Genomic DNA, 106,079 nt, shown 5'->3' with positions numbered 1-106,079 from the left:
GTGATGGATCCAGCCCTAACCTGAGGTGACTGCTGGAACTCAGAGGAAAGATTTGTGCCTTCCTCTCCTGTCAAGCTGCCACATGGAGGTCAGAGAGATCACAAACACAAGCTGCTGATAGACTATGAGCACGACCCCAACGGAAACACATGAAACACATTATCGTTGTCAAGGGATATGTAACAAAGCAGAGTATGTATTACAAAAAATAAAAAACCAAAAAAATGTAATCACCTTTAAGAGATTGTCTGCTGCAGAAGCACCGCAGGATCATCAAAATGAAAGAGTAAACAACTAAGGGTCAGGTTTCACTTTCCAACAGGTAATTTATTTTGGTCTGTTTCTCTTGGAATACAAACAGTCTTCATCTTGTCGCTCCCAAAAATGCTGTTCCTTGTTTCTCTATAATTCTGTCATTTTTCCTCCAGCTGTTCTAGCAGGTATGGCAGAATCTTGTGTTTTCATAATTTTGTAAGCTGGAGTCCCCTTTGATGTTCAAACACAAAGAAAAACCTTGGTGATCATTGTGGAATAGAAGTAAACATGAACTGCACGTCAAATTGAACAAAATCGTACAGAGAACTGCCATTGGTCTCCCTTTAGGCACACTCCCACTTGAACTACATAATGATCAAAATGCCTGTATCAGTTTTGGTCACATGATAACAATAACAATTTCATCACCAAAACGGACTCAAATGCAATATTTCCCCATCCAGTTCATCCCTTTCTTCTTACATGTGCAATACATCTTTCTTCATGTCTTTCCAGTTCTGTTCTGTACATTGTTTATACCTAGGCTACAAGTCTGTGCACACTTTCACCGCGTCATTGGTTTTGAAAATATTTGTAAATTGACTTTTTTAGTTGTGTATATGTGTTGTGAATATATGTTGTAAGATATGCTTATTTTTACTCTTTAATTTTAATTGCTAATAACTTTTTAATAAATTCTATTTTATATGCTCTTGTTTGCTTTATACTGTTTTGCACTGTCTACTTTGCTGCTGTAACACTTACATTTTCTTATCTTATCTTATCTTATCTTATCTTATCTTATCTTATCTTATCTTATGACTTTGAAAACAAATGATCAGTTTTGGCCTGCAATAGTATCTACTTACTTTTACATTTTACTCTGTCCATTTCCCTCATATGTTTAAGGCCCATAATGAATAAAAAGCCAAAGAGATATCGGACTGCATGGATGAATTTGCTACACACAGCCTCTCCAGGCTGTAAATATTTGTGCTTTATTTGTTTGATAAGAACAAGGATGTCTTTATTCTCAAGGATTATTAGTCGGAGTACTACTTTGCCAGGAAGAGTTACTTTCTACTGTCTCCACTGGCCCACAGACCAGCAAATAAACGTGCACCTCAAAGTCTCAAAGTAGGCTACATGCTGTTTAATGCTTCTTTTTCTTGTGCTGGTTTGCTGATTTCATTTATTTTGGCAGAGTTGTGCTAAATTTCCTCTTGCTTTCAGTTTGCATATGGTGCTTGGCTGACAAGCCACTGGCTGTTGATCCCCATGCAGACATGAGAGTGGTGAGAGTCTGCTAATTTCTTTGCAACTTTAACAAATCCTTTTGAGAAAGTCAAAGTATTCCTTTGCCGTTAACAAATGGCTTAAAAAGGCACGTTGCTACATCATTACTAAATCAGCTTTAGGTGCATTGGTTTGCACCGAATGCATGCTTAAGTTGATGTGTTCATACTCAGATCATTCAATTAACCAAAGAAAATGTGCATTAACATTTGTGTTTATTAAAATCCCTGCGAGGAGTTTTAACTGGTTATGAAACAAACTCTCGTCTTCTTAAGGAAGTATTTGACACCCTTGGACCATGTATTTTGTCTCTGATGAATACGTGTCTTGCCTCAGGCTGCGTTCCGGCTGCCTTTAAACATGCTGTAGTGCAGCCCCTGATAAAAAACAAAAATCTTGATCCCTCTGCTCTTACAAACTTCAGGCCCATTTCTAAACTCCCCTTTTTATCTAAAGTCCTGGAGAAAGTGGTTTTTGCCCAGCTGCAGACTTTTTTAGCAGATCATGACATTTATGAAAAGTTTCAGTCTGGTTTTAAAGCACGTCACAGCACAGAAACTGCACTTTTAAGAGTTTTTAATGATGTGATTTTAACTGTTGACTTGGGTGACTCTGTCATTTTGGTACTTTTGGACCTATCTGCCGCGTTTGACACTGTCGACCACACAATTCTCCTGTCACGCCTTGATAGTTGTGGAATTAAGGGTTTAGCACTCAGTTGGTTTCAATCCTATCTGACAGACAGAAGTTTCTCTGTCCATTTGGGAGATTTTTCCTCTGAAGCAGCCCCTCTTGCTTGTGGTGTTCCTCAGGGGTCTGTTTTGGGCCCTATCCTGTTCTCGTTGTATATGCTGCCCCTGGGATCTATTTTCCAGAAATATGGCGTCTCATTTCATTGTTATGCTGATGATGTGCAAATTTATATGCCGTTCAGCTTAAAGAGGAATGGATCCCTGCAGTCCTTGTTCAACTGTTTGAAAGATGTAAAGTTATGGCTGAGCCTACGTTTTCTGCACCTGAATGAGGAAAAGACTGAGGTCATTGTATTTGGACAGCCCCAACAGTTTGATGGGAGCACTCTCGGCCCTCTCGCAGCAAATGTTCACTCCTCTGTAAAGAGCCTTGGAGTTCATTTTGACAGTGCCTTCAAATTTGGGAAACAAATCTCTTCTGTGGTTCAGTCCAGCTTCTTCCAGCTGAGACTCATAGCGAAAGTGAAGGCCTATCTCCCTCCTAAGGATCTAGAGAGAGTTGTACATGCCTTTATTACGGCTAGGCTTGATTATTGTAATTCTTTGTATGTGGACTTAGACATGGCGTCTATTCAGCACCTGCAGCTTGTACAAAATGCGGCAGCTCGCCTCCTGACTGGCAGGAAAAAGAGGGAGCACATCACACCTGTGCTGCATGCTCTCCACTGGCTCCCAGTCCGTCACAGGATTGATTTTAAAGTTGCACTTTTAACGTACAAGGCCCTAAATGGATTGGCTCCATCCTACTTGGCTGATCTTCTCCATGCTCACAACCCAACCCGAGCACTGAGGTCAACAAACCAGCTGCTCCTGGATGTGCCTAAAAGTCGCCTTAAAACCCGGGGAGACCGAGCCTTTGCAGCAGCTGCCCCCAAACTCTGGAATGGCTTGCCACTCCAATTAAGATCGGCCCCAACTGTTGAATTTTTTAAATCTTTGTTGAAGACCCATCTCTTCTCTTTGACCTTTTCCTCGTGAAGAGGACATTAATATCCTGTTATGTTGTTGTTTATTGTTGTCTTCATGTAATTTTTACTTTTTACCTTGTAAAGCACTTTGGCCAACACTGGTTGTTTTTAAATGTGCTATATAAATAAAGTTGACTTGACTTGACTTGACAAACTGAAATTGATTCTGATGCCTCCATATGACCCACAAAATCAAGAAGGATGATCAGCAAGAAGATTGTAGCCCAAAGAGTAACTTTACATTTTCTATGGGAAATATTCTTGAGGAGTGACACAATTTACTGTTGAGAGAAAGCTGGATGAGATGTTTAGATGCTTTGTTAAAAAACTTCACTCACACCTGTAGGCTACAAGGCAAGACCTGCAGACTCTTTTGTCCACAGGGGGCACCAAAACCGAAACAAAGGCCCTCTCATGAGCGTTATTCAATACCTCTAACTGCATGATGCTTGTCAATTGGTTGGTACAGTGTTAAATTCTTTATCCTATACTAATACTTATCCTAAATGTAGATCATAAGAATTTGCATCAGTAAAATGATATCATGCAGAGACTTTAGGGCTATTAGCTACTGGTGTTGGTGCCACTTAAGATATTTTTTAAATTATTGTTGACTAAACTTTGGCTTTAACTGGGTTTTCTTTTGCAAAAAAAAAAAAGGATAATCTGAGATTGTATCTGTAATTCCGTATAGTTGAGTAACACAGTGTTATTACGCCCATGGATTCGTTGCTGCATGAATGGTGATATAACGCAGTGATGTGACACGGGGTTAGGTCGGAATCATAGGTTGGAATGCATCCTGACACGCCTCTCTGTCAGGCTCGGATGTGTCTGCAGCCTTTATAACAGAGCCGAGCAAAGTCAGTCCGGGCGGAAACCTGGGAGAGCAGCTGTGCAGAAAGAAGTACTACTCCACATCCAGCATCTGCCTTCATTCCTCATCTGGTAATGAAATATTCTCCGTTCTGCATGATTTTTAATGTTGTATTAATACCTCTCTGCCGCTGTTCAGCTAGCATTGATGGGATTCTTGCTCAATAACTTACTTTACATTGTGAGAAAGTTTTCATTATTTGAGATGATCATAAGGAAAACAAATGCATGAACTCTGATTCTTCTTAAATGAATGGAAAATAGTTCATACTTAGCACGGATATATTTAGAAAGTTATGAAGGTAAAATTATGTTAACGTTTGTTGTCCTATGCAAAGGCAAATCTTAAACATTTTGGCAATTTTTTCATGGATAAAGACGACACACCAGGCTATATGATATACTTTTTATAACGATGGGAACTTTGCAGGGCAAGAATGACCAATCATAGCCTAATCATGTCTTTTATCCCGGGAGTGTCTTTTTCTAATTACCAAACCAATGCAGTTTGACAATTGGACACTCCCTGACACATCAGGTGATTTTTTACATGTCACATTTCTAATTACATGGTACCTGAAAGACAGGTTAATCAACAAGTGGTGCAGAAAGTTTGGAGTTCATACTTGAAAACAGACTTTAATTTTCTGCCTGTGACTTCTGCTTCTAAGGTTTTGTATTGTTCTTGGGATAGTTGTTGATGGGGATGTGTCTCCTTTCAGGCCCTGAGCAAGATGGCGCACAAAGAGTTTGGGAAGGCAGGGAAAGAGCCTGGCCTGCAGGTGTGGCGGGTTGAGAGCATGGAGTTGACACCTGTCCCTGCTAACCTCTATGGAAACTTCTTCACTGGAGACTCATACATACTGCTCCGCACCAGCAACACCACCCCTGCTTCTTACAAGATTTTTGCATGGCATGGTATTTGAAATCTCCTCTTTACTTTAGATTTAAATTCCCATGTGCCATTATTTTTTCTACAGTCATTGTATGCTTAATTGATTTTGAACTATCTGATATACCACAGGTGCCGAAGCTTCACCAGATGAGAGAGGTTGTGCAGCCATCTTTATGATGCAGCTGGATGACTCCCTAGGTCAATCCCCAGTACAGTTCACTGAGTATCAGGGTGAAGAGTCAATCCCTTTTATGACCCTCTTCAAGAATGGCATCAAATACCAGGTGAGACATCCTCATCCCGTGTTTCAACAAAGTGTGATATAAACAAAACAGTATCTTCTACCTTTAAGCACCAAAAGAAATGAATTCATTATTTCAAACCAGAAAAAAGTGGAGTTTGAGCTACCTCGTGACCACCACTGCCCAAAGAGGCAGGGGCGTGTCTGGGGAGTCGGCCAGGGCTGGCATGGACCCCATTTGAAATATAATTGTACACCAAAGGTGTCACCTGTTGCTTTGGTTGCAACAGGGTGCGGAAAGTGTTCTTTGTATTTGAAAGTTATAAAAATATTATTCACATTTATACGACATTTGCAGGAGAGGAATCAGTTTTAAAATATCAAGCAAACTCTTGCTCACTGCCCAACTGTCAAGAATATATATGTTTACTACCTTTTGGTATAAAACTTGACAATAAATGTATTTTGATAGTTAGACAGTCTGCATAAGTTTCCTTACAATTCTTTTAGTACTTTAAATTTTGAGCTGAGACAAATATATTTTTGAGTCCTAAAAGGTATAGGTCATAGCCAACTGTTTTTTAGTCTTTCCTCTTATCTTCTTACAGATATTGTGGATAAATGATTATTTTATTTGTCCATGCCCCTCCAGCAGAAATCAGTGCCACAGTTAGGCGACCCAAGTCAAAAAAAGTCTGGGTCAGCCCCTGCAAAAGGGGCTGTTAAAAGATGTATTTTCATATGGGAGGAACTCCCCACAGTGCTATTTTGATAACTGTTTGGAGCTATAGTTGGTGACTCCCTCTGGTTTTCCACTGAAGGTTTCCATGTAGAGTGTAAACAGGCTGAGCAGGAACATGCCCTAAACAACAACGGGGCTGCAGATGTGATGACATCAATTAAGCCTCTGGAAAACAGACCATGGCCATTGTTGCACTTTAGCATAACACACATGAAACATTAATCATCTGGAGTCAAATTAAAAGTTCTTTTATTCCTTTCTGTTGGTTCCCTTCCCTTCCCTCTATTTCCCTGTACAGCTTTGTCAACAGGAAAACACCGAAATCAACACAAACCTTGGTTCGTCACAGGATCGCTAAATATAGCAATCATTCCCATTTGTTAGTTTCAATTAAAATCTGTGGAGTTCCTCTTGTTCACCAAGATGCATTAAGGCTTGATACATGCTTCCATCCTCTCCTCCTCCTGTGGTGCAAAAATTGGAGTTAAAGATAATGGTAGATTCCAACCCAAAATGTTTTCCCTGATTTTTGGTCCACCATCTTTAATTCTTATTTCACTTCCATGCTCTGCTGTGTGTAAGTCCATTTTCTGGATGCGCATCTTTTAACTTCAGGGTTTATGACAGAAAAAATGAAACCACAGTGATGTAGCATTTTAATCACTGAACAAGTTAGATGACTGATTTTTCTCACTTTGGAAAGAACCACAAACTGAGCTGTTGTCCCTGCTACCATTCTCTAGGTGCCAAGCGAGTCCTTTTTTTTTTTTTTTTTTTTTTTCTATTTCTAAGTTGAAAACACATGATTGAAGAACACCTTAATCAACAAGGACTTTCTCAAACTGAATCTGGTTGTCTGTTAAGTTAACGGCTAATTACAATTCAAACATTTAATGGGTGAGCAGTAGGCGGGTCAGCTAGCTGATTTTATAGACTTTTATAGAAACAAGGCTACGCCTTTACCTCTTCTATTACTGTGATAGTGGCCAGCCAACATTTTATTCACAAAATCCATCAATCAACTGATTGTAATTTTAACAACATTTGGACACCTGACTACCTCTTTCCCTGTGCTCCCAGTCAGAGCTAGGCTAGCTCAGTATCATATGTGGCATAGTCTATCAACATGATAGTGGTATTGCTGTTTTTACCTTACTCCATGACTAAATGTAACTTTTATCCCAACACAGAAAGGAGGAGTCAGCTCAGGCTTTAATCATGTGGTGACCAATGAAACAAATGTCAAACGCCTGATGCACATCAAAGGTCGACGGCAGGTCAGAGCCACAGAGGTGGACTTTGGCTGGGGAAGCTTCAACAGTGGAGACTGCTTCATCGTTGACTTGGGAAAGGTGAAAGAGGGAGGGACATGAAACATAGAACTTGTAAGAATGAAATAGTAGAGGCTTTAGGTTCAATGCAGTGTTTCACTAATACTTTATCTTCTTCTTGTTCTCTGCTCCTGTCTTGAAAAAATTACAGACCATCTACCTCTGGTATGGAAGTAAGGGCAATAAGTTTGAACGCCTGAAGGCCACTGAGCTGGCCAAGGAAATTCGGGACAATGAGCGAGGAGGGCGCCCTGAACTCGAATACATTGATGACGGCTCAGAGCCAGAGGAATTCATTAATGTGAGCTTTACCTTTTGTTTTTGTTCTATTCAGAAAATATCTGGGAAATTGAGGCTGTGGTTGCTGCAAAGACTTAATCTGACTCATTTGGTTTCTATGATGGATGTGAGTAAAATGTTGTAGTCTGTGTGCATGTGTTTATTAACAGGTGCTTGGAGAGAAGCCTGACCTCCCAGAATCTGATTCTGATGATAAGTGCGTTGATAAAAGGAACACGAACAAGGCCCAGCTCTATTTGGTAAAAACACACAAATATTCAGCTATTTTAATGTATACTTTTTATTTAGTAAGAGTACCTGAAATATTCAGATGTTAGTTGAGATGTTGGAATATATCTCTCTTCTCTGTAGATTTCTGATGCTACTGGCTCCATGAAAACAACCATGAAGGGTGAAAAGAATCCGTTCCAACAAGACAGTCTTTGCCACAGTGAATGCTACATCCTAGACAATGGGGAAGACAAAAAGATATTTGTCTGGAAAGGTATTAGTTCATGTCATCTATAAAATTCTGAAGCCTTCTAAGTTTTGAAACTATAGCAAGTCTTATTAACAACTTTACTGCTGCAGGGAAGGATGCAAACAAGGAAGAGCGCAAAGCAGCATATGCAGTTGCAGAAAAGTTCATCAAAGACAAGAATTATCCCCCAAATACCAAGGTAATAAGGCTGTTCAGTGGGAGGCTACAGAACTAAATCCATCCTGTCTTGTGCCGCTATTTATGAACATGCTGGCTCTTCTGTCCATATGAAATTATCAGATCGTTGTCATGCCAGATGGGGCTGAGACTATGCTGTTCAAGCAATTCTTCTTCAACTGGCTTGATAAGGATGAGACCACAGGCCCAGGTAAGGCCTACCGCATGGGTAAGATCGCTCAGGTGAAGCAGATTCCCTTTGACGCCACAGGACTCCACGGCAACACCACGATGGCTGCTCATCACGGCATGGTAGACGATGGCTCTGGGAAAGTCCAGGTATGGTTTTAAGAGCTTACTCCACCCAGACTGTTTTTGCTCTCTCTAAATACCAACATGGAGATGTGACAATGTTGGGTGTGCGTAGATCTGGCGTGTGGAGGGAGGTGAAAAAGTACCTGTGAAGCCATCCACCTATGGAGAGTTCTTCGGAGGTGACTGTTACCTGGTGCTGTACACCTACAACACAGGAGGCAGAGAGAGGCACATCATCTACACCTGGTAAGTGAAACCTTTTTACCTGTGTGGATATATTTGTTACAGGGAAAAATGTTGCATGACCTTCATTCATTTAGAAGAATTAACAGCTCTGTGCGGTATTTGAATATAATTAGTCATTACACTGCAACATATGAGGTCAACAAACAAAACAATGTTATTTATTGGTAGCAGACAGATGTTGTGAAGAGCAGACTGTTAGGGATGTGGCTCCAGGATCACAGACCCTGGGACACTAATTGTGATCATATTAATGTGCAGTTACAGTTCTGGTTAATTCGATGTGTCATTGTATGTAGCTTTGTAATTTCTCCTGCATCATTCTGCCAGAGTTTATGAGGACTACAATGAATCCTGTCAACACTTATAAAACCAACAATGTTCAAAATGTTCAAATTCCTCTCTATGAGACATGGCTAACAGATAAAGTAATGGACCATGAATCCATCTTAGGGGAGGTTTGTCTCTTGAACAAAAAAAAGTCAGGACACCAAATGCCCTTTTAAACTATTTAATCTGGGCAATGGCACAGACAAGTAATAGCAACAGATGCGTTGCAGCACAAAGCCATCCTCAGCGTTGCAGGTATGGGCCAGACGTGTCCCTTAAATACAGGAAGTGATTCTCAAATTTACGCTATAAAACTTTCAGGTGAAAAATCTGAACTAAAAAAAATGACATATCCATAAAAGGGAGTCAGTAACACATCTGTTTGTACTGAAACGCACCCATTGCTGTTACTGGTCTGTGCCATTGCCCATATTAAACAGTTGAAAAGGACTTTTAGTGTGCTGATATTTTTCTGTTTCGTGCTGCTGTGTAGTCGTGCACCTTTTAAAGTGTGCACAAATGTGTGTTCTCTTTTTGTCTTCTTCAAGGTTTGCCTCTTGCCTTGAAAGTCCTCGTTTCATGACCAGCCTTTTCATTGGTCTTAGACAACATTCACATATATTAACATAACAGCAGAAACTTATATTTATTCAATTGGCTGGCTTTCAATGCAAGACTGGATGTAAGTATAACCAGGGTGAACCTTGCTGCTAAACAAGTGTTGCTGTCAAGACTCATCACTGAACTCATCACTGTTGGTTTGGCTCAATTCTTGAATGAGGTGTGACAACATCATTGCCTCACTGTGTTCAGGCAAGGGCAAAAGTGCTCCAAGGACGAACTGGGAGCTTCAGCTTACCTCACCGTCAACCTGGACGATTCCATGGGTGGAGTAGCGACCCAGGTGAGAAATTCACTGCAAACACAGCTCCTTCTTTAAAGTAATAGTATGACACCACTTTCATTGGACTCTCTGGGGTGGAAAGTAACAAATGACATTTACTCAGGTCACTGAAGAAGCTTTTTTTCATGTACACATACTTTTTTAATTGTTTTTAAATCAGAGCTCTTTGTGTTGTATGTTTGTGTGAATGTTTCTGTGTAAATAAGTTGACTTGAGATTAATAAAACATTCCTGCCATTGAAGTGAAAAGTCATACCACAGCTATATTCACAAAACATGTAGGTGAAGTTTCTGCTATTTCTCCTCAGGTGCGTGTCAGCCAGGGCCAAGAGCCTCCTCATCTTGTGAGCATTTTCAAAGACAAGCCACTGGTCATCCACCTAGGAGGGACATGCCGTAAGCACGGCGAGAGCGAAACTGCAAACGTACGACTCTACCATGTCCGCCGAAGCTCCACCAGAGCCAGCCGGGCAGTCGAGGTCTGACTTGTTTGTCACATTAGCTGTGCTTGAAAGCAAAAAAAAAACTCTGACATGAATGATTCACACAATTCTTCCTGCCTTTGTGCTTCTCTTACTGACCCAGGTTGAGCCCACTGCCACCTCCCTGAACACCAATGACGTGTTTGTGCTGAAGTCTCCTGAAGCCCTGTTCATGTGGAAGGGAAAGGGAGCGACTAATGAGGAAATGGTCGCAGCCAAGTATGTTGCTGGTCTGCTTGGAGGAACTGCCAAAGAGGTGGATGAGACCAAGGAGCCAGGTGTGTGCTCTACAAAGAGCTTTTATGTCTGCAGGATACAAGTGTAAAATATTTCCTGTGGAAAAATGTGGTTTTCTCCTTGTTGTTAGCCGGTTTCTGGAAAGCACTGGGTGGGAAGAAAGACTACCAGACCTCTCCCCAACTGCAAAACGTAGTCAGGTCTCCAAGACTGTTTGCCTGTTCAAACAAGACTGGCAGGCTGATTGTACGTATTTTAACTTCTATTATTTATTCAATGAAAAAAAGATGATTGTCTTATTTTAACACATTAAATATTGTTTTACTCTACCTGATACTCAGCCAATTTCTGAAAAGCTTCTTTGTAAACATTTGTTTTAATATTTAGGCGGAGGAGGTGCCCGGCGAAGCTACACAGGTTGATCTGGCTGCTGATGATGTCATGATCATGGACACCTGGGCTCAGGTATGCTGCCTTGACTTTTAAAGGGGATTAACAGGATTACAAAAGTTGTGGTATGCTCCAGTAGATTTTGTAAGCCATCAGCCCCAAAATAGACTGAAATTCCTGTAATGTAATCCTTTCAGAATAATTCATAATCATAAGGGCTTGTTCTTGCTCAGACTGTTGTTTAAGTGTCTGACCAAATCATACAAGTTATCCCTGTGAGATGACCTTTTTTGCCAAAGAGATGATTTGACTGAAACAAGAAACAAAACAAAGCCACAAGACAACAGTTGTTTCAACTGGTAGAAGACAGGAGTTGCTGATCTCCTCCTGCCTTGGCTAGCTAGTGAGTTGTGTTTCATAAAAATGTATTTTTTAAATTTAACCTTTGATTAACCAGGCAGTCTTATTGAGACTGAAATCCTTTTTCAAGAGAGACAGTGTCAAGGTAGCAATCTCAGAGTGTTAAAAACATAAATGAACTACAAAAACAACACAGACAAATCACAACATCTCTAAAACTAGTTAAATACACAGCTGGCTTTCAAGAACAACACCCACATGCCTCTGTTACCACATTCTTTATGATCATCCTAAATGTACTCAGTGATATTAATGTGACTAATTTGACCTCTTTTGAAGCTTGTTCCATGCACAGGGTGCGTTATAGAAAAAAGTTGTTTCCTAGATCTGTCAAAACCCAGGGTACATACAGAGTAACATGTTAGAGGATCGTAAGTGGTATCCAGTAGAGCTGGTGCAGAGAAGGGTACAGAGGTAAGATGGAAGTTTCCCCGGTATCGCCTCATAAATAAAAATATATCAGTGTCGTCGTATGCGTATTGCTAAAGATGTCCAGCCCACCAAATCATAAAGAATGCAGTGTTGAGTGAGGGGTTTTGGGTTGGTAATAAAACAAAGAGATGTATGATTTACTGAATCAATGGTAAATGGACTAATATGGTTCTTTTCTCGTCTTTCTGACCACTCAAAGCGCTTTTACACTGCTCATCGCATTCACCCATTCACACTCTGATGGTAGAGGCTGCTATAGTGAGGGATCATCAGTATTAGCTACTCCCATTCATAAACATTCACACTGCTGACCGGGAGCAGTTTGGGGTTCAGTGTCTTACCCAATGTGACTGCAGGAGCTGGGATTGAACCATCAAACTTCCGATTGTGAGACAACCGACTCTACCCACTGAATCCGTACTCATTGTTAAAACAACAAAGTGGGGGCCGGTTTGGCCCAGTGGTAAAGTTGTGCACCCCATATACAGGGGCCATGTTGTCCTCAAGTGGGCTGCCAGGTTTGATTCCAGCTTGTAGCCCCTTTTTCGCATGTCACCATACCTTTTCTCTCGGTTCTTGCTCTATCCAAAGTCCTATCCTCTCTGAATAAAGGCAGAAAATAATAATAATAATAATAATAATAATAATAATAATAATAATAATAATAATAATAATAATAATAATACATTTTATTTATATAGAGCTTTTCACAGAACTCAAAGACACTTCACAAATAGCACACAATAAAAGACACAATAAAAGAAACAAGTTAGGAACACAGTGGAAATAAAAACATTAGCAATTAAAAGCAGTTCTGAAGAGGTGTGTTTTGAGGTGGGATTTCAATGTTTGTAGGTCAGTGGAGTTGCGTATGTGTGTGGGGAGGGAGTTCCAGAGGGCAGCGGCAGCAATAGAGTAAGCCTATCGCCCCAGAAAAACGCAACAATATCACTTTTTGTCACACATACACACCAAAATTTCAAAATAAGATATATTTTTTAAAAAAACATTAAAGGCAGCCGCAGATCAGCAACTCCTTTGTTTTTACAAGGTAAAATTAGTTATTTTGCCCATTAAGTCCTTTGACTTCAATTTAAAGAAAAGAAATATACGGTTGTTTCTGATCAGAAAGAAATGTCCACTTCTGTTGGAATACTTTCTGTAATGTCTGAAATTTCATCCTGTGGTAGAAAAAAAACAGCCCCACCAACAGACATACTTTGATTGGGTGTATTAGCCCTATTGGATACATTTCAACCACTACAGCTAATTTTGGAGCTCCTGTTTGAAGCATTCAACTTAAGCAATTCAGAAATGTTTTGAACTGATGAGTCAGTTACCTCTACACGACAGTTTACGGTTTAAAAATACCAGAATTCGGCCATGATGGGACAATTCAGTCTTCTACAATTCAGCTTTATTTAATATATTTATATTACTGCCTTACCCCTGAATTCCTGTGCTTATTTTTCTCACTAGGTTTTTGTTTGGGTCGGAAAGGAGGCCAATGAGACAGAGAAAACTGGATCGCTCAAAATAGGTAAAACAAACAGTACTTTCAGAAACTTGGAGAAATTACCTCAGAGAACTTATTCACGAATGGGTCTTTATTTTCCTTTCAGCCCAAGACTACCTGAACTCAGATCCTTCTGCACGTTATGGTACCCCCATCAGCATCATCAAGCAGGGTCAGGAGCCGCTTATCTTCACCGGCTGGTTCCATGCCTGGGACCCCAAGATGTGGGACCAAGATCTTCTGGAGCAAATGCAACACGAAAAGCATTAGTCGCAAAAAACATAGAAGTTGCTTCTGCATACCTGTAAGATGCATTACTCATTATGTAGCAAGTAAGATAAAGGTACTTTATTAATCCCTAGGGGGGAAATTCAATTTTTTCATTGTTATGAGATTGGAATTTGAATGATCTGCTGGGTTGGTGTGCAGCTCTGAGATGTATGGACAATAAATGATTTGATGACACATTTTTGCAAATCTGTTTTACCTTAAGAATCCTCAAAGGATGTTTTTGTAGTATAAAGAAATGCATACATAATCTTCTATGAGCACATTTTGGAAAATAAATCAGATGCTTATGTGAAAGTTCCTAGATTTCTCTAATGCAAAGTGTTTTCATTTTTTCATATGCATAAGAAAGTTTTTTTTGTGTGTTTTTTTTTTTTTACAAATGTTTACGATCTAATGAAAATATGATGCACTATTTGTAGGAAAGTATAGTCTTTCAAAAAACTGTTCATAGATTAGATACTGACATTGAAAACGTCTCAAACTTATTTGCTTGCAATAGATAACATGTATATTTTGAATTTAACCTCTCATGTTGTAGGCTGCAAAGAAAGTTTGGGCTTTTTGAGGTAGAATTTGAATAAAAGTGATTTTTAAAATAATCTCTGAATGCAATTCTTTATCAAAACAACATGTCTTTTTTCTATCATCCCTCTGACCATGTCCATATGATAAACAATGTCCACCTGATAAAGTGCAATAATAAAGTTGTTATTATTAGCCTGAATCCACCTCAGCACCATGCAAAGGCCAAGCTTGATGGTAATCTTCAGGCTATGTGCACAAGGCTTCTGCTGAGTTGCAGACCTGTGGATTAAGGAGTGGGCTTTAAACAGCCTCCACACCCCCTCTTACCTCCCCTCTTTTGTTCTCTTCCATTCTCTACTGCTTGAGCTGCAAGACAAACACCGGTCCAGCACGATGAACCAGAAGGTGGTACTCATCACAGGATGCTCCTCTGGGATTGGCCTTGCCTTGGCTGCCCGCATAGCGAAGGATGAGAAGAAGAGGTTCATGGGTAAATCTCTACCATTTAATAAATCATTTTCTTACTTTGCTATAATAATCAACTTAATATTTGAAACAGTGTCATAGGTATAAGAATAACCTGACAAGGAAAAGAATCAAAGAGCTGAAGGAGAGCTGACAGTTTCATTTAGATATCTGGGGAGAAAGTCATTTAACAACTAAGGGATGAATATACATGTTTTTTGACATTTCTAGAAGATACCCTGATTGTTTAAAAGAGGAGGATTAGTTTCTTTAAAATAATAATCAGTTTAAATGTTTTTAATCTAAGCCTGCGCAGAGACCGCGCCTAAGCACACCTGATTTAGTCTCAACAGAGGTAATAATGGATGAGTTAGCCGCTATTTCCTTAAACATACATTGAGTGACTGCAATATTTGGGATGAACTATTCAATAATTGCCATAAATTCTAATTTGAAATTGTGTCAATGGGAGATGAATGTACTATGTACGCACATTACAACATACATGTCCAATTACATAACCTTAGATGACATCTCCATCCTAGCTATTTCCATGCAGTTCTTTATTTAACTAATCTTTGGAATGATGAATAACTATGTTAGATATACTTATCTATATCAGAAATATATAATGACTTATTATGTTGTTAGCTGCTAATGGAGTTTTATTGGGGGTGGTTGTAACTCACTCTGTAGGGACGTTGTCTGTTCAAGTCCTAGTACAGACCAAGCTTGGAAATTGGGCTGGTCTCTGAAGAGGCTTCAGTTCACTTCCAGCTGTCATTTCTCAACACTTTGCAGTCTATGCCACTATGAGGAACCTCAGTAAGGCTGAGGCGCTGGTTGAGGAAGCGGGACGATCTCTGGGCAGGACTTTGGAGCTCAAACAGCTGGACGTGTGTGATGAGGACTCCATCAAAGCCTGTGTGGACAGCCTGCCTGAGCGCAGGGTGGATGTTCTAAGTAAGTCAACACAATTTGGTTCAATGCACAAAAATTCTGCAAGCACTGCCTTCCATTTGAATTGTCTTTGCAATCACGCAGAATGTTCCAAAACAGTTGTACTGTACTGGTCTCAACATTAATTGTAATGACTGACCTCCTTTACAGTCAGCAATGCTGGGATGGGTCTGATTGGACCCATCGAGTGTCAGTCTGTCCATGAGATGAAGACCGTCATGGACACCAACTTCTTTGGGCTTGTGCGTCTACTGAAGGAAATCTTACCTGACATGAAGAGGAGGAAAAAAGGCCATATTGTTGTGATAAGCAGCGTTATGGGAATTCAGGGTAAAGACAATACACCATCACAGGGTTTATTTTTGATGAACAAATACATTTCGAACAGTTTCTGACTCTGCTCTGTTTTTTAGGAATTTTATTCAACGATGTCTATGCAGCATCAAAGTTCGCAGTGGAAGGTTTCTGTGAGAGTTTAGCAGTGCAAGCCATGAGGTTTAATCTCAGGTGATTTTATGCTCCTTCTACATGTACGGGTCAGTCCAGTTTTCATTGAGATCCAGACTGCATTGACAAAGCTGGGATCAGTAAGGGAAACAGCATTCCTCTTCAGAACTAACATGAAAATGCCTCTAAATCCTCACTTGTCTGTCTGACACTTCTGCACACACATATTGCACAACCAGAGAAACCACTGTTTATTCATTGAGAGGAAAATATGCCAGCCAAAGTATGTCACTGCAAAAGCAACAACAACACACCCTGGTCTGAGGGCAGGTCTCAACATGGTCTTACACAGTTACCCATTGTCACATCTCTGCAGGGTAGTGTTAAAAGAAGGCTGTACGCTACACAAAATGTTTCATCTCAGTATATTGAAGGTGAAACGAACTGTTATATAATACATTCCTTCTTTTCTGTTCCCAGTATCAGCCTCATTGAGCCAGGTCCAGTGATAACAGAGTTTGAGCGTAAAGTCTATGACGAGGGTTTGAAAACTGATCTCAGTAAAGCCGACAAAGTGACTGCTGACATGTTCACAAACATCTACCTGAAGAACTACAAACAAATCTTTGAAACCCTCGGGCAGACTGCTGAGGACGTAGCAGAGGTGGAGTATTCTTCATTCACAGACGTCCTCATGAAAGACTAATGTACCTGTGATGTGTTCATATGGTTTTATTTCATCTGTGTTTTTTTCCACTTAGCACACTCTCAAGATCATCACCATGGATAATCCCCCTTTCCGTCATCAGACAAACACATTGTACACCCCTATGACCACACTCAAGTACGCTGACCCTAACGGTGACCTCCCAATAGACACCTTTTACAAAATGGTGTTTGAACATGACAAGGTTTTTAGCGCCAGTCTGAACTTCATCAAACTTCTGCGCTGGAGAAGTCGGAAGAGCTTTACGTTGGAGAAGGACAAGAACAACTAACAGCCTGCAAATCTTAGTTTGAGTATTTGTGAGATATATTAATTCATGTGGAGAGCTGCTGTAATTCTCTCTTGTAATATTTGAAGCTTGAAGACTACTCTCCTTGCAAAGTTGAACAAGGGTTATTAAGGAGAAATAAAAATATGACAGATGTAGATCACGTAAAAATGGAGTGTTATTCTATATGTGTCTGTGTACTTCTGCTCCAGGTATCAACCACACCCTGGAACATTCAGCCAACCACTATATCTCTCTTAACTCGTTAATCCTTCAAGCCCCATGTTACATAAATGGAAGCTGTAAGCAGAACTGTGAAGGGCAGAGTCAAGGTCGAGGTTTTAAGATTTAGTATTCTGATTATTCAGATAGTGAGGCTGCCTTACTCACTTTAAGACTTTTCCTAATAATATAACTACCTTAGAAGGCATTAGTCTGGCATCCAGCACCTCTGCTTGGAATCTGGGAGCCCTATTAATCAAGATTTGTCCTTCAACTCCCAGTTTCAGCAAATTTCAAGGTCAGCTTTTTTCACTTTCGCAATATTTCTAAAATTAGACAATCCTGTCTCAGAGCGACGCAGAAAAACTAGTACATGCATTTGTTCCCTCCAGGTTAGATTACTGTAATTCCCTTTTATCAGGTTGCCCCAATAAGTCTCTAAAGACTCTTCAGCTAGTTCAAAACACTGCAGCTCGAGTATTGACTAGAACTAGGAAGGGAGAGCACATCTCTCCAGTGTTAGCTTCTCTACACTGACTCCCAATAAAATCTAGAATATAATTTAAAATCCTTCTTTTGACCTACAGAGCTCTTAATGGTCAGACACACTTGTATCTTAAAGAGCTCATAATGCCCTATTACCCCTCTAGAACACTACGTTCCAAACATGCAGGCCTGCTGGTCCTAACTAAAGTCTCTAAAAGTAGTGGGAGGTAGAGCCTTCAGTTATCAGGCCCTCTCCTTTGGAATCATCTACCAGTTAGGGTCCAGGAGGCAAGACACCCTCTCCACTTTTAAGAGTAGCCTTCAAACTTTCCTTTTGATAAAGCTTATAGTTAGAGCTCGCTCAGGCTTTGACCCGCTCTATGCTGCTATAGGCTTAGACTGCCGGGGGAACTGGCGCTCTGACACACTGGTTCTGCTCGAGGTTTCTGCCTGTTAAAAGTAAGTTTTTCCTTCCCGCTGTAACTAGCTAAATACTGCAAGGTGCAATGCTCATGGTGGATTAAGATGAGATAAGACTGAGTCTTATCCTGTCTTGATGTTGAGTCTTTATTAATAACAGAACATAGAGTACGGTCTAGACCTGCTATGTTTGTAAAAGCATCTTGAGATAACGTTTGTTGTGATTTGGCGCTATACAAATAAAGATTGATTGATTGATTGATTGATTGATTGAAGACAGTATAAACAATTTAAGACATTAAAGCTCCTATTAGGGATCCTTAAGCGTATGAGCAGTGTGGCACGCCCTGTGGACAAAGCACATCTTATATTGTTTCTGATCTTGTTCTGTACATGTGTAAGAAGTGATTTGGACTCAAATATCTAATCCTTCTTTCTTTATTCATCAAACCCTGAATGTTTGTTAAAAAGGCTGTTTTAGTGGTAACTGTTACTTACGTTGTCTGACACCTATCTGTTACATAGGTCCATAAAAAGTTACAATCTAGAAATGATCAGTCTTGTTACTGATGGTCTTATTTGTTTTTGCAGGTCATACTGAAGCCTCAGTACTAATATCAGTCTGTTTCATAGCCAACTAAAAACTCCTTACGGGAGCTTTAAGATAAGTTTATCCCAGACATCCATGTTATTTCTTTAAAACCTGCGTTGTCAGACATACAGTAGGCTTTGTTTTGGGGACAGCGGGTTATGTAGGCTATTCACACATGAGCAGATGTGGGATTCAGCTGTTTGATCTGAGCCTTGCATCACATGGACTTAACATTTTGTCAAATATAAAAATACTTTGAACAGACTTCACAAATGCCCTGTTCCTATTTTTCCAATAATAAATCCAATGTCCAGTCAATACCATCAAGTTGATTTATTTCCAGATTAAAACAACAAACATGATTACACACTTCATCTTACAAAAGCACCTTAGTCCCCTTCCTTGTGCATCACACTCGCCTGCTACCTTCATGTGATTCATGTCAGACTAATGATTGATCAGGTGCTTAGTGCCCCCTGGTGTTACAAAGAGAAAACTCACTTTCCTGTCATGCATGCAGCGTACAGCTGAACAAAAGGTCTTTACTCTGTAAACAAACAACCGTGTAAGGGTTTAAGTAACAGGGAACAAAAATGACATCATCCTTTGCGTTGGCAGATTTGGTTATTAAAAACTATCTAAATAAAGGCAAATACTTGTCAAAATAATAAAAACAAGACTCTGTAAGGAAATAACTCGCTGACTATATCTTGTGGTTACATAAATAATTTAAAAAAGGTATGGTTTTTAATTACACAATACTTTTTCAGGCCCTTTTGTTTATTTATTTATTTATTTATTTATTTATTTATTTATTTATTTCACTTTTTATTAATTTCTGACTGATTTTGCCGGTGTACATTGTCCAATATATTCCGTCAGTACAATTCATTCAGTCATTGCATTGTAATGATGACAATGCATAGGTGAACAAAAATGACAACATAAAGCCTACAAATGATCCGTTTTTATGATCCACCCCCCCACATCTCACCCCCCACATGGGTATTTGATCAGAAATATACCTGTAAGACATTTTTTTGAAATTTACAGTAAGTCAGGAAAATATATAGGCAGATTGCATGAATAAATGAATAAATAAATAAAGGATTAAATGACTCTTTATTCCATTTAGATATAATTGCTAATGGAGTTTGTGTTTGTTCCACAGTCCATGGTCTGTTCTAACAGCATATTATAAAACAGTGAGACATCCTTTGGGTAAAAGTAAAATTTTCTTAATAATTACCACAGCTGGATGGGCAGCAAGTGGCTGGTCAACCAGAACATTTGCAGCTCGTATGGCAGAGTGCAGTTGTTAAAACAAAAAGAAAGTGTTGCTTGACAGGCCCTTTTGTTTCTAATGACAAGTATCCCATATTGCACACACACACAAAACTAATGAAAACTAAGCTTCTTAAAAACAATAAAAACCTAAGCTCAGCAAAACAAACAAACCAGCATTAAAATAGTAAGAAATGAACTGAAATCGAACAGAAAGATTCAACAACATATAAATATAATAACAAATGAAAAGTACCAAACTGTTTTATTAAAGCCAGCTGTAATAAAAACGTGTAACCATAAAAACAGGTATTTAATACACGCTGGGAGAACAGTAGGTGGCGCTGAACACCAGCAAGGTGACCTCATGTGCCACTAGATGACGACACATCCGGCCCTTTGCGTGACGTTGTTTCCGGTTAAATCGAACTACCGCTAAGCTAATGTTTCTGAATACTTTAACATTTAAGTTCACTCTTTGTAGCTTCAAATACTTTTGAATCAAGTAAGTCGATGCGATGAGAAGTATATTGCTGTGTTTTTGGAGACTTTATTCCACTCGTGATGTCCACCCTGTCGGTAATTTAGCCACATATGGCTCACAGTTCATTGTTAGCTTAGCATTAGGCATGCTCTGAGGGTCTGCTGTCTAACGGCTAACTGTCGACAGAGACCACAGCTGACACCTAGCGTGGAAGATAGCTTAGTTTCTCTAAAGTATTCACATTTATTTATTGTGCTTATGCGTGTTTCTGTCTCTGAAGTACCTGGCACTTTCAACATCTCAACACGAGCGGTCCTCATGTGCTGAAGCACGGAGAGATATCCGCTTTTAGCAGACTAAGCAGTCTAAGTTTCAGGAAACGACTTTATTGTGGTTGACTTTTCAATCAGTCGCCTTGACTGAGTATTTAACCCACACTCCACAAACTTAAACCCACCTGTGATAGTCTGCTGAGATATTCTACATCTCAGTCCACACTCGGAGCTGTTATTATTGCGTGGTTTGGGTGATCTTGTCTGCCACGATGGCTTCTTCCTCTGGAAACGACGACGACCTCACCATCCCCAGAGCAGCCATCAACAAGATGATTAAAGAAACTCTCCCTAACGTCAGGGTGGCTAACGACGCCAGAGAGCTGGTGGTGAACTGTTGTACAGAGTTCATACACCTCATCTCCTCTGAAGCCAATGAGATATGCAACAAGTCCGACAAGAAGACCATCTCTCCTGAGCATGTCATCAACGGTGAGTCCTGCTCCACGTTTAGTAAATTGAGGAGTATAGAAGGGGGTGTGTCCGTGTCCACGCCATGCAGTGTGATTATTTTGCTCTCTTTGCCTCTTGTTTTCATGCTACAGCCCTGGAGAGTCTGGGGTTCGCTTCATACATCACAGAGGTGAAGGATGTCCTACAGGAGTGTAAAACTGTCGCCCTGAAAAGGAGGAAGGCGAGCTCTCGCCTGGAGAACCTGGGCATCCCGGAGGAAGAGCTGCTCAGACAACAACAGGAACTGTTTGCTAAGGTACAACTGGGATGTTATGGTCTCAACAACTTCTTATGATGTCTTGATCTGAAAATATAACAACAACTCTCCACATATTGATGTTTACCATGAAACTGTGACTTTTTTTTGGGATGGTGGCTTCTAGGGGTGTAACGATTCTTTTCAACAATGGTTCATATCACTATTTGTGGTTGCAGATACAATTAAAGGACGATATTGGTTCATTTAGAACGATACGATCTGAAATGATTCAGTGACTTGAAATCGATTCAGTAACTTTTCAGCTAAAAATTCAACCAGAGTGACTGAAATAAAAACGTTGATACAGCTCGCATCAGATACAAAACTCTAATCATGACTTACAAAGCAGTCACCAAAACCGCTCCAGTTTACCTGGAACCCCTCATCCAGGTCTACTGCCCTTCTCACCCGCTACGCTCAGCCTCTGAAAAGCGCCTAGTGCTTCCAGCACACAAGGCCTCAAAATCCCTAGCTTGACTCTTCTCTTCTGTTGCCCCTAAATGGTGGAATGAACTGGTCAACTCCATTTGATCTGCAGAGTCCCTCTCTACTTTTAAAAGACAGCTAAAGACCCAGCTCTTTAGGAAGCACTGTGCACTTAGCTAGACTGTTCTCCACTGTTGTCCCCAGTGGCAGACCATGTCGTCCAGCTACAATTGACTCGCACTGTCCTGCTCTACTCTGGGAATCTGTGTTCAGGTCTGGAGTGACCCAGCACTTGGTACTTTGGTCATTATCGTGGTGATGTTAATTGTTGATGATGATAATGGAAGGTCTTAAATGGTTTGGTTGCATCATTGTAGATGTTCCTTATTTTACAAAAAAAATATCCTTATTTATTTTTGTGCATTGCCTTTACACTGCTTGGCAGTACCTGCACCCAAATTGACTTGAAGCACTTTGTTACTCGTATTGATCTTGTTTCCTCTTGTCTAGATCTTTGCTTGTGTTGTTCTTGTTCTCGTATGTACGCCGCTTTGGATAAAAGCGTCTGCTAAATGACATTGTAACATTGTAACATTGATACTGGACAGTCCTAGAGTCCTGTTGTTTCTTGTAAGAGAATCGGGTATAAATTAATTATGGATATAAACAAACGAGGTCTGAGGCTTCTGCAGAGCTGATGTTACCTCGCGCTGCTGCTGCTGCAGCAGGAACGCTCCAAAAGGCGCCTGGGCGATCTGCGTTGTGTGAAATCCCATGGTTTCTTAGTAGGTGGTTGGATAGATTTGTGGTGTTGCCGTGGTAATTTACTTGACCTTTACATATCCTACAAACAGTGAGCGACTTACTTAGAACATCTCTGTCTTTGCAAAAGCCAAAGTGATTCAACACGCTGGACCACAATGGTGGCTAGATCATTTCTGTCTCGCCGGCTTCTCCTCTGCCATCCACCATGCTGTGTTTTGTTGTCTGCTGGTGCGTTGCGATGACGTCACAGGCAGGCAGTCTGAATTGAGTAACATTTAACGTCTTTATCATTAAAAGTGCAAAAAAAACCACATCCATATAAAGGCTGCTGTGCTTCAATCAAATGTGTTATTTCCTCGTATGGATACAATCGATTTATTCCCTTTTAAAACGATGTTAGATCGATATATGTTGTCCTGAAGGCCAACTTGCCGAGCACAGATCGATGTAGTCGGATCATAGGAATATAAATCAATACATCGATGTAGTAGATGAATCGTTACACCTCTTGTGGCTTCAAATCTCATTATTGATAAATCAGGGTTGCCAACTGTGAGTGTCTGGCTGGATTGACATTTTTATGATATGGACCTGATCACATATATTGAATCGCATGCACTTATTTTGATCACACATGGATTTAACATAAGAATGGACAGTGGTGTACTCCGTCTGCTTGAAGGGGCGAGGAAACTAGAAGAGCACTTCCTTTCAAACTCAAAGTTTAGGGTTAATTTAAACATAAGGAGGCAGGGGATTCTGGGGGTCCACCTAACACTTAATTCCCTTCATTCAGGTGAATATTTGTGTGGGCATTTCTGCTGGGAATTCAATTATGTAAAAGTAGTAAAATTGAATCTGTTATTTTTCATGAGGTCTCTTTAAGATGAAGTAGTCCAATTTAAATCAGAGGAAAAATGAATAAATAAACACACAGGTGTTTAACTGAACTCCCAAATCATTCAGGTATGATAACAGTGATAGCTTGACTAAAATAAGGGAGGCTTTGCAGCCTTTTCCTTTTTACTGCAGTAGTTCAACTAAAGAAAATTCATTGTGCCGATATTTTACGGACACTATATGGCAGCTGAGGTCAATTTTAAGGTGGAGTATTATGTTTCATATTACTCTGAACGAGTTAACGTCAAATGTCAAAACCATAACTGAGCGTTGTGTTCGTTTTTGATAGTTTCATTCAAGGGCAAGGGGAAGACAATGCATTGATTACATTGTTGTATAGAATTAATTGCAGAGAGATGCATTTGTGGGTCATCCTAGGACTGCTTCTAGTTTACTAAATGTGTGTTATGCATTATGAATAATTGTGGTTTATTTACTAGGTGCACCAAAAGTAGACCTATCCTCCCATTCAACAGCTGAGCGAGAGACATGTAGCTCTGTGAACTGTTTAGCAGATCACACCATGCAATTTAGGTTGCATTTTCTTAAAGCACTCAATCTGGAGAGAGGGACATGGAAAAGAATAAAAGAGTAGGCCATGTTTTAAAATATCTAACTATAAAAAGTCCCTGAAAACATGAGCTCTCACTCCCTCCCTATCTGTGCAGTTTGATCCACCAGAGAGTAGCTTTGAGAGAAGCCAAGTGCATTGTTGTTGTTACATCATACCCAACCAGCCCTCTCCACTACTCCTGTGCGCCTTGCTTGCTAGCTTCAGGAAAACTCCACTCATTTGCAGTGAGTGCACAGTGAGGAGTGTGCATTAGTAGGCAGGTAGACAGACATTAACCCAGCCAATCATCTTGTTTGAAGAGGCTAATTTTAGAGATGTAAGCAACACGGTAAAAAATCCATACAATTAAGGGTGGATTAAAATCGATTCAACAACATTTGTATCAGGATATTATTTTTAAACAGAAGAAGGCTCTATCTGCATTTCACTCCTCTTGTTCAACATCATTAAGTCTCTTGCGCTGCTCTCTCATCACTCACTGAGTTGAGGTGTTTTAAGTTTAAAGCATGTTTCAGAATCAGCTGACTGAAGGTGTTGCTCACAGCGGAGACGCTCAGCTAGGGGCTGAGTGACAGGTCTCCACGAGCGCTTTTTTTCTTCGCCGCCAGACTGATTCTGACCTACGTTCACATGCTTATTTTTCTCAATAAGAACGAAAAAACTGGACACTATGAGTCCAAAGTCTTATTCTGTTCAGTTGTCCTGTTGCAGTAAATCCACATGTTGTAGTCTGAGTCTTCACTCTATTAACATGCGTCTAAGGAGATTATTTATAAGCCTGCTCCTCACGATGATATTCAGCGTGTTTACATTTTGAACACCTCAATATGATCAGTATCTGTTTAATATGTCAGTAATATACACAGTGTCGTGAAGGAAGATTTGATTTAGGGGGGAAAAAACGCATTTGTCATTATTTTTGACATGGAAAACGTTCACGTTTTTTTAATGATTAAACTATAATTGATCGTTAACATTTCCCAAAGATTGATCACAGAAAATACTTGAAATTGACATCCCTAATTTAAAGAGATTGACCTTATTTGTTTTAATATTTAATACTTTCATTTGGGAATCGTTCACTTTCCATTTCTCTATAACTGTTCTGAAATTTTCCAACATGGTATTTTTGAACGGTGATTTTAGTTTTTTTGCAAGGTGCTGAAAAAAAGTGTGAAGTGTTTTTATTTGAGTTACAACAAATCTTAAAAATGAAAGAGGAGGGGCGCTGTTGGCCTAGAGGTTTAAGCGCCCCACATACAGAGGCTACAGTCCTCGTCGCAGGGGTTGCCGGCTCGATTACCGGCCGGACAACCATTTCCTGCATGTCTTCCCCCACTCTCTACTCCCCACATTTCCTGTCTCTCTTCAGCTGTCCTATCAAATAAAGGCAAAAAGGCCCAAAAAAATTATTTAAAAAAAAAAAAATGAAAGAGGATTACTTTGTTTACAAGGAAATATAAGAGAAAAAATACATATTGCAACTGTTCATATCTGAGAATTGAAATAAAATAATAGTTATTTCAATTTTGAGTTCAATCCAGTTTTCTTGAAAATCATTAGAGAATCGTGAATTGTATCATGAACAAAAAATCAAGATTCGAATGGAATCGTGGGTTGAGTGTTTTGGATGAGATAGATAGATAGATAGATAGATAGATCGATCGATCAATCTTTATTTGTCCTTAATAAGGAGATTTGTTGCCACCGTCTGTACAGGAATACATGTATGAACCGGCTCACAGCAATTGTGCACCTCATCCCACATATATACACACCAGACACATATGAATACACTGAACACATATAAAACACACCGAACACATATGAACACACTGGACACAGATATGCACAGTTGTAACAGAATGCTTATAGAATAATCTGCAGACCCCAGCTTTAACTATGTCTTTCTGTCTGAGTAAACACAAAATATGCACGGCTAAAACCCTGCAGCTACTGCTGGTACGTTACAAAAAGCTTGAACCTGTTCAGTTGTGATGCTGGCAAAACAGTTCTAGTGATTGGGATGCCTTTTCTGTGATTTCATTTTGTGCAGCTCTTATTTAACACCATGCTAATCCTTGGTTATAACTTTAATAACCTCTATGTACTGTTTTTATCACATATCTCATCTCAGTTCTTCTTTATGTCTGCAGGCACGACAGCAGCAGGCAGAGCTCGCCCAGCAGGAGTGGTTACAGATGCAGCAGGCCGCCCAACAGGCACAGATGGCAGCAGCATCTGCCAGCGCCGCCCAGCAGGCCGGCTCCTCTCAGGACGAAGACGAAGAGGATGACATGTGATCCCCCTGACGGCATCCTTCAATTTGTCTGGATCCCTTCCTGGGACAGTGTCGGCACACGAATCTTCTCGTACTGTCATCGGCAGAGACATGAGATGTGTTAGACTGCTTAGTGTAACATGGATTATACACATTGGAATGGACAGTGAAGAGAACGATGAAGAGGGATTGCCACATGTTCTGATACCAGAACCAGAAAATGATTTGAATTAAGAGGCTGTTAATGAAGTTTTTGATTAATCTCTTCGACCCCCTTTTTTTTCCAGTTGCTTCTGTTTATGTCTTGACTTTATGTTGTGAGTAATTTGTAGATTTCTGGATGTGTTGTGGACTCACAGAGGGCAGACATTGCTTGGGATCTGTCAGTCAATATTGGTGGTAAAGCAGCATGTGTTTGCTTCTTCAGGTACTGCACCAGATAGTTTACCTACTGTATGTTATCAGTTGCTCTCGATCACTTTAGGATGACTGCTTTGGGAACGTTTCAGAGCAGATGATTTCTCCTCTCTGGCGGTCACACAGGATTGCTTTAGGGGTTGTGAATATTGGAATATTTTTTTGTTAAGTAGAGAAATAAGTGGACATTTTGTTTAAATTGAGCTCATTCAGATACTTTTTGTTGCATTTTCTTTCTACCTTAAACCACACACAGTATTGCTAATTAGCCGCACCTTTCAGAAAGAGAATATTTTTGTCTCTGAACCAAAGACAGACAAACAGCCCAGACAGATTTTGTGTTTTTAAAAGGTGTAGGTGCTACTGTGCTTGTCCTCGCTGACTCCAGGTCAGTGTAAGCAATGTTACAGATAATGAACCCATGACTTTGTAAGATACTTTGATATTCAGGCTGAATTTGTTATTCCCCCCTCTCCCTTGGGTGCAGTATCAAACGTTTGCATTGTGACTGTGGTCAATCCTCAGTGTAAAGACGTAATTTTCTTGTGAAGGACATTCACTTGCCAATGCTACAAAAGGTGTCTTCTATAAGCAATAAAGGAATCATGTTTTATAGACAACTGTTTTGTCTTTGCTTTCATCTTTTATTTGTTGACAATGTATTTTTCTGAATCCACACAGAAAGGTTGCAGCCCCTCCCCTCCTCTGCACTCACTCTGTTTGACGTTGCTTTGTACCTCCTGGGATAGTCAGATGTGAATGAGGAGAGAAAGAGGGATGTAGCAGCTGAGTGCTCAGCCCATTGGGACCACAGGCTTTTTGTCTGGAGCATCACTTCCTTCAAAAAATGTCAGGAGCAATTATAGAGAACATGAGCACGAGGAAGTTGGTTATCTTCGGTTTGTTTATTCTCCTGTTTCAAGTCCTCTCAGTCATGGTCGGAGCATTTATCGGTAAGTTGTACGATTTTCTTTATTTCATTGGAATCGCAGTTAACATTTCTGGAAGTAGATCCTAAAACTAATTTGCTTCTTAAGATTTATTGCAACCAAATAATTACACTATGTGCACTTGCATGGCCAAACATCTTGTCTCTGAGAGATTATTCCTCTCTGCCTTAGCCCCCAATCCCACCAGTGCCATCCGCTACCTTGCCACCAAATGCATCAATCGGCACAGGTCACGCATCTGGCTCATGCCATGGGGATCAAACCGGTGCCAGCAGATCCACAGTTTTGATGAGCCTCTTGCAAAATTACTGGACGCCAATGACATTGTGTTTGCTGTGCATGTTCCTCTCCCCAACCGGGAGATGAGCCCCTGGTTTCAGTACATGCTGGCCGTTCTGCAGGTTGATATTGCTTTCAAAATGATCAATCAGATCGGTAAGACTTTTGTTTTTCTAAGAAGTTCTGATGAAATAAGTTAAGATGAATTTTAGTTCTTGATATGAACGTCTTTTAACTCTTATGTCTTTGTATAGAAGATGATGTCGTCATTACTATTGATGCTGGCCTGGCACACAGGGATGATTTGAAATCAAAGTGGACCACAAAGTTTCACTCAGTGGAGCAAAGGCCGCTCCGGTGCACCTTTGATGTCCCAAAGGTAAATCTGCATGGAGGAGTGAAACTTGCAATTTTGTTTTATTGCTGATTAAACTGAGGTGTATTTCCACTATCGCTCAATTCATCTTTTAGTTAAAAAAATTCGAAAAATTTCGAAAAAACGAATCAAAATTACTCAGTTTTTAGTGTTAATTATTGAATTGCTGCATTTGTCTGAACAACATTTAGAAACCCAAACACTCTTGATTTAAAGTCTAACAAAAACAACACATTCCTGCACTGGAACAACCAGCAAGTGTATGCCAGTCTGCTTGAATGTGCAAAATGATAAAAAACTAATCATTATAATATTTGTCGGTACATTGTCTTATGATGGACCTGCATGACTGCATTACATACACTACCAGTCAAACGTTTGGAAACAACTTCTCATTCAAGGGTTTGTATTTATTCTAATTACTGTAAACACTGTAGATTAATACTGAAGACATCAAAACTATGAAAGAACATATATGGATTTATGTAATGAACAAAAAAGTGTTAAACAAAGCAGAATATGTTTTATATTTTACATTCTGTAAAGTAGCCCCCTTTTTTTCTTCATGACAGCTTTGCACACTCTTGGTATTCTCTCAGTCTGCTTCATGAAGTGGTCTCCTGGAATGGTTTCTAATTAACATGAGCCTTGTCAAGAGTTCATTTGTAGAATGACTTGCCTTCTTAATGTGTTTGAGACCATCAGTTGTGTTGTTCAGAGGTAGGGTTAGTACACAACGGATAGCCCTATTTGACTACTGTTGTAATCCAGATTATGGTAAAACCAGATTATTTCATAGAGTTGATGTCTTCAGTATTAATCTACAATGTTGAAAATAATTAAAATAAATAAAACAATTCAATGAGAAGGTGTGTCCAAACTTTTGACTGGTAGTGTAAATGCTAATAAATGATCACTGGATGTCTCCCTGTGTAGTAACCTGTAACAGTGCATGCTTTTGCAGACATATGAAAATGAAGGCCGCTTCTATCAGTGCGACCCCATACCATTCATGGAACTGGGAAGTGTGGCGCATAAATACTTTCTCATTAACCTGCGCCTGCCAGTGAATGACACAGTGAATGTTGGCATTGGAGACATAAAGGACATCCATATAGTGGTGAGTTTTATTTCTTATAACTTAAAATCTAAAATCTCTAATAAAATTCTTTGGATTTAAGTAAAATATAAAGCCCCCATATTCAAACATAAATGTCTCTGCTCCCTCAGGGCATTCACCAAAATGGAGGCTTCACCAAAGTGTGGATCAGCATGAAGACTGTGTTCAGCCCCTGGATATTTGTGGCAACAGTTTGGTACTGGCACAGGATCAGCCTCATGACAAGACCTCCAGTCCTTTTAGAGAAGTATGAGTCAGTAGAGAACAATGGCTAACTACAGCATTTATCAAATCCACATTCTTTTTTTATTTTACACTAGTACAGTATAATTGAAGCCACTCGTCAAAGATTTACAGAACCCAAATTTAGTCAGAAAACATACATTTTCAAAGAAGTTATCTAGAAATTTTAAACAAATCTACAACAATAAGAAAAAATAATGTATGTATGTGATAATTTTAGAATTAGGAATTAACAATTTTTGGGGAAAGGCATCAAATAATTTAACTTTTCTTCTTTTTGGGGAGGTGGTCTTGTAAATGATTTCCATTTAGAAATGTAATATTAACCGAGATAAAACTTGTTATGAGTTTTAGTCATTCAAATTTTTTCCCCCACAATTTCTTAGTTATTATTATGCATTACTCTTATAATTTTCATTTCATGCTTTGATTTTCTCTCTCTCGTACAATCCCTTCATCTGCACAGACTTTGGTTATATGTTTCTTGCTGGCTGAACACATCATTCTGTTTTTAAAAGGTAGAGTGAAGTCATCTCTGTTGCTCTTATTTGTAACATTGAGTGCAGCCCAGGCTTTATAAGTCACTCAATGAACTTACAGCCCCAGGTAAACCCTCTTTCATACTTTAAAGACATATCAGTGCCTCAGAGGGGCTTTTTGGAGAGCAGGAGAGTTGACATGTGCTTGATTTGAAATGACATGTGTGCGATGTCTTACGTACACAATTGTCCTCTGTGAATTGGGTCAACACTCTGCCCACAGCAGAAAGTTACTTGTTTCATAAGAACAAATGTAAAGGGATGGTAGCATTTTTTCTTGTGCAGGGTGATTTTGGCTCTTGGCATCTCCATGATGTTCCTGAACGTGCCTGTGGAGTGGCTCTCTCTGGGTTTTGAGTGGACGTGGATGCTGCTGTTTGAGGATGTTCAGCAGGGCATCTTTTACGCCACTCTGTTCTGTTTCTGGATCATCTTCTGTGGTGAACACCTCATGGTTAGAAACTTTCACCTGTTTTCAAGCGTACCCTCCACATACTGTCACTACAGTTGTACAATTTCTAACAACAACAAATCCCTTAGGACCAAAGTCAGAGGAATCGGCTCTCAGCGTACTGGTGGCAGGTTGGGCTGGTGGTGTTTGGTTCATCTATTCTCCTCATATTTGACCTGAGTGAAAGGTAATGACATGACTGCTGTAATACTATCTATGCTTTCATGTATGTATTATTTTTTCAATGTTAGTGTCCTTTATTTGATTTAAAGGGGGGTTCATTTGACCAATCCTTTCTACAGTGTTTGGGCATCAAAGGTTGGGTCGAGGGTGACAGTATCCTTCAGATATTTACACTGAATCATAAACAGTCTGATTTCTAAGAACATACTTGAACATAGTCTCTTTCCTTGACTGTCATCACAGATTACTTTCATTATTGTTGCAGGGATTTCTGTTTGTCTATATTTTGTCTCCTTGTGTGGCATGGTGCGATGTGTGTTCAGGAACATTGGTGGGAAAATACAGCAGCTCCCTGCAATGCCAGAGGCCAGAAGACTGCGTTACAAGGTTTGATACATTTCATGTAATAACTGAGTCACTAATATTTGGAGGAGAAAAGGGTCAAAGTAATGAGAGAATGAATTTTTTATTATTTATTCTGATGGGCAATAAATCTCTACTTTTAAATTTCAGAATCATCCAAATGTTAAGAATTACTTTCAAATATTGAAATAATCTCTGAAATCTAGTTAACAAATGCAAGCACAAATTTCACATAGAAATAAAAATCAACAGAGACACAGATAGTCAGGCACAGGGTAAGACCACCATTAGCAAAACCAAAATTCGCTTAGTTAAACTATGCTTAGTCATGCTGCTAGGAGGACCAACAGATTGTCAGCATGCTGAGGAAAAATCATTCTATTAATTATTCCATAATCTGTTTTTCAGTGAGGATGTATTTGACTACAAACAGTAGCAGGATGTGACTTGTTTTGGTATGAAAACACTACCTTGGCATGAATGGGACAAGATAAGTAAAAAAAAAAAAGGTTTTACTTTGTCCACATGGGGGCGCCAAATCAACATTAACATTCATTTTCTAACAGGAGCTCAATTTTTAAAACCAGCTTATACTAAAGTTTGAGTTTATTCTTATGATTTCAGTCTTATTTGCAATCTTTTCACTTAATGTTCTGAACTGCTTAACTTATCTCAAATGGTAGAGTAAAAATAACCTACTTTTGATTTGTTGTCTTTCTAGACTGAACGTTTTTTAGATGGTAATTTTCCCTCGCCTCCTTCCCTGTTATTTACCTGATGTTGCCATGGGTCGGATGTGTCCCTCATGAACGTCTTTAGATGATCATTAAATACTTATCTGATGAGGATATTTTTAAATCCTAATAAACAAAAAAATCAGTTTGCATTCAAAGTGTTTCAACAGCTGTGTTAACTCCACAAACACTGTGACATTCAGCTGAAGGGCTCCAGTTTACAGGGTCACTTTTAAAACCATACCACCAGGAGAGACGAATTTGCGGTGGGCTGAGAGAAGACTACTGTTACAAGCTGCTAAATCAAGAGAATCCCAGCTTCTTCTTTTGAAAAGTACACACACATACAAATAAAAACTAATGAAAAAAAGAGAAATCAAGTGAATCACAGATGTGTGTGATGTTAGCGTGAACGGCGGGTGGAATAAAAACACTGCAGTTAATCTACCAATCAGACACGCTCAGCATTGCAGGCCCTGCCCCCCCGAAAGTCCCAGGACCTTTGAAAAGTACTACCCCCCTAGCAGGGGCTTTTTAGGGGAAAAATTAACTAGGGGTAAAGTTCCTCTGGTTGAAAAAACGCCTTATCTTGCTCATTGTCGGTTTACGTTGGGTCTCCATAAACAATATAACAAAGAGTGCAGTATGGACCTGCCCGTTTTGTACAGTGTCTTTAGATAGCTTTTGTTGTGAATTAGCATTATGCAGATAAAATTGATTGACATTTATACTCAACATTTGTCGGCATACTTAAAATAAAGAATTAGCACAAAAAAAATCACCCTGCGTTTAGATTTAGTCTTTCTCTGGTTCTGATTCTTTCTGAACAAATAAAAAGTAATCTAAAAGAAAAAGATTGAACACAATAGATAAAAAAATAACCAGGCTGTTGTTCCACTAATGTTGTTGTTTTTTGCAGGGTATTATCTTCAGATTCAAGTTTTTAATGCTGGTAACTTTAGCATGTGCAGCCATGACCGTCATCTTCTTCATCTTGAATCAAGTATGCATCACATCTCTAATGATAGACATATAAAGTCTAACCTGCTTGTTTAATGATTATTTATTATTAATATAGCTTAATTATGATGCTCCTCAAAATATTTAAATTGCTCTTGTTATTCACCAGGTGAGTGAAGGTCACTGGCACTGGGGAGACTACACCCTTCAGGTCCACAGTGCTTTTCTCACAGGGATGTACGGCATGTGGAACCTGTATGTTTTCACCATCATCTTCCTTTATGCCCCCTCCCACAAGAACAGAAACAAGTCAGCAGACAGTCAACAAACAGGTAACGTTTTGCCTTCACAGTAAAGATCCACTTCATAAATTAACTTGTGCAATCCATACATGTTTGTAACTCAAGTCTGTATATGATTATTTCTTCTGTAAGCAGATATGGTGGACAAACCAGACAGCCAAGAGACTCAGCTGACATGTGGAGAGCCATGGCCCACAGAGACGTACAGGATGACAGGGAAGGTGGCTGAAGAGTGACCCCAAAACTTTATGTGTTTCTGAAAATTATTCTACTCGGTTTCTATAAACATTAAACTTTCATATGTATATATGAAATGTAGATGATATTAAAGATACAATATTAGAACATATGAAGCTGTAACACAGAAAGCTAGATGAGCAGGCAGTTTTCAACACAATAGGCCCATATTCACATTGTGTTGCGTGGTGGATGCTAAACATTGTTTAATATTTCAGGATAATAACAATGTAAAGGATGATTTATTCTGTTTATTTTTCTGTGTGTCTTTATAGTATAACATTAAACATTTTCTTGTGAAAAGGAAGTGAATATTTCGTCCACAGCAACAAAATGTATATACATAATTTAAAAAACGCTGTTATATTTACTTGAATTCTTAACAAAAAGTTTTGTTACACACAGATGATGAAGGATAAATTACATGACACTATGACAACATAAGTTTTATATGATATGCAATATGTCCAGATCTTTCAAGATATTTAAACTATTATTCATTATTTCCCATTGGCTGAGCAAATAAACATATATTTATAGCATGCTAAATGGTTCCTTGAAAGGTCCTGTAAGGAACTTTTTGTTTGTGTTGACTTTGGTGACCCCTGCAGTCAAAGCATGTACATGTTGTACATTAAAAGGTAGTATTTTCTGCCAGTGAAAAACTCCCTATATGAGCTTTAAAGACCAGAAAGAGAGCTCACACTACACCAATTTTAAAGTCTCTGTATTGGCTTCCAGTATCTTTTAGAATAGATCTTAAGATTATTTTACTGGTTTTTAAATCTCTTAATGGTCTTGGCCCTTCTTATTTATCAGATTTTCTTTTATCATATGAACCACTGAGAGCCTTTTATCATCACGGCCCACACCTGTGGAACACCTACCTGAAGATCTGAAGGCTGCACAGAGCATCAACATTTTTAAAAGTAAACTCAAGACCTACCTTTTTAGTCTCGCTTCTAACTGTTTCATTCTTATAACACTTTTATTTATTTATTTATTTATTTATTTATCTGGTGCAATTTTTAGTCAATTGTATTCTATTTTATTCATGTATGTACTTGTGTATTTATTTATTTTAAGTACAACATCTTATTTTCTTTTAATGGTTAATATTTTAGTGTTTTATTATCTTAGAAATGTATTTTTATTTTGGAGATTTTAATTTCCTGTGTTGAGTTTTAACATCTTATTTTACCTCCAGTGTGTTCTCATTATGATATCACGAGAGCGTTTCCTCAGTTCGTTCAGCAACTTCTTTTTTAATTTTAATTTATTTATTTTATTTGTATTGTTTTTATTACTATTGTTCCGGATATTGTGTTCTTAACCTTCGGATTGTGGGGTGGGTTTGGGGGGGGGGATCTTTTTCTTGATTTATTCTATTTTAGGTTGTTTTTATGTTCAGCACTTTGTGTTACAATGTCATCGTATGAAAAGCGCTTTATAATTAAAGTCTGATTGATTGATTGATAAAGTGAGGACTAGTGAATGATCATGCCGGCAGAGGGCGCTGTTGTCTCTTCCACACAGAAGTGAGTCCCAGCCCTGAAGATCTGTAGCTGCCAGCAGCAGATGTTCCTGTCTCCGGTTCTTCTGTCACTGTGACTCTCGTCAAAAGCGCTCAGTTTTTATTTTCCGCCTCTGAAACCTTGTTCTGGACACAGCTGGAGTTTATTTTTTCATTAAAGCACCTGCATCAGCGTTGTTTCATCGCACGACAGAACAGAAAGTCTTGTACCCGAGAGGCCAGGTGAGTGTCAGCCCAGAGATTACATGAATAATCGTTTTAACTATAACATGACAGCGGTGTATAAGTAGGCTATTAATGCCGTGAATAAGTAGAAACTATTAAACTATGACCAACAGTCTTTCACTGGAATCCTTACAACTTATTAACAACTGCAGCATGTGTCATTTGGGACATGTTTGTAACATTGTATGGATGTTTTATGAGGTGTTTAAACTCTTTGTTTGCTCTTCATTATTTTGTCGGCTTTACAGTATTTATCAGCTTACAGGTGTTTAAGGGATTTTTAAATAACAGCTGACTCAAATGATGAATAACAGCAGGACAAGACTTGTTTCTCGTATTTTCATTGCAGTGCATTTCTGAGAAGACAAACAATCTGAGTCTCTGAACAAAGCCTGAATGTTGCTTTAAAAGTACTAAGTGTGTGGCTGCCTTCAAACTCTGCACAAGCATCTGAAATAGCCTCAGTAATTATTTGATTGGCCAAGTTAAGGCTCCTGTGAGGAGGTTTTAGATTGTTTTTAAGACTGAAAACAACATGAATGTCTCTTTATGACTTACAAATGTTACAATGTTACAATGTTACAATGTCATTTAGCAGACGCTTTTATCCAAAGCAACGTACATACGAGAACAAGAACAACACAAGCAAGATCAGTAAGAGTAACAAAGTGCTTCAAGTCAATTTGGGTGCAGGTACTGCCAAGCAGTGTAAAGGCAATGCATAAAAATAAGTAAGGAATTATTTTATTTTATTTATTTATTTATTTTTTCGAAATAAGGAACATCTACAATGAAGCAACCAACCAATTTACTTCCTACCTTTCATTATCTTCATCAACAATTAACATCACAATAATGACCAAAGTACCAAGTGCTGGGTCACTCCAGACCTGAACACAGATTCCCAGAGTAGAGCAGGACAGTGAGAGTCAACTGTAGCTGGAAGACATGGTCTGCCACTGGGGACAACAGTGGAGAGCAGTCTAGCTAAGTGCATAGTGCTTCCTAAAGAGCTGGGTCTTTAGCTGTCTTATGAAAGTAGAGAGGGACTCTGCAGATCGAATGGAGTTGAAATGGAGTTGAAAACCAGACCATCAGCATGAGGATTGACTATTTCCTTTTTTATGTTTTTTAAAGCTTGAAACCCCTGCAGAGGGGGTAGGTGTCAGAAAAGTGGGTCAGCAGTGCACTATTTAAAGCCTTTTATTAACATTATCCATGACAAAACAGTTGACTGTTAAAATACAACATGGTAAGGTTTCTTTATGTGGTAAAAAAAACAACACTTAGTCATGTACAAAACAATAAACCAAAAGTACATTAGAGGAGCTTTAATATCAGAACAGTCAAAATGTCAGTCTGTGTTTTAGTGAGTCTTAGTCTATATCCTACAGAAGAGATGTTAACAGAGGTGTGAAGAAACAGGAACAGTACACATTACAGAGGCTAGATTATGAGAAATTCAACTTTTCCTAAAACCTACCCAAAGTGATTAATCCATTATTAGAATACTCAGCTACTACGCTTCATATTTGACATCTTATTGATGAATGACTTATTGCTGCATATTGTTTAGGTTTTAAGGCTTTAGAGCTTTCCTTCAAATATAAACTCCATAAATCCTAAAGACATTTTAGCCACAGAAAACACACTCCAAGGCCTTTATGGGACCTTTACACTCAGTATCATTATTGAAGGTGGTTATTTGGTCTGTTGCAGTACAAAAATAGGTACCAAAAAAAGTACCCCAAACTTTTCTTATTGTGGCTACACGTTTGGGCTGCTGGGTAGGAACTGAATCAGGTAGTGTTTTATTTAGCTTGAACATAAAGCTCTTGTGCATCTTAGGTAAAATACATGATCATACACCATTCTCTTGATTATGTATTAAGTTTTGTTTGAAGTATCTGGGAAGATATTCAGTCAGTGAATGCATACGCTGCACAACATAGAAAGGTATTATTAAATATTAGCCTGACTCATTGTTAGTTTTTGCTACATTTTCCCTTTCAGCATAATGGCTTCGGTCAGCTGCATGTGACTCCACCTGAGAGGGTTTCTGGTGCTGACGTGGGTTTGGCTGTGTTGCCTGGTTACACCACATTCAGACCATAGGGTGGTTTAATCTCGTGAGAGTGTCGCCCCCCCATCCCTTCTCCTCCCACCCTCCTCTCTATCCCTCGACTCAAATTCCACGCTGGCCTCCTTGGAGCTGGTGTGTGCGTCACTGCTCTGCTCACAAAGAGCTTCAGAGAATGATCCAGCGGAGCCTCCAGCCTGTTAGTCCACAGTGACATGTGAAATATGCACACGTCACATCTCTCTCAGTCTCCTCACCTGAGCTTTTTGTACTGACGAAAGTATTAAACAGTCTCTGAGTGGATGTGTCGCACGTGAGGACACTCAGCGTTAGCTGCTTATCAACAGATGACAAAGGATTACACTTTTCATTACATACGCTGCTGCCCCGTAACAAACTGTACACTACATATTCAGATTTAACTCACAGTTTTAATCATGATCAGGATCTAAAAACATGTTTCCTCCTGAGTGGTAACAAACAGGAAGTGACTAACTGTGTCCTCAAATTTGTTATTTTATGCATAATAGAAACTGCTTTAACTTTGAATTCTGAGGGTTTAATTATGTCTCTAGATATTTAAACCTGTTGGAAACCATTTAAGGGTTAAAAGTTCTATTTAGTTCAGAAATATGTATTTATATGGCAAATTTTTGGATTTCAGAGTATTGGAAAGTTTCAGATGGAAGTTTCTGTGACTTTGCACATTTTTTAAACTTTTGAAATTCTCGTCTTACACAAAATGTCAGTGACTGAAAAGTCAAACACATTATAGAAATGCATTGCCTGGAGCACCGTAATGGCTCAGTGGTTTCATTTCAAGCCCCATGTACAGAGACTATAGTCCTCAGGTAGATGTTCAGAGTTCGGCTCTTTTGCCACATGCCAATTCCCACTCCCTCTTCCCATTTTCCTGCTCTATTCATGGTCCTATACCCTCTCAATAAAGGTTTGGAAAAGCCAAAAAAGAATCCTAAAAAAATAAATAAAAATATGTTCCCTGATGTAAATGTTGTCTCAAACAGGAATATATATCTGTCGTCTAAGTCAGAGTGCAATGCCTGATGGCAGCAGTAACCAAATTAAGGAGTTTGTCTTCAGAAGAAGCATTTATTAACAGCTGTTACACTTCTGTGAGTTGAGGGGAGGCTGCAGCTCAGTGGTAGAGTCTGACATCTTTCAAGAGGATGGTAGGGGGTTGAATCTCAAGTACTGTCCTTCGGTGAACTGAAGGTAGGAATCAAAAAAGGATCTGCAAATTGTACAAAAAGCCACCAAATACCTGAAGAAGATCTGTAAGATTGAAACATTGCTCTTTTTGAACAATGTGTGGAATCTTGTTGATTCCTGTCTTTAGTTTGCTTTCTGATCCAGCACATGGTAAATATATATTTTTGATGTAACTGCACCTTTCTTAGTCCAAGATACTATTGCATTGCCCCTGGTGGCTGTGGCAGCGATTTGTGAATGGGATTTCAATCAGGAGAGACACAGTTTGAAGATTAAAGGTTATTTATTACAACTTAATGAATAATGACACTTGACAGAAATCTTTGGTGTAAGGAATCTATGGGGATAATTTTGTGAGCGTAGGATGTGTGAGTTTGGCAGCAGAAGAAATCCCCCTAGAGTCCAAACGCTGGTGGTGGTGGTTGATGAATTCTAGGAATTGAAGACTTTGCAGAGACCAGGTGGAGATGGGGAGGTGGAGGGGTGCACACCATCAATGCAAGAAGGAACTATCTGGAGAGAGACGCACATTTAAAAAGACAGCAGAAAGTTGATAGGCTGGCGATAAGGGCGTGCCACTGAGCTATTGGATGACAGCCACCGCTGATTAACCAATGACAGCTCTGGAGCACGCGGGAGAGGAGAGTTAAACAACTGCTGTGATTGCTTTTATAGTCTTCCTGTCTGAACTTTTGCTAGTGCTACATTAGTTAATACTGATTCACTCAGGGCTCTTTACATAGCAGCCCAAGATCAGTGGTGTGAATGGGTAAATATGCCATGTAATATAAAGGTACTGAGAGGTCAGAAGATTTGAGAAAGCTCTATATATCTATGTCTATTTATCCATCTGTAACTGATGAGCGTTAGAAATGTGCATCAGATTAAAGTCACATGATGAAAATAAGAATCGATGTCACAGAACAGACTGCTGCTGTCCTTACTCTGTGCTCCTCCTGTCTAGCTGTTTCCATAGTTGAGTGCATAGACTGGTTTTGATTGGTATAGTTTGTGAATTGATTTTGGGATGTGGGAGAAAATATGGAGATCTGTTGATGTCAGATAGCTTTGTGCTACCATGGTAACCTGGCAGTAGTGTGACATGAAATGAAATTAGACCTCCAAGCTCTCCTCGTCTGTGACACTAGAGGACCACAGCATATACATTCACCCAGGGCTGCATCAGAAATGAAGATTTCATCTTCATCACGGTATGAGAATTTACATCTCAGGGGTCTGAGTTTGTTACAATAAATATGAAAAGTTCATTTATATGAGTAAGTGATACTTTCTCACTCAGTATGCACACATTATTTCTCTAGTTGATTTTGCATTGAGGAGCAAAATGCTGCAAACTCAGGTATTGTGTAAATATGAAGAATAGCAGATCATTTCAGGAGACTTGAGTTATATCTAATGTGCACTTTAACTTTTTTAATTTATCACATTTATAATATAATAATAATAATGTTTATTTATGTAGCACCTTTCTAGAACAGGCGTCACAAAGTGCTTCACAATAACAGAATAGAAAGCAACAAGCAAAACATAGCAAGAATTACATGGAAGTAGACAAATTACATAAACACAACATACATTTTGTAAATTTGTAATTTATTTATTATAGGATAGCCCCTTGAGATGCTGCATCTCGTTTTCAAGGGGGCCCCAAAACCCCAAAACATAAAAACAGACAGGTCAATCAGAGGCTTGTCTAAACAAATAGGTTTTCAACTGCTTTTTAAAAATGACCATAGAGTCCACAGCTTTCAGTTCCGGTGGAATACTCTTCCAAAGTTGTGGAGCAACAACCTCAAAAGCACAGTCACCCTTATTTTTTAATCTGGTGCAAGGGACAGCCAGCAAACCCTGATTAAAGGATCTCACAGTCCTGCTGGAGTTATACGGCCTCAGCAGTTCTCCAATATATGCTGGAGCCTGACCATGTGTGGCTTTCTACTCAGTCACAAGAGTTTTAAACTGGATTCAGAACTTAATGGGGAGCCAATGCAAAGACTTAAGTATGGGTGTGACATTGGACCTTCTGGATGATTTCGTGAGGAGCTTAGCTGCAGCGTTTTGGACCACTTGTAGGCGGCTCAAAGACGTGCTTCTGAAACAACTGATCAAAGAATTACAGTAGTCTAAATGAAATGAAACAAAAGCATGAACAGTCATCTCAAGCTCAACTTTGGACACAATGTGCCTTAGTTTTGCAACATTTCTTAAATGGTGAAATGAAATGAATTTGATATTGTCATTGCAATATTTCTCTATTTAGTGCACATTGCATAATTTTTCATACCTTGTGTCATGCAGACCTACACTAATAATACTTTATTCTTACTATCAGGCTCAGTCATGATTCAAAGACATTTGTAGAGAGCTGACATGTTTGAGCCCAGCTGGTGTTTTACAGAATATACTCTGAAATTATCTCAGCAGGGAATTCATTTAAAGCTAGGCTTGGTAGTCACGGAAAAATAGCACAAATTGAATGTAGTATTTCCTCAGGACTCCGTCTAACCCCTCCCCCCCTCCTCTCGGAGCTCCTCCAAAAAGACGCCCCCGCTCACATGCATGAGCACCGCTGATTCACGACCATTTTTAGACCAAAGGTTGCCTCTTGGTCTAACCCCTCCTCCTAAACGACGCTCCCGCTCACATGCATGAGTGCCGCTGATTAGCGACCATATGATCATGACTGATTCAAAACCGGTCCTCAGCACATCGTTTGTGTTTTGCACTACGTCAACTCATGTCTCACTCAGCGGTAAGAAAACACCAAAACATTATCATAGTGAAAGTTAAAAACACAAACAAACATGAAATGAAAGCTTTGCAGGAGGGAGGCAGAACGGCAGGATGGGATTTGATTGGTTTCATCATTTGGCTCCTGATGGCAGTGATTGGTTGGTGTTTTCCCAGGTTTACTGCGGCTGTAGATAGCGGGTTTTTTTCGCTCTTTTTTAAGAACACATTATTTATTGATTACCATCGGGACAAAAAGATCATTTAAACCAGTATAACAAAAAGTGGATCTAAATCTGACGACCAACCCCAGCTTTAATGTCGTCTGTCACCGAATAATTGCTGACAAATTCAAGAGATGAATGAAATAATGATTTGGGTTTCTTACAGAGAGTTACTTTCGTGCAGCACCTCAGACTTTCTTGGAGACTCTCGAGGAGAGATCGTGACCTCTCTGTTCCCCCCATGTCATCTTGGCTGAGAGCTCTCAGGTCACTCACCCTGCACACTGACACACAGGCCTGTGTGGCTGCAGCTGGGTCACAGACTGGTGTCACTCTCTGAACCATCACACTGACACTGTGACTGTCGTGATGCTGCTGTGGGGTATTTATAGACTTGTTTTGTGTAGTCCCACATGATATGCAACTCCACTGACACAATTACACAAACCAACTCCTCCAGGTGTCCATGGAGCATCTGTTCAGTGTCAGGGGAATGAGTCTCTAATGAGGACACTGTCAATAAACTTAATTATTTCCTTTCTATGCTGTCCTCGAGTCGACTGGTTCCTCTGGGTGATGTATGCACTAATTGGTTTGGTGGGTGTCACTTTGTTCACTATTGGTAATCGGACACCACACAGTCACACCTTTATCAGCTGGTTGGACATCCTATTGTTAAACTATGGGTAGATGTATGGAGCACAAAACAGCCATTGTGTCAGGTATGGACTCTGGGTGAGAAGGCTTATTCGCAATTTGCCTTCTTATTCTTCCCATAGCTGATTAGCTAGGCTGAGGTCAGGGATCATAAAATGCATCTAACCATGTCTTTGTGGACCTTTGTGCACAGTGGCACAGCTGAAGACCATCCCTTAAAGCTAGGGTTGGTAGTCATAGAAAAGTAGCATGGATTTAAATGAAACATTTCCTCAGGACTCCATCTAACCCCTAGACTGTATAAAATATGGACGTAGTATCGCTGACGTCACCCATCTGTTTCTGAAGCGCTGTTTTGAGGCCAATCGGCGGTGGCAGCCATATTGCTGCTGTCGAGCGATTGTGATGTAAAGAGGCGGGCTTTGAGCCTCCTAGCCAACAGCTACAGTGTTCCCGCCTGTCATTCAAGTCAGCTGTGCCTCTCATTGAAAGACTTGTAATCTCAAAATCTTCAAAATTGGCGTGTTAGAAATAAATTCACCCCCCGTACAGTGTGTGCTGATCGAGAAATGAGCTATCGCGACTACACTCGTCTTTTGAACCAGGCTGTAAACGTGTTTATTTCTGCTGTAAAGATCGACTTTTTTGAATTGGTGTGTATGTGGTTTCTGGTACTTCTGGAGCCAGCCTCAAGCAGATCATTGATTTACTGCAGTTTTTAGCACTTCCGCATTGGACTCATATTTTTAGACCGAAGGTTGCTGCTTGGTCTAACCCCTCCTCCTAAACGACGCTCCCGCTCACATGCACGAGTGCCGCTGATTCACGATCATATGATGGTGACTGATTCAAGTCCTCAGCACATCGTTTGTGTTTTGCACTACGTCAACTCATGTCTCACTCAGCGGTAAGAAAACACCAAAACATTCTCATAGTGAAAGTTAAAAATACAAACAAACATGAAATGTATGCTTTGCAGGAGGCGGGCAGAACGGCAGGACAGGATTTGATTGGTTTCATAATTTGGCTCCTGATGGCAGGGATTGGTTGGTGTTTTCCCAGGTTTACTCCAGCTGTAGATAGCGGGGTTTTTTTCCGTCTTTTAAAGGAACATAAAGGAACACTTTATGTATTGATTACCATCGGGACATAAAGATCATTTTAACCAGTATAACAAAAAGTGTATCTAAATCTGACGACCAACCCCAGCTTTAACTGATAATAGATGGAGGCAAGTTTAAGCCAGACCAAATATCACTCATTCAGACTCCTGACTGGTTACCCTCCCTTTTCTCTTTTTTTTCAACTTTTCCTCCTGTCTTTCATGAGGCCATGATGCCTTTATAACTCTACCAGGCTAAGATAGGTCAGAAGAACGGATTGCTGGAGAATTTGCCAGAGAGCTGTGACAGGAGATCATAAACGCTCAACCTAGTTGCAAGAGCAAGGGTTCAGGAAGTTGTAGTCTTCCGCTATTTGTCAGACCGTGATTCATCAATATCTATGAAAATAAAACTTGTCCCTGGTGTAGCTTGTTCATTGCAGGACCAGGGTGTTACAATATGCTCAACAGGAACATCCTATACCTGAGTTTCAGAAATGGAACTAATGAAGTTCCCCCTGATCATCTAAAAGAGAATTTAAACTCCAAATGACTTAATCACTATTCACTGGAAGGATGTAAGATAAAACTTAGTGGGGAAGTTTCACAATAACTTCTGATACCTCCTGTACTGCCTCTGTGTGTGTGTTACCTGGAAGGAGACATGTTATTGACTTGATGAAACCACAGCTAGATAAGTGTGGGCTGCACAGCATTGTAAATACTCATTCTGCAAAGCTTTAAAATGATGCCATAATCTTTATTATAAGGTGTTTTAGTTCCTGTTAGTGTGATTTATTTTGATACTGAGCTAAACGGACAAAAACAACAGTCACCCGCTCTGCACTGATCCTGGACACTACTGTCAATTATGACCTGGGTGAGGAAGTCAGAGGTTCCTAAGCAACTGTAGCTCAACAGGAATAAAACATCTTTGGTTTCGACATCACATTAGACCTCTGACTGTTTGTTCAACAGATCAACAGTTACTTATTTCCCCTGTGGAACTTACCCGAATGTAATGCTCTACACAAAACTGAAGATAAAATATAATATCAAACATGTTTGTCCCTCTCTTACAGCTCAAAAAAGGCTTCAAGCCTTCATCAAGCTGACATGAAATGTTTATTTTTCCAAACATGGCTAGTCACAGTGCATTTTCCATGTGGATCCCAGTTTGTTCATGCTTCTTTGTCTTTTCTGCAAAGTGCTTCAAATCAGTAATACCTGTCTTAATCCATGCTGCGTCAGATCCTGACGTTTGAAAGGAGGCAGGGAAAGCAGAATGAAGCATTAGCCTCACTACATGCAGTTAGCCAAGCCTTGTTGCTAAACCAGGTCCTGGAAAAAGACAGGGTGTATTGTCTCCCTCTGTCATTGAACTGCTGATTAATTGTGATGTTGGGCTTATCAGGTCTGCACTCTTTCACGTGGAGCTGAAAGAGTCACCAATCAGACAACAGAGATGAACGAAACAACTTTATTCATCATTAACTACATAATATTTATCTTTCTTATTTAAAAATATATATACATGTAGTTCAGAATATTGTGTTATTATTTCAATTTAATTTAATTGTTGTATGTCTGGTAAGGTGGTGGGTGGCGCCCTAGGGCCCTCTATTGGCCAGCCGCCACTGCCTTATAGAGACAGAGTTCTGAGAGATTTTAGAGCACATGGCTGGACATCTATCTGGTTTCACTGGATTTTGGTTGTCAACATCAGTCCACTCTGTTCTCACAATAAATCTGTCATTGCTTGTAAAGGTTAATAGAGTATTTCTGCACTTATGGCGAGGATGTAATAACAATGTTCTTTGCTTCTCTCTCCAGGTTGATGCTACTCGAACAGACTGCGACCCCACTGTAGTCTTGTTGAGGTCACTTCCCACACAGGTCAGTGTCTCTGTTCACAGACTTCCTCCCAGAGTCCCCAGTCTTTGCTGTAATTGAGAGAAAGATCAGCTTACAAACATTGCTTCAACAGTCGCTTCATTATTTATCAGTCAGCGTCCTCAGAAGGTTTTCATATCCTCTGTGATCTGATAACCTGGCCTGTGGGATGCTGCCCTCTGGTGGGGAGAGAGGACTTTACAAGTCTGGTGAAAGAAAGCAGGCGTAGGCTAAAGCAGGGGTTCCCAAATTGTGGGTCGGGACCCCCTGTTGGGTCGCAAAACACAAAAGGGGGGTTGTGAGATGTCTTCCAGAATGTTATTTTTTTTAGTTATCTAAAAAAAGTAAATTCACCCATTACAGTAAATAATATCGACAGAAACAGTAGCTAAACTTGAAATAAAACCTTGAAAATAGAAAATGTAATGAGTTTTCTGCCTTTCTTTGTTTCCAGATGACTCCTAAGTTTAGGGTTAGTGAACAGTTAATTATCAAAAGCATCAGTAGCAGCAGGTTAATTCATAACAGCACAGGAAGCACAGCCTCATCTAGGTAGACTAATTTTCTGCAGACCAGCTAAATGAAGCCACATATAATCACTTTGAGGGCCAGTGGGGGTCGTGAGTCTTTGGCACCTATATTTTGGGGGTCGTGGGCTGAAAAGTTTGGGAACCCCTGGGCTAAAGCACTAGATTATACCTGAGAGAAAACATCAGTGAAAACTGCAAAAGCCTCTCCCTTTATTTAGAAAGAGACTTTTAGTGTAATACTGGAATACTTAAGGGAATTAGTTTTCTGTGAGGAGTGAAATACTGAAGGCAGTCAGGGTTTGACACTTCATTGGTTGCATTATAGGACATGCATACAACTAAATTGTTGCATTGAGTCATATTAGGGAGTTATGGAGCCCCTTTAGGGACTTGGAGGAAGACAGACAGCCTCTACTTTTGTGACTTAATTTAATTGTCTAGATGTTTACTTTTATTTTATTTTTTTTGTTGACTTTGAGTTTGTTGAAGATATGAGTGAACTTTTCTTCATGGCTCTCCAAATCATGTATGTGAGATGTATTGCACTTTGTAGACGGTCGCTGCACACTCCAGTCTCCCTGTCTCATTCTGCTCTGCATAGAAGCAGATGTAAGTCCAGTTTGCAGGATGGCTTGTGCTGATGCAAATCTAGTTGCAGCTCAATGTCTGCCTCAGTGTCAGTTCTGCAAAGTGATGATCGGCTGATGAGTTATTGACCCAGGAAGGCCTGAATCTAATAATATCTCTCCAACTTTACTGAAGTCAGTTACGAGTACCTTATGTGACGATCATTTCTTAACTTAAACTTGGATTTTTTTCTTCTGCATGTCACTTAATGGGCCTCATAGGGTCTTAATTGTAAGAGTTTTGTGACTACTATTGCATTATTGTATTGTTAAGGAACTGTGAAGAACTTTCTTGTTGGGTTGATTCTATCCCCTTTGGCAAAATCTTAAAACTGCATTTCCCATGAGCACTATCACCCACTGCCGTAAAGATGTGACTCTTACCTGAAGTGCATTTATTGTGGAAGGAAATGAATGAATACAAATCTTCTTTCTAAAAGGACTTTTCAATGTTTCTGTAGATAATCTCCTTTGACTGTGTAGGTCATGTAGAGGCATCAGTATAAGAGCGACACATTTCAACATCAGTTAAAAACTCCTCACTGTGCATGTCATATGAATGTTTTCTTTTACTTACATTACTTTTCTCTCTCATCTATTGAATGTCTATGTTACACTATGAGCCTGTATGTTGTGTTCCATGGAGGAGATGAATCTTGGAAGTTAATTTATATCTGTTTTCTTGTACGTGCACTTTTGATTCATATTCTGAGTAGCTGAAAGTTCACTGCACTGTTCATCTGGCATGGAGGAGATGACAACTACATAGCACTATTTTGTGACCCTGCAAAAATAAACTGTATCATAATCTTAGATAAGTATAATTACAATATCTGAAGGTGTTTTTGAAAAGGTATTAAAGCAATTATTCTTTTATTGTGTGAAGTAACATGCAAGTATTGTTTGAGAGCCAGTGCTTAAAGAGCTACTTTGTTCTGCAAAACCCTTCCTTTAACGGTATTTGTCAGTTAACCCTCCTGTTATGTTGTGGGTCAATTTGACCCATTTTAAAAATCTTAAGAAAAATGTTAAAAATATTTTTTCGGAATGAAACTTCTTCTGCTTGGCATAATTAGTGCGATCAACATAAAGAATAATTTATCAACATCACTTCAAAACAAATTTAAAAATTTAAAAAAGCAACATAAAATTAACAAAAAACAATGTAATGTAAAACTATTGTAATTATATTTAGGGCTTTCCAATGTACATGAAAAAAAGTTTTAACATGAATTTTCATAAAAAAAAAACGTGAATTATCCTCATTGAACTATGATCTGTGAGAATAAAAAAACAACATTGCACTAAATATTGAATTAAATGGTTAGTAATGGAGTTAATAATGAGATTTAAACAATGTTTATTGGGATTTTTTTGGGATTCGGACACTTTTGGATCATTAAATATGCCCCGGGTCAAGTTGACCCAGGAACATTATTGCTGTCCCTCAGAAACGAACATAACAGGAGGGTTAATGATGCTGCTCAGACTGCAGTGGCTGTACCATGTTTTGTGCTACTATATCTCTTCCACATGATGGCAGCAGTCGGCTGCCTATTATCCTTATTTGACAGGTTTAAGACAGATTCAGCATTGTAGTGAACTGCTGTGGTCTTGTAAGCCACTAACTTTGATGCATCATCCACAAACCCCTGTCTTTGTCTCCATTTGGTCACATTATTGTGGAACTGTGATCAAGAGTCATCATCAATTTCCCATGAAGTACCCAACAGTCTGACTTTAGTGTTTATGTCTACTCTGCAAGCAGTGTTGTCTGGATTTAATTTGGGAAGAACTGTGGCTGCATTATTGTCGTGCATACTGTTAATTACATGTTAATTACTATAATATGTAGCTCTTAAAGCATGTGAGATTCTTCACATGCATTTGTGGGAGAAGTGAGGGTGGGGTAGCAGATTCAGAAGTGCAAGTATATCTCACATCGATATATATCATTCCATATATCATTTTAATTAAATAACACATGGTCTTACTTGTAAGTTTTCATGGTAGAAAAAAAAATGAAACTGATTTTGGATTTGGAAGAAAGGAAATGTGGCATCTGGGAGACAGCTTTGGGAGAGAACAGGCTGTGTTTGATTGTATGAGCATCTCTTAAAATTAAACCTGAGAGGAATCCAGTCGATGTACAGGTGTTATACAAAGGCTCTTTTTTTGCCAGTGTGCAGGTGTGTTACTAATTGGCTGCAGGACATAAGCCTCCTCTGCACAGCTGCAAAACTGACAGAAACCTGCTCTTTGAAAATGCTCTCAACACTGATACCTCTGGCCAGTAGCTTTGTGAATCAAATGATTAACCTTTTGAACAAGCTTATGTCAATTGTTATTACATAAGAGTTGCTGGTAGGCTGCTTGCTGAAGTGTCAGATTGAATGAAAGTTTGTGCTTTGTGCAACTTGAGCTTGTGAGTGTCAGGGTGTGTGTTTAAGTACGTGTGGGAGGAGGTTTACACATTTACTGCATTACTGTTGCACTCAGGGGAGATCCCAGACCTCTTCAGGCGAGTCCTCCATCCTGCCTCATATGTATCTGCTCATATATGGGCATCTTCCTTCCTTTTCCTCGCTTGCACTGCGTCCATACCCCAACCCCCAGCCTCCACATCACCCATTTCCTCCAAATCTCACTGCTCCCACTTCCCCCCAGTACACACTCCTACTCATGTTGGTTAGCCATGGGCAGAGGCGGGAGTGTCTCTTCCTTGTGCAGGAAGTAGTGTGGTTAATACTCATTTGAGTACCGGTTCTGATGCATGCATACATGACCAGCCTTGGTTGTGTGCGCTTCCTTTTTTTGTGTTTGGGGGGTGCTGGTTTCATCTGTAACTATATGTAACACTGCCTGAAATAACCCATATGTCTGGGTGTGAAACAGTATGCTTTTCTTCTTGTGCCAAACATGTCCCACTTTGATTTTTTCATAGAAGTGGAAGAAAGAAACATGTTTGATGTGTAGCTGAACACGTTAGAGACATTTTTCTTCCATGTGTGATAGACTTGGCAGCTTTATTCTGTTCTCAGGATCTACAGTGTGGTCTGTGATGCTTGTGTAAATAAACCTTCGACTTTGAAGATTTATTGCTATTTCTGTGTGCACCTCTGTTTCTTGAAATCCAAACCAGGATCAGTGTGCAGTGCGTAGCCTCAAAGTGCCCTGGATGCATGCAGATTCTCACTTGAGATTAGCTTTCCTATCTTCCCAGCTGTAATGTAGACACATGTTGTCTTTGAAGTTGGACAAACAGCCTCATTGAGTTTTTGCCACAGGGCACAGAAAGTGTCAGTAGTGTGCAGCTGGGACTCTTTTCACCACTGACTTCTGCTTTTTGCTTGTTCACCTAGAATAACAGTTTCAACATAAACCACATGTTTTAGATTCATACTTAAGAGTTATAATATGAATATGGTTTACGGGCACAGGAACACTTCCTGTGCAAAGCTTTGTGGGAACAAAACATACAGTCCACCTCAGCTGAAAACCATTAGCACGAAAGAATTATTGCTGGAGCTTCTTGTGTGTACCTACCGTATTCCCCTTCTTGTTGCCGCCTCGTGACATATTATCAGCCCACTCAACAACTAGGTCACTGCAGATCCCCTTTCCATGGCTGGGATTTTCACACAACAGCCTGCCAGGTGCTGACTTCACCTCTGTCTGTGAAGAGGGAGCAGGAGAGTTACATGTGTGTATTGTTTTTAGCCATGCATCATGTCACAAGGGATGGCAACAGGAACTGGTCGGCCCGATATTTTAGTCTGGACTGAAATCAGTAAACATTTACAGGGTGAAATAAGTTTATTTAGTTAAACTTGCAGAGTATGAATCAAAAGGTAAATATGTTTATTCTTTGATTTTCAGTTGTGCCACCTTGAGGTTGACATTTGTTCATCTTCATGAAATGTTTCATCATGTGTCAAATGGGTTGACATGAAATTTTCCTAGGTGAGATATATTCATCAGTGGTCCCCGAACTATTCTGCAGGGAAGATAAAAAATAATTTGAAGTACCTCCAACCCCTCACCATGCACCAAACACACTACCAGAGCTTCTATTCTCTCTTCAAGCCATGTTTAGTGAGTGTGTATCTGGCAGTGGCAGAGGTATAAATAATAATTTGATGTGTTTGTTTTGTATGAATTCATCATATGCCTAACATTTACCTTATAGTATTTTCACAAAATTTCCCATGCCTTGCAAATTGTTCAAACTGTGTGCACTGTTTGAGCTTTGCCATGCCCCCCGTCATACCTCCAAAGGGGTTGTAGAGCGTAGAGTGACTAGATTTTACAACCTCCAAACTGAGTCCCATAAGTGTACAACACATTCATGCAGGTCAAAATACGTCCATACATCCACTGGCCATCTGCCTTTTCTTCAAAATGGGGAACATTTATTCAACCCAAGCGGCAACCTCTGGTCTCAAAGTATGAAGCCCATGCGGAAGTGTTACAAACTGCAATTCATTGAGAATCCGCTTGAGGCTGGCTGCAGAAACACAGGAAACCACATACACACCAATTCAAAGAAGATGATCTTTGCAGCAGAAATAAACATGTTTACAGCCTGGTTCAAAAAAAGGCTTCAGTCTATGTAGCTAATCTCTCTATCAGCACACACTGTACGGGGGTGATTTTTTTCTAAAGTGACAGTTCAGAAGGTATTAAGATTACGAGTTTTTGCCCAAATAAGGACATGACTGACTTGACTCCTGGACGGGAACACATAGCTGTTGGCTAAGAGGCTCAAACTCCACCTCTTAACGTCAAACTATGCCTGGTTGAGTTCCACATTTCCAATATGGCTGCTGCTGACGATTGGCTTCAGAACAGCGCTCAGGAACAGATATATGACGTCACGGATACTACGTCCATTATTTATACAGTCTGTGATTCCACCCCAAAGTGCAACAACCAAATGCACCTTTCAGCACACTGAATTGTTGCTGGGTAGATTACAGAAAATGTAAACATTCCTGAGCTGCTCAGAAAAACTGACTCTCTTGCATGCTGTTAGCGTATTAGCATACTAGCAACAATTTTAAAATAGCTCACTGAGGGATTTGCACGAATCAGTGTTGGATTTAGATTCTTGGTTCACTTTTCGTGCATGATACATTGTGAATTGTGTACTTATTGAGAAAAAGTATAGTTATAGTTATTGTGATGAAAACCAGGACATTTAAGTATTATCATGCTAATGTTGGCAATTGCATCAAAGTAGGCTGTGTGATTAGCATGTCTGCAGACCTTTGCTCTTGCCTCAGTTTATTTTTATATTTGACACGCTGAAGTCTTTGGAGGGAAAGTTCTCCTGCACAGGTACATTGTGACTGCTGTTACAACCCCTCTAATCATGACTGCGGGGTCTTGACAATAGACAGTCCACTCAGCTTGCTCTATCAGTCTATGTGTGGCTGTGTCCACTTTGAGACGCTCCTGTGCCACATGTCATCCAGACAAGAAGTCCTCCCTGGTCTTTCCTGTGTGAGCCATCCAGGGAATGTCGGCTTCCAGTTAACAAACATAACGGTCTGGCAGTCAAGAGAGAAAGACCAAGCAGCAGCCGGGATGTCACCCTGCCCAGGAAATCTACCCAGCCACTGGTTACATGCCTGGGATTCTTTTCCACACGCTGCTCTTTCCTCCTTTGATTTTTTTCTATTCTACATTTCCCTCCAGCAGACAGTGGCAAAGGGAACATTTTCCTGACTAGACTTTAGTTGCTTTAATTGCTTTGCCTTCAAGTTTATACTTGGTGGTCCATCCCGCTTTAAGAATGTGCCTTTGATTGAAGTTCATTAGCAGTGAGGCAGGGTGGTATGCTGCTCAGGATTGCAGCCGCGTTCCATTGGAGTTACACTGTCCTGAAAACAAACCGCTGCAACCGGCGCACACATACTTTCCCTGTGAGATCCTGGCCGGTACCGTCAATGAATACAGCATTATAATACTCCAATATGCATGACTGGAAAAGGCTCAGTCATCGTTTGAGCCCTCTGCACCAGACTAGATTAAAACATCATATAATGTGGGTCATTGTAGAGTGAGGTAATGCAGAGCTTTGGTTTGGGGAAATGGGTTTCTCATTTTGGATAATAAGCAGGTCGTCTTTGCTCTAACTACTCCCTCTTTAGGAGCTGGCTTGTCTGGTCTTTGCAGCCTCATTATGGAATAAGTATTCTCACTAATGTGATTGTTTTACTGCTGCAAGATAATGTGTAGTTTAAAGTTTTGCATTAACATTTTACAGTTAGATCTGGTGTCTTTGTTTGAAAAAAAAACTGCTCAGTTTTATCCCGAGACAATGACACACGTGGCACTTGAAAAACACAGACAGACATTTGGCATTTGAAAATTCCAGCAGGAAATCCCATGGCTGGATTTCATGGATTTTGTTAGTTTGCACATGCTTGCAGGCATTTAGAATGCAATATTAATATATTTCAGCATTCTGCCTTTTAGAATGATTAATACTTGTTTCTCTTTTTCTTGCAACTACCAGTAACACGTGATAGCGTTGCTACTGAGCATCCTGCATGCATGAACTGTAAACATGTGCCTCTGTGCACAAGTGAGTGCACTAGAGGGGACAGACACGCTTGTCTTTTGTGCCATGACGTCACTGTCTAGACTGAAAATACACACACTAGTCCTCAAGAAAGTTAGATTCCTCATCTGTTGCTTTCGCTTCTAGTGGAGCCTGACCATGATGCATTGTACTCAAATCATAGACTGTCTATGTCAACAATGCAATAACCTTGAGTAGACTGTATGTTGTAATAAGAGTCAGATAGCCTCTCTTTTCTGCTCATTGTCATTCGAAGAGAGTTCTTGCCCTTCCCTTTCTTGGAATTGTAATGTAACAGAAGTCCTCAGCTGTAATTGTTTCAGGCCATTGATTTAGGTTGGAAAGGAGATGCTTATTTCTAAACTATTCAGTGGTTAACCACAATACTCAAAGACTCTGTAAAGCTGTACTTACAAATGAGTGTCAGTCCTGCCTAGTCCCACCCTACTGTGCTGTGATTGGCTTGTAGAGCCAATTGGTTAACCCAGGACTTTCACTGGAGACAAATTGCTCCCTGCATTGTCCCCGTAGTTTTGTTGCCCTGTATGGTTAACATTTTGACCCCTCTTGGCTATGCTTCATTACCAGCAGTGCTTGGTTAAATCTTGGAATAATTCTGGACTTTGTGAGAATAAAAAGTTAGCATAACTTGTATACCCTTATTCCCCCCAAAACTGGGTGAAAAATGGAGCTCCGCCTGCAAGCTAGTTCAGGCAGACTACTCGAGCTGCGCTCATTCATACTGACACGTCATCTTCCCTATCAGCTGATCTCAACATCCTCTCATTTGGCGGTCTATTCAAGCTGCAAGTCTCCCTGTCTCTGCCTCTGCTTTGCCAGTGCTCCTGCTGTCCTGCTCATGCTGTGTGCAAACTTCATACCCACCTCCGGGCATCCACCTTTGGGCCCCGAGGGGGGTTAGTCCTATCTCATTACTGCTAAATGAATGCATTTAAATAATCTAGGAGGAGTAATGAGGTTCGGAGCCCATACGGCAAACACAAGACTGTATGCTGCAATCTTTACTTAACATGAGTTGTCTGACTGAACTGTGTAAAATTATAATAAAAACATATTTTCATGGCTTGCAAATCATTTAAACTTTATATTTATTGAAAGTAGTGCAAAGCAATTTATCAAATGTTGAAATTGAAAAATAGTTTTTTAAATTTGATCCCAGCAACAGATTCAAGAATGGTAAGGACAGGGAGCACTATACAGTACAAGTGTTATATAATGCCACTAGAATGCTAAAATAAAGAGAACAACTGGACGAACTTCTCCCAACCTATAAAGTTAAGTTGCAACAGGTTGTGACATAACTGGATATAAAAAGAGTATTTCAGAGAAGCTGAGTTGCTAAGAAGGAAAGAAGGAAAGACATTTGTAGATTACCTCATTTACCGTACTCAGTATCATTAAAAGGTTTTAGAAATCTGGAGAAATCACTGGTAAAAAGGGATAAGGCTAAAATCCAGTACTATCTTTTGGGCCTGAGGCTGCACTGCATTAAAAACAGACATGAATCTGTAGTGGAAATCACTGCATTGGCTAAAAATCACATCCAAAACCCTTGTCTGTGACGCAAAGAAAACACCATATACAGTATAGACATGATCCAGAAACACTGGCTTTTCTCTCAGTCTGATTTAAGATAGACTGAGGTGAAGTGGAAACATGTCCTGTGGTCTGACTTATCAAAATTTGACATTCTTTTTGGAAATGACTGACGCCTCATCCTCCACTCTGAAGAGGAGAGGGACCACCCAGCTTGTTATCAGTGCACAGTTTAAAAGCCAGCATCCGCGATGGTATGGGAATGCATAAGTGCTCATGGCATGACAAGTTTACACATCTGTGAAGGCTCCATTAATGTTGATCAATATACTGGCTTTGGAGCAACATATGCTGCCACAACCTTTTTCATATGTCAGCAAGAGAAAGTCAAACCACATTCTGCATGTATAAAAACAGCATGGCTCTGCAGTAGCTATAAAAAAATGCCAATGTCAGCATGCAAACATGCTTATGCTTAACAAGTTTAATGCACACCATGTTCGCTGTCTTAGTATAGCGTGCTAGTATGATAACAGTTGTGTATAATGTAAACAGACTGCTGCTTGACTTGTTATCATAACTGTAATGTAATCAAGAGGTACAATACCTAAATGTGAAAATATAAAGTGCTATAAAAAGTTTTTTATGGTATTAAAAAGTTGATCTGTAAGTGTAACATTCATGCATTTCTTCATTTTCATCCTTAAACAAGTGATCACTTTCAGCAGGAGACACATAAAGCTTTATCAAGTGCTAACTGCAAATGTGCACTTTGTATGCAGTGACCCTTGTGCAGCACTGGGTGAGGTGGATGTTTGGAATTCTTTCTCAGTTAATAATACCTGTTTCATTTCTCTGAATCGTTCAACTCACTGTGTATGCAAATTACGTGCAGGCCAAAGGGCAGATTACTAAGACTGCAGGCTCACAATCAGGTGGCTTCCAGACAGAGAGATGTCATGAGACAATATCTACAGCCACTTGTGGAGCCTCCCTAAAAGGACTCGGTGTCCACACCAGTGTCTCTGACATCCACAAACCTCTTCTCTGCCTCCCCCCTTGCCGGCTCATTATGTGCAGTTTAGTGCTCACTCAGCTCTGGGGTGCTCCAAAGTTCACAGGAAGGAGAAGAGAAAGGGGGGGGGAGTGTCATTCCTGTTACTGAGGTCAGAAGGCTGTGTTATTTTTCCCAGCCCTCCCCTTTCTCTCTCTCTCTCTCTCTCTCTCTCTCTCTCTCTCTCTCTCTCTCTCTCTCTCTCTCTCTCTCTCTCTCTCTCTCTCTCTGCCTTTTGTTTGTCATGATAAGCAGTCAGGTGGCAGCAGTGAAGACGCCTTGCTATCATCTACCACCACCTTCAGTCCTGGCCACGTGCTGATTAGATCATCCTCTTTAACTCCACTCACCATTTCATGTCATTCTCAATTCAGTATCTTGTTGTGTTTGCACCCAAAGGATTTTTCTTGCAACTTTTTGCAGATGCTAATTCTTCAATCAGGCGGTTTGGCTTTGTCTAAAACCCTTTACTGTTTCAGTCCTTGTTGCATCTATCTTATCCATTTATAAGCAGCTCTGAGTTGTGTTAAACTGGAAAACAATAACCTTCAATTGAGTCTTTTATCAATCTTTTATTGTGTTCAAGAACCTCCATTCAAATATTTTTCAGAATCTCATAGAAATTAATGAATCCAGAGAAAACAATAACATACTGTATATCAGAGCATTTCTGTCACTTGCTCACGTCAACCACATCTACTATGTTTCTCTACAGTCGAATGCAATTTGGTTTATTTTGATTCAGATCAGTGTGACCAATGCTCCTTACTTACATGACAGAGGAAAACAGATTTCTAATTATATGTACTTTAGTGCACAAATCAAGAAAAACAACAATGTTTAGTAGTTCTTCTACATTGATATTCAGAAGGGAAATTTTGCAAATTTTCAACCTGGTCTGTCTATCAGTGATTGGCAGGTGGGATAAATACATGCAGTTGTTGCAGATGTTCTCAGTGTCTCTGGGTTGGACTTCTGCAGCTGCTTTATCTGTTAAACTATTTACTACCTACACCACTGTTTGACAGAGATGGTGGCCCATAAGAGCCACAGGCTATTTCAACTTGGATTTGAAATCCTTTCCTTTGAATGCTTTGCTATTAGCTGCAAATTGACAATGATTTTGGAAGTATAGCTCTCTAATTTAGCAGCCTAACTCGTCATGTTCACTTTCTCAAAATGGTTGTAATGTCCAGAGGAGCTTTGGGTCTGCACCAAGTAATAACATCCGTCCAACATAAAACTGAACCCAGAGGCTCTGAAGTATTTCACGTTTCAGAACTAGTCCTCAAATTGAGCTAAATCAAGCAGCTTAGGATCCTCTAAGCTTCTGAAACAAGATTCAGACCTTTACACAGTATATTCACAGAAAAATCCAACTGTTCAGTGAACAAACAAAACATGTGAGAATAAGAGTTGCTGAATTTTCTGAGTTAAGGGGATACAACTTGGGATAATGGACTTATAACTCCAGCATTTGCAATGTCTTTGTTACAGACCTATATAGAAAATAATCTACTTCTCTGCAGCTTTCCACTTTCATGAAAGTGGTGCTGCTCCATACTGAATAAACCTTCCCCTGAGAGGGAATCAATAACAGAAAGAAGACAGAGAACCCTTGGCATGCATGTTAATGATGACCGTGAGTGGGTGTGTCTATCAGCGACTCAGCGAGGCATGTGAGTTTTGGAAGTGGGGAAAAGGTGAGAGGACTAGGTGTTGGTAACCTTGGCTGAACGGCTCTGAAACATCACCTTTATGAGAAACAGTGAAGCTGTGGAGGAAGAGCTGCTGGTGTTTGTCCTTACGCCACAGACTGTGTAAAACAGTGTGTTGGCGTCTTAGATTGACATGTCATTCAGTTCTCTACGCCCTTCACACAGCAGTGTGTTTGTATCCCATATTACTGCTAATGTGAAGCACGTGATTGGTGTGCATTGCCGTGGAAGGTGGAATGAGGGGAATTTCCTGCAGCCTGCTTTACCTTCTCATATAGTTAGACGTAAAAAGAGCTGATTCTCATGCATAGTGTGCACCTTGTTTTGCAAAATGGACCAGTTTCTGTTATTTGCATGAATGAAGAACAGGGTAGTGCATTTATCTGGAGTGTAAATGCTGGATTACTATTACAATAGGAGCTGTGAGTTGCTTGTTTGGTGCCTTGTGAGAATGGTAGGCTAAAGGTGGTGTGAGAATGAGGGGCTGTGGGTTTACTGAATTCCTATCCAGTGAGCAGAGCATTGGTTTCTGTCTAGACAAAGCTCAGTTGTCGGGGAGACTCAGGCAGATCCAGGACTGCCTCAGGCTCCAGGAAGTATTGGTGGGAGAGAGTGGGCTCTTTTTTTTCCTCCTGCTCACTTTTCCTTCCTTGGGGGATTTCAGCAAACGCAGTTTACTGCTGAGAGCGTGTTTTTTTGTTGGTGGTGGGAGTTTTTCTCCCATGATAGGGTGGAGACAGCCTGATGGTTTTGTGCAGAGATATCAGAGGCATAAAAATCTCAATGCTTTCATGTCTCCCACTCAGCAGGAAGTAGCAGCCTGGCCCACCTTGAACAAAAACTATTCACCGGCCCAGATGCAGACAATGCAACACACATTAACAATGTGCTGTCCAAAAAATGAGGTGACTTTTTACAAGATACCAAACTACAAAAGCTTTTCTCTAGCTCTGAGTTTCATTGAGCCACTATGTATAGCCCTATTGTCTTGAGTGACTGTGTACAGCAAGATAAGGTAAAGACAGGCGGCGTGACGGCTCCCACAGCGTCGGATCAGGGAGCAGACAGGGCTGACTAAGGGCTCATTAACTCTTACTCTCAGCTGTGCCCCGAGGGCTCCTTCCTGGAGCCGTGTGCAAAGTTCCACTGAAGCCCAGACAGTCACTTGTCTTTGGGAGATTTGTAGTGATGACAGCAGAGTTATCAGGTGTTTCCAATATGTGAGTGATGATAGTACATAGGGTTGCAAAATTCCGGGAATTTTCAAAGTTGGAAACTTTTCATGGGAATTAACGGGAATAAATGGGAATAAACCAGGGATTTTCTAAATTGAAGGTTGGCACCTAATAGGGAACTTAAATATAGTTGGGGAAAATATATTTTAGCATAATCCTGACTAAAACAACCAGACTTCATGCAAGTACAGTTGAATATCTATGCTATTCCTCAATCACATGCACATATAAGCACGCTGCTTACTGCAGGGCTATTGAGACCACGCCCCCTACATGCACTGTGCATTCCTCCATTACATGCACAGATGATTTCTAGAATCCTGCAAAGACTAGGCTTGAGAAGCTTGAGGGAAGATGATTTTTTATTTGCATGTTGAATGGGACTTTTTGGAGGGAGAGGGGCTCTTTTCATTTAACATTTTAAATGGGACTTTGTTGGGATTGCATTTTTGTTGATTTTTGAATGGGTCGGGTCGGAGGGATGAGTAATATTTAATTCAACATTCATGTTTTTGTTCTTCAATGAAAGAATTGATTTTTCAATAAAATATTTAACACTTGATAAAGTTGTACTAACAAATAAATCTGTTTTAATTGTATTATTTTGGATGGATGTCTGCTTATAACAAAACAAGTATTTATGCCTGGATATGATACCTTTCCATTAGATTACCCTCATGAAAAGTTTCCAATTTGGAATATTTCCATGGTAATTTATCTATAACTTTCCAGAAATTTACCAGAAGTTTTCCACCTCTTTACACCCTAATAGTACAGTCTGGAGAGGACATATATAACACCACAGATCCCCAAGATAAAAAGCCCTGCATGCTAGGCTGAACTAGAAGCAAGAAGTCATGAGTAAGAGATCAGCTGATAATGGGAATGTTTTATTATAACTTATCATTCCAATAACACAATTACAACTTGTGAAACATGTGTCACAAGAATTCATGTGGAACGACACACTTAGGTGATTTGTCAACTCAAAAAGTCGTCATGACGGTTAAACGTGGGATCACAAAGTCTGCAGGGGATGTCGTTGTTCACTGAGCTGGCAACACCTTGAGTGGTTGGATTCCAGTTTAAGTAGACAGCCTACATACAGCTCTATCTCTTTTTTTATAGATCTACATAATCGTGTCATGTGCTTGTTTACACCCAGGTCGTAAGGCATTATAGTATCATGCCAGTGGCCATATACTGGAGCTACTGGGATTGGTAATCTTAAACTTGCAGATATATAAAAATGATTACAAAAGAAAAGGTTCTAGCAACACAGCTGCTGCCACAGCTCTTTTTATAACACTTGTTCAAAGAGAGCATCCAGCATGCAACAGGTTTGCATGATAACTCCCTCCTACGCTCATCTGTATGACAGCATTTCTTTATTAATAGAAGCAGCTGCTGGCACAATACATCTGGCCCTCCAGATCCAGCTCCAGACATGGTTGAGCATTTCCTTTGTGTCAGCTTTTCATTTTCCACTCCGTCCGTCAAATCAAAGGCAATATCTCTGAAAGCCAAATGTACAGTTTTTTTTGGAGAACAATCAAAAGCAGAGCGGAGAGGAAAATCTGAGCACATGCATGATGATGTGTAGTAGAACAGAGCAACACCTGGTCTCAGGGCTTTTTTATCTGCTTTTCTTCCATTCACGTGTGAGCACATGAAAGAAAAGTCACCCAAACTTCAAAGAGAGCTCTAATCCATGAATGTTATTCACTACACCTCTGCAGGGTGTGTATGAAGTGCTGTAGATGAACTTATTTCTCAGGGAATCAGAAGCACATTAGTCAAAGCTTTGAACTTTTTAAACTGTCTGTGACTGTCTGCAGGTTGTGAGACTGGACACATTCACATGTTCACACACACACACACACACACACATACATGTTCACACACACACACACACACACACACACAAACACGCAAACACGCATGCACATACAAACACGCATGCACACACAAACACGCACGCACACACACACTCAGAGGAACCTGTTTTTCTGCACATGGGGCCCAGGTGGGAGAAAAGGCAGGGTGACAGAAACCGGAGTGAGAATCTGTTGTCCTACAGCTGACCTCACCTTGTGAGAATGTGTTACATGCCACTGCAGCTCTCAGGTGAAAGGTGTTACAAGGAGTAAACGGAACTCTCTGCCTCTGACTCAGCCACTTGGAGCCTTTGTGTCCTATCAAAGTCTGCAGTAAAAACACCAACACCTTCTGTGTTTCTTTTCATGTCTGCTCCCTTCACACAGGCAGATCTTCAAATGATTCTGGACAGCAGTGATGATGCATTGGAATTGCCACCATTAAAGCTTGTACTTGAAGTTCATACTCAGATTGGAATCTTCTAGTATTACTCATATAGTTTCTCTCCACCAGAAAGTGACGCTGTGTGTTGTTTTTTCTCTTTGGGAGGCCTCTGTCTCTTTCCCCTGCACGCCCGACTGGACAGTCTGGCTCCCAGATAGCATCAGGCTGTCTGAGATTAGCGCTCATGAGGGTGCAGTTAAACTTGTAAAAGCTCTGGACTCCTGTCTCTGTGCCTCTGTTCAACACAATGCCAAACAGCAATTGTCAGTGTGGCACAATACTGATAGCCTGTCTGCATTGTCACCATGCCTCTCAAATGTGCCCTAAGCCTCAGAGCTTATTGTCGGGGCAGCCACAGATCCTGCTGCAGGAGCGGACTGTTGGAGGCTGACGGTGTTGTTGCCAGGCAGTTTAGCGGTGTAACAGACGGATAATGGAGCTGCAGTGCTCAGTGTCCCATGGACCAACATTTTTGGAACTGGACAGCTGATAAGTAATCATTTCGTCTGCAGAGCTCTGCCTGACTTGTGTTTATCAGACACTGACTAACACCTCTTTAATCTGTGAGCACTATGTACCTTGAATTGTTTGTGTTGTTCTTCACTACACTATGAATCTGATGAGTACAAAGAGTCAGTGAGTGAGGAGATAAGTGGGATATGATTCATAATAATGAACACAAGTGATAGCTTTGTATGTTCACATTTGTTCTTGTCTGTCTTGAAGCATCACTCTTTGTTCCCTCATCAGTCAATGTGCCTTCTAATGTCTAATTAAAGTTAATATGAGACCTCTGCAGACTGAGTCAAACCAACCCTCTTGTTTTGGCTGAAGTGTAGAATGCAGTTTTGTTCACTACAGGTATGGGCATGTGTGTAATGTTTTAAAACAGACCTGTTAAATCTCCATCATAGACCGTATCTGAAACTTTCATACACACTTTCATACTCTGCATCCCGCCTTGCAGGAAGCCAGATAATGACATCATTGCTGTTGCACAATTTAAACATGCCGCTCAATGCTGGCTGGGGATTAACAGTAGTGGTATACATTTTGGCGATAACTAATGTAATAATGAGCTTATTGATTGATTCGTGCTAAATAGCTAAATTAGTTGCGTTGAAATCATTTTATCATTGAGAAAGAAAAAAATTGATATCATAATTAGGTGAGGTGATAACTGGCTAACGGCCAAATTCCACCAGATCTCCGATCCGTCACGGCACCAGATCTGATAGGTTTCTATTCTAGTCAATGTGTTAACTTCCACTGGATCCGCTCCATTGCCTTTCGGCTGTGTCTCTGATATGGCAGGTCGCAACGCAACAGATCAGATACGCAAGACTTCTATTTCTGCCGGATGCCGGAGCACGATGCATCAATCAGCACAGAGCAGATGGAGCGGGACAGGAAGTCAGGCACCAAAACAAAAAGGAAACATCCGGTTAATTTTCAAAATAAAACACTCGTTAGATTGTTTTTTAACTTACTATGACAACTGAATGTCATTCTGAGCGGTGGCAGGAATTGAGTTATCAAGTCAGAGGTTTTCAGAGGACGATAAAGACAACATGGATGGGGAGAGGAGCAGCATAATCCTTGATTCGGTGATTGCCGCGGGAAAACCTTGTTCACAGGAGTCCAGCTGTCCCGCGGTCCAGCTCCGTGCAGCATTCTGAAAAATGCAACCGGTGGGTGTTGATGGATGGGAAGGGAAGGAGCCAGACAGCAGTGGATCAGAGACGGACAGGACACAGATCTGGTGGAAGTCCCATGTAACATCTAAAAAATGCTTCAAGGGCCTCACTCACCACATTCAAATCCTTCCTAAAAACAACCGATTTAGAAAGTCTTTCAACGTATAATTTTAAATAATGTCTCTGTGTTTTTATTTATTTACTCTAATTACAACCTTTGCATATATTGTATAATTAATTTTGTGTAAAGTGTCTTCGAGAAACTTTTAAAGTGTTTTTATAAATAAAATGTATTATTATTATCATCATTATTATCATTATTACTATTATTATATTATTATTATTATTATTATTATTATTATTATTATTATTATTGTAAAGTTACTTTATCACACATTTTGAGTTTTGATACCATCTTTTCTCATGTTGTAGATATAAACATGGTGATATTCAGCATTTTTACACTATAAAATTCTTGGCATTAGCATCTGAAGAGACCACAGAGATGCATGTGTTAGCAGGATGAGTATTGTCACACATTTCAGTGAACATCTACACAACAAGTGCTTTGATGTGGGGATTCTCGATCATTTGTAAGTGAGTTATGAAGTTATTTGTTCAGGCATCAGATCTAAGAGCTGGGTAGAGTTACACTTCATACCACAGGGCAAAACGTACTATCATAAACTCTGCAGAACCTCCCTGTTGGCACTGTGGCAGCCCACCTGTGTAAAGCCCCACAGCCACATCAAAGAAAGCCCTCTGCTGTAAGACTTCAAATATACTTTCATCAATGCTTTCAGTGTGCCACATGTTTACATTCACCACGCATAAGTACACACGTTGGATGCAGACAGGCACGCCACAGCTGAAGACATTGCCGACATTCTTTTGGCTTGAAGGATTTGAAAGGCTCAGTCCACTTACAAAGAATTACACACTCAGTGACACGCCAGTGACAAATTTCCCTGCTTGTGTTTGCTTTACTGGAAGGAGGACTCTCTTTACTCATGCATGTGTTTGCATGAGGTTCAGATTCTAAATTAAATGTTACTGCAGCAGCTTTAAAAATAATGTTCATGTTCTCCTTGTGCAGCTTCAGGTTTTGCCTATAACTGATGTTTTCTTTCCACTTAATTGTGAACTACAGATTTGATCTAACATGTCGCAGTTGAGACTTTTACTTTCAAAACAGTAAAGCAATAAATATGAATCTTAAGAGCATGTGAGCTGCTAACCTTTGAACAACAGTTGCTAACCTTTGAACAAAGCCAGACAACAGTTTCCCCATGTCCTGGTCTCTTTATCAAGCTAAGTTAACCAGCTAATGGATACAGCTCCAAATTTAAGGGTGAATTATAAATAAATGGTTAATAGCACCATGGATTATGCATCACACTCCTTCACTCTCTGTTCTGCCATTAAGGGCTAATTCACAAAGCATTTTGCATTGATGATATTCCAGGGAATGAAGTTTTGCTATTCTTGGAAATTTGCCCTTGCTATCCTATTGTGAAAGGAGCTGTGAGCACATCCACTCTCTGCTGAAACCAGAGCCCTGTTCTCTTGCAGAGCTCAACGTGGACAGATAATGGGCTGGGAGGGGAGGAGGGGGCAACTCTTTTTCCAGTTTATTAGGAAGCCTAGAGTCGTTAGAGGTGATGTCCATGGTGCAGCCTCCTCCCTGGAGGGAATCTGTACCATGGACAAGAGCAGGACATTCCTGTCCTGTATACTGGCTCCAGACTGCCTCCCCACATCTGGAACAAATGTCTCCCTATGTACTGAAGTTGATTCAAGGACATACTGTGATTGAAGTTGAAACTATTGTAATAATAATCTAAAAATACAGTTTTCATAATAACAGGGAGGCTACACATAATTATGGTCCCTTAGCATATGAATTCTTTATCAGCCCCTCCCAGTCATAATGCCAATCCAAGCGTCTTTTCACGCCCTGTTCACACCGGGATGAGTGTGTTTAGTCAAATAAACAATTAAATATTGTCACCCTTGCTTGTCAGCACCAGAATTTGCAATCGGTTAAATGTATGTATGCATTGTGTCTTAACTGCAGTACAGCCATCCACCACCAACCAGTGCTACTGCAATAATGCTATACTGCTCTACTACCTCGATGTAAACAAACACAGATGATATCTTGTTGCATATTAACATTTGACTGAAGCAATGCCTCACCAGCACAGGTATGTATGTGGATGTTAACCTGCGCTGAGGGCCGAAAGCTGGTGGTGATAGCTCTGTTAGTGTTAGCCGCACTCAATATACCATTTGTCATCATTTACCCACAGAAAGACTAGGAAATTAGTCAGTCACAAGAATGCAAAGATCCAGATCTGCTTTTCTCCCTGACTGTGATAACCCTGCAGACTGTATTTACATAAAAAAATGTTAATTTGTTCACACAAAGACGAAACTTGTCATGACTAAAGGAAATCTAGAGCTTGACCCTACTTATTGTGCTTTGTCTACATGTGGCTGTTAGTTCTGGTGTTTGTAAATTGCACGGTTAGAGTTAGTTTTAGAATTGATGTATCCTATTTGTTTAATGTGTGCAGATTAAGCAGTAGTAATGCAGTCCTTTTGCTAATTTGCCCTGTAGCACACTGACATGGCAGTAGTATCCCTCTTCTCATCTTAAACTCAGCAGATATGCAGATGACTCAACTCTGTTCTGTTCTATACCTGTGCTAACATTAGCTCAGGTGTGAGGATCATAACTTCAAGAAGCATCACATTAGTTAAAAAGCAAAGTGAACATTAGCACAGCTGGATGTATTGTACTCTCATAGTAGGAATATTCTTGCTAATGCTGCTGCAACATTCTGTGTACAGATGCAACGTCAGTGTAGCAGGTCAGTAAGACAAAAAAGGAGTGTAAGATTACTTCATTTACTGTCTTGTTCTGATAAGATTGACAAATATATGATGGAAAGTGGAACCATATACCTTCTAGAAAATGTTGTGTACATGTCTTGTATTGCACAAGTTATCTACTGTTGCAAAAACTCACAGATGCAAGTGAAGAACTTTTATAGAGCATTTTCTGCTTGCAATGTTCCAGCTGACATCAGACAGGCCAAAGGTTAATTCAGTTTGAAAAAGTAAAGATACATTTGCAAATTACACCAAGCCAGTTTGGATTCTTTTGATTTGGGTCATGTGGTCTTACCTTTCCATTTTTGTTTTCTCGTCATTATTTTTATGTGTACGAACTTTGTGGAAGCATATGAGCATCCAAATAAAGAACAAAAACCCCTGAAAACGTCCCCAAATTTAAAGCTTTACTTTAAATGTGTTCTATTTTTAAGGGCGTTCAGGCTGTTACTGTATGTGTACGTTTAGACAGGGACAGACTAATAATAAAATTCTGACGAGACCCATTAAAATAAATATAGTCCGTATGAATGTTATAATTCCTGAGGAGCAGTAGGGTTACTGTAAAACCGTCCACCACACAGCCCAGAAACAGAGGTTCACTTTAAACTCAGCACAGTTGAGGACTGGGACCTCACTGGATCAGACAGCTCCTGGAGAAGAGCAGCACAGCAGAGTCTGTGTGTGCCCACACTGAACCACAGCAGGGGGATAAACCAATCCTGATGATGAAGTGTGTGTTCTAAACTCGTTCACCTCTGCTGGACCAACTGCTGCAGCTGGCGTGCCACATCTGGCACCTGTGGGCTGAGGGAAAGAGTCTCTGCTGTCCCCACTTCAACAGTGGAAAATGCTGTGGTAGCACTTTTTCTGTGGATCAACATTTTTAGTTATCTGTATACTTTGAGGCAAAGCTGCCGTGTGCACGTTTACATGTTAATATCTGAAATCAATGTTATTAGACTATAACTGCACAAGGCCAAAAGGAGGCACATCACTGCAAATTAACATCAAGTTAAAGTAGGAAAAGTTTAGATGAATGCAGAAGGCTTTGGTTGCATTGCAATATAATTCAAATTTCCAGACTAGTGTGTAAGCAGACAGTGTTCCAAGTAAGACAAAGAAACTGCAAACACTAGTTTGATGATCAGAATTAAATGCATCTTAGCCTAACATCTTCTAAACAGTAACTTTGCACCATTATACCCACAAGAAATAAAGTGGAGTGCATACAGCTATAATAAGTGCCAGCCTGCTTAAGAGCCCCTTTCAAAACTACAACAAAGGAGCAGTAAAACAGAAAACACGCAGCCTTGTTAACGTCTTTACTGCTCATTATGATTCTAGTGCCTCCTTTCAAACACTTAGAGCTCTATAAGCTGCTGGCGTCACAAAGCATCCCTGCATACGTTCAAGTTGAGGACCACCCTTCCTCTGACGCAGCTCTTCCTTTTCCTCAGTCCATTCATGACTAGAGCAGCTGAGTGCTTAAAAACTACAAAAAAACACAGCTGGGAGCCACAAGTGTGAAGTTCACTGTGACAAAGAGCTCAGGTCAAGAAAGAAAAAAGGGATTTTAAAAAAGAACTTGCATGAGATGGATGTCTGGCACGAATGAGTGCAAATGCTGTTTTCATTTCTGCTTTCTTTAAGGAAAGTGGAACAGTCCCTTTGCAGCTTTTCGCTATGTTATTTCAGGGTACAGTGTCAATGTGTAGCATCTATTTTTAAACCCCCCTCCCTATATTTTATCATTTATGCTTTAGAGGGTAACTGGGGATACTGCTTCCTGTGGAGGAAGCGGAAGGGAGTGGGCGATGGGATTAAAGGGATGCATGGTCCTGTCTCCCGTCTGTAGTTGGATCTGTATCCATGTTTCATCTCCCTTCCGTTTCAGCGTGTCCCCCTCCTCTGTAATATCCTGCACCAAAGCACAGAGCAAACATTAACCAGACCACATGTCAAAGATTATTTTTGTCAATCCCACAGGGTTACTTTGGTGAAGGAACAAGAGCTGCATGTTATCATTGCAGAACAATTGTTGGGTACACAGAGTAATTCTGATTTGTTGCTCAACAGCATACAGTGTTCTTCAGCTTCAACACACAGTGTTCTTCTTTCATTAAAAGCTGTTCCTTCTTCCTGATTATTCGAAGAACTTATGTTTGTGCACTGAACGAGCTCAGACTGTGCAGCCTTTCCTCTGAAGTGGTGTAGGCAGTGATGTAATGTGGCGGTAAGAGCGTACCATTGTATCCTGGAAGTGGGAATTGTGAAAGAGGAGTCCGTTAGGTTGGGCCACAGCGTTTACGCACAATGGGCCAATTCAAATCAGGTAAACCGTCATTTCTGGGAAGTTGCGAAGCTGTAGACATCAGTCATTATGCAGAACTATCTCAGCTATGTCACCGTTTGTAGTTTCTGCAACATTATGCAAAGCTGCTAATTGATAAACTTGGTGCTACAACGATGCAGATTTATGCTTTTCTTATGTGCATCCTTATCCATGTGCTGGAAGCATTTATTCAGGGTTTAAACTGACATTTCTCCATTTTTTCAATTTCTTACAAATCTTAGATTTGGTTGGCCAAGAAAAATGGTACAGGCATTCAAGGAGCTTATTCTATTGACCTAACAATCCCCTGACTTTTCCTCAGGTGTCCATCTGAAAGGGGGAATTTCACATTTCTGAACACATAGGGACACATTTTGATTCAGCTATATACAGTATATCCTTGACAGGATGTTTTTATTTGTGCTGCTCTTATTTTTTTTTCTCACCTGCCTCAGTTGTTTTGCTTGCTTTGTTTTAAGGACTAATTTGCAAACATTTTCATACTTACAAAAAAACCTGCTGAGACAAAGACTTACACCACTTCCCTTCATCATTCAACATGCCCTACTTCTTGACAAGTGGTTCATTAAGAGAGAGTAATGGTGGGAGCTGCTCATTTGTGATATGGCGTTCCATATTCACAGCCTTGCCCTTCCATTCGTGTGTGATTAGCTTGCTAGCGTTAGCTTGCTGAAACAGCTCCATGAGTGACTTTCTTGATGAGTGGTATAGTAGAGGTTGGTTGGTAAACAAGTAGGTAGGCCCGTCAGTTATTCCAAACTCTTCTCTTATAACTTATTACCATTATATATGTTGCAATCATAGACTGCATAAATAATGGAGGTAGTATCCGTGACGTCACCCATCTGTTCCTGAGTGCTGTTTTTAAGCCAATCGGCGGCGGCAGCCATATTGGAAATGCTGAACTCCACCAGGCATAGTGTGAGGTAAAGAGGCGGAGTTTGAGCCTCCTAGCCAACAGCTATGTGTTCCTGTCCGGGAGTCAAGTCAGTCATGTCCTTATTTGGGCCAAAACTTGTAATCTTAATATCTTGAATCGTTGCGTTAGAAATAAATTCAACCCAAGGGCTACATAGAGCCAAGTCTTTCTTTGTACCAGGCTGTAAACATGTTTATTTTTTCTGTAAAGATCGTCCTCTTTGAATGGGTGTGTATGTGGTTTCCGGTGTTTCTGCAGCCAGCCTCAAGCGGATGCTCGATGAATTGCAGTTTATAACACTTCCGCATGGGCTTATATTTTGAGACCGGAGGTTGCCGCTTGATTGCAATGAGTATTTTACTGTAAAAAAAGCTGCATGTACCTTTATATATCCTGCACGTAATTGTCAGAAGTGGAACAATGAATATTTGATTTATTACACCACAGCTTTGTTGGATTTCTTTATGTAAATACCAACTGCATCTCCCTACCTTTTAATGAAGGTTTGATAAGGTTCTTTTTTTCTCTTCAGGTGTGCGCACAGCTGTCCAAGGACTGCAATGTCATCAAAAATGCAGAGCTCCAGCAGCATAGCTCTGGCCAGGCGGACGGTGCAGCAGCTGAGAATAGAAGCCAGTATCGAGAGGATAAAGGTGCCTTTATATTCACTCATTCATACCATTCTGAGGGGGGAATTCATAAAAGATGGACTGCGGCCACTAATAGCACCAAGAATTGTGCTACTTGCCACTATCTGCTCCCTCTCAAGGTCTAATTCACAAAGCATACTGTGCTAATGATATTCAAGCGCTATTTTGCAGCTCTGTGCAGTTAGCTCCTGTTTTGTGTGTTACTGTTAAGAAAAGCTGTCAAAATCTCCACTCTCTGCTGCACAGAGCTGCACTGTACCCTTTCAACCTGAGGGGGGAATTCATAAAAGATGGACTGCGGCCACTAATAGCACCAAGAATTGTGCTACTTGCCACTATCTGCTCCCTCTCAAGGTCTAATTCACAAAGCATACTGTGCTAATGATATTCAAGCGCTATTTTGCAGCTCTGTGCAGTTAGCTCCTGTTTTGTGTGTTACTGTTAAGAAAAGCTGTCAAAATCTCCACTCTCTGCTGCACGGAGCTGCACTGTACCCTTTCAACCTGACGGGGCTCAAACCTGTCCCCATACAGATGATGAGCTGAATGAAGAGGGGCACTCCTTGCCAGCTTTATTGTGGAGTTGATTCATGACAGATGTGATAGAAATTTAACATTTTATATCCATCTGACTTCCTAAAAATGACTGTGCGTAATGGCTAATGTGCATTAAGTCACAGACAGCCTCAGACTGATGTAACCCCAGATTATTAGGATAACAGTAATGTCAGAGTAATATTTACAGACCTCATGTACAGATTTATTATTTTTAGTCATACAGAGGTTAAATTGTTTATGTAATGAAAAGTTTGAGTGTAACAACATTTATAAATACTGCTGCAAAGTAACCACCAACAGCAGATGCTAAATATTTCACTCTAACTGTGCGTGGCTGTTAGCTGTATGCTGAATTGGTTATTATTTGCAATGAGGCTTGGTTGCATAGAAAGGGGAAAATTTTGCTCTCAATGAATGCATACTTTTTCATTTAAATGTATGAAGAAAACACCCGCACACAGTGACACTGTTTGTTCTGCAGTAACATTTGTGGAGCATTAACCCTTGGTGCTTCTTTTGTAAATTAGACAATGTTTTTTTGGCTCATTTGCACAGGTTTAGTGGGAGAAAAAAACGCACAATCCGTTTGTGAATCAGACCCTGAGTGTCTTAATTCTACTACATGTTTTTTGAGGTTGATCACTGTGTGGACTGATTTCTCTGCAGGTGTCCAAGGCTTCATCAGACCTGATGCGTTACTGTGGAGAACATGCCAAGTATGACCCCCTGCTCATGGGTGTCCCTGCTTCAGAAAACCCTTTCAAAGACAAGAAGCCCTGCACTGTTTTATAAGGGAGCACACAAACCCCTTCTTGCCCATAACTCATCATATGGCCAGTTTCCTCCCTAACTTTTTCAAATGCTCAAGGAATGTGTTAAACTCTGCCGTAGATATCAATGAACACCAAAGACAAGGCAGAAAGTTGAAGCTGTGATGCTGGATCAAAGCTTCAGCTCAAATAAAAAATGATTATACGTTTGCTTAAAGATTCAGAGGTTACTTCTGTTCCCCTGAAATGTTATGTGACAATAACTCAAACTGAAAGGAACTGTGCCGTTGATGGCACGGCTTCTTATTCTCTATTTGACATCTTACCCTTAAAGGTTCCCTCATTGGACCAATCAGATACAGGCCTTCAGCTTTCAAATCAAACACTTATCAGGCTTACTTCAGGAAACTGTTAAAATGTGTATGCTTCTTAAATTAATTATATCCTGTCCATTACAAAAAAGGCTGATGTCTACTTCCACTAATGCAGATATGATCGAGTCACAAATGATTGATTTGGAAACAGTCCCATCTCCCTTGCAGCACAGAGAAATCCTATTAGGTTGAATTGTTTTGATACATAAACAGTATATGTAACTTCAGCAGACACAACCAGCTCTGTTTCCAGGGTTTAGTATACATTTTACAGCTGGCATAGTTCAATGTCAGTATTGAACCAAAATTTTGAGCTGAGTTGACCCCAAGTGGCAACTTGTGTTGAAAAACAAAGCAAAACCTGCAGTTCCTCAAGTGTTTATAAGCCAAGGAGTCCCCATTAGAAACCATTAACATGTCAGTTTTACAGCAGAATGAAACACGTTTACAGCATGGTCAATATAATGCTTTCACTCTTTATACCTCATCTATCAACTTTCAGTGGGTGATTTTTTAAAATCATCCATCCATTTTGATTAAAGCTCACAGTTCTGCAATATGCAGCGTATAGTTAGGGTCATGGCTGATGTTGTAGATGTTTGCCAAGCAGCAAGGCTATGGCCTCAAGTTCACCTCTTTCCTCTATTGTACGTTAGCCAAAGTTAGCATTTCAGACATGATGATCACTGCCTGTGGGCTTCACAAAGCCTCCTGAGGAACCAATGGGTGACATCACTGAGACTACATCCATGTTTTATACAGTCTGTGTTTGACCCCGACTGTAGCTAGTTGTATTTCCATTAAATGACAGACTTTTGAGATCTACTTACATGCTCATTTCAAATATAGATTTATTTAAATTAAGTGTCAGAGGAGTGGAGATCTTTTGACAAGACTAACACTTTACAATCTTACGACCGTTTCCGGCTCTCTGAGTCTCAGCAGTTATTAGAAAAGGTACTAGTAAATATAAGTACCAGTATGAACTTCAATGATCCCTGCTTATCACGCATGGCCCTTGACATTTGATTTATTCCCTTATTTGTATAAAGGAAAATGTATAACGAGGTGATCATTGCTGATAAAAAAAGATTTGAGACCGCTCTGTGCCATTTTATCTATCTATTTATAGTCACTGTCATCTTTTTACTGTCCTACACTGTTTAAAGCGCGTGCTTCTTTTTTTATTTACTGTTAACACAAAATGACTGTTATTTTCTTGCGTTTTAAATACATGTTTTCAGCTGCTTTGGAGGTTTTTATGAATTTAGTAAAGTGTAAGAGTGTTTTTGTGTAGCTGAGACTTTCTTTCACTCGTGTGTTGGTGCTCGTGCAAAACATTAGCAACTAATTTTGCAACTTAACCAGACAGGGCCTTAACAGTGAAGAGATGAAGCTTCAACCTTTTGACTACTTAAAGTCACAGAAGTGCTTTTGTTTACTAATGCTGTGAATAAGAAACGCCTTTATGTGAGGGAGTGAATCTTTCTGTAGGCTGTTAACTCTGTGTGTGGCATCACATTTCAAATTGACTCATGTTCAATGAGTTCAGACATAGATTAGGTAGGTATGTCCATGAACCCTATCCTGTGCTTGTTTATGTGTTTAATGTACTTTATAGGACTTACTTATTCAGTCTAGCCTGAATGTCATATTTCTGTTTTGAGTCATTAATTAAAACTTTTGAATTAAAACTGTCTGTTATTGGTTTAATGTATTGATTATTATTACCCGTGAATATGAATTTATTTATTTTTATTAGATGAGTACCAGGTTAGGGTTGCTTATGATTTAGGATATTGCTTCCAATGCCTACTTTGTTTGTAAAAAATAATGATATAAAAACCAATCAGTTCATGCCACTCCACCTCCCAACTAATAAACATAAAAACCACACCTGCACCAGAAGGCTTGGCTTCAGTGCCAAAAACCTAATCCACTAACATACTTTGAATTCTTACAGTGGGCAAGTGAATGTCTTAGAAACATGCACTTAATATTGTTTTTTAGTTGCTCATAATAACAATCATATCTGCAATAATTAAAACCTTACATCAATAATAAAGGCTGAGTTATGACCAGTATTTTTTTTTAATATTGCTTTTGTTATTTTCATATTTATGAGTGCAAATCACTCACAAAAAACTTTAAAAATAAAAAAAATAAAAACCCAACATAGGCCAAAGAGAGATAATGAATTCATACAACTGCAAATTCCATATGTGTATCTTTTAAAAATAAAGCACAACATTGTATAGAGGGGTAAGAAGCCTGTAAACTTCATGAGATCATAAAAAACAAGACAAGATAAAAATACATTAGTTAAAATGAATTAAAAAGTAATAATTATGACCAGTATTATCACAACTCTGATGTTGTATAAAGTTCTGCCCTGAGCAGCATGTTAGCATATTTCAACTGATTTAAGAAGGGACAGTTTAGAGATCTCAAATTGTCAGGTGTACTGAACCATAACTCCAAATAAACGTGAATGCCTCTATTGTTCTCTGAATGATATAATTCTATTTGCTAAGGTACTAGATCATGTCATCTTTACACAGCAGAAAGTCAAAACTAAGATTTTTTTTTTGTCCTATTATTAATAGAAAAATGTCTAATTATAATCTTTAAACTTTAAGATCTGAGTTGCTTCATCAGTAAAAAAAAAAAAAAAAAGAAAAGATGTCTGCCAATGAAGTAAAAAACATTTCTTGTCAAGTCATCAAAGATGAATTTCCTGAGATAAGAATGTTTTAATTAAAAAAACCAAATGTATTTTTCTAACCCCATTGTCGGATTGTATTGTTCACTCCAAGCAGGACTTATTTATGACTTGTAAATCTTGAAATAAGACATTCACCTTATCTAGTCAAGTTAATGTGGCTTATATGAAGTTTAATGGGACTTGTTTACTAGAAATAAGACAAAGAAACTTGCATTGATTTTTGTGATTTTGCAGTGTATGAGGTGCTAATTAGTTCAACTGTGTATGTGTCCAATTAATTCTTTAAAAAAAACTTGTTTTGAACAATATTGATCAGCTCTCAGATCTGTTCAGATCATGCTTTCCATTAATGCAAAGTGATTGGCCATATAATTGTTCATGTTTTTTTCTTGTTGCCGGCCTCATTAAAATTCCTGTTTTGAGTTTATCGTTGGCTTTGAATCAGAGTGAAGCGTCCCTATGAACAAGTTTTAATGCCTGTCATTCCTGTCTCTGGGATGGTGTCAGACAAGGAAGTAATCTGCACACTTCCAGAACAACCTCTGTTTACATTTTCAATTGCAATAAAAACAGTTTGTATGTTTGACTGGTAAAAGATGACAGGGGGGGAATTTTATCAAAATACACAAACACAAGGTCAGATATACTGGACAAGGTCAGGAAAGACATAAGAGGTCGTAAATTGTCCGTAAGGGTTTCCTGGAATGACACAAAGCTCCTCACAGAAGCTTTAAACCTCCAGTATGTGGTCACACGGGAAAAACCTGATACTCAACCTGCGACTTGGATGGCATTAAATCACGCAGCAGGCTGTAAAACATAAATTGTAATAACTCTATCACTTAATATGAACGTATCACACCCAGTGATGCAGACAAGCATCTGCTGGTCTATGTGACACTTCAGGGGCAGTGACTTTGCTGAAACCGCCAAAGATGTTTCTGTTCAGATAAAAGTACTTTGACCTCATTAATGTTCATAAGCAATTAACTGTCAACTAGCTCTGTTGTTAACCAATTGTCTTTCTTTTTCTGGAACCAATGGCCTCCATGTTAAAAACAAAAGGATGAACATTTCTGGTATCAGGTCAGGAGAACATAAACATTTGTTTGCTCTTATTTCTCAGCAAAGGCTGATCTGTGCCCATGGGCCATGACCAGCATGTTATGCAATAACCTCCCCTCTTTTGAGCTGCCCTTTCTCCTCTTTTTCAGCCTCCTCAGGTGTGATGTTACAAACACAATCAGGTCATCATATTTACTGGCCTAAATTCATGTAACCATCAGCTGCAGTCAGATGATGGAGAACTGAGGCTTTGTAGTGGTGATTGTATTACCTGTCAGTGCGGAGGAGAAGCTCCAGGATAAGCCAGTGATCCAGTATCTTCAATATCTCACCTACTTTCAGTGACCCCTCCCTGTGACAAGTTTCTAGTGGAGGACAACAAAGTGGTTTTATCTTTTATTGATCAAACTGGTTCTTTGGTCTTATTTTACTCTCATGTTTCTCTGGTATTTATGGTATTATTGTTCTACCTGCTAAGGTAAAAACAATTCAAGGACCATTTCTTTGAGCGTCTAGAAGCACAGTGTGCAATTTATTTCCAACTTCCAAAAGAAAAAGAAATCAGCAGAGCTTAAGTGAAAGTGAAAGAGTGACTGGCCCCAGACTGAGGGGCTCTTGCATTTATCTAGTGGAGGGCAGCTCTGCAAGTTTTGGCCTCTGTCTAGATTTGATCACATGTGCAAACTGTTCCCCTTTAGGGTCAGTCAGTTTAAAACAACCAAACCCTACAGCCATCCTCTCATAACCCAAACTCCCTTTCCCTCCTCATTAGCTTCTATCCTTCAATGGGGGGATTGTTGTCCTCTTAACATCACTGACACTTGTGCAGCGGGTCCGCCTCTCCATGTACGCTGCCTGTTAATTACATGTGCTATTATTGTCAGTGGTCAGGAGAGAGGGACGCCTCTATTCAGAGCTATTTTTGGACATGAAGCTAAAGTGCTGTACAGCTCTAGCAATGGAGGCATGAATAGCCCTGACTCATGCACCCATTGTCTTGTGACCCTCTGTGTAAAAAGCTTTGTCCCTCCCCACTCTGCGCAAGCACCAATAACTTCTGGGTTTCTCTTTTTGCACAGTCTGGAATGGGTCTTAGCTTATTTTTCCCCTTGTCTTGCCTGCAAGCTATTTTTAATCCACTCAGCAGTAAATTTAGCTCTGGTTACGTAGGTGCAGAAGGCTGTGAAGAATGAGCTGTCATGATGAGCCACTTCAGATTTACACTACAATGGGGACTCCCCTCCTCTCAGTGTAACTAGATCCTCAAAATGTGTAAAAGGTCAAACTCTGCCCAGTTCCCATGCAAGAGTAAAGCTGATTTCAGTGAACTGCATGCCAGCAGCAGATTTAGCTCAGAACAGGTGACTGTTTGAGCTGTAAAAGTTTTCTGCTTCATGCTTATGTTAAAATCTGAATTATAACTGCTAACAAACTAACCCATTATAATGTTTAAAGAGATTCTCGCTGCACAAAAGGTTCAAAATGTGTTGAGGAAAAAGCTAAAACAGTGACATGCCAGAACATAATCCAAACCCTGTGGGGCAGCATGCTGTGTCAGCTGTGGGAGCAACAATCATAAAGTTTTGGTAAGGACACTGTGTGACTTCCTGCAAGTATTATTAACCTGCAGTACCAGGACATGATCAATGCAAGACAACTCTGAGAACTGTTCCTTGTTTTTTATTCATTCAACTTAACAAGGCAGAATTCCATGAACTATGCACAATAAATATACTTCATTAAATTAAAAACACATAAAAATATCAGTTAATGGACAAGTCTGAACAACTGAATTGCCCTCAAAACAATAATATTAATAATAAACTGTGAAAATAATCCCTTTTGAGCTATCAAAGTGACAAGTCTTAAATACTATTAAATAAATGTGCTGTTACAGAAATGCACAGATTTGGTCTAAATGTCATGAGGAATTCTTCGAGCTGAGAGCTCATACTGGTCCGTTCCAGTGAGGTCCAGTTCTTGGAGTCTTGTCGACTGAAGGCTCTCTGTGTGTTTTTTTTTCCTCAAGTCTTGCGCTCGTGCTCACTGCTTGTCTGCTCACATGATTCAATTTCCTGTAAAGGCTTCTTTCTCGGCAAAGAAAGGCACAGTCATATGCTGGAAATCCTGGAACCCGGACTGCTGAGTCACTCCTCCTTGGACCACGAGTTCACCCTGACCTGGTAAAATGTTGGAGCGTTTCGCTTCCTTCTGTTCTTTTTTCTGCCCCTCCCATCCCTCTCTCTCTCTCTGAGGCACTTTCCAGAGAAGTCCAACACAGACATGAACACACGCCTTGTGCAATAACTTTTTCCCGGATGCACAAACACATAAATATTCCACGCAGTTTCATCGGTCAGGCAGGTTGATAACAGGAACCCACTGATCCAGACAGCGGCTGTCTCTGCAGAATCTGTTCACTTTGCTCAGTGCAGGGTCCTTCCACAGCGACGACTGAGGATTCTGCAGGAAAAAAGGGAGAAAGGAGTTACTATCATGTGCTCTCTGAAATGTGCAAACAAGCCAGAACTGTTACATTGCAGAACAACTGCTCCTTAAAGTTTCTTGCAAGTATAAACAATGGCCTTCATGACAAACTCCCTTAATGTGGGCAAAACAATTCCCTTTACAGTCTGAAGGAGAGTGAGCAATGCACGCCAGTGCAGTAGTAAGCAGACATGAGTAATTAGACTTACCGTAACTAGAACACAGTGTAGATCCATGGGCTCTCCTCCAGACTTCCCTCCACCCAGTATTTCTGATAAACGCCTCATATTGCTCACTCGCAGGATGTTGATGTCGTTCTCACAGCAGAAAGCCTGGATCAAGGTGAAGTGAATCTGCAGAGCCACATCCTCTTCATCATCTGTGGCCAGCAGACACAACACCACATTGTCTGGGTCCCTAAAGACAACAGCAAACAAAAGAGTTGTAAGAAAAATAGACCTCTACAGATGGATTACTTAAGCTTAATTGTGCAACAGTAGTTCTTTGCAACTTACGCATTTAGAGACTTTGCTGCCTCATACACTCCAACTGTGATGCAACCCTGAGGCAATGCAGAGCTCAGGACCTCCTCTAATGCTTTAGCCACCGATTCCATCCTGAGGGGAGACGAATGAAGCATTTATTAAGATTGTGGAAAGCAAAGCACGTAAAACAATGACAAAGTGAAAGCTGACCAGCATTTATAATGCACAAATAAACCTGCATTGTTACAGGGTTGATAAAAGCAAATGATGCAACGTTGCAAGCAAGACTGGTACACATTGCAACGTGTACAAACTAGTGCGTAAAAATATGAGCTTTTGGGATGATTACAGGTTTGGCATTGAAATATCAAATATAACGAAATGGTGAACCCTCTAGTGTGACAGTTTGATAGTTTCCTTGAAGACGGTGCCGGTTGTTGAACTTACAATTTCTACAATCAAGTCGAATCTAAAACGAAAAGCAAAATAATAAGAAACACAAACTTACCTCTCTGAAGAATTATCTCCACCGGTCTCTTCAAAAGTCATATTGCACATCCGAGCGGTTTGCTGTTCAGCTATATCCACAGCAGCGACTGACTGCTTCTGTGTGCTCAGGTTCCCACAGTTACTCTGCCCCGTGAGTCCAACGTTTCCAGTAGTAAAACCCTCTGCACCCCTCAGCTCATTTGCATAAACCGGTCCCACTGGTCACATGGACAGGCACAGTTCATGTTCAGCTGGTCGTTTTGAGCATAGCGACACCCTGTGGATACAACAAGGCATGTATTCAGACCTGGAGTATGCATTTGAGAGGGATACTTCTACAGACTAAGAGTAAGAAGAAGGATGCAAGTAAATACACCAGCACACAGAAAAAAAAATGCCATCAGAAATCATTCTCTAAAATTGAATCCGGCCACAAATGTCAAGGAATTTCTCCTAACTGATCCCTGATCCCAAAAGCATCCACAATCATATGACCCAGCCCAACCACTCCTCCAGTTGGACAACACCCTTCCTCCTGGATTCAGATACACACTATGTGCACAGTCCTGTTTGAGCAACGGTTTTGTTCCTGCACCAAACAACAACCAAAAGTAAAAAGTGCATTCACAGCAATCCAGCCTGTGGTGTGCAGCGTGTCAATCCAATATAGGCCTACAGTCTATGGTCAATCCATGCTAATAAATATATCGTTAAAAGTCTCCCACATCCGAAGATACCTACATATCTATTAGGCCTACATATCAAATACAACTTGAAGTTTTAAAACAATGCTGATATCTTCTCTAATGTGCTAAATAGCCTATCTCATAACATAGCTATCAGATGGAAGTGTGAAAATCTTTGTGAAAATGTAATTAATGACACGTGCCATCATGACATTTGTACACACTAACTGTAGGCATTAGGTGTGCAGAATAACTGGCTTTTGGACAATTGAGCACAGGGAGAAGTGAAGTTATGCGACAGACAAGTTACAAGTGTGTGCTGTGTGTGCAACAAAAAAGGGCCCCTCTTTTCCAACCCTGGTTCTCACAGTTCCCCCAGAAAACAATGAGCAAATAACACTTAATTCCTACATCGTGGTGAATATTTGATTTGATGTCTTTATTTTGAACATTTAAAATTGAAATAGAAAAAAAAACAATACAAGTTACAAGGAGGAATAGTTACACAAAAAAAAACCAAAATCAATCAACCGGTCATCAAAGTCAACTTCTCTGTTTTTCATTACCTGCACAAATGTGTGCTAACAAGGAGCTTAGGAAGGAGGCATGCGAGTTGTAGGCTGTCTTAATAAACACAAAGGTCGGTTTTACTCCCCACGTCTGCAGATTTGAAGATCTAGTGGATGATTTTTATTTATCATGGATAAGTGCTAGCGCTAGTTAGCATAGCCACATAGCTACATGTTCGTAGCTGTGTACCAAGACACACGTCAACATACTGATAAATAAAACAATAAGAAACACTAAATCTGTGACCAATCGTTCAGAAAGGTCCTGCTACAGGCGCATCTCCGTAAGGATCAGATTCTGGATCAGATTCAGAGGGTTGAAGTGACGTGATCTCTGAGCAGCCGTGTATATTCAGCCAACATATAAACATTAGATCAACGTGCCGGAGAGCCGAGGGCACACCCACTTCCTGAGGGGGCGTGGTCAGAGGGAAAATGGAGTGTTCTGAGGAGGACTGAAGAAGAGGGCTTTTCAGGCATGCCAAAATCTGATTTCAAAGTGTTTTTTTGAGCATAAACTTTAAAGACATGTTTTGGGGACCTCTTAGACCAATATATATTGATGAAAAAAGCGTGATATGTCACCTTTAACTTCCCTCTTAAGTTATAAACTCCATCTCTTTCAAAGAACAATCTTTGAATATTTCCTGGCAGGAGATTTTTCCTTGCCTTAAACACAATTGTGTGCAGTTTTCAAATCCACAAGGTCAAATAATTTCAATATTTTGGATTTGAGAAACAATGAATTCGTGTGTTTACAGAAATCCACATCGTGAACTATTCTGATGGCTCTTTCCTGTAGTACTGACAGTGGTTGCAGTGAGCTTTTATAAGTGTTTCCCCAAACCTCATTACAGTAACTGAGATGTGGTGAAATAGTTACAGTAGAAAATAAGTAGTGATTTATGATCCAGAATGTTTATTTGACATTGAATTATCAAAAAAGACAATGCAGTACTATTGATTTCTATATTATTGATTACATTACATATTAACATAACATATAACAAACTACATGGGCAACAAGAGGGATTTTTTTTTTTTTTTTTACCTTTAATTCCCTGGAGGGGCATTCAGAGGGCACCTTTGTGCATTCAATACAACAAAGAGGAACCCTGTGGGCACTTTTTAACAATGTATTGACTTTAAGGCATCCTAGTGTTTTTCAACATTAAGATCAATAGAAGTGCATCCAGAGGGCACTTTTTAACGTTTTTTATATTTGAGGGGCATCCAGAGGGCACTATTCATGCATTTCCTAATGAAAGGGCACCAGAGAGGGCAATTTGTAATGTTTTATTCAATCCGAGAGGGCACTTTAGCGCAATTCCTTTCAGACATGAGGGCACCAGGGGGGCAATGAATGTATGAAACTAAGAGTACAGCTCCTATTAGCCTAAGTTTGAACAAACATGGACTTCATGTGAAGCATCCTTACATGTTGTAGTTGACAGTGGACAATTATACATAATAAATTAAAAAGATGTAAGTAAGTAAGTAAGTAAGTAGGCTAAGTTTATCTGTAACACTTTACAATAATGGAACAGTTTTCTATGTGAAATAATGCTTAATTCATGTTGAAGTAATGCATGACTCATGATGAATTTCTGTATGAATTTATAATTATTCCTGTTGTTCACCATGAACCAATGATCCTGTCACTATGACTTCATGTAATGACTACGTGTTTAATACATCATTAGTTAAGGTATGGTAATAAACAGTTACTTCATACATCAGTTTATATTTGACCAAATTTGCTGGACATACAAGTTTTTTCTAGGATAATTGCATATGAACAGCCTCTCAGGCTGAATTTTAAAACGTCATATTTCTGAGAACAAACTGAATGGTGTTTGTTTATATACTGTAGTGTATTACAGGGAAATGGTATCAACATATTCACACATTTTCAACTAGCTATAAGTTCCTCTGCTGCTTCATCACTCTATCTGGTGGCTCCTTTGTCTACGCTGTCGCTTCTGTGTAATGTTTATGCAGCCTAAAAAAAAGTAGTATGTATATACAGTATATAAACACACTGTTTATGTATATATATATATATGCAGTATTTACACACATATATGTGTGTTTATATTCTGTATATATATGTATATATACACACACCATTCAGTTTGTTCTCAGAAATATCACATTTATAAAAATTCAGCCTGAAAGGCTGTTCATATGCAATTATCCTAGAAAAACCTTGTATGTCCAGCAAATTTGGTCCTATATGAACTGATGTATGAAGTAACTGTTACTTACCATACCTTAACTAATGATGTATTAAACACTTTGTCATAAAAACATGTGAAAATTGTAAAAACATTCCGGAAATAGGTAAACAGTAAAATAAAATGCACAAAAATGCCATTCTAAACAGGGAGGCTGTGTCTGATGTAGTTCAACCAGAGGATACTTTAAAAAAGACAGCGTCCTGTAACGCGTAACAGCGCCTCCAGTGGGAATCAATCTCTGTATTTTCTTTTTCTTTTACTACAAGAAACATTCCCCTCCAAGTTTCCACTGCTGACTTGGAATCAGTTTCTCAGAGCCTCTAATCCCGGAAACTTCCATGAAACTGACCGGAGATCAGCACAACTAACTGTGACGATCTCTCTGCAACTTCCCTACCGGCAACGTGGCAGGTCTACGCACTTCAGGGTTCCTCTTCACCCATATAAACCACAAGTCAGGGACTAGGTTAATCAAGTCAGAATGACACCGAAAACAAAACCGGTATTTAATGCCTTTCAATCAGGCTGAAGATGGACGTGATTTCATGTTTTCCTGTCTTGCGGAACAGCAGCTGTCAAACTCCTCAGGGCGTGCTCCAATGTTTACCTACAGCTGACTGAGAACACACAGCTGGGATACACTGCACCAATAAAACGGAGATGAAGGATTACACACAGTTATAATCTGGAAGGTATGTGTTTGATATCATAGAGTAAAACTTGGTGTATTGTTTTCCCCTTGATGTGAGTGATTTCTGCTTTTCTGGCTCTGTTTTGAGCAGCTTCACTGTTATGGGTCATATGGGTCACTTTATTGAACTTTATCCCCTTGTTATCATGCTGGTTTGTTATCAGCACGAGTTGTGAGTTTCTCTCATTTCCTGAGAAATGATGTGGCAGTTTGGATGTACTTTGACTGTGTCTGCCATTAGTGAGCTGTTGAGACTTTCTGTTTTCACCTCTCAGAACTGAAAACTCCACTTTCCCATTATTTGAGCTAACCATGGATCACAGAGGTCAACCAAGGCACGACCCGGGTCGTCAATCCCATAGAACAAAAGACAGAGATGACCACTATAGGTACTCTCAGCAGCAGGATGGGAACCCGGGCTACCCACCACCGGACCACAGGGACAGGCACCGGGCTCATTCTGACGCCCACTACAGGGGTCACTATACCAGCTATCCTGCCAGACAAGAACAGAATCCTTACAACACCCAGCAATATCATTACGGCTACGGACATGTGGAACACCAAAGACCACAGTCCAGGTGTGTACACAGATGGGACTGCACATACAATTCTCTTTAGCCAGTTTGTTCATCTGTAAAGTTTTGTTTTACATGACTGTGTTGTTTACAGCTGAATATCCCTTTTTAACATGCAGTACCAGATAAAAGTGATAGGTATAATACTTTATGGTGAAGTGATTTTCCTGAAAGCTGTGTGGTGCAATTGCAAAAGCTGATTATAGCATCAGTTATGGAGCTGCATCAGACAAGCATGTTTGTGATCTTTTATGTTTCTGCTTGTATTTTCACAATGTATCAGTTAATTTTTAGGCAGCAAATTGTTGAATATTCTGAAAAAAATGCTCATCAGATTTTTCTAATGCCTAAAGTGACAACCTCAAATTTCAGCTTTTGTCAAACCAATGATTTAGAACTCCAGGCTTTTAAATTGAATTATGATATCACATTTTAAAAATACAAAAACAGCAATCCATAAATGAAACATTTAGTCATAACAAAATACTTACTTAAAAAGAAGTGGAAAAGCTGGTTACGTAAAATGTCATAATAAATATACTAAACTGTATAGGTCAGTATGTGACAGCATTATTCTGTATTTGAGATTGAAAGATAAACAGCTAAAGAAATGTTATTTTGTTGTGTGCAGGCATGGGTACAGTCAATGGGACTACAGAGACCACTATGAGCACTATGGTTATCATGACCATGACTACTACAGAGGACAGCCTGCACGACAAGGTACAGTGACGAAAAACTTCTCTGTAATAGTTGAAATGTGTTGTTGAGAATGTACTTATCTTTGTGTCATGTTAAAAACAAATGATATGGTGTTTGTGTGTCGCTCTGATCACACAGATGCAGGTCAGTGGAGTCCCCATGATGCACGGAGAACAGACCACTACCATGACAGAGCGTACAGACAGGAGCATTCAGTGAGCTCTAACCCGGAGGAGTACAGGTGATATGATTTTTAAAAATTCAACTCTGCAATGGTCTGTGATTGGACTCTTGTCTACTCTCTGTCTGAACACATGTACATCAATTGACTTGATAATTGGCCCTTCAAATATTAACAAAGGAGGAGTGAATTTCTTCTTCTTCATTATGATTGACTTAACAACCAACTTAGGGGTGCATTTTCATCAACTGGACTTGGGTGCAATTCAGAAGTATCAGATTGTTTATAAATGTAACATCACTTCTAACTGAGAGCAGGAGGAGGAAGAGACTTCAGTAGGGGTGACTCTCCCTGGGTTAATATCACTAGAACATGTGAAAGGACTTTCCTGGAGTAGAATAAGAAAAAGAAATAAATAATAAATCAGATAACTGAGGCATATAGAGTCTATACAATACTAACTCTGCTCAGTATGAACCACTTTATCACCCTGCCTGCTAACCTGCAGTGAAAGTTCCAGACTATTAGCTGCTGAGTTACATACAGACTTTTTTTTGTAGGGTGCTACAGGAAAAAGCCTGCTTTAAGTGAGGGTGAAAATTCATCCACTTCATCCATTTCCATCCACAGGGAACCCTCTCAGATGATATCTGATATTTTTTGGAGTGCTGAGCATGTGTGAGAGAACTTAACTGTAAGGACCTTTCAGTGTGTGTGTACATTTTGGTGGCTCCTTAGCATTCTGGATTTGGTAATCCTTGAAAGTCTGTATCCGGATCAGGTTGATCCCATCAGGTTTTTCTGTGTAAACCGGGATAAAGGTAAGCTGGATTACCTGATCCCTAGTAGTAAAAAAGTGGATTACCAAATCTGGATACTTTTTATCTGAATTGAAACACCAACAACTGAGGGTTCCTGCAAAGGGGTGCACAAAAAAGTATGTTCAAAAGAAGTTAAAACCAGTTTTGGGAGTTAGCTGAATTCTATCCATCCATTAACTTGACTGTTTATCCCGTTTGGGGTCACGGCGGGCTGGAGCCAACCAGCTGACTTCAAGCAGAAAGCAGGGTACACCCTGGACAGATCGCTTACCCATCACAGGGCAAACATGGAGAGACAATCAACCATTCATGCACACACTCACACCTACGGGCAATTTGGAGTGAGCAGTTAACCTGGTGAGCATGTTTTTGGATTGTGAGGAAGCTGGAGTACCTGGAGTGAACCCACGCATACACAGGGAGAACATGCAAACTCCACACAGAAGGGCACCTGCCCGACCGGGGACTGTGCCACCCACTGCACCACCGTGCAGCCCATTAGCTGAATTAACTCCTAAAATAAACATATTTTAAATGTATTAATTTTTAACCAAACGAGAAGGCAGTGTATGTTTGCTCGCATGAGGTTAAAGGTTTTTTTTCATACAGTACCAGTGATTGATCAGGTAGCACAGTCCTGCCTCATTGAGAACTCCTGAAGCTTGAACAGAAACCAGAATACTGGTATGCAACAGATATCAAGGAGGAGTCTTTTGTTTGTTGGGCGAGACGGTATGTCTTTTGTTGTTTAATGCAATGACTAAATTGTGCATCTGAACAAACTGTTGCTGCTTGTTGCTGCTCCATATGTAAACTGTATCAAGGTCTAAACGTTTTAAACTAGAAAATCAATGTTTTGACGGCTGCAAGTTTAGAGAAAACTTAAGTGTTATGACTTGAGAATAGGCTGAATCAAAATAGTTGTAGCAGCAGTTGAAAAAAAGTAAAGTAAACTTATACAAAATAATGTTGTATGTTGTTATTTATTACTTACAGGTATGACCAAGGGAGGGATAACTCCCAGCATTGCTTCAAAGACTATGAGGATCGTCCCTCCAGAGACAATGAAGAGGATTCCTCTTATTACCAAGGGACATTAGAGAGTTCCAAAAACTCAGGGATGTCATCCAGCAGCTATGAACTCAGTCAGTACATTAACGGAGCCGAACACACTGAATCTGTCCACACATCTGATGCAGGCAAGTGTGCAGAAAGCTGCAGGAAGCTGTCCCTCTCAGGTCAACCTCACTCATTGCTTATTATGATTCCTCATCCTTCCTTTCATGTTTTCTCAGTGCATCAGATGTCAGCTCCTCTGAAGTTCTCCATCCCTCATGCAGTGGTCAGCTTCGGGCCTGCAGGACAGCTGATACGGGTCAGTCCAGGTCTGTCCACACAGGAGAACATCAGCCAGCTGGAAATCCACAGTATGGAGGTAAGTTCAGTAACAGCCTGTGCAGAAGACATCATAAGGTTTTCTTAAACCACTATACTGTATCTTTAAAAAGACACAGGTGATGATTTTTGTGATCATGTCTAAACACAGGTGATCCTCAGTGAAACAAAGGAACAGACGGAGATGAGAAACTTCCCAGGGCCCTTAACAAGGTACTTCACCACCATCTGTTGTGTGCTAATAAGACTGTAAATGCTCCCCCCCATCAAGTTATCTAAACTCTTGACATAAAAAAATGTAATTATTATAAGGCTTATATTTACATTCAATGTTTAAATCTTGTGTTATTTGTTGTTTCTTATCATTTTCAAAGGGAAGATTTGCACAAAGTAGATGCCATAGAGTTTGCCCACCAGAGGGCAGGTGACTGCATGAGAGATGACAAACTCCATGATCAGAAATCTGCTGCCCTCTTGTGGAATCTACTGATACTGCTCTGCAGACAGAATGGAGTAAGTGGACCAAATATTGCAAATAGTACTATTTATCTTAACATCTAAACAATTCTTGTGATCATTAATTTTCCCTAATTTCAGCAAATAGTGGGCTCAGATATCGCAGAGCTGCTGATCAATGGCTCACATTCAGATGGAAGCTGGGAGAAAGAGGCTCCAACGCTCATCGACTTCAGTGAGGGCTCAGTTGCTGAAGAACCACCTCCCAAAGGAGATGATCTGCTCACAGGAAATCTGACTAGCTTCAACTCTGAAACATCGGTGAAAGATCTGCAAAGCTACACCAAGCTGCTGCTGGCTGGGAGGAAGAAGGTTTCTACCTTTTTTTCAATCTCTCTCTGCAGCTGTTTGACAGTTGTTTTGTTCTCACAGTCAAAGCACACTGCAAACAACTCAAGTATTTTCCAGTGTTTGTATCTAATTTCTGTTCAAAATATCTCACTACACTTAATATAAGCTTCATCCGACCCACTAGACCAGAAAAGTAAGTCCTGATACAAATTGTTAGTTTATCTGGTCTTTATTTTTTGTTAAAATATGGGAAGGTTTGAATTTTGGTTCTAAAACTGAACTGATGCTGTATAAAAAGTTTACATATGAAACATAAACTAACTTCACACTTAGACATTGTTATATGAAATCATGTTTTCATAAAATGTTATCCATGAAAATACATGTTGAGCTGCTGAATCCTTAGCCTTACATCTTCACACAAGTTGCCATAGATATCACATTGTTCATCCCTCTCTTCTTCTTATTGTGTTCTCCAGGAGGCCTTGGACTCAGCTATGAACAGCGGCCTGTGGGGACACGCACTTTTTCTGGCCAGCAAAATGGACAATAGGTCTTATACCACTGTGCTGAACAGGTGAGAAATGATAGCGTCATCTGAGACATGACAGCTCCAACAAATCAGTACACAGCTTAACACATGGCAGTCATTTGTGAGGAATGCTTCATTGGACTCAACTGTGGAAGACAACTTGTTTAAACTGCTCTGTACACATATAAACATGGCTGTCACTTTCATACAGAGTTTATCCTCAGCCCTCTGCATGTGAGTTTTAAACACATGCAAATAATGTCTGTGCTGCAACACAAGGTCATCCCAGGACACACACTGGCATGACAGGGATTTCCCTCGTAAACACTAAAGAAATAGGAGCAACAAACCTCAAGTGATCAATCAGTAACATTGAAACGTCTTCCCGAAAGACCATGTGATGAAATGATTTGATCCTGGTCGTGTGCACATAGTTCAGTAGAAGTTTTAGCTGTGTTTCTAATCAACAAAACGTGACGCATGAGAGGTGGAAAAGGCACGTGAGGACTGGTTTGAGTTAGGAGGGAATATCAGAGTAAGCTGATCAGATGATGAGTGAGAGGGTCATGCCTTGGCCTTAGTCAGTAAAACATGGTATTGACCTGTTGGACTTAAAAGGATTTTAAATTGCCTGCTCAAATGGCTCAGCCTCATTGACATTTATTTTTGTATGGGTATCCAGTTATCTCTAATAAATTCACAGTTCTATCTTAGATTCATAATCTCAGCAAGTATCTGATAGGTTGCCATGAAAACATTTTGCACCATCATCACATCAAGATTAAAGTTGTCTAAATCTCTGGATTGTGACCAGACACGAAGAAATAGTGCTTGTTCAGAAATGTTGGCCTCCTTGAATTCCAAAATAAAATTACGAACATGGTTAATATTTGACCTGCTAGAGAGCAGAATCTTACTCTTGTCTTTGTGAGTTTGACAGCTGTAAGAAAAAGACATTAAAGGAGAGGAATGCACACTTCACTCAATTATTTGAATCTACAGATGAGGTGGGTAATCTTTGAAAATGACTGCTATGCTGGACAGTAACCAGACAGAGCAAACAATGACTCTTGGGAGAGCCTTGGTTATTTTTCATGTGTTTAACCAACACCATAGATTTTCTTAAGTGCTTGGAATAGGAGAGTGAGAGGTTACACGCTAAATGCAATCTGCAGCCTCACCACTAGATGGCATTTTATCCTTCGAGTAGGTCCATCACTGTGGGAAAACAGTCATGAAACATCCAGTGAGTGCATTAGAGCAGCATTTGGCTGTAGTCATAAGTAAGAGAGGTGGACTCACATATGCTCATGCTTATGTCTTGTGAGGCGTGGGGTGAAGAATGTAACTGCACATGTACCCTGTCAAAGTCTCGTGGCTTCCTGGCCGCCCTGTGTCAAATATCTCATGTTCAACATGAAGTGACACTGACCCCTAGTTCATATTGTGTTTTAAAAATTGCTTTAGGCTCCATCTTTGCACAAGGCACCAACCCAAATGTTTTTTTTAATCAGTTGTGGGATTTGTGGGTTTGTCCAAGATGGAGACACATTTTATTAAAACAGTTCTAAAGTTTTTCTATGCACCTACTACATCTCTTTATTTGCTTCCTTGTTTTTTTTAGAGTTGGTCTTGGCTCCTGAGTTATTTATAACTCACAGAGTGAAGTGGCAGCATGTAAGAGACCATTAACACTCCGCTTTGATAATGCCACTGGACATACAATAAGCCCAATTAAATCTCTTTGTCAGTCTAAGTCACATTTTTGTGCCGGATGAGATCTCAGTCTTTGATAAAGAGAAATGTTAGCACTATATCACTAACTAAAGTTTCTGTGAACTATTTATCACGTAACCTAACCCATTTTTCCAGGCTATTTTCACCACAGCAGTAATTCCCACTGCAGCATATGTTGCTGGAGGAATGCTTGGGGGAAGGGTGACAGTTAGTCAAGCCGATTTTGATTGGTGATTGACAAGAGAGGCAGGATTTGAGCTATCAGCTGGTGTATCACTCCTGTAGACAAAGAGTAGCAGCAGCAGCAATGCTCTATGAATCGTATGACTTCTGTTCAAGTGCAGTACACTGCTGCTAGCATGTAATAAAGCTTTGAGTGTGATGTGCAATGTCATGAATTCTGTTTTTGGCAGGTTTACTGGACAGCTAACATCAAGCGATCCCCTCCAGACTCTCTTCCAGCTGCTGTCTGGGAGGATTCCTTCTGTAGCCATGGTAAAACCCCCAAAACATCAACTCCTCATGCAGCCTTGTCATTACTCTTGCAGCTAAAACATTCTGAAAATGTCAGTCTGCTTTTTATTAGCCGCGTTTTGATTGTGATGATCTGTGTTCAGTGCTGTGGGAGAGAAAAATGGGGAGACTGGAGGCCCCACCTGGCTGTGATGCTCTCCAATGAGACAGGAGACCCCGCTGTCCAGCAGAAGGGCATTGTCACCATGGGAGACACTCTGGGTAATGATGCACAGGCTGACAGACAGGCTGTAATGTTGCTACTGCACAGATATAAGAGCTGATTGTTTTATTTTGCCATCGCTGCCCCGGCTCTCTGGAACTCTCTCCCTCCACACATCTCCAACTCTGACTCTCTTCAATCATTCAAAAACCACCTCCAGACCTTCCTGTTCAACAGAGCATACAACACATAACCTCTACCCCCGTCCCACCTCTCTCCTTGTTCTGTTTTATTTACCTGTTTTATTTTCACTTTTATTTTATGTAAAGCGACTTTGAGTATTAAGAAAAGCGGCATATAAATCCTATGAATTATAATAATAATTATTATTATTCCTTCGCAGCCTCCAAAGGCCTCATTCAGGCCGCCCACATGTGCTACCTCACAGCCGGTGTTCACTTTGGGGTGTTCACACAGAAGGCAGGGAGACTTGTACTCCTCGGCAGCAGCCATAGGTGAGCTCCCCTCTCCCCTTGATGCCATTTAGTTTAACAGTCTCCCACGTGTCATGATTTTGATGAAGAGTTATCCATCTATTTAAAAAAAATAGAACTGTTAGAAATTACAACAACGCAAAGTGATATGTCCTTCTGTCCTTCTGTGGTCCTTATCTTACTCTACACTACTCGAAATGGAGGTAAACCTTTCATAAAGTTTCCACCTAGAACCAGAGAATGATCTACACAACCCAGCATAAAAACTAGAGCCATCCTTGAGAATATACACCAACAGCCCCCCATGAGAGGTTCTTAAGAGATTCTTATAGGGAAAAGGTTTCACCAAGGAGTCTCTTTGGGGTCTTATCAAGAGCCTTTCCAATCTCTATGGTGGAGAGAACTTAGAGAGAACTCGCAAGAACCTAGGGAGATTCGGGGACACTAACAAGAACAATTCATATTCTGAGAGCAACTTTCAATGAGTTTGAGGTTGGACAGTGAAGATCTTTAAATACATGTGTTTAAAAAACATCCTTGAAGAAATCTTTCTTCTAAAATTGAATCTTAAAGTGAAAAGGGTCATCAATAAACCCTTGCTCTTACACAGAAGTCTCATATCTTTTTGTCTTCTCTCCTTCAGGCAGCCCTTTCAACACTTTGCAGCAAACTCTGCCATCCAGTGCACAGAGCTGTATGAGTATTGTCAGACACTAGGGGGCAAATACTTCTCTATACCAACCTTTCAGGTATCTCCTTCTTTCCTAAGATCTCTCACAATTTGATCAATAATGCCATTCTTATTTGCAAATGTGATAAAAAGCATGTGATGGTGTGTGTGCCTGCTTTGTACTCAGGTGTATAAATTCCTGTATGCCTGTCGACTGCTGGACTGTGGGCTGGCGTCTCAGGCCTTTCATTACTGTGAGGTGGTAGGTCAGGCCATCCTCAGACAGCGGGAGCCTTTCTTTGTGCTGACTGGGGAGGTTGTGAAGGTATTCACTCATAATCCTGAACATAAAGCAACACAATCTGTATCAGTTTAACATAAATGTAACATACGCTGTATGTGCTTGTGTTGTTTTTCCTGCAGCTGTCAGACAGGCTAAGAGACTCTGAGGGTCAGTTTGGGGAAGCTGGAGTCAGTGGAGGACAGGAACCTGACTGGCTGAAACATCTTCGTTCTAGGCTTCACAGTTTACAGGTGTGTACTTGCAACAATCTTCTCAAAGGCTTTTATTTCAGAACAATCCTGTAACATGAGGGTGAAACATGAAAGCCTGGCTTTTCATACGTTTGTTTTTTATCTTAGGCAGGGTTAGCGTGAGTAAAGCTGACTTATTCCCCAGTGTTAACGCATTAATCTCGAAGCCATTAAGATCCACAGTTAGTGCGTTATTTTTTTAATTTCTTGCTAATGTGTCCCTTTTGACATACAGTAGTTTAGCTGCTACAGGGTTTTCCTGGTTCCTACTTCTCTTCCATGATGGAACATCCTCAACCTCCCTGTGCTTCTGAATGGGGAATTTCACTTTAAAAAACTCAGAAGTAATATGCACTTTGTGTCAAACAGTAGTTAAATATCTCTGAAGTACTTTGAGTTTGAGCTACCACCTACACGCCAAGCATACAGGAGCAGGTAATCAGTCTGATATCAGAAGTCAACTGCATCACAAAAGGAAGCAGAGAACTGTTTTGGAATTTGTGAGTCACCACAGATCTACCATCAAGCTAAGGTTTCAGATCACACTGGTGCAGCAGTGCAGCTTTTACTTGAGGAATCAACGTAAAAGTTAAGATCATAAAGTACATTTCATTGCATTTATCTGGTCAGTCAAGACACAGGTATAGACTATTTTATGATGTTGAGATGGACTTAACAACTATTCTAAAATGTAGATGAAGGAAGAGCATTTATTTTAGTGTTGCTGTACGTCAAAGTTTTAGAAGCAGGACAACACCTCGACCGCGCCTCTTTTGGCACTCTATTAAATTCAGCCCTATTCCTCTCCTCCCCTCTCAATCTCACATTCCTCATCTCTCCCTCCCAACCCTTTTCTTTCTATTTCTTTACTCCTATATTATCCTTAATACGCTTCCCAAACCACCAACAACAAGAAATTTAATGTCAAATTCAGAATCACTACTGTAATTAAAACAGGTAATAATTGTCTTGTTGATGGAGTGGTCATTGCTACTGAAAACTTATAACAGTTACTTTTTGGTACTGCTTTCCAATTTTTTCTTGAGGGAGCACTAAACAACATTCAATATTATAGTTTTTCCCTCATTTTTAAATTAAGAAAATAAAGGAAAAAAAGGTACACAAGTATTCCCTTATCCTTCCCTCCTCCCTGGGATTAAACTGTATGCACGCAAAAATGGGTTATTGTTGTGCATATATCAGTTAAAGTTTGCATCTGCAATGATTTGAAGAAGGGGATGCTGAGGCTTGTTAATGTACCCAAGTTTATTTGAAAAAAAAAGCACTGAATTCTCTTCATGTATGAGACTTATGAGTTCCTCTTGCCATTGTTGAGCAGATGATGGTTCTGCTTGATTCCAAAAAATTAACAATTTCTTCTTTGCAATACGAGTGAAGGATCAGTTGCTGTTGGCATTTTCTAAACTGGGAAATCTGATCAGAGACTACTATCACAGCTTTCTGATAATTGCAGTCAAACATGTATGGTGTAGAAACTATAAATGTAGAGAAAACAAAGGACTTCCTGCTTATTCCATCATGAGAGGTGGTGATGTAAAAATGATCCCTATTGGCTAGTTTGGATAAATCTTACAATTCTGCATTCACCTCCAGAAACAGGTAATGTGACAAAATTCATTTAAACCAGTATTTACAGTATTTTATTTTATAAGTAGTAATGTCTAACCTTTCATTTTTTGGTGCATTTGCACTCTACTCCTGACCCCCAAAACAAATCTCTATGCTAGCTGCTGGTTCTGGCACCTTTATTATTCTAATCCAAACACTGCATACATTGAAATATACAAACAGAATATAGAAACTACAGTTTCAAGCAGTTTCTCTTAAAAAAATGTGTTCAGCATCCAAAGAGTTTTTTCCAAGTACTAAAACCCTAAAAATCGTCATTAGCTAATGTGCTGGAGGTTTCTATTTGGTGAACCTTTAATTTGTCAAGTCAAAACATCAGTTTGTTCAAAACATTTCTTTATGACTAAATATCTGCAAAAAACTCTTGACATTCTCATCAGCACCATTCAATTAAATGTATAGCATTAACCCTCCTGTTAACCTCAAATTTACTATCATCTTTTATTCTTGGGGGTCAATTTGACCCCAGCAATTTAAACCTCCAGAAGCTGATTGTTACCCAGGTTTATGTGTCAGGTACTTTATGTTTCTTTGATGACTACCTAAATATCCCTTTAAATAAAATATATTACGAGCATAAACACAATTTAAAGCATTTAGAAGGACTTTATGATAAAACAGAAGATCAAACTGCTGTGAGTTTGTCATGCTCTCGTCGGCCCTGCCTTGTTTCTGTGTTATCAAAACGTATGACACAGGACTCATCATTGAATGTCTTTAGAGACATGGTGGCTGGAAATATCATATCTCAATATAAAGGTTGGTGGGTTGATCCCAGCTCCTGCAGTCACATGCAGAAGTGTCCTTGGTTATAGTGACCTCAATATCATCCAAAACAACCAAAACAAATGTTGATATTTCTTATCTTATATACAGCTAAAACAGCCTGGGGTCAAATTGACTCCAAGAAACACTGATGTGTAATTTCTTTTTTTTTTGAGGAAATTGGAACATATCAACATTTTAATTTTACGTTTTCCCAGTTGTCCCCATTAAATTAGGAAATGTCATGAAATATGAAGCCAAAAAATGTAGTCATTCATTTAAAGACGTTAAACATTGAATGGGGTCCAATTGACCCCAAGGTTAATATGTAACTGTTTGCATGCCCTTGAAGATGAAAAGCCACATTATGAGAAAAGTCAGCATGTCAGTAGTTTTATGCAAACATCTTAGCATGATGGCTTTAGCTTAAATGTCACAGTGCTGCTGGGCCCTGACAGAGCTCCTGCAGGCGATATAGACTGTATAACTGCGGTCTGTTTGTTTTTATTCAGATAGGGAGTTATGACTATACAGACACATACCAGCCTGAGGAAACTGCTGTGCCCTATGAGGATATCAGAGATCACTCAGGTACTTTTTCACCCTCTTGGTAATACAAATATCTGCACCGTGTAGGCTCTACATGTGCAAATAAATACTCCCATGAGTACTTGACAAAGTTCTTTTCACTTTTATTTTACCACAGAATCTGACTTGCATGACTTGAACCAAGACACTCAGAGTCCAGTACCCGAGCTCCTTTATTACAGAGGCTCTGAGGATCAAGAAAACCTCTGGCAGCAAGATGAAGGGGACCCTGAGGAAATAGCAGCTTCTCCATGGGATTCAAAGGGAGCTCAGGACTGGTACAACACATGCAACAACATACCTTCCTCACTTCTGTCATTAAGCTCTTACTGCATGTGGTATCCAGTCCTAACGGTTCCTGTTATGTCACCGCCCTGTCTCTGTTGCTCTGTCTAGGCCACCTGCCAGTCATCCCGTGCCAGTGACAGAGGTTTATGCTCCCCCAGTGCAAACAATGGCTGCAGGCCAGGACTTCAGTTATCATAACACAGATAGTGCTGAAGTCAGAACTGCTTTGCCACATTGTCCTCAGAATTATCCGCCATCAGCTGCTGAGGGTGAGAAATGTTTGGCAGCAACCATTCAATCCTCTGTTCAGATTTTCTGAAGGGAGTCAGCTTAGGCATGATATTTTAATTTAATTTCTTGTTTTTAGGGGCTGGAGTGTCTTATGGAGAAGGCACGGTGAGTGGATTTATTAATATTCAGCAATGTAAATTAAGTAAGAAATAAAAAGATTGCATCCTTTTGATTTGAGGTCATCATACACTCATCTGCTTCTTGGTTTCATTTGCTAAAGTTGGATTTTTAGATTGATAGTCTTTAGATTCCTTTTTTGGGGTGTAGAGCACGTTATATGTTTGAAATGAGTGTCTGCTAACCTTTGAAGATGGGGTGTCAGATGCCAGAAATCAATACAAGTCAGCCGGAGCAGAGCCAACAGTACATCCCACAACACTTAGAGGCCTCTGAGGTGACCAACGAGCCCCCAGAACAGGTGAAGGAAGCCCCCTGCAATGTGGGACAACCTTTAAACTACATTGCAGTCATTTGACACCTGTCCTGTTTTCCCTGTCATTTAAGCAGAACACCAAGGGGGGATGGTTTAGCGGTTGGTTCAAATCAAAATCCAAAGATGTTCCAAAGGAGAGCACAGAGCTGAGAGGTCCAGCTCAGATGGTAAGAGTAAAAACATGATACCTTCAGTTACACTCAAGTTTCAAATTCAAAGATAACATGAACAACATAATGTATTTTAATGTTTTCTCAGAAGCTGCAACCCAGTGCTGGCTTTGGTCCTCCTCCACCTCCTGCCACCGTCTCTCCTGGCATGTTTCCATCCCAGACCTCTTCTGCAGGGATTAATCCATTTTCAAGAAAAGCAGGTGAGTTTTTAAATGATACTTGATTTATGTTGATACATTGCACATGTGTTTATAGTTTGAGATTTCAACAATTCAATTCATGAAGATGTTGCCAAATTCCACATTATCTTTTAATTATGGGAGATATCTGAGGTAATGGGCCCTTCAGGAGGGAGCGGTGTCAGACCTGTGCCCCTGCCATGAGCACAGTTGCTGTCCAGTGGGTCAAATTTCATATTTTGGCTAGAGTAAGGTCATGACATGCAGCCTGCAGCTTTTTTAGCGATGAAATTGAAATCATTGGCTTTCACTGATGAAATTTTACCAAGATTGAACGATGTGAATGTGATCGTTTTGCTATAAATATCCATGTCATCTTCTCAGGCCAGCAACTGGGGTAGGAATCAACAGCATGTGTCTCAGGTAAATGAAAGGACTTAAAGAATAATATAGAACATACTTAAGATTTGTATTCTCTTCAGACTGTTAACCCTTTACATCTTGTGTATTTATAGGATGACTGCCACTAAAACCAAAGCTGGGATTTGTAACTACCTGTCCTATTGACCTCAAGTAAGATCCCCACCACTCCCCTCCAAACACATTTCTTTTTTAAGGATGCCCTTTGAAACTGCCTGCTTGCCACCATCGTGTTGCATTTTGGATACAAAAATACTCCAGATGAACCGGCACGACTCACTCAAATTGCAGTGACACATATTGCAGAAACAGCTGATGTGTGTTTCCTTTAAGCTGACTGTAGGAAATTACAAGTTGATGCAGATCATGTTTTAGGAAAGGGATATCTAAATTGACCTGAATAACATTTATGTGTTAGGGATTTAACTTGGAGCTTTAGTGTGGCACAGTAAAGTTTGGGACTGCTTATGTGGGCATTTCTGAAAGTTCTGAAAGAAATCAGTCTCTAATAACTCACCCATTAATGATTATCCACCAGTGAGCTTTGCCAAAATCAACCCAATGTCATTTTTTCTTGATCAAATTGCCTCAATTCTGTGCAATGTAAGACAAGAACCAATACATTACTATACAGTTAACATAATACAATGCCAACTAAAATATAATCCATTGATGTTTTAATTCATTAGACTCAAAGAGACCAAATGCCATCTTGAAAACTAGTTGAGCAAAGTGTTTAGCCTTTTGTAAGGCAGGTAAAAGCAGCATTCATGGTGGGGAGTGATCCCACATGATGGGGAATGCGGAAGGGTTGGTTGGAAATACCTTTGTCAGGCAAACAGCCAAGTAATGCTACACATGGAGTCAGCAGACACTGAAGTGTGTATGTGCTCATAGTATTTGCAGTACCTTCATTTAAAAAAATAGCTTTATTATAAGTCCTGTTATTATTAGGGCTGTCAAACAATTATTTTAAAAAATCCCAATTGTCGCACGAGTGTTCATAGTTTACTTGCAATTATTTCATTATCTCCTCTAAATGTACCTGAAAGGGATATTTTTCAAGTTTAATATTCTTATCAACAATGGCAAATCCTGTTCCCCAGAATAACCTCAAAGGGGCTGCATGCTGAAAAAATAAGCTGTAGGCATAGCATGGCAAAGTCAAGCCCAACAAGCAACAACATGTGGACATACTGGCCTGAATGTAACATCACTAAGTAATACTAAACACAATGTAGTGTCCAACTTCACACCTGTAAAGGTTAACGAAAGACCATCTGTTGTATTAAGCATCCACATGTTCCATCACTCAAAGATCATTCCCTGCACCCTTCACATTTAAAGCAAATAATCTTACACAATGTACAGTAACTGTGTGCAACATCACATGTTTGATAGAGGCCTAAACAACTATGGCGAGACACACGTGGTTGTGTTGATCGTGCATTTTAAAAAAAACAAGTGATATTCCAAGGAACTTGCGAGAACGGGTTAACTTTGAAAGCCGTAAATATTAAAAATGTCTAAATGACAACCAATAGTTGTATTGGCACCTTTAAATGTATATAAAGAAGAGACTCAATATTTGTCATTGTACACATGTTTTAATGTAATTGAGATATTTTCATATGTCATATGTTTTTTTGCTTAATGTATAACCCTTAACCTTGATGTATTTTTTGTACCTCTGTACCAGCACAAGACATGTATTAATTATCAGTTCATCTGTGTAATTTTATACAAGAGTAATTTCTCAGTATTATTAAATGTTTATACCCTCCTTTTACACCCTAGCTTTTATTTATTTGTATTTTTTATTATTTCTATTTCTGATAACAGCAAAAACAAAATCACAACTGTTGAAATGCATCCAGCCAGCAGTGGGGTACCAGAGGGGTCTCGCTTGATGTACTAAAGTATGTGACTACATGGCAGGTGCCATCTCCTTTTACCATTAGTCGGCAGTTGCCAAGTGTAAGAGGGACATATTGGCCTGGAATTCAGCACTCACTGGCAGGCAGAAGGGGAGTCACTGCTGACTGCCTGCCAAAAATGTATTAATTAATTACTGTGGAGAGAGTTTGAAAGATAAATAATAAAGTCCAATCAATGGGTTGATTTCTGATGCAGATACGGGCCAAAGAGTCATTCAAAAAAACGTTCTGCTGCATAAATCTGATGTCCTTGAATGAAATATAAGGAACATTTGGTAAACATTGTAATAAGAAGGCTTATTGTTTTAATTTGGAATTAGTATGTTTAAAAAATGTATTATTAAGATACAAGTTCAGTTTTTTTCACCACTTTCACTTACGATTGTACAATAATGTTTCTCTTTACTCCACTAGAGCTTGACCTCTTACATGCGCAAGCTGGCAAAGGGCATACTATATTTAGAGCACAGTAGATGTAAATCTGGCATATTATGTACAATGAACTTCAGGATAAACCGACACATAATATCTAAAGACTCAACTAACATGTGCCTTGAGATTTTGTTACTGCATTCAGAAATTGTAATACACGGCTGGTGCTCTGTCATTCACCTGAACATTCGCCCATGAAGTCAAGTTTTACCTTATACCAAACTTCAAACTGCGGCTCAGAGACAGAATCGGGCATCTCTCTGTCAGAAGAACAAGGGGTTCCATCCCAGGTTCCACTGTCCACATGCTTAAGTGTCCTTGGGCTCTTTACTTAGCAGCCTCTGCCATCAGTGGATGAATAGGTGAAAGTGACTAGTAATGTAAAAAGCACTTTAAACCATTTAAACTCTGATCTATTAATGTTAATGTAAAGATGTGTCCCTTGGTATACGAAGTAGATACTGCAACTCCAGTATCCACCAGTTCTGTCAGGACATCAGGGTCCATAATAAGCATTACTTCTCAAAGATGTTGTGTATGCATGTGTGTTAATGACACTGGTGCTATAGTTAGGTATTTGAATTTCTGTGTGTCCATGATCTCAAGGCGAGGAAGTGATGAGCCTTCTGAAATGCAATGCTCAGTACCTTTCCTAATTAAACTGAGTCAGTTTGGCTCACCATGATATTCATTTTCAGAATAAAACAGACATGCAAGTATATCATTAGTAGAAATTCACAGGGATAAACTTACAATATTTCAAATATGCAACGCAGCAATGTTGTACAGACTGCAATTGCAATCTTAATACTCTTGTATGGCTTTAAGCATTACACCGTTAAGCCATCAGTTCCAGTGCCAATGTTGTGTCTGTGTGGTAATTCATGTCCTTAAACAGTCTCATGGGAACACAGTATTATGAACAACATGGAGTGTGCGTAGGAAGTTTCAGAACTAAGGTTCATATATTATACAGACATACTTTCATATAAATAAACTGGTGCCCTATGACCTTGAATGGATCCGAAGTGTCTGAAACTGCATAACTGACATAACTACACCACTGTGAGTTTATAGAACTTAACAATCAGTGTGGAAAGAGTCAGCTCAGGGATGGATGTAAACAGTATGTGTGTTTTCACATATTCAGACATTTTTGTCTTTGTGGTTCAGCATGTGCTGTGCAAGCTTTGTTGCACACTGGAAGGATTTGTTACAGTCCACGCAAACAAAGATCCTCCCAGCACAGGTTTGCTCCTGGTGAAGCTTCAATGTGGCTAAGTGGCAAAAGTTCTTGCTGCAGCCTGTACAGCTGTGTGGTTTCTCTTTACTGTGGACGTACTGGTGACGAACGAGGCGGGAGGCCATGGCAAACGCCACGCCACACTCAGTACACTTATGAGGTCGCTCTCCGCTGTGAATGGCCTCGTGTTCAGCCAAGTTGGAAGACTTTGTGAAACCCTTGGAGCAAACTGAGCAGACAAACGGGCGCACTCCACTGTGAATTTTTCTGTGCTCTGCCATTCGACTGGCCAAAGCAAAGGTCTTCCCACAGTCAGGGCAGGAGAAGGGCCTTTCTCCGAGGTGCTTACGCTCATGTCGCTGCAGGGAAAGGGGTTTATTGAAGGTCTTGCCACAGTGCTTGCATGGGAAGGGCTTGTCGTTGGTATGCATGTTCCGCTCATGCTTTCGCAGGTCAGAGGAGCGAATGAAATCCTTCCCACAGGTGTCACAGACGTAGGGCTTCTCACCCGTGTGAGTGCGGATATGCTTACGGTAATCTGAGGACCAGATATAGGTCTTGACACAGAAGGGGCAGTGATATGGTCTTTCACCTGTGTGTAGACGCTTGTGCTGCTGCAGCGTGCCCTGATGAGAGTAGGCTTTGCCACATATATCACACACATGCGGCTTGAGGCCAGTGTGTGTTTGTAAGTGACTCTGCAGGTTGCATAGCTTCTTAAAAGCCCACTGGCAATGTGTGCACTTGAAGGGACGCTGGTCTGTGTCAACTTCACTACGTTTTTTCATTGCCACCAAAAGTCGAGGGCTTTTACTGTCTTTAGACTTTTTATTTGATTTCTTAATGGGACAACTGATGACTTTCTTTTTGGTGTGATTACCATTTCCACAAGACAAATTATCCTCAACATTTCGTTCTTTGAGCTTAGACACTCTCTGAGGGACTGAGGCATCTTTTTGTATCTTACTGCTTTTGAGGTGCTTTGTGCAGTTCCTTTTCTTCTTCAGTGCAGCATCTAAGAGCTTTTCATTGGATACACGTATTTCTGTGTTCTCTGTAGCAAACTCTTGTTTGCTGTGGTCCAGGTCATCATTAAGTCCTAATTTCTCTCCAGGTGAATGCTCCGTTAACTTCTCCACAAGAGACCAGTTTGGTGTTTGAGGGTTCAGATAAAGGATTCCATTGTCGGTGTTCTCTGAAAATGAGTTCATACCGTCACAAAAGCTGCCAATTGATGTTATAGTCTTCCCAATATTTGTGTTAACACAGATATGTCCATCTGAGGAGGAAGGATTGATTGTGCTTCTACTTTCAGACATCACTGGTGAGATTTCATCAGCCATGGTCACTTTTAAATGGAGACATCAGATATGCACAGAGAGCTCCTTCAGCAGTGTGTTCTTTAAAAATACCTGAAAATTTAAATAATAGGAGCATGTTAGTTTAATTATCTGAAAGCCTTTTAAATTCACAATGCATGCCTCCCTGCTGGAACTACCATGCTGCACAAGTATCAAATGCTTCTAATAACAACCAATATTTCAAAGTTTAATAATTGGTCCTTGATAGATTTTAGTTCATCACTTAATTAAGCAGAAAACCCAGGCAGAGAATTTTGGCCTCATAAATGAAAAATATTTTACTGAGCTGCTTACCATGCGGTCTCCTTCCGTGCAGGTCAGGTCCAAGAGATACCTCAGAGATTCACTAGCAGACCTAGTCTAGTACAAGTCTTGGGAAAACGTCCAGTAGTGTTTATGGGAGGGGTTTGGCAGCAGCCGTGACAGGGTACACGTCCATCCCGCTAGTCAGCACCAACAGCAATGTCATCCCTTAGGCCTGGCTCAGCTTACATTTCACTGACTTACTTAACTTACCACACGTTTGTATGGCGTGTTCCCTAAGTAATATTCTATGTGGAAGGTTGAGGCATCAAATTCATGCGAATATACAAAATAAAAATATTAATGAATGTAGTTTTTCAGATTTTTAACATAATTATAATAACTTTTGGCGTCAATTTACTTACACAAACTAATTGAGCTGCATGCTTTCTGAGAGCTTTTCATAAGGAATAGCAAAATCTACATTTCCAAATTAACTTTTCAATAGACCTAAATATGCAAACCCATTAATTGTCCACTTTTTAATGTTGGCGTATTAAATGCGATAAAAAAAAAAGACTGTATAACGCCAATGATACATTCTTAAGGCGACAAATATTTTCAAGGCTATTTTATAGCATGTGTTATCGTGTGTTGGCCTCAAGATGTCGCCATTGACCTACATATGTTATAATCTCAAGAACAACGGACCTTTGGAAATTCCCCGGCACTGTACGTCAACAAAATACTAAAAAAAAAACCTTATCTTGAAGAACATCTTATTGTTGTGCACGTGTGTTGCTAAACAATGACAGATTGTTCTGAAAATACCTTTGGAAAAAAGAGTCTAAAGAGGATGTGTTACAGCTCTTTGTACTCTTCTTTCCATGAAAACAGTTTGACTTTGTATGAATAATCCTGTTTTGGATGAAAGGTGCTCGTTTGTTTCCAGAGCATGTACTGAAAAACACTGAAGGGGGAATGGATGTAATTTTGTGTGACGTTGGTTTTGAGAACAGTTTGTACTTTTGTTCAGAGGTGATAAATAAGTCGCAGTTCAGCTTTCTGTCAGCAGATGACCTCATTCCCCAGTGATGGTTTTGGACTCCTTCAGAAACACGTTGGAGGCCTTCTGCAGGGATGATGTGGGTGGTGAGCTCTTGAGTTGGGCTGTATTTCATTTTCAGAACTAATATTATTTTTATGAATAGGCCCTCATCCTCTTTTTTGCTCTCCCATAGTAACTCCTCTACAGGCAGAAGAGTTTCTTTCCTTCAGGTCTGTGTTTAAAGTAAATGAGAGCTTCACATGAGACTAATGTCCTAATTGAATGGGCTGGTCTGCCGTGCATTTTCCCAGAAGAGCAGATTGAAACTGTACACGCAACAAATCACCTTTACTAAGCTGTCTTTTAAACTCTGATGCACCCTGTTGTGTCTAACATATCATATTATAGTCTCAGAGGAGTTTCTCCTTCGTACAGTTTCCCATACAACACCACATAATCATGTTTTTGAGACACAATGTTGTCATTTTGAGACACTAAGTATTTAATTTGAGAAAGGACTTATTTTTCTCATCATTTTGTGCTTCTACAGTATCAGATTGATGCTCCATGCATGTTTAAAAAACATGTTTATCTTACTTACAAAAAGGAGAAGAAGTAGAAGAAAAACAATTACTGTAAGAAAACAAAAAAGGGAATTTTATTGGTTGGTGAAATTAAAAGTACCTAATGCGGCCAATGTTTACAACTTAATTCCAACTAATGACTTCACTATGTACAACATTTAACACAATTATGTTATTCAACACCATTTGTCAGATTCTTAAGAGTTCCATCTCCACCTGAAATCCTGGATGATGAAACTCAAAAAGGATGCTTCAGGTTCCAACTTGTATTGTAAGCTGCTAGTCAAACTGTTTGTGCAATCAAAGTGATTCTAAGTGTACATCTTTCACGGTTATATAAAGCTGAAGCTGGTCAGAGGGAGTTGAAATGTTCATGACTCTGTGTATAGATGTTTTTCAATTGGAAGCTGCCTCAACAAAGCTGTGGTGGATGTTATACAAGTGTTCTTTGTGGTGGCACAGTACATGAACCCGGATGCTGAATTAACTAACAACCAGTTTAAGGAGCATCACCCAGGAAGTCCCTGCTTAGCTTGACGAGATTGTGGTTTGTTTGTTTACAGGGGCGTTCTTGTTTCTTCCAGACATCAAGAGACCAAAGTTTTTCACTCTTAACCGCATCAAAAGAAAAAAAGGCAAAGGTATATGCTTTCACAACATACCAGCAGTCTACACCGTAGTGAAACCATCCATTCTTTTCATGCCACAGTATTTCTATTCTTCACAGTAAAGAAGCAACTTAGAAGGATAGTTGCACTTTAATGGGATAGTCCATAAACAGGAGTCAATCTGAAGAGGTTACATAAATCCTGCTATGGATCTGGAAAAGAATGAGTGTTTCCTTGAACTATATATGTAACTCTCTGGCACACCGCACAGAGAGAGTGCTGAGTCATTCTGCTGGTCCTTGTGTTTCATGGTGGAGTAGACCGCCTTAATTGAGAACATACCGGACCCTGGAATTTTCCACAGAACTTTTTCCCGATGGTGGAAATCATTGGATTTGTTTCGCTATGCATCGGGTTGCATAACTTGTTCCCTGCTGGACCCATATTGTACCTCTTAAAATGCACACTTCATGAAGTTATATAAAGTAGCATTTTCCTAATGTAACACTGCTGCAGTGACTTTATTTGTCTTTGTGCTTTCCTTTATGTGTTGTGTCATTGCAGCCATTAAACTGTACATTTCTTTAGTGTCTTTACTATACACTACACATTTTGGAAAGTTGTATAAAATGTCCTCATTGTGAGATTTAATAACTGGTTATAATTATAAATATAAACATGCAGGCCTTACCCATTTTGTCTTCTTCTTGCCTCATCAAACAGGGTAAAAAGAGAGAGCATACAGTTGGGACAGTATGTTTCAGCTTGCAGGAGCTCTAGGCCTGAATTATCCTGAATGACCTGTGTCTATATCATATCTAAGAGAATGGTTACAAGCTCTGTACTGTCAGTTGCATGGAACGTTGACACTTCTAATGTGTCATTCTGAAATAGCATGGAGAACTGATACCAAGGTACCATAGAACACAATGCCAAGAAAGTAATTTGAGCAGATTAGTGATGTTATTCTTCTGAGAAAAAAGTGTGTTGTCTTCACAAGAGAAGCACAGTGCTGACAGGGCTTAGTGGAAACTGTTACCCAACACAGGATGATCTTGGGTGATGGGCAGTTTTGTTCATCAGGATGCCACCCTGTTACTTCTTTGCAGTTTTGTTAGGAATAACAAAATCTGTGGACATGAGTTAACAGAATGATGAGAGCTCATTCAGACCCTTAAATATAGAATCAGAGCACTTAAAACAACTTACACCATTACCTCTATGTTGAAGCTGCCAAACCATTCCCTCTATGTTCCCGGCCTCTCTAAACAGCCGTTGGACTGGTTTTACCTAGAGCTTATATTGTACCTCCAGTTCCTCAGTTTACACGGGTTTCCATTGTTTGCTTTCTGCCTGGCGACACCCTTTTATTTCACCTGATCTTAATTAGAGGGTTAAAAGGCAGGACTGAACTTGTCTCATTTTATCGACATGTGTGTAGCAGTCTGCCTCCAGCAAAATAATTTGACAAGTACATGATGGTGATTGGATAATAACAGCTGTCAATGGTGCTATACCTATTACTGTAAAACATTAAGGGTAACCCACTTCCATATTCTATTTTGAAGGCACCGTGGGAAGCTTAAAACTGATTCTGAAAAAGTATCACCCTTACACGGATGCCTCTTCATGACCTTTGTAGTTGAATGAGATTATCAGCAACAAGTAGTTATTTCTTTGTACTGAATTTTAGTGCCTGTGTTTGGGTCGAATTCTTTGTAAACAAAATTAAAAATAGCAGAATTGATATATGGCACTCACTTGAAAATGGCCGTCTAAGGAACTCCACTGGCAAAGTTTGGTGTTGAGACATAAGTTAACAAGCAGAAAGAGTTTTCCTTTTCTTT

General features: G+C 39.9%; 8 protein-coding genes across 8 annotated transcripts; 6 read left to right on the top strand and 2 right to left on the bottom strand.

Annotated features, from left to right (window-relative positions):
- Window positions 1-3,603: 3,603 nt before the first annotated feature.
- On the top strand, window positions 3,604-14,027 carry scinla (scinderin like a). The gene is made up of 17 exons (XM_034710027.1): window positions 3,604-4,219; window positions 4,870-5,065; window positions 5,172-5,326; window positions 7,216-7,377; window positions 7,508-7,657; window positions 7,806-7,895; window positions 8,008-8,140; window positions 8,227-8,315; window positions 8,417-8,632; window positions 8,721-8,854; window positions 9,995-10,085; window positions 10,394-10,564; window positions 10,671-10,845; window positions 10,935-11,050; window positions 11,192-11,269; window positions 13,526-13,586; window positions 13,669-14,027. Exons 2-17 carry the CDS (start codon window positions 4,882-4,884, stop codon window positions 13,830-13,832), a joined length of 2,169 nt encoding a protein of 722 aa, XP_034565918.1. The 5' UTR covers window positions 3,604-4,219; window positions 4,870-4,881; the 3' UTR covers window positions 13,833-14,027.
- Window positions 14,028-14,771: 744 nt separating this feature from the next.
- Window positions 14,772-17,348, top strand: zgc:109982 (uncharacterized protein LOC553564 homolog). Its single transcript, XM_034673133.1, has 6 exons — window positions 14,772-14,868; window positions 15,645-15,806; window positions 15,954-16,133; window positions 16,217-16,310; window positions 16,731-16,914; window positions 17,012-17,348. The coding sequence occupies exons 1-6, from the start codon at window positions 14,772-14,774 to the stop codon at window positions 17,246-17,248; spliced, it is 954 nt and encodes a 317-aa protein (XP_034529024.1). The 3' UTR covers window positions 17,249-17,348.
- Window positions 17,349-20,600: 3,252 nt separating this feature from the next.
- dr1 (down-regulator of transcription 1) lies at window positions 20,601-27,755 on the top strand. Its single transcript, XM_034709670.1, has 3 exons — window positions 20,601-21,497; window positions 21,611-21,774; window positions 26,599-27,755. Exons 1-3 carry the CDS (start codon window positions 21,278-21,280, stop codon window positions 26,743-26,745), a joined length of 531 nt encoding a protein of 176 aa, XP_034565561.1. The 5' UTR covers window positions 20,601-21,277; the 3' UTR covers window positions 26,746-27,755.
- Window positions 27,756-27,848: 93 nt separating this feature from the next.
- LOC117831134 (protein wntless homolog) lies at window positions 27,849-34,148 on the top strand. Its single transcript, XM_034709661.1, has 12 exons — window positions 27,849-28,093; window positions 28,262-28,525; window positions 28,624-28,748; window positions 29,710-29,865; window positions 29,976-30,112; window positions 30,933-31,101; window positions 31,188-31,285; window positions 31,371-31,434; window positions 31,525-31,668; window positions 33,298-33,381; window positions 33,508-33,670; window positions 33,776-34,148. The coding sequence occupies exons 1-12, from the start codon at window positions 27,988-27,990 to the stop codon at window positions 33,874-33,876; spliced, it is 1,611 nt and encodes a 536-aa protein (XP_034565552.1). The 5' UTR covers window positions 27,849-27,987; the 3' UTR covers window positions 33,877-34,148.
- Window positions 34,149-35,433: 1,285 nt separating this feature from the next.
- Window positions 35,434-73,124, top strand: si:dkey-44g17.6 (guanine nucleotide-binding protein G(I)/G(S)/G(O) subunit gamma-12). Its single transcript, XM_034701276.1, has 4 exons — window positions 35,434-35,633; window positions 45,514-45,576; window positions 69,607-69,727; window positions 70,948-73,124. The coding sequence occupies exons 3-4, from the start codon at window positions 69,635-69,637 to the stop codon at window positions 71,071-71,073; spliced, it is 219 nt and encodes a 72-aa protein (XP_034557167.1). The 5' UTR covers window positions 35,434-35,633; window positions 45,514-45,576; window positions 69,607-69,634; the 3' UTR covers window positions 71,074-73,124.
- A 3,755-nt stretch (window positions 73,125-76,879) lies between these two features.
- gadd45ab (growth arrest and DNA-damage-inducible, alpha, b) lies at window positions 76,880-78,862 on the bottom strand. The gene is made up of 4 exons (XM_034674641.1): window positions 78,696-78,862; window positions 78,218-78,319; window positions 77,912-78,119; window positions 76,880-77,678 (listed from the first exon to the last, which is right to left on the bottom strand). The coding sequence occupies exons 1-4, from the start codon at window positions 78,743-78,745 to the stop codon at window positions 77,565-77,567; spliced, it is 474 nt and encodes a 157-aa protein (XP_034530532.1). The 5' UTR covers window positions 78,746-78,862; the 3' UTR covers window positions 76,880-77,564.
- Window positions 78,863-82,619: 3,757 nt separating this feature from the next.
- Window positions 82,620-98,549, top strand: sec16b (SEC16 homolog B, endoplasmic reticulum export factor). The gene is made up of 26 exons (XM_034674630.1): window positions 82,620-82,646; window positions 82,741-82,863; window positions 83,138-83,443; window positions 84,072-84,163; window positions 84,281-84,383; window positions 86,141-86,343; window positions 86,440-86,579; window positions 86,691-86,752; window positions 86,914-87,052; window positions 87,137-87,367; window positions 87,826-87,923; window positions 90,029-90,110; window positions 90,233-90,350; window positions 90,695-90,806; window positions 91,429-91,534; window positions 91,643-91,780; window positions 91,879-91,989; window positions 94,917-94,995; window positions 95,111-95,270; window positions 95,389-95,549; window positions 95,648-95,676; window positions 95,882-95,989; window positions 96,076-96,171; window positions 96,263-96,377; window positions 96,741-96,779; window positions 96,872-98,549. The coding sequence occupies exons 3-25, from the start codon at window positions 83,175-83,177 to the stop codon at window positions 96,755-96,757; spliced, it is 2,769 nt and encodes a 922-aa protein (XP_034530521.1). The 5' UTR covers window positions 82,620-82,646; window positions 82,741-82,863; window positions 83,138-83,174; the 3' UTR covers window positions 96,758-96,779; window positions 96,872-98,549.
- znf648 (zinc finger protein 648) lies at window positions 98,367-102,262 on the bottom strand. Its single transcript, XM_034674639.1, has 2 exons — window positions 102,044-102,262; window positions 98,367-101,800 (listed from the first exon to the last, which is right to left on the bottom strand). Exon 2 carries the CDS (start codon window positions 101,729-101,731, stop codon window positions 100,292-100,294), a length of 1,440 nt encoding a protein of 479 aa, XP_034530530.1. The 5' UTR covers window positions 101,732-101,800; window positions 102,044-102,262; the 3' UTR covers window positions 98,367-100,291.
- Window positions 102,263-106,079: the final 3,817 nt, after the last annotated feature.

Source organism: Notolabrus celidotus, chromosome 2 (genome assembly GCF_009762535.1).
Source record: "Notolabrus celidotus isolate fNotCel1 chromosome 2, fNotCel1.pri, whole genome shotgun sequence".
NCBI classification, from domain to species: Eukaryota; Metazoa; Chordata; class Actinopteri; order Labriformes; family Labridae; genus Notolabrus; species Notolabrus celidotus.
Note: the sequence above shows the minus strand (reverse complement) of the source record. Positions and strands in the feature narration are given on the sequence as shown.

Coding starts and splice junctions, on each gene's coding strand:
- si:dkey-44g17.6 (XM_034701276.1), top strand. CDS start 69,635: ATGTCATCAAAAATGCAGAGCTCCAGCAGCATAGCTCTGGCCAGGCGG. Junction 69,728..70,947: donor CCAGTATCGAGAGGATAAAG/GTGCCTTTATAT, acceptor ATTTCTCTGCAG/GTGTCCAAGGCTTCATCAGA.
- dr1 (XM_034709670.1), top strand. CDS start 21,278: ATGGCTTCTTCCTCTGGAAACGACGACGACCTCACCATCCCCAGAGCA. Junction 21,498..21,610: donor TCCTGAGCATGTCATCAACG/GTGAGTCCTGCT, acceptor TTCATGCTACAG/CCCTGGAGAGTCTGGGGTTC. Junction 21,775..26,598: donor AACAGGAACTGTTTGCTAAG/GTACAACTGGGA, acceptor TTATGTCTGCAG/GCACGACAGCAGCAGGCAGA.
- LOC117831134 (XM_034709661.1), top strand. CDS start 27,988: ATGTCAGGAGCAATTATAGAGAACATGAGCACGAGGAAGTTGGTTATC. Junction 28,749..29,709: donor GCACCTTTGATGTCCCAAAG/GTAAATCTGCAT, acceptor ATGCTTTTGCAG/ACATATGAAAATGAAGGCCG. Junction 30,113..30,932: donor CCTCCAGTCCTTTTAGAGAA/GTATGAGTCAGT, acceptor TTTCTTGTGCAG/GGTGATTTTGGCTCTTGGCA.
- zgc:109982 (XM_034673133.1), top strand. CDS start 14,772: ATGAACCAGAAGGTGGTACTCATCACAGGATGCTCCTCTGGGATTGGC. Junction 14,869..15,644: donor TGAGAAGAAGAGGTTCATGG/GTAAATCTCTAC, acceptor AACACTTTGCAG/TCTATGCCACTATGAGGAAC. Junction 16,915..17,011: donor CTGCTGAGGACGTAGCAGAG/GTGGAGTATTCT, acceptor TTTTCCACTTAG/CACACTCTCAAGATCATCAC.
- sec16b (XM_034674630.1), top strand. CDS start 83,175: ATGGATCACAGAGGTCAACCAAGGCACGACCCGGGTCGTCAATCCCAT. Junction 83,444..84,071: donor CACCAAAGACCACAGTCCAG/GTGTGTACACAG, acceptor TGTTGTGTGCAG/GCATGGGTACAGTCAATGGG. Junction 96,172..96,262: donor TGAGAGGTCCAGCTCAGATG/GTAAGAGTAAAA, acceptor ATGTTTTCTCAG/AAGCTGCAACCCAGTGCTGG.
- znf648 (XM_034674639.1), bottom strand. CDS start 101,731: ATGGCTGATGAAATCTCACCAGTGATGTCTGAAAGTAGAAGCACAATC.
- gadd45ab (XM_034674641.1), bottom strand. CDS start 78,745: ATGTGCAATATGACTTTTGAAGAGACCGGTGGAGATAATTCTTCAGAG. Junction 78,320..78,695: donor GGAGATAATTCTTCAGAGAG/GTAAGTTTGTGT, acceptor GTCTCCCCTCAG/GATGGAATCGGTGGCTAAAG. Junction 77,679..77,911: donor TACACTGTGTTCTAGTTACG/GTAAGTCTAATT, acceptor TTTTTCCTGCAG/AATCCTCAGTCGTCGCTGTG.
- scinla (XM_034710027.1), top strand. CDS start 4,882: ATGGCGCACAAAGAGTTTGGGAAGGCAGGGAAAGAGCCTGGCCTGCAG. Junction 7,896..8,007: donor ACAAGGCCCAGCTCTATTTG/GTAAAAACACAC, acceptor TCTTCTCTGTAG/ATTTCTGATGCTACTGGCTC. Junction 8,633..8,720: donor ATGGCTCTGGGAAAGTCCAG/GTATGGTTTTAA, acceptor GGGTGTGCGTAG/ATCTGGCGTGTGGAGGGAGG.